At 41.9% G+C, this 144,179-nt stretch overlaps 2 protein-coding genes across 2 annotated transcripts; both read right to left on the bottom strand.

The window, feature by feature from the left end:
- Positions 1 to 39,351: 39,351 nt before the first annotated feature.
- Positions 39,352 to 42,176, bottom strand: LOC136884168 (toll-like receptor 3; the record flags this gene model as incomplete). Its single annotated transcript, XM_068229819.1, has 1 exon — positions 39,352 to 42,176. A coding segment is annotated over one exon (924 nt), but the record flags the coding sequence as incomplete, so codon positions are not given.
- On the bottom strand, positions 41,954 to 140,466 carry LOC137496906 (uncharacterized). The gene is made up of 7 exons (XM_068229818.1): positions 140,180 to 140,466; positions 138,678 to 138,823; positions 128,867 to 129,063; positions 124,039 to 124,210; positions 63,538 to 63,745; positions 47,591 to 47,913; positions 41,954 to 42,565 (listed from the first exon to the last, which is right to left on the bottom strand). Exons 1-7 carry the CDS (start codon positions 140,464 to 140,466, stop codon positions 42,180 to 42,182), a joined length of 1,719 nt encoding a protein of 572 aa, XP_068085919.1. The 3' UTR covers positions 41,954 to 42,179.
- Between the last annotated feature and the right edge of the window lie 3,713 nt (positions 140,467 to 144,179).

The following is a 144,179-nucleotide window of genomic DNA, read 5'->3' as shown; positions in this document are numbered from 1 at the left end:
GTGCCATAATAAAATTGTGCCCATAGCCCAAAAAGGTTGTATTGTTGGACTCTAACTTGCACAATTCTCTCAACACTGAAAACCGGGCTTTGAAACTAAACAACCATGAGCAAAGACAGGATCAAATTTTGGATGAAAGAAGATTTTGGCTTCACCACACAGATTTAACCAATTATTTCTGATAGATTTAAGGAGATGAACAGTATAAAATAAAAAGTAAATAAAGAATCACACTTTGGGTTGGGCATCTTATAAGTTAAGCTTCCACCTAGGGGAGAAAACATGATGCGATGTATCCGATTATTATCAGAAATAATGCTAAGCACAGTAATATCGCAACTTTGGACAGTACCTGTAGCAATTTTTGTCAAGTTAGCTAAGTCATCACTGCTTTACTGGTACCAGTGCAACAACAGCAGAAACACTCCAAAAACAGAACTTATAATAAAGGCCTGAATGGTTATAGCTAACATTCCTGTTTGATTCTGAGAGTGACCATGCACAACACCTGACTTAGACTGGCAACATGAGTTCACATACATTTCTTCCAAAAGGATATTTACATATTGCTGTGTTTCAGAAAGACCACATGCTATACTCTTAAGTAAACTGTCACTATCTGGATCAGGTGACACATGGAATGCATTTGCTATGCTTTCGAGATCTGTAGAATGATTGCAAATAGCAGTATAACAAGAAGATATGTAGTAAATTAGAAATGAAAACTGAAAAAGAAGGCAGGAATATCACTTCTTGGACACACACAGGAGTTGAAACTGATGGCTTAAAAGCATTGCTTGCTTTAGAGTCTGGAAATTCTTCATCTGAATGAGATTCAGTGAAAGTCTCAAGATCTGACAGCTGGCCTTTGATGTGGTTAACCATTTTTTTATAATGCACCTGAGGATCCAGCTCATTATTTGCATGGAATACATAATAATTCTTCAGAATATCCCTGAGTTGTGACCACCTCTGCAACTTTCCCTCTAATAAGGGATCATCCTTACCAACATTTTTCCCTTTCACTAACACTGATAGCTCCAACAACACTGACACTTTTATTGCTTCCTCAACTTTTGATACCTCATTGATTGATATAGTATAAAATACAAATTCATTTTCACTACTCTCTGTCAACCATCTGTTTCCTAAACAGTCAGCAAGGAGCATTTTACAGTCTTTTAAGGCTACAAAATCTACAATTTTTTCTTGCTCAACAAGTGTTTGAAATTCTTCCACCTCTCTTTTCTGATTTCTTTTTACACCTGTCGTCTGGAGTTTTTCTTGTGAATGGACTTGGTTTGGTTAAATAACAGCGAAGGTTTTTGAAAATCATAGGGAGAGCACCAGACTTTAATACAGGCCTGTCTTTCTTTCCTTGTTTTTCCCTTCACCATTGTGATCAATGTAAGTCTCAAATATTTCCACATCTTCAGGAGAAATTTTTTCGCACAGACTACGCTAGATGAAGCAGGGTTCCAGTTGTCTCTGGGGATACATTTAAACCACGAAGCTTTCATTGCATCACTGAAATGTATCCTTCTTGATTATAATCAAAGTTGCTGGAGCACGAAGGAACACAGCAATGCCTTGGCGTCTGAACTTAAGCCTAGTTTTAGTTGTGGTTGCCATACTTGTGCAACGTAAAAGAAAGGAACAAAATCATGCTGAACTTTCAAACAACTGCAATTTGAAAAAATACAAACACAAAATGGCTTTAAAAACTATGTGGATTGTCACAATTATACATACTGCAACATGAGAAATCTCACCTTTGCCCTGAAATGAAATGAAATGAAATGAAATGGCGTATGGCTTTTAGTGCCGGGAGTGTCCGAGGACAAGTTTGGCTCACCAGATGCAGGTCTTTTGATTTGACATCCGTAGGCGACCTGCGCGTCGTGATGATGAAATGATGATGAAGACGACACATACACCCAGCTCCAATGCCAGCGAAATTAACCAATTAAGGTTAAAATTCCCGACCCTGCCGGGAATCGAACCCGGGACATCTGTGACCAAAGGCCAGCTCGCTAACCCTTTAACCATGGAGCCGGACACCTTTGCCCTAAATTAATGTCATTCCAGAATACCAAGTAGCGTGTAGGTTAAATTTCTAAACTATAAAACATAAAATATCTTCAGTATAATCTGAATTTAAAACAAAGCCATCAAGTTAACTCACGCACAACAAAAAATATAATGATATAGCACGTTAGACCTGTTTACAAATTAGGAACACAGTAGTGATAGGCTCGATTCCAAGCGTCGTTGTCGGATCTCTTCTGTAACGACCTTATAGTGTAGTCCGGCCATGCATGCCAAGGCCTCACACCGCTGGCTGCCCAGTAGCGTGTGACTGGGGAAGGGCTGTCCATGCGCTTATCGCCATGTTGCGGGCACTGCACAGCTCGGCGAGGAGACCGTAGTATGGAATTCATGCATTAACTTCCATTACGCACGAAAGAAAACACCTGTCGACAGGTTATTTTTATTTCTGCGATACAGGATAATAGGTTAAGAAAAGATGTTCATTAGATACATCCAAAATAAAATGTTAGAAAGTTGCCGCATTAGAAAGCACAGGCAGAAGATCCGTACGGAAATTCTCGTCGGTTCGCAAACCCAAACTACTGTACGGTACTTATTTTAAATCAAACACCTCGCAGAAGTTATACAGAAAAATAATCCTGAGGTCTGAAGAGTACAAGTGTACCCTGAAGTGTAAAAGTCTGTGTGTTCTTTCACATTAATTTCCGGTAAACGTCTAATAGGCCTACTGTTGCATTTCAAGCATCAGGGAAACGGACATTCCCAGGTCCAAATGGCACAGCCTACACTGAATAACGTGAATACACGCAATAAATATACAAGAATCAAGACGGTAATAACACGAAAATGATACTTACGCAAACAAACTGAACACATTTGCATTGTTATTGAACAAATCTCCACAAATCGTTTGGATAGCTAGCCTATAAGTAAAAGACGTAATAAAACAACATTTAGAAAACTGGACAAGAAGACACTTCTTATTCTCTATCTCGTTACCCTCCAGGGTAGGTTTTTCCCTCGGACTCAGCGAGGGATCTCAACTCTACCGCCTCAAAGGCAGTGTCCTGGAGCTTCAGACACTAGGTCGGGGTATACAACTGGGGAGGATAGCCTGTACTTCGCCCAGACGGCCTCACCTGCTATACTGAACAGGGACCTTGTGGGGGGATATGTAGTTAGGAAGGGATAGACAAGAAAGAGGGAAGGAAGCGGCCGTGGCCTTAAGTTAGTTACCACCCCAGCATTTGCCTGGAGGAGAAGTGGGAAACCACGGAAAACCACTTCCAAGATGGCTGAGGAGGGAATCGAACCCCCCTCTAGTCATTTGACCTCCCGAGGCTGAGTGGACTCTGTTCCAGCCATCGTACTCCTTTTCAAATTTCGTGGCAGAGCCGGGAATCGAACCCGGGCCTCCGGGGGTGGCAGCTAACCACACTAACCACTACACCAGAGGCGGTAAGACACTAATAATTATATTAAATAAATACCTACGTAGTTAAACACATGTCTTAAATTTCGAGAACACTCTTCAAAAACAGGAAAACATTGTACCGTATACAAGTAAATTAAACTAATAATCTTCAAAAAATTAATAGGGCCGATGATCTTCGATGTTAGACCCCTTTAAACAACGACATCATTATCATCATCATCATCATCATCATCATCATCATCATAAAAAAGAATATGTATGATAGCTCACATTAGGCCTACTATAAAGATCATGTTTGAAAATGATTTGTTTACATATTTGGAATAGACACATGTAATTAAATCCTAGACTCTGAACTTAAGCTTTGATGAAAATACCAAGACATTTTCAAATCACAGCAGTTAACAACTCAGTATGATTTACAGATCATGAGAAGAAAAAAATATTACCTGTGACTTAGCAGACTGAAGAACATCAATAATCCATCAATTCTTTCAATATTTACAGTATTTACAAACAATTGTATCAAAAGCAAGGATCTGTAATATTGGCAAAAAGGAAACCTGTGAAACTGAATGTTTTCTATGAAAGTTTCATAGCAGATCTTTTCTTTCTGATTAGTAATCAAAGCAGGCATTATTTAGTACTATGAACAGATTGTTGAAAAGGTACATGACTGCAGAAATCTGTAAAATAAAAAAGAGAAAATGAGCTATGCCCAGTGTTCACTACAAGTAATTTTACTTACGGTACTTTACTAATTTCCATCTGAATGAAACTTTTCGTTTTTATTATTTCCAGGATATCATGGTGAGTATACCTTCAATTATGCTTTCTATATGTTTTGGAAAATAGCTACCTAAAATCTACTGAGATATCCTTCTAATATAAGGAGTAGCTACTATCGATCAAAGTTAGCAGGCAAAAGGATTTTTACATACTGGTTCATGAAGTGAGTGGATTTAGTTAAATACTGCCTGACAATCTTCTTGTGTAGACTCACACTGTATGTTTTAGCAGCATGGTGTAATCTCACTTTCGTGTACATTTCCACAGTTAAAGTGTTAATCCTCAACACATGATTTATCTAGGAATTCATTTTCCAGGATGTGATCTTGCAACTGGGGAAATAAGGAAGATACATTGAGCTGCTGCAATGCCATCTTCTTTATAGTGAGGGCAACAGGACCTTTGGGAGGAATTTTCCCTGCTTCTTTCCACACTTGTTGAATTGCTACCTCACAATGACGACATATTTTAATGATTTCTGGCGATGGTATTACAAGACCCCCATTATTTTTCCTAAGTAAAAAGGCCAGATATATCACAGTTTCATCAGCATAAAGTGCCTCCTTGCACTTATCCCAATAAACCTTGTCACTGATTTGCCTCACTATAAAACTAGCAATGTACACAATGACATTTTCTGAATATTCACACAGCTGAGGAGGAAAAGAAAATGGGGCTATATCCATCAAATGGTGGTGGAGTGTCTAATTGATCAAATCTTCTTCGATGGCCATAACTCTGGTGATACTGGTCTTCACTGCTGCTCTTCCTTCATCCCATACCAACAACTCTGTTTTTGCACTTTCTTCAACACAGTTGCCAGTAAATTTGCTGCTTACATCCTTGGCAATAAGCAGGCACTTATATGCTGCTTTGAATTTCTGAGCAGAAGGGTTGTTGTTATAACCAAGCCTACTCCTCACCATGCAGAAAAAAAAATTAATATGATCCTGGTTGAATTAATATGTTGCTAAATAGCTCAGCTTATATGATTCCACTAATGCTACATAATTACTTTTTATTCCCTGACACAATGAAAGAAATCCAGTGATGGCAGTCTTCCTTGGCAACTGATACCAAGGGTCTTCCTTCTTTATCCTTCAGACTCAGTAAATACAGCTCAGCACATTCAAGGAAAGCAAAAGTTAACTCCTTATTTTTAGAATTTAAAACATTCTTCTGACCTTTAACAAGTGAATTTTTGAGTTCATGATGTCGTATAAGCTGTCAAACAAGAGACAGAACTTCGCAGTTGCCTCTGCACCGTGAAATTATTTTAATTTCAAGTCATTACATAAATAAAACAATGCATTTCCAACAGAAGCACTTAATACTTGTACTGCCAAGCCAACCTTCATTTTTTGACTCTTGAAAAATATGTGGTGCTTAGTTACTTTGTTGGCAAAGGTAAGGGATTCTGTACTTTGTAGCTCTTCCAGCATCTCCACATATCTCCACTCAGTGACATTATTATCTTGATCTCTTAAAACTTTCATATCACCAAACAGGTTTCTCATCAACTTGACCATATGGCAAACATCAAACATCACCTGTACAACACTTCCACCTACTTGGAAAGGTGTATCTACCTTGTCAGCTTGGGAATTACAGCCTAGCTTGCTCCCCGTTACTATGTTACTGCTCAGTCCATCACACACCACTGAAACAACTGTTATTTTACAGTCCTGAAGGCGACTTATGCACTCTGAAATTATGTTAATCCTAACATCAGCATTTAAGCCATTGATCAAAAAATATCCCACGGGTATCTTCCATGATGCTGCAACAGCCATCAGCACCAGTACCTCTTTAGCTTCTTCCATTACACAGATCCCTTCCCCCATATCGACATATCCTGTGAAGCCTCTACCATCCCATCTCTTGATTAAATGTTAGACTGACAAAGACTGGATGCTGGGAAATCGATACTTGCTCTTCTAAAGCAAGAAAAGCTTCTGGAGTGAAACCTGGATCTGCAGGTAATGAATTTCTCCATTTCCTTAATGTATTTATATGAGGCAAACTCATATTGGAACTCTGCCTCACATGTGCATAAGCAGCAGGAGAATAAAATTGAAGGGTCAGAGCAAATTTTCGAAGTGTGTCTGAAACATTACCTCAGAAAAGTTAGTGTGTATAATTTCAAGAGTATGTTCTTAAATTAAGTTCTGATCTTTTAATTCCTTGGTTAAGTTTTAAAGGTCACTGATTTGTCACACTGCTGTTTACTCCTAGCATTCTCTTTCTTCAAAGCTGCAATTTGCTTATTTTTATTTCAAGTCTTTTGCTTAAAATTTTTATTTGTTTTGTGGGGCTTTCTGCACTATAATAATTGTGCTCAGATGAAATGCACTGTGTAACAGTACTGACTGAACTGCTACATGGACTGGGATCTATGGTGTTATTGTGTTGACTTGTTCCTCAAAAATCTAACTTCCTTTTTAAAATCCTATGGGGAACCTCTTCATTCTGAAGAAAATAATAATAACTTATATAGGCCTATTGGATCTACCATAAGCAAAACCTTATCATTGATAAAAAAAATGAAGTAATACAACATCTAATCCGAATTAATTGACCTATAAGTACCTATTTTAGATCATCTTTCAAATTTATGTTCCCTTGAGATTTCCAAAACTTGCTTCTGTGAAGTGAACTGAACATAATCTATGGGAATAAGTTGGAGTAAACTTGTCTCTTTAACAGAAACAAGCCAGAAGTTCAGGCTTATTCAATGGAAACCTGTAAGCAGTATGTCTAAAAATAATAGCCATGTATTCAAAACCAAAGAAATACATTTCTATCTGTCATCTCTTTCTCTTGCCGGGCTGAGTGGCTCAGACGGTTAAGGCGCTGGCCTTCTAACCCCAACTTGGCAGGTTCGATCCTGGCTCAGTCCGGTGGTATTTGAAGGTGCTTAAATACGACAGCCTTGTGTTGGTAGGTTTACTGGCACGTAAAAGAACTTCTGCGGGACTAAATTCCGGCACCTCGGCGTCTCCGAAGATCGTAAAAGTAGTTAGTGGGACGTAAATCAAATAACATTATTATTTATTATTATTATTATCTCTTTCTCAACAATTCCTGGTACAAGGACAGAACATTCTCGGGCTTGAGAATGTAGTGTCGTACGCCTCTCGTACGGTCCAGCCGGCTTCGGCAGCGGACGAAGTGGAGATGTGACGATGGATGGTGAAGGAACCCGATCCCTAGTGAAGGCACGGCCGGCCGGGTGAGAGCCCGTGCTCGGCGGCCTACGAAATTTTAGTTGGCGGCCACTCGGCCGGCCAACGGAGCAAAGCAAGTCTGTGTCCCGCAGGCCGCACTCGTCGGCGGCGGGCTACGACGCTCGGTTTCGGCTCTCGAGCCAGCCAGCTCCCTGGTTGATCCTGCCAGTAGTCATATGCTTGTCTCAAAGATTAAGCCATGCATGTCTCAGTGCAAGCCAAACTAAGGTGAAACCGCGAATGGCTCATTAAATCAGTTATGGTTCCTTAGATCGTACCACTTTACTTGGATAACTGTGGTAATTCTAGAACTAATACATGCAAACAGAGTCCCGACCAGAAGTGGAAGGGACGCTTTTATTAGATCAAAATCAATCGGTCGGCTCATCCGGTCCGTTTGCCTTGGTGACTCTGAATAACTTTGGGCTGATCGCACGGACCTCGTACCGGCGACACATCGTTCAAATGTCTGCCTTATCAACTGTCGATGGTAGGTTCTGCGCCTACCATGGTTGTAACGGGTAACGGGGAATCAGGTTTCGATTCCGGAGAGGGAGCCTGAGAAACGGCTACCACATCCAAGGAAGGCAGCAGGCGCGCAAATTACCCACTCCCGGCACGGGGAGGTAGTGACGAAAAATAACGATACGGGACTCATCCGAGGCCCCGTAATCGGAATGAGTACACTTTAAATCCTTTAACGAGTATCCATTGGAGGGCAAGTCTGGTGCCAGCAGCCGCGGTAATTCCAGCTCCAACAGCGTATATTAAAGTTGTTGCGGTTAAAAAGTCCGTAGTTGGATTTGTGTCCCACGCTATCGGTTCATCGCTCGTCGGTGTCTAACTGGCATGCTTCGTGGGACGTCCTGCCGGTGGTGGCGATTCGAAAGCGCGCGGCCGCCGTGGTTATCCGCGTGCGGTTCCTGCTCCCCGTAGGTGGACCCCGATGAAATCCTACCGCGGTGCTCTTCATTGAGTGTCGAGGTAGGCCGGCACGTTTACTTTGAACAAATTAGAGTGCTTAAAGCAGGCCGGCTGCGCCTGAGTACTGTGTGCATGGCATAATGGAATAGGACCTCGGTTCTATTTTGTTTGTTTTCGGAACCCGAGGAAATGATTAATAGGGACAGGCGGGGGCATTCGTATTGCGACGTTAGAGGTGAAATTCTTGGATCGTCGCAAGACGGACCGAAGCGAAAGCATTTGCCAAGTAGGTTTTCATTAATCAAGAACGAAAGTTAGAGGTTCGAAGGCGATCAGATAACGCCCTAGTTCTAACCATAAACGATCCGCCGAAGTTCCTCCGATGACTCGGCGGGCAGCTCCCAGGAAACCAAAGCTTTTGGGTTCCGGGGGAAGTATGGTTGCAAAGCTGAAACTTAAAGGAATTGACGGAAGGGCACCACCAGGTGTGGAGCCTGCGGTTTAATTTGACTCAACACGGGAAACCTCACCAGGGCCGGACACCGGGAGGGTTGACAGATTGAGAGCTCTTTCTTGATTCGGTGGGTGGTGGTGCATGGCCGTTCTTAGTTGGTGGAGCGATTTGTCTGGTTAATTCCGATAACGAACGAGACTCTAGCCTGCTAAATAGTCGCATCCGGTATCCGTTCGTGCTACCGGCGACAACACATCTTTAGAGAGACAGGCGGCTTCTACCCTCACGGGATTGAGCAATAACAGGTCTGTGATGCCCTTAGATGTTCTGGGCCGCACGCGCGCTACACTGAAGGAATCAGCGTGTCCTCCTAGTCCGAAAGGACCGGGCAACCCGTTGAACCTCCTTCGTGCTAGGGATTGAGGCTTGCAATTGTTCCCCATGAACGAGGAATTCCCAGTAAGCGCGAGTCATAAGGTTACGTCCCGGCACTTTGTACACACCGCCCGTCGCTACTACCGATTGAATGATTTAGTGAGGTCTTAGGACCGGTGCGCGGGATCTGCTTCGCGCAGTTTCCGATGTGTCTGGAAAGATGACCAAACTTGATTATTTAGAGGAAGTAAAAGTCGTAACAAGGTTTCCGTACAAAATATTCTTCTGCTTCATAAATAGAACCTCATGTGATATATTTCAGAACAGACTGGTGGAGCCAGCAATCATTCACATTTCACTACATTATTTTACATTTAGAAAATATTCTTCCTGTAAAAACTCATTACACTAGTGCTACTCTACCTCATAATTCTAAATGTATCTAACAATGAAGAGAATACCTGGCTTAGTTTCAGTTTCTCTGAGTTAAATATACTTTTACCAGTTGATTAAGTTTAAGAGTGGAAAATATATCATTTATGATGCCAAATTCCCTCTCATACTATTCTCATCTTAAATGCCAATATTAGGTCCACTGATTTTATAAACTCGAACAGAAAGGAGATTTTCTGAACAAAAATTAAAATTGAAAATGTGTTCTAACTTTTCTATTACAGGAGGTCCGACTCGTTGGCTGAACGGTCAGCGTACTGGCTTTCGATTCATTTCATCCTCACCACGATGGGCGTCAAATAGAAAGACCTGCACCTGGCGAGCCAAACCCGTCATGGGATATCCCAGCACTAAAAGCCATACGACATTTCATTATTACAGGAGCATTATGATTCACAAAAGGAAGAAGATAAAGGAGCTTGAATATTAAGCATATATGAATACAACAATTAAACAGGTAATTTGATTAGTGTTTTCTACTGCAAAGTAGTCCGACTCGTTGGCTGAATTGTCAGCGTACTGGCCTTCGGTTCAGAGGGTCCCGGGTTCGATTCCCGGCCGGGTCGAAGATTTTAACCTTGATTAGTTAATTCCAATGACTCGAGGGCTGGGTGTTTGTGGCGTATTCAACATTAGAAATCATCCTAGGTAGGGCCTCATCTTCACAGACATGCAGGTCGCCTAATAGGCCGTCTACTAGAAAAAGACCGGCACCAGGCCTCTCCGGAGGCCATACGCCATTATTATTATTATTATTATTATTATTATTATTATTATTATTATTATTATTATTATTAGTGTAAAGTAGGAGTGAGCCCAGTCAAACTTCTCTGGAACAGCATATTTAACAATTCTTTTATTATAAAGATGATGTAAAAACACGGATAATTGTATGAATAAATCATTTTTCACATAATTGTTAATAATTTGAAGCCATATTTTGACCTAAAAACAGATGGGTTTACCAAGCTTTATCAATCATATTTTCCGAATTCTAAGCCCGTGTTTATCGAAATTTTAATACGAGCACACAGTCTGTAAGAAAAAATTTGTGCTTTTTCAGAATAGCTGTTTAGTTCTTAAGAACTGTCCCTAATGAAATGAAAAACGCCAAGAAGAATTGCAATTGAGAATGCCACGTCCATACATCCCTGAATCCACCACTCTATAGCCAATTCTCGATTATGGTAATTTTATAACATTTCAATTTGTACTCACTTGTGAAGAGAAATTCCAGATCCTTTATGAAGCCGATTTCTACAATCGAAAGCTGCACAAGAGGTCACCATCAGGCAACTCCAACTTTTCTTGTTGGGAATCTTCTTCTTCTTCTTCTTCTTCTTCTTCTTCTTCTTCTTCTTCGCGAACGACAGCAGCGTTGGCGGTAATTCTAGAAGGTTCGGGAACTATAACGTCAGAGTCCACATTTATGTAAGCTTCAAAATCCACTTCGCAGTTAACAAGCTTCAGCCAATCTTCTTCGTGTTCTGAATCTCCTGAGTAATCTTTCAAAAATCTTGCTTTGCGTAAGCAGTTTACAAATGGTTCAGCATTGTTATCGGCTTGTTAGGATGTTAGATGACAGGCTGTGTTTATTCTGTGGATCTGGGAACTCTTAGATATTTTTATCCAAACCCCTGTCCTGTTGTATGTAAAAAGAAATCGAGAAGACATGTAAAACAAATGTAAATAAATACCTAGCGGAAAAATAAAACGGGTAGTTTTGTTTCTGTCCTAACATTATTGGTGACCCCGACGTGATCATTAGCCGATATCATAACAAAGTGAAAGTTGCAAGATGTTAACAGCCGTGAAAAGACGCAAGGCAGTAAGAACAATGTTTACCAAGACTTACAAGTTTATTGAAGAAATAGACAGTGAAAATCCCGATAGAGAAAACGAAGTTTACCACTGTTGAGAGGTTAGCAGGTGATGATAACGTCACTTCGTTGATGCTAGAGGATGAAAACGCCAACTTTGAGGGCGAGTAATTATCTGCTGAAGAATATGAGAAAAGATGGACCATGCAAGAGTGAAGATGGAGAATTTTACTGCGGCTGATCAGGGTGGTGCAATCAAATCCTTCATCAACGGCTGCAGACAAGAGCAAATTAAGGCCCCCAAAAATAGAATTAAAGACATTTAGCTGCGAGATTAAGGACTTTCTAAGCTTTTGGAGCCAGTTTAAGAGAATACATCGATACCTTAAAGCACAATAGTGCCAAGTCCAAATTTCATAAATTGTGGGAAAAGCAAAAACAAAGTTTCAAACTCGTAATTCGATACCACGTGTTTTGACCCTCGAAATCCTCCACTTGTCAGGAATTCTGCCCTGCTGGAGGCATTCATTGAACAGCACAGTCCATGACTTTGCTAATATTTGAACTGAACTACGCAGGTACTCACTAAAAACCATATCATGTCCACAGGCTTTATTGGGTTTCAGTGTTGCAATTACTTCTACTATCACTTCTTGAGTGAATGTCTCAGTGCTTCTCACATTTCCTTGGCCAACAGTAGCATTGCAAGGTCTAGTGTCTTTAGACTTTAACACTTTACTGAAGTGGTCGTGTCAGATCTCCATTGGAATGTCTCTCGGGAAGGTTGGACTCCTCGGCTTTAAGACCTTGAAGGGGTTCTTCCTTGCTTCTTCTACAAGATTCTCCACTGTTTCCTCAAAATATTTCCTTTTCGTTTCTCTGATCAGCGCTTTGTAGCTCTGTCTTTTCCTGGAGTATTCGCGCAGAGAGGCTTCACAGGGTGACCTTAACGCTGCGTGCAGCAATTGAATCGTTGTTTTCCTGGACTGGTAAGAGGCTGCATTGAACCAGGGCTTGGCTTTCCTCTTAAATGCCGGTACTACTGTCGTTGCGCTGAGTATGATGTCTTCTAGTTCTTGTAGAGCGGTGTCTACGTTTCCATGCTGTATGAGCTGTATTGCTTCTGTGATCAAAGGGGTGGATTCCTCGATCGTTTGTACATCCAGTGCTCTGCTCCGTTTTATGGTATGACATGTGGTAGGAATGCTTTGCTGTACAGTTTGTCAATACAGGCAGAAGTTTCCTGACGACATTCTTCTATATTCTTCGTACTACGTTTGTCACTTTCTTCATATTTGAGAATACTAAATCAATCGTGCTACTCCCGTTGTTCTCTGTATAAGAGTTGATCAGGCTCAGACCTTCTCCTTGAAGGAATCCGAGGACTGCCTCTGACTTAGTATTGTCAGAAAGACATCTGGATTGACTTCTGCAGCACAGACGCGATGCTGACAAATGACTGGAAGGAAGCGAACTACGAGCTGAGGCACCTTGTGACGAGGTTCACGATCCGCGGCTTTCACTTCAAAGTCTGTTGTACGGAGCGATTCCATGATCCATGTGAAGACCGTAGTTGTTCCTTGTGTGGCAAGCTATGCGATTGATATCACGTGCAATTTTGTGACAACCGGCCTATGTCGCTTAAGAAATTCTGCTCGGAAGAGAGTTAATACTGTGCAGACTGAGAATTATCTAAATGAAATTGTAATTTGTAATCATCTACTTATATCAGTATGTAAGTTTCTCTATGGCCATTGGCTGCAACGAACGTATTGTTATTTCGATACCACGTGATGTACCCCTACTATTCTTTGGTGCTGCTGACATTTTAGGTAAAATTATCTTTCAGAAGTGTTCTTCTAATCAATTTATGTTAAAATGTGCATACATTCTTTCCAAATGTGATTATTTGTGCTGATGTGAGGACATGGAACTACTGAGCACTAGTTAACGCAGTTTTATTGGACATATGATACTATTGCCTTTCTAGAAAAAAATATAAAACAGGTCTTAAATTATATATAAGATTAATTTATTCATCTGAATTTAAGAATTATTTACATTATGGAACGTAGTAATATGACTAAATTGAATTTTTAAAGTAAAATCAAATTTCTCCTTCGTTAAAAATGACTCTGTTTATCAGACAATTTTTGTGTGAAGTAAGCATTACTGCACGAGGTGAATACATGTGTTATTTGCATGCATCGCAAGCAAGAGAAATTGAATTTTGCACCAATTTTCAATCCGAAGTGTATTTACTGTCATCTAGTCCTCTTCATTTGCCTCATTCATTTCTACGGTTGCCCAAATAGCTTCGTCATAAACTCCCTTTGCTGAAGGTAAATTGTAGTAAAACTCGTCATATACAGCTGGGATGACTCCAGTTTTGAACATAGTCAACAATATTTCTTCTTTTGAAGTGATATAGGTAGCCACTCTCTGTATTTCGGTTGAAGGAGTGATTCCTTCCCATTAGGATTAACCCGCATCTCACGGAATTCGTCCCTCACAGAATACTTAAACTTCACCAAGCTGCTACCTTGTGTAAAGCGAAAACATTTTATGCATAAACAATAGATTTTTTCGTTGTTGGAATCTTTTTTCTGTTGTGCATTACGCATTTTGTCAATGGATCTAAATCTTTCTGGCAATTCTCATGCCAATTTCGTACTCATGATGAGTTAAATTGCTTTCTAATCCTTTCTATTGCGGCATGAATCGAATCAGCCTCTAGGTAACTATGGCCACTTTCCATAAATTTTAGGTCCAGCGTTTTCAGGTTGGGATGTAACTACGTATTCATGGCGTATAGTAGACTATACACCATGTTTTGGTTCCTGTTGTCTCCTCCACACGTGTCTGCATTCAGGAATGGGTGCTCAACTTCTGGAATCAGATGTGCCATGCAACTAAGTAGACAGCTACCAATTTAAGCACTACCTTCGTTCTGTTGGTCTCATCCCATTAAAAGCAAATTCCATTTTTCAATGAGTCATACACTGTGAAATTAAAAAGAGAGAGCTTCCTTTTATAATAAATTTGGGAATCACCTGCAGAAACGATCTGAAGCATGGCCTGAATACCAAAACTTCTAAGGTATATTGAGATCAGGAGCCTAGTAGAGGCGACTATTCTTCTTCCTGCAGTAATGATGAAGTGAAGGCACGCATAATTATGACAAACACCCGATTCTGGAGTGCAATTGGATGCTGGTCGTTCTATTCTACCATCATGACCGTTGTACGTTCCAGGTGAAGTCTTAAGCTACAATGCTCCATTTACCACACATTTAGAAACCCCTGAGGTGATTTAAGCAACAAGAAGAAAAAGTTCCGGACTAGGCACAAATGCCCACTTGAAATCTCAGAGAATCGAAGACTTTGGGACTTGGCATTTCTGTGCACGTACGAACAAAGCAGCTTGGATACGGCATTTTTTAATTTTGCGAATTAATATGGCTTTCGCCATAGATTTGGACAAGGAATTTAAGTGCATTCGATGCAGCTTCCAACAAAGTTTTCTGCAGTACCAATACGTCAAAATCACAAAAAACTTGACTTGTCACTATTGTGCATTAAGGTATCGACATGAGGACGATGAGATGGAAAACGAAGACAAGTTCCAGTATCTGATTCAAGCAACTGTCGAGAGCTCAAGAGTACGAGAGATTGTGGATAGTTTCCCTGCCACAGTGGAAAACTATGAGAAAGCTATTGAAAGTCTGCGAAATAGATTTGGTAGAGAGGGACTTTTAACGGAATATTATGCAAGGGAGCTGTTGTCATTAGTAATTAAGAAGGCTGCTGATGAAGAAAACAAGAACGCTTGCCACCTATCTTGGCTGTATGATAACTTAGAAGCTCACCTGCGTGCGCTGAAATCTATTGGCATTTCATCGGGCAAGTATGCAGCCATGCTATTTCTACTTGTAGAATCCTCCATACCAGAAGATATTCTGAAGATCTGGTTACGAATATAGCCAAAAATTCGTGAGGATGATCAAAGTCAAGTCTATGGAGATCGGTTAAAACATTCGATGTTATTTCTGAGGAAGGAAGTAGAAAATGGAGAAAGAATCTCGCTGGCAAGTGCTGTATTTAAATTAAGTGAGGACAAGGTCCAAAGAAACAGAAGAAAACAAAATCCCCTTGACGAAGCCCCAGCAACTGCTATGGATCTACTCTCCTGTGGACATAAGAACACTAGAGTTGTCTGTGTATATTGTGACAAGTCTCATGAAAGTAAGGAGTGCTTCCAGGCACAGAGATTATCTCTGGAGAAAAAGCGAGATATCTTGAGAATGAAGAAAGGATGTTTCGTCTACTTGAAGTCAGGGCATCGAGCACGAGACTGTAAACACAAAGTAAGTTGCATTGGTTTTCGCAAGACGCATCATAGATTGTGTGCTCTCAACTGGAGACCAAGCAGAAGCGAGCATCAGAAGAGACAGCAGAGAAAGTGCTGAATGTTTCGCTTTCAAATCAGTCGAAATCAGAAGTAGTTCTTCAGACCCTTCTAGTGAACCTTGAGACCAACGGAAAATTGCGCACTGTAAGAGCACTCATTGACACTGGTTCTCAAAGATCCTGTATATTGAAGAGAACTGCGGAGGAAATGGGGTATATAGCTGTTGACTTTGAAACACGCACTGTTTGTGGTAGGTTTGACGAAAGAAATAAAACACAAGCGCTACAACATTAGATTGGAAGTTGGACAGGAGACTTTTCATGTGACGTCCAGATGTTGGATCAGCCCCTAATATGTTGTGGCATCGCACGCCCTAAAGGTGGTTCCTGGCTTAAACAACTAAAGGCGAAGGGGATACATCTTACTGACCTGGGAGTTGGACAGCCACTTGTTGAAGTACTGTTAGGAGTGGATGCATTAGGAAAGCTGTACTCTGGCACCATAAAGGAACTGCAGTGTGGTTTACTACCGTGGAAAGGAGACTGGGACTGGTTGTGATGGGCAAGTTTATTACCGAAACTGGGTCTATGACCCATGCCACTATGCTAACTACGCTTCTAACCCACACCTATCGATTAGCGGATCTTTTGAATTTGGATGTTTTGGGTATCACAGACCCCTGTGAAAGTAGACCAAAGGAAGAAATAGAAATCGCCGTGCGAAACCATTTCAAGGAAACTGTAAAAAGAGATCCTGGGAGAAAATTTGAAGTGAAGTTCCCTTGGATAAATAGCATTGAAGATTTACCGGATAATCGAGGGATTGCAGAGAAGGGATTGATCTCAACGACATGAAAACTCTGTGCTATTGGGAAACTTGAACTCTATGATGAGGTGTTACAAACGTGGCTAATGGAAGGAGTAACACAAATCGTTCCAGAATATGAAGTACAAGGACCTGGACATTATCTACCTCATCACGGGGAGTTCAAAGAAAACTCGACAACAAGTATAAGACCAATGTTTTTTGCTTCTTGTAAGGTGAAGGGAAGTCCTTCATTAAATGACTGTCTGGCTAAAGGACCGAATCTATTAGATCTAATCCCTTCAGTCTTTCTAAAGTTCCTTCGAGGGAGGATCCGCGTGATCTGTGATATTAAGAAGACTTTTCTTCAGATCTCTGTTCACGATCGGGATAAAGATTGTCTAAGGTTCCTTTGGTGGGAGAATCCCGAGGAGAAAAAGATAAGGGTTATGGGACACTGTAGAGTGGATTTTGGGGGGTGAACGGCAGCCCATTTGTTCTGGGGCTGTCATACAATACCATTTGGATCAATGTAAACCATCTCAGAGAGAGATGTGGTGGAGAAACTGAGTAATTCATTGTATGTAGACAACTGCGTTACGTCAGTTGATTCAGTAGAGGAACTGAAGACATTTGTGGAGCAAGCTACTGGATCATGGCTGAAGGTAGATTTGAGCTGAGAGGTTGGGAGAACACATCCTCACTACCAAGCAAAGAAGACTCAAGACCGGCAGAAGTCCTCGGACTCTCGTGGGACAAGAATGAAGATAAACTGTTCTGCAATATTGACGGACTGAGTAAGCCTGAAGGAGTAATAACTAGGAGATCTGTTTTGTCAATGGCGCATAGAGTACTCGATGCAATCGGATTCATTTCTCCCGTCACTCTCTTCCTTAAACTACTCCTGCAAAAAAGCTGGAAGGCCAAGTTGAGTTGGGACTCCGAGCTACCAGAAGAATTGAAGTCTGAATTTCTGAAATGGGTTGAAGAACTACCTATTTTGAATGATGTACGGATACCTAGATTGACTTCACTGACAAATGCTGACTCCTGTTCCTTGCATATCTTTTGCGATGCATCAAAATTACCCTATGCAACGGCTGTATTTCTGAGATGCGAAAATACACAGCAAGAAACTGTAAGTTTTCTAAAGCAAAATCGAGGGTTGCTCCACTCAAAAGTACACCTATTCCTAGGTTAGAATTGTTGGCTTGCTTAATAGGAGTACATCTAGCAATACAAGTGAAGAGAGGGTTAAATATAACTGACATGAGGGAGTATTACTGGACAGATTCAACCACTGCGTTGCACTGGCTCACTATAGAAAGTCACTGGCGAACATTTGTTGGGAACAGGGTGAAAGAAATCCGCACCAACTCCAATCCCAGGGACTGGAAACACATCCCGGACAAGAAAACGCTACCGATCTATTTTCCACAGGCTGTAATATAAGAAAGCTCCTAGAGTCGCGATGGTGGGAGGGTCCATATTGGCTCAAATTTTCTGAAGAAGAATGGCCAAAGTCCAAGTCTGTCGTAAATCAAGAAGAGGTAATCCAAGAGAGAAAAAGGGAAGATGTTTTATCGCTGGTTACCTGCTGTCACAAAGAGGCATGGTACTTGAGCTATTTATCTACATACAACAAGATCCTGCGAATGGTAGCGTGGATGCAGCGATTCATTAACAACAAAAGGAAGAGGGCTATTACTGGAGAGTTGTCTGCCAGAGAATTGGATGCTGCAGGAAGCAATTTATTAAAGATCGTCCAACAAGAAAGTTTCAGATATACGAAGGAATCGCCTTTGAATAAATTTCACGTTCCAGAAGATTCAAGGGGTGTTCTCCATTTGAAGACGCAGGTGATAAGGCGTCAAGATGAAGATAACTTCAGATTTCCAATGCTTCTTCCAAATGATCACAAGCTGGTCGAACGTATAATCGAATACCAACACCTGAGGACTAATCATGCTGGATTAAATGTTGTGCTCACAACTCTCAGGGAAAAGTTTTGGATCATACAGGGAAGAAAAGCTGTGCGGAAGGTACTATCAAGATGTGTAAAAGGTAAACGCCATGTGGTGAAGAGAATTCATGGCCGGCGCCGTTACCTGAAGACCGGTTGAGAGACGCCAACACATTTGATGTCACGGGTGTACACTGACTTAGCAAATGTCATGATATAGTCACCTAATAACGTGTGGGGCCTCCTCTGGCCCTGCGAACTGCAGTGAGACGCCATGGAAGTGAGTCGACAAGTCCCTGGTAGTCCTCTGGACGCACATGACACCAGATCTTTTGCAGAGCGGCCACCAATGCTGGTCTGTTCGTGGGTGCAGGATCCATGGCACGGAGCCTGCGTTCCAGGACATTCCAGATATGCTCGATAGGGTTTATATCGGGTCTCATGGGTGGCTATGGCAGTCGTTGGACCTCCGCTGCATGTTCCTGGAACCATTCTCGGGCGACGTGGGAGTGATGTGGCGGCGCGTTATCATCTTGAAACACCGCAGAACCGTCTGGGCGCTGGAAGGCCAAAAATGGGTTAAGGTGGTCTCCGAGCAGCTCAACATTCCGCGTACCATTCAAAGTCTCTTCCAGAACAACCAGGGAGCCCATTCCATGCCAGAAAAATGCACCCCATACCATAACAGAGAGACCAGCGCCCTGGACCACACTTTCGAGGCAGGCGGGATCCATCGCTTCATGTGGTCTGCGCCATACACGGTGCCTCCCATAGGCATGGTGCAGTTGCAATCGTGATTCGTCCGACCATATCACGTTACGCCATTGTTCCAGTGTCCATCCCTGGTGACTGGCGACAAATGCGCGTCGTTGTGCCCGATGTCGTTGGGTTAACAGTGGCACCCGTGTGCGGCGCCGGCTCCCATAACCCATAGAACCAATGTTCCTACGGATTGTCCACTGGGAGACGTGTCTAGCACGGCCTGTGTTGAATTAAGCAGTGATTTGTTGCACGGTTGCCCGTCTGTCACTATTGACATTCAGTCTCAGATGTCGCCGATCACGGTCATCGAAGGTGGCTGGACGGCCGGTCGTTCGTCTGTTGTGGACGGTGACACCCCCATTCAACCATTCACGATACACCCTGGACACGGTTGATCGTGTGAAGCCGAATTCCCGCACCACTTCCGAAATCGCATTTCCCATCCATCAGACACCGACCACCATGCCCCGTTCGAACGGTGTCAGCTCACAACGACGTTCCATGTTACACCTGTCACATGCACAGCCACTGCTCACAAGGTCTCCTATACAACTGCCGCTGGCACAGGGGGCGTGTGGTGCGCAGACAACACACCTGCGCATCAGTACTACGCTATCCCACGACATTTGCTCAGTCAGTGTAGACTTAACTGGCCCACTCTCGTTGAGAGATGGTAGTAAGTGTTGGATAGTGCTCTTCACTTGTGCAGTGTATAAGGCTAGCCACCTTGAACTGACAGCATTTTTGTCAACGCTCTTAGAAGATTCATAGCAAGACGTGCAAGACGTGACAATGGAACCAGTTTTGTTGGAGCTAACAATAGCTTTCGTTGCATTGATTGGGAAAAATAAAGGTAGAAGCTTCGACTAGGAGAACTCAACAAAAATTCAATCCACCCTCAGCAGCATGGTGGGGTGACTCGTAGGAACGACTTATCCAAATTGTGAAGAAACTGCTAAAACGAGTCTTGGGATCTAGATCCTTACATTATGAAGAGATGTCTACAGTATTGTGTGATTGTGAAGCAACAATTAACTCAAGATCTTTGACATATATTCCTGAAGATCCCGATGTCCCTATACCACTGACGCCTGCAATGTTTCTCCAGGACATACCAGAAGTAGGTGCACTAGACCTTGACCACCTGGACCTAGTAGATCTCAGTAAGAGGTATCGATACGTATAAAGACTGAGAGAAGAATTAAGAAAGACGTTCAGATCAGAATATCTGAGTCAGCTGCTCCAATGACGTCAAAGAAAGCAGAAGGAACGAGAGTTAAGAGTGGGTGATATAGTTCTTCTCGAGAATGAAGCGAAGAAGAGGACATTTTGTCCCATGGTCCGAGTTGTTGAAACCTACCCTGGTGAAGAAGGTTGTATCAGAGTTGTTAAGCTGAAAACTGCGCAGGGAGAGATGGTGCGCCCTGTGCAGTGAGTTTTTCCTTTGGAGATAACGACGCCTGCTGAAGTACTGATGGAGGAGAAGGGTGTTCCAGGTCAGCTTTTAGTCAGGAAAGGGGAGTATACGACGCAGTATGGAAGGAGGATAAAAGTCCCTCGCAGAATATTGGACTAAAGGGGCCTGCAAAGTAGGAGATAACTTAGATATGTTGTGTAAGTTTTGATTCTATAAGTTGGGAGGATGTTAGATGACAGGCTGTGTTTGTTCTGTTGTTTATGAAAAGAAATCGAGAAGACATGTAAAACAAGTGTCAATAAATACCTAGTGGAAGAATAAAACGGATAGTTTTGTTTCTGGCCTAACACAGCTGTTGTAGATGAATGTCCGTTAATGACCCTTCGGATTCAATACCTCTCAGAATTCTCTGAACAGCGCCCTGGGGCATGGGCTGTAGTTTGGATGCTAAGTACGTTGGCAAGAAAATCACGCGCACTTGAGCTGAGCATGGCGGTTCCTCCCTTCAAGTTGAAACTTATCAATACCACGCAGCCAAGATTGTTATCTACGACTTCGGGGGCTGCTTTCATACGTGACCGGTATTTAATTCACACCCTATCCCTACAAGTTTTAGTTTCTCGGTTCCCGTCAAATTTGCTCCCATTATCACCATAACCCTTTCTTTACTTGCTAACTGTTCCTCACAAACCACAAATGCCGTGTTGTACACAGCTAATGCTGTACAAAACTCGAGTTAGAGAGTATTTTTTGCTTCAAGGAAGGGAACGTTTGCTTCGAGAAATCGAGAAATTCGTGCAACAGAATTTCGACTGATAGAGAAATAAATAAACGCGAAGAATCCGACAAGTGCTCGGGAAGTTTCAGTTACTTCGAGATGCTGAAAATTCGAGTAAAGGAGGTTCCAGGTTTGCTTTTCGTCCCAATAACTATGGAATTCTGTCGCTCTGGAGTTCTTTTACGTGCTCAGGCTGACGTATTTGAGCGCCTTCAAATACCACCGGACTGAGTCACGATCCAACCTACCGTCTGAGCCACTCAGCCCGGCCATCTAAATATTTCTCAGTGTGATTTGATAGAATCTGATGATGACCTTCAAGAACGAAACATATCATTCCATTTTAATTAAGCCGTTGTTCCTTTTTCAATTTTTTCAGGTAGTTTATAAATTTATTAAAATTAGTTTCGGCAGACAGAAGAAACTAGCAGTTCATAAAAATATTTGTGCCTCTTGTTTGAATTCCACTAGAACTCTAACGGTGGCAGTCTTATATCACAACTGAGGAAGTGGAGATTGCTGGGACACGCCTGCCAATCTGGTCGCCTGTCGATCATATTACCGTCGTTGGGCAATCAAATCAACTCCTAATGCGAGTGTCTCGAACTCACCTCGTTATTTTTCTGTGTTTACTCTCTCCATTTTTGTTTGTTTGCATAAACCCCCCTTCCATTCATGCATATGAATAATACTTTTTATAATGTGATGGCTTCGTTAGTTATTTTATTGGTCAGTTTCCATTGCTACGCGCTTAATTCGAACAACGTTACGGTGACACCCAACATGAGTCTGGTATTGTATCTTCCAAGTAGATTTTTTTGGCAGTTCCATACTGACAATACTCTTATTTTAACAGTTACCAAGTTATTTAGGCCTTTTACCGCACCTAACAATGTACACAAATCGTATCCTCCCTAGTTCCTAAGTAGAGAGGTCGGGGTCTTGTGGACCGCAACGACAGTCATACCGAGGCTAGATGCAAAGTGGTGACCTATGGCAATAATGTTGCATGAAAAAGGCTGCAGTTTTGCCTCAGCATTACCTTTCGTAACGTTGGCAAGTAACGAACTTCTTGAAATAGTTCTAGAATGGTTGCAGCACCGATACTGAACACTGCTCGTGCACTGAAATGACAGTCGCACTTGCCCTCAGGAAAAACAAAGTGCGACCGGTTCTTATTACAAACACTCCACTGTATAAATGTCCGCCATATGATTTAATGAGCAAAGGTAATTAAATTCTTACCCCAAATGTTGCCACTTCATTTTTCTGTTGTAGCGTTACAACTAATGGGCTTTGTATTGGAACACTCTGCAATATTGCCGCAAAATGTCGTGAGAAAGTTATGTACCTCGTCTTAATTCCTGTTAAACAATTAATCAAACAAAATGGATCAGTCATATCACTATTGTGTGCACCAAATGACAGCAGGCGCTGTAATAAGAGAACTAGTAATTATTCAGTAGTACTGCTACCACTTAGCAACAGCCTTGGTTATACGTGGCACGCTAACAGGAAATATCGACACCCTATTGTCCTTTTTTGAATGGCTAATCACTGCTGCAACCTGACTAGTTACATATTGAAATCACGAAACAAAGCCATCAACAAACTAACCTCAACGTAAGTAACAATAATGGAGGTTCAGAACAATCAAGATATTCATAATTAAGTCAACTTTGTGAGCGATGAAGGAAATAAACACTCTTTCACACAATTTAATGTTACATATTTCTATACGCTTCACTCTAACAGTATTCTTTGTTGTTTTCCAGGTGTAAATACTTCATCTCCCTTCTTGAAACTTGCTATTACGTGTGGGACTGACGTGAAACCACCCTGTAATATTGCACACAAACAGATATATTACATGTACATATGTCGCAAGTCAACAAGAATACACAAAGGAAATCGCACACAAGTCGTGACAAGACAAGGCTAGGTTGATAACGAAATTTTCTTCCATTGATCTTCATAGAGGAGGTAACGTTGCTTTCTCTTTCGGAGGAGTTCTTGCAGATTATTCTTGCTTCTTATTGAATTCTATACATACGAACTGAACGCTGCTTTCGTCATTTGACATCAACTACGTAATTAACTGGATTATTCGAACAATTCTACTCACCTGGTGTTACCCAACCAGACCTACAATTCTACAGAAAAGAAAATGTGCTTTACTTCTACCCGCAAATATACCACTGCCTACGTATTATCTCGCAAGTCACGAAAAGTCTTGACTATATTGTGCCAACGTGCCAGATTTACAGTAACTGTAAGACATCGTATCGGCAAGTAGGATCCCTAAACTGCAACACTGAATCGAACCGGACACTTAGAAAATAACCATGGGCGCCACCCCTTGCCCCCCCCCCCCCATGGAATTCTAAAAAGTTGATGTTCAATTGTTTAATATCATACTAGATTATTTCATAAACTGAACTTACTGACAGTCATCTAGCATCTGTCATATTCGCAAATTTCTGTAAAAAATGTAATGTTGCTGACGTTATATTGGTATTTATATTCAAGAAAATTGTTAATGTGCCCCCCCTTGGAAAAGGTCCTGCGGGCGCCCATGAAAATAACTATAAATCACTACCTTCAGTATTAACAGGGGAGAAACAGTAAGGTGTACATGTTTACATGGCAGGGACAACACAAGCGCTCTCACTGCATAAGTCTCCGCCATACGATTTTGTTAGCAAAGGTTACCCCAAATGTTGTCTGTTATAGTGTTACAAGTAATGGGCTTTGTACTGCACTACATGTACATTGCAGCAATCTGTAGTACAAAGTTATGTTCCTACTCTTATTGGTAAATTATTAATTGAATAATCTGGGTCAACCCTTCCGCTTACGTGCGTTCCAAATCACGGCATGCAGTGGTTATTATTCAAGAGTACGGGATTGCTATCGCACCCAATGATTTAGCGTGCCGCCACTCATGTCACGAGCCTGCTTGATAAATCTTGAAACGTATGTACACGCTTCCTATAAACATGAACACAACCTTAATTGGCTCATATAGTATAGTTCTTCTTGTTTTTGTTTTCACAATTTGCTTTACGTCGCACCAGGTCTCATGGCGACGATGGAATAGGAAAAGCCTAGGAATGGGAAGGAAGCGGCCATTGCCTTAATTAAGGTACAGCCGCAGCATTTGTCTTGTGTGAAAATGGGAAACCACGGCTGCCGACAATGGCGTTCGAACCCACTACCTCCCTGATGCAAGCTCACAGCTGTGGCATAGTGTAGGTATGGCAGATGCAAAGTTTGAGTAAAGGAAACAATCTTATCCAAAAATTACATTTATTCATTCTTGCAGTGGTCGTTCGTGGTATTTATAATAGATAGATAAATGTCTTTATTGGCGTAGTTACGGCCATTAGCCCTTCTATTACACTAAACCAATTATTATACATTAAAATTATAATTAACACTACTGTAATTAATATATCTATATATAAAGATGGATGTATGCGCGTAAATGACACATCTCCTCCTAAACCACTGGAGCGAGTTCAACCAAACTTGGTACACTTACGACTTACCACCTGGAGACGAGCACTGTGGAGGTAGGCCATCCCCTGCACCCTTGTCAGGGAGGGTTAGGTATAAAAAATCGAAAATTGTGTCGAATCCACAGATTTCGGGGTCGCTGAGATGAATAGCGACACTCCGGATTTTTAAAGTGCTAGTTCAGCTCCATTTTGGGTGAGAGGCGAGGGGAGAGTGCTATAAACATAATCGAAAATAGTGTCGAATCCATAGTTTTCGGAGTCACTGATATGAACAATAACACTCGGGACTTTTGAAAGTCCACATTCTGCACCCTTTAGGGTGGGGGTATGGAGGAGTCTGAAATAAAAATAATAGAAAATAGTGTCGAATCCACATTTCTCGGGGTCGCTGAGATGAATAAAAGTACTCCGGAGTTTTTGAAAGTCCAAGTTCAGCCCCTTTTATTGAGGGCGAGGGGGGAGTGAGTTATACAAATAATCGTAAATAGCGTCGAATCCATAGTTTTCGGGGTCGTTGATATGAACAGTAACACTCCGGACTTTTCTTAAGTCCAAGCTCTTTTTCACTGGGGGCGAAGTGCTGTGAGATATAAAAATAATCGAAAATAGTGTCGAATCCATAGTTTTCGAGGTCTCTGAGATGAATTGTAACACTCCGGATTTTTTAAAGTCCAACTTCAGCCCCGTTTGATAGAGGAGTGAGAAATGATGAAATAATAAAAACACAAAAAAGACCGAGTTTACAGATGTATGTGTGTATTTTCCAGCATAACTGTCAACTAAAAATGGTACAAATATTACTTACTATTTTTGAAAAATGCTGTTCGGCCAAAACACCCTTAGAATTCCCCAGAATCCCCAGGGGAGGGTGTGAAATACAAATATAAGTAAAAAGTGTCGAATGCATAGTGTTCAGGACTACTGGAGCGTGTTCAACCAAACGTGGTACACACTTGACTCACTATCAGAGGATGAACCGCGTGGGGGTAAGGCACCCCTAGAACCCTTAGTGGTGAAAATGCAATCGAAAATAGTTTTCTGGCTCGCTGAGATGTCAACTAAATTAGATACTTACTATCTGTAAGAAATTCTGTGGACATGCCTAAAACCCTACAGGGGCTAGTTAAGTATAAATATAAATTAAAAATGACCAATAGTAGTGTCGAATCCATAATTTTCAGGTCTAGCGGACGATTTGAACCAAACTTGGTACACTTACCGGTATAACGTTCTATCAAGAGACTAAACCGCGCGGGGTAAAATACCAAGCACTTTTAAGGGTAGGGGTGAGGGGGTGAGATATAAAAGTAATCGAAAATAGTGTTGAATCCGTAGTTTTCGGGGTCGCTGAGATGAATAGTGACAGTACGGATTTTTTGACGTGAAAGTTCGTCCCCCATTTGGCATATGGTTTGAGAAAGTGTAAAAAACGAAATTGTCCAAATTGACCGGAATAACTGATATAAAGAGTAGGGCTAGGCGGGTTCTAATTCACTGGCATCAGCATTTTTCTGCTGAGTCAGCACCCGAGGTCGTACACCCCATTCCGTTATGACCACGTGACCGTGACGTCACATTATTAGGGGAGAAGAGGGAGTTCCAAATCCGCTGAGTCAGAATTTTTTGTTGAGTCAACACCCGAGGTCATTGACCCCTAGTAGTGTATCTAGACGGGTTCTGACCCCGAGGTCATTGACCCCTAGTATAGTAGAAGGGCTAGGCCGATTTGTGGATTTTACATAAGAGAGCGAGCCTAACCTCACAGTCGCCATCTTGAGGGGCGTAACCTCACTTTAACGGCTAGTTGCCCTTCCCGACGCTTAAAAGAGCAAGCCTAACCTCACATCCGCCACCTTGAAGGGAGTTTTACGGCAAGATGCCCTTACCGACGCCATTGCATAAGATGGCGGCCATACATGCGCTCTTATGGGACAGCGTAGGGGCGCTTGCGCAACATGGCCGCTATACATAAGCTCTTATGAGATGCCCCAGGGGCGCTTGCGCAAGATGGCGGCTATCAAATTGCACAAGATGGCGGCTATACACAGCTTCTTATGGGACGGCCTCGGCGCGCTTGCGCAAGATAGCTGTTGTACATAGGCTCTTATGAGACTCCCTAGGAGCGCTTGCGCAAGATGGCGGCTATCTAATTGCACAAGATGTCCGCTATACATGGGCTCTTATGGCTGCTATATATAGGCTCTTATGAGACACCGTAGGGCCGCTTGCGCAAGATGGCGACTATCTAATTGCACAAAATGGCGGCTGTACACAGGTACTTAAGGGACGGCCTAGGGGAGCTTGCGCAAGATGGCCGCTATACAGAGGGTCTTAAGGAGAAAGCTAGCTTAGAGGCTACTGCGCAAGATGGCGACTGCTTTATGAGATGGCTTAAGGGCGCTTGCGCAAGTTTTGCGGCTATACACATGCTCTTATGAAGAAAGCTAGCTTAGGGGCTACTGTACAAGATGGCGGCTGCCCTTATAAAGAAAGCTAGCTTAGAGGCTACTGCACAAGATATCGGGTACACATTACTTCCTCCTCCTCCTAGAGGAAGCCAACGGCCGTAGCCGTGTTGAAACACCGGATCCCGTGAGATCTCCGAAGTTAAGCAACATTGGGCTTGGTCAGGAGTTGGATGGGTTGCCACGCGCTGTTGGTGGGGGTAAGGGAATGGAGGAGCGGAAAGGAACTGGCCACCCTACGGCAGGTAAACTCCGGCTCATGAACACCTCTGCGGAGGTTCGGACCTGCCTTCGGGCAGAATAACCCTTACCTACCTACCTTACCTCCTAGAGGCTACTGCACAAGATAGTGGCTGCACAAGACGGCGGCTGTTATAACCTCTTCCTCCTTCTATCGAACAAGTTTAAACATGCATCGCGAAGGCAAGAGTGTGCACGTGTTGCAGCGATGACGTCATCAGAGTTGTGCATGTTTAGACTTGCAGCTGTCAGCCGCACATGGCTTACTGCAACCCAAACGGAAGTAAACTTTATAACGCGGAATTTAAATTGATCTTAATGGGACTTATCCACGCCGCAAGCTTAAACAAGAGAGCATTGTGCTGCTATTATGACGGGCTAAATCCTTATGGGTGCTACCTTAGGCACGTGGTGGCGGGCAAGTTTAAATTCTACGTGCTCTGGTTTGCAAACAAAGCTATGTGCTTATGAGGAAAGCAAGCTTAAAGGCTACTGTACAAGATGGAGGTTATACATCGGCTGTTATGACCTCCTCCTCCCCCTCTGTCAAGACATAGCTTTATGTCTCTATCGATCAAGTTTAAACATGCATTCTACTGTGCAAGATGGCAGCTATACACAGGCTCTTATGAAGAAAGCTATCTTAGAGGCTACTGCAGAAGATGGTGGTTATACATAAGCTTTTAAGGCCTCTTCCTCCTCCTCATTAACCGTATAGCAAAAGTGTTAAAGAGCATGGAACGCTGCAGCTCTCCTCCTCCTCATCCGTATAGCAAAAGGGTTCTTCTTTTTGGCTATACATAGGATGTTACAGCCTCCTCCTGGCAAAAGGGCATCTCTTCCTAGCAAAAGGGCTCTTGCTTGATGTGTTCAGATCACTAAATAAGTTAACAAGACTAGAATCGAACACTGTACTGAATGTCGTTAACTACATAATGTGTTCAGAACACTGATTGATGCGTTCAGATCACTAAATAAGTGATTAAAATATAACAAGACTAGAATGGAGCACGATACTCAATGTCGTTACTTACAACATGTGTTGAGAACGTGTTTACTGGTTAGGAGGGGATACATTTGTTCGTTCAATCTAGTTACAGAATGCAATTGTAAAAATATAGAATTGGCATGCTGGATGTATGACAAACATGTTGACTATTAAACAGAAAACATTTATCGCTACTGTTTCTATTCGTCAAGACAAGTTACAATTAGAACACACTAGAATTGATTGTCGAACAAGACGAAACATGTTTACAATTAGTGCTAAAACATTATGAGCTTGATTTCTCTGTTGATACAAACGCACTCAGCGCGCACATTGAATTGCAAATGTTGTACATCTTCATCCGACATACTTCTTAATCACTGCAGATAAAATAATTACTGTATAGCAGAGGATACTTTTGTCCTAAGGAGATGGATTTTGTGGGTTTCTAACTCATGCAACAGAAAAAAATCTGTATAGATTTCGAACTCAGGTTCAGTTACAATAGATTCAAACCCTGTTCTCTTATCGCAAACACCACAGAGAAAGATTTTTTTTTATAGGATTTGAACTTAGATCCTAGGGGGAGACAAATTGACGTACTTCCTCTTAAATCAATAATCACTACTATACAGAAAATATAATGCAAGACAATACGATTTTATGCAACTACATCTTCTATCATTATTCATATTTGAATTTTAAAACATCACAACAGCCTATCTTCTTGTAATCTCGGGAATCGAACACGTGATTACTTGATTGTGCAACGATAACGCTGTAATCATTGACAGAAATGCAACTCCAAGTCAGTGGAAATATAAAAATACAGTAATTAGCGCGCACAAGCTATATGATACTACGAATCGAACCTCCCAGCCACATAGTAGGACGGTATGGACACCTACATCAGATGTTTAGAGCAGTTTAAAATCGATTTACGAAATATAAATTAAACATTACATGTCTCTTAAAACAATAATCACTACTACTACGATTAACATTACAGTCTGAACCGACGATCTGACGATCCGGAGGCTAACACGTCGCCAACCCTACAGTTTAAAGTTGATTACAGCTAAGATACATCTTCTATTATTTGCCTCGTGCGGTCCGAATCTGCCCGCTCTAAGCTGATAGCTACATGCAGTAGCCGGTAACACAATAATCACTACTTAGTATTACTCTGCATCGTAAAACTAAACAAGATGCATCCAGTTTTCGAAGGCGTTGACGTGTAAATAATTACCACTGCACAGTGGAAACGCACACACTTACCTGAAAATGGGAAAAGAACAGATCAGCTTTTAACACACACATGCACACACACATACACACCCACAGAATATTTAAAGTAAATATGTAGAAGCAGCGAGCTTGCTGAGTCGCGACCGGAAATAAGCGTTAAATTACTAATGACACAGCAGTGTGCATCGACTGCATGTCGTGGCTCACAGAGGAACATTGTAACGAGTTAAGATTACGTGGATTTTAAATTGCACGATTCTAAATGCCCAAGGTGGCAACTGTGAGGTTTAGCCCCGACAAGATGCCAGCACTGAAGTTTGCGATGTTCTGCTGTTTAAAATTCCGCGCCCACGTGCTTGAAGGTGGCAGCTGTCAATATGCACATGGATTTTTAAATTCCGCGCTACGACGTGCATAAGGTGGCAGCAATGAGGTTTAGGTCGTAAAGATGGCAGCAGTGAGGTTAGCGATGCTCTATTGTCCTTAAAAGTGAGGTTAGGGTCCGTCAAGGTGACAGCTGTCAAAAAAGCACTTGTCGTGAAGTCACGGTCACGTGGTATGCTGCGTCAGCGCTCGGAGTTTAAAATCCACGCCTACGTAGTTAAAACTCGTTAAGTAGAGCGAGTACGCATCACGTATCAATGATGCATGGATCGACTATTGTACTAAACTTCTTCCACTAGAGCATACAACGATCGCATGTGTGTGCTGCTATCTTTACATGACCTATGTGCACTAACTTAACGACGTAGACGCGGAATAGCTATGTTTAAAAATCTTGTAAACATAGCTGCAGAAAAAATACCAATGTTTAAAAGCGTGTACACATCACCTATCGATGATGCATGTATCGACTACTGTACTAAATTTCTTCCGCTAGAGCGCGCAGCAATCGCGTGTGTGCGCTGCTATCTTAGCATGACCTATGTGCACAAACTTAAAGCACAAAGAATAGCAATGTTTAAAAGCGTGTACAAGTGTACACATCACCTATCGATGACGTACGCATCGACTATCGTACTAAACTTCTTCCGCTAGAGCGTGTAGCAATCGCATGTGCGCGCGCACACCTATCGATGATGCTTGCATCGATTATCGTAATAAACTTCCCCCACCAGAGCATGCAGCAATTGCATGTGCGCGCGCACACCTATCGATAATGCATGCGTCAACTATCACACTAATCTCCTTCCGCCAGAGCGTGCGGCAATCGCATGTGCGTGCTGCTATCTAAGCATAACCTATGTGCACGAACTTAACGACGTAGGCGTGGAATATAAAATCTATGTGCTTTCTGACGAGTTCTAACCACGTAGGCGTAGATTTTAAACTTTGAATGCTGCCGCAGCGTACCACGCGACCGTAACGTTACGACCTCGTGCTCTTGTTTGTAAACAAAGCCATGTGCCTTTTCGACAGCTGTCAACTTGACGGACCCTAACCTCACTTTTATTGCCAATAGAGCCTCGCTAACCTCACTGTTGCCATCTTCACAACTCTGAACCTCATTGCTGCCACCTTATGCACGTCGAAGCGCGAAATTTAAAATCCATGTGCATTTTAACAGCTGCCACATTTAACTACGTGGGCGCGGAATTTTAAACAGCAAACTTCAGTGCTGGCATCTTGACTGGGCTAAACCTCACAGTTGCCACCTTAGGCATGTGGTGGCGGGCAGTTTAAAATCCAAGTGCTTTTTAACAAAATTCTGTTACTATGAAGGTAGTAGGGTTTGCTTCGAAAACCGAGTGTGGAGGGCTTAGCTTAAACAGCTGTAAAGATAGCAGCTTCCTCCTCCTCCTCTGACAGGGCAGGGCGTACCTTAAACAGCTGTAAAGATAGCAGCTTCCTCCTCCTCCTCCTCCTCCTCTGACAGGGCAGAGCGTACCTTAAACAGCTGTAAAGATAGCAGCTTCCTCCTCCTCCTCCTCCTCCTCCTCCTCCTCCTCCTCCTCCTCCTCTGACAGGGCAGAACGTACCTTAAACAGCTGTAAAGATAGCAGCTACCTCTTCCTCCTCTGACAGGGCACAGTTCCTCCTCCTCCTCCTCTATATTAGATGCAGTTTTACAGATAGATAGCCAGTTGTTATTTGCCGGTGTTGTTATTTTCTGGTTGCAGTGTAAAACTATACATCATATCTGACTGTAAAACATCTATTATGTTTATGTGTGATCTTTTTAGTGTGATTTTTTCAAGACTTGACAATCTTGAACGACATAAAGGTGTAAAGCATAACTTCGAAATGTATGCATGCAAACAATGTACTGCTATATTCAACAGATGTAATAATTTCACACGACATGTACTGTAATTTCTAAACACATTTGTTTACCAGTAGAACGCATAGAAACATTAACTAAATGTCGAAAGCGCGATATAACGAAGCGTGATCGAAACGATATAACATCGTCACAGCTTACTACAACTTCTGTTACTAACCTCACACCACCAGATAAAGAAATGCATAATGAAGAAAAACACATACGCAACGTTTCTTTTCAATCGGAGCTTTTTCATTCTACTTTATTTTCTAACCCAGCAACATGTTCTGTAGCTGTGCAAACATCTCAAGAAGAGAAGCAAGATGCATCAGTAGAAGAAAAATAAGTTTTAACCGCTCTTTACAATCAAACCGTGTTAAGTTTTTATTTGTTGATAACATTGCAGAAGAAAACGTCGCATCAAAACAAATTCTTCCTTTTTCTACACATCAACTGTCTACACGTATTACCAAAACTCTGTTACCCTATGCACATCTAAGATACTGTAAAGACGTAAACTTATTCGTTGAACGATTACAACTCGTATGAGCTTATCAAGTGCTGGGTACACAGTGTATGTACGAGAGATTCAAGAAATATGAGTTCTGTTAAGATAACAGCTTCCTCCTCCTCCTCACCCTCGCAGTTACTGAGGTAGGCTCAATCGCTCCTCCTACGGAATAGTCCTTCATCATCAACATTACTGTGTGCTTCGACATCGCACGCTATGGAACAGAAAGAGTTCAACAAAAAAATGTAACATCTTATTTATCTCACACGAGTAAGTAAGGCTATTAAGATGTTCTGTAAACTAGAACCTCGATGCCAAAATATCTTATTCAATATTACCGCCAGGACTTTTATGTACGTACACTACCCCTTCCGTACATGATTTTTGGGACATCCTTCCTCTACACAGTAAGATGTCAATCGATGTAGCTTTATGCAGAACCTGTCAACGTCATTACAAGCGTCGAGGGGAAAATGGTGATGATGATTGGGATGGACCAAATCCGAGGATTGAACACTGTACACAGTGTATGGATGAACTTTTTCCAGTACCTGATAACGATGATTCAGAAAAGGAATAAACCACATGAATAACGAAAAGGTAAGAACCGCATTAACTTGCTTGTAAAGCGTAAAATACTTAGTATAATACATTTCTAAATGTTTTGTTTTATGTGAATGTTGCAGGTGGCATTACAATTTCGGAAGCATGCTACCTCTTCGTACAACATCGTTAAGAAGCAGAGCAACCTTGTCAGCAGCAAAACGAAGACTGTTGTAGCACATTGTAAATAAATATTTGATTGCATTCAAAATGTTATTGCATTTCTCACACCTAATCTAAAGGCTTGAGAAAACGAACAAATCTAAACATGTACAACTATGATGACGACATCGCTGCAACACGTGCACACTCTTTCCTGCGCGATGCATGTTTAATCTTGTTCGATAGAGATACAGTATATCTTAACAGAGGAGGAAGAGGAGAAGGCCATAACAGTCTTGTGCAGTAGCCTCTAAGTTAGCTTTCTTCATAACAGCCTATTGTATAGCCGCCATCTCATGCAATCGCCATAGCCGGCATCTCTAACAGCATCTTGGTTTAAAAAGTAAGATAATAGTATATTGAGAAGGGCAGCTCGGTATGTTGAGAAGGGCAGCTTGCTTTATAACTATGATCGTAGTAAGTTGAGAAGGGCAGTTTGCTTGCTTGTGACGTGGCTAAGTTTACGCTATAAAGTTTACTTCCGACAAGATAGCAGTAAGCCATGTGCATGTAGTTAAAGCGCCTGACAGCAGTCAAGAAGCACGTGGAATTTCAAATTGCCCGCCACTACATGCCTAAGGATAAGGTTTAGTGCTGTAAATATGGCAGAACGATTCGTTGTTGTTTAAAAATGGTGGATGACAGCTGTCAAAAAAGCACGTGGAATTTTTCAAATTGCCTGCCACCACGTTCCTAAGGATGAGGTTTAGTGCCGTAAAGATAGCAGCATGGCGCTCTGTTGATAAAAAAAGATGGCAGCTGTCAGCTGTCAAAAAGCACGTGGCTTTGTTTACAAACAAGAGCACCTGGAATTTCAAATTGCCCGCGTTGCCGTAAAGATGGCTGCACGGTGCTCAGTTGATTAAAAATGGCAGCTGTCAGCTGTCAAAAAGCACGTGGCTTTGTTTACTAACGAGAGCACGTGGAATTTCAAATTGCCTGCAGTGCCGTAAAGATGGCTGCACGATGCTCTGTTGATTAAAGATGTCTGCTGACAGCTGTCAAAAAAACACATGCATTTTAAATTGCTCGCCACCACATGCCAAAGGTAGTAGCTATAAAGTTTAGTAGCGTAAATATGGCAGCACTGAGGTTAGCGATGCGTTCTTGTTAAAAGATGACAGCTATCAAAAGCACATGGCTATGTTAACAAACAAGAGCACGTTTAATTTTTCAAATTGCCCGCCACTACATGTCAATGGTGGCACCTATGAGGTTTAGTGTCGTTACGATGGCAGCACTGAGGTTAGCGATGCAAGATGGCGGATGACAGCTGTCAAAAAGCACGTGGAATTTTTCAAATTGCCCGCCACCACGTGCATAAGGATGAGATTTAGCCCCGCCAAGATGATGGCACTGAGGTTAGCGATGCGTTGTTGTTTAAAGATGGGGGATGACAGCTGCCAAAAAAAAGCATGTGGTTTTGTTTACAAATTCAAATTTAGCGCCAAAATTCAAATCTCCCTCCAAAATTCAAATTTGCCGCCAAAATTTAAATCTTCCGTCAAAATTCAAATTTCCCGCGCTATGACGTCGGCTGTGACGTGACCCGCTCCGCGGCCTCTGATTGGCCCGCTGTGGGAGCCTCACAGCTCCCCTACTTCTCATCACCTCAATTCACTCTTTGAAGCCTGTCCTCAAAAAATGTTGTATATCACATTTGAGAACGGTACAGGAATGGAAAAACGGGCATTTTTTATAAAATGGAAGTCTGGGTTTCATTATTTCTGTAAATGAAACTTACACTTTCTCCTTCTCAGTTTATATTTGCCTATAAATTGTGTCATAGAAGGATTACAGTGAGGAAACAAACTCCCTGGAAAAAAATCATGTACAATATACTATCTTATAATGAGACCTTTTATCAACAATTTCCACTATTTTGTTTTGAATTGTCGCAAGCATCAACACTGCTTCCATTTCTTTCAAGTGTTATGATGTTAATCTTATTTATGTGTTCATGCTGATGTTGGCCCAAGAGCTGATGCGTGTTCACATGAGAATATACAGAGGTGGTAGTATTGGTCATTCTAAACCGAACAATAGATTCCGGGTACCGTGTGGTCATGGTGACCTTTGTTGTATGTTTAACGTAGTTGGCTTAGCAGAAAGTAAGTGATGTTGCGAGGTTACGCCGCTGGATTATTGTTTCTGGGGTTGATTAAAGGACAAAGTCTACAGGGGAAATTGCAAACAAGGGAGGACTTGCTCGCTCGTATTTTAAATGCTCGTTCTAGGAGAGAGACATCAGCTCCGTTTAGCAACACAGCATCTGTCTGCAAGAGTTGCAAAATTCACTGAACTTGTTGGGGGTATTTTTAGGACAAGTTGTAAAGGGAAATAAATCACATAATAAGTGGATGAAGGAAGTCAGAGAAGATTGGGAGACTATTGGCATAAAGGAAAAATATCCACTGATGACAGTACAGGATAGGTCCAAATACAAAAAGCTCGTGGAAGGTCACAGATGGACAGACACCAGGATCCAGATTCAGATCACGGAAGCCGAGAGAAAGAGGAGGAGTGAGAGAATGAAGAGGTATTGGGAAGAAAGAAGACGTACCGAACAAGTCACTCGTGATCCTCAGGGGTCGTAACGAACCTAATAATAATAATGTCTGTACTTCGGAAACTATTGAGAATAAAGCATAAGTTCATATAACGTTTTTGCTTTAGAATGGCCAATACTATCACCTCTTAACGCATGGCCCCTTCCTTTCGGGACACCCTGCATATACATTTTCTCAAGTTATTAGTCAATACAGTCCATGAGCATGATTGCATGTAATATCACGAGAGAGTTAGGACGTTGTATATCACATCATGAGTGGTGTAGTACTTTTGTGGTTTAAATACATAACTCGAAATATGCATTGTTTTGCAAAAATATACAGTGTAAAGTAAAGAGCATGTGTACTGTTGTAAATCAAACAGCCAAGAGATGCAGATATAACACACCTTTTAAAAACAACCCTTGCGATTCCACACTCGGGCCTAAAAGCTTGTTAAATAGTAAACGTATTATCTGACATATTGTTATGAAAAGAACTTTACACAAATATAGTCCTTAAACAACCGGCTACAACCTTCTTCCCTTACCTGAGTTGCGTGTTTCTTCTCTTCTACCACACGCCTTGATCTTGATGTATAACTTCTTCCGCTATCCCTCAATCGTTTGCGTACGTTGTCCTTCCAGTTCAGTTGATTAATCTTTCCCTTCCTGGTCTTATTCAGAGTTGACATCGATCGAGGTGACACGCTCAGATTACTGACGTCGGCCATGTTTGTTGATGTACAACGTTCGTGCAGGGAAGCCAATTTTCAAACAAAAATTCCTCTCTCATTTGTTTGAATGTGGAGGAACTTTCTGGTCCCAAGATCAGTGGCATTCAAAGTGCGATACGCCTAGCAATACGGGTCGTTTCAAGGGGTACGTAGCTTCTAACGCTATTCGCTCATTTTCAGTAAAAAATTGTTTTAATTTAGTGTTTTTGCCTACCACTACACAAACACCCCTTTCCAGACACTTTGTAGCTCCCATTGACGAGGTATGTAAAACTGCTGCATTGCCTCTTTTTAACTTTTCTGCTTCGAAATCAACTCAATCACTTCATGTTTTTCAGTAGCAATTTATATAGTACGGTAGTAATTGTATATATATCGTTTGTAAGCAATGGAAACCTCGTAATTCCACTGGCGAGAAAATCCAGGTCTTGTGAAGGCTTGCCGCATTGCCTGAGGAGGGAAAAACAAGACTCCATCATTAGACAATGAAAATGTCAGGAACACTGCCCGCCCTCTTTGGGCTTCTTCTGTAAACTTTAAACAGGTAAGTTAAAACACATAAAATGTTGTTTACCTCTGGAATTCGTGAGCAAAGACATCCCTAAGAATGAAGCGGGGCAGTAGCTACACAAATCGTACAGCTTTGCATTTTCCGGTATGTAAATTATTCAACACTCTTAACATTTTGACTGATTCAAATAAATAAATTAAATAAATAAATAAATAAATAAATAAATAAATAAATAAATAAATAAATAAATAAATATTCATTTTGAAAAATATTTATAAAAGTATTTTCCTGATAATAATGTATTGCTTCTGAATCAAAAACCGTCATATTTGAAAGAAATAATAACTTGGGCTTTTACGGGTTAAATTCCCGACTACAACTCTTTCATGCCTCATCCTGAGTGAGCGGGGTGATGATGGTTATGGTTAATATTATTTTGTACCGACCAACAATCATTTGTTATCTCTGGTATAACCGGGACACTAAGGTAAAAACAATTGCACTTTTGGGGTACGCCAACCACAAATTTGGAATACCACTGCCTTAGTTGATATACAAACTTATCGCAACTTGTCCAAACATTAATATACAAAGTTCTTTGAGGGCAGCCTTCATTTACTAAAATGCTACCTTAATACAAAACATTTGCCGCAGGAATAGATTATTTTCAGAATCACACACTGTCATTAATACAGGTTTAAAAGCTCGTGCTTCTTAAGTATTTATTATTTTAGTCTCTTGCTACTTTACTTATCTCAGTGTTTTAATTCCTGTATTTTCATAGTAATCAAATAAATAAAATGCCGTATGGCTTTTAGTGCCGGGATATCCCAGGACGGGTTCGGCTAGCCAGGTGCAGGTCTTTCTATGTGATTCCCGTAGGCGACCTGCGCGTCGTGATGAGGATGAAATGATGATGAAGACAACACATACACCCAGCCCCGTGCCGTAGAAATTAACCAATTAAGGTTAAAATCCCCTACCCAGTCGGGAATCGAACCTGGGACCCTCTGAACCGAAGGCCAGTACGCTGACCGTTCAGCCAACGAGTCGGACAGTAATCAACTATCCTTGATGTAGTATAGATCGTTATATTCTCTGTTTGTCTACTTTGATGTTCCTTGTCTTTATTTTTAATATTTTGTACCGTAAAACTCGCTCAAAGTGGATTCTTACTGGACCACATTTTTGCCCGAATTAGACAAGTTTCCACATTGCACAAAACATCATTTTTGCATTAAAACTCCAAACACAACCACCGCTACACAAAACATCACTTTTGTGCATTAAAACTCCAAACACAACCACCGCTTCACAAAACATCATTTTTGCATTAAAACTACACACACAACCACCGCTTCACAAAACATCACTTTTGCATTAAAACTCCACACATAACCACCGCTTCACAAAAAATCACTTTTGCATTAAAACTCCACACACAACCACCGCTACAAAAAACATCACTTTTGCATTAAAACTCCACACACAACCACCGCTTCACAAAAAATCACTTTTGCATTAAAACTCCACACACAACCACCGCTACAAAAAACATCACTTTTGCATTAAAACTCCACACACAACCACCGCTACACAAAACATCACTTTTGCATTAAAACTCTAAAACACAACATGGTACAGTAATCTGAAGGAGCTTACCGACGCGTGGCGCTCGGCTGATGTACGTAGTAATCGTTATTACATACAGTGGCGCTACCACGAGACTATTTACTTAAACCAGTTTCCATCTTAGGGAAGGCAAACCTTTTCCGAATAGCGTTTCAATGAAGGTCTTTTTACTGTTAGGTATACTCGACTGGATGTTCCATGATTTTATTTTGCAAACATCACTGAGAATTATATTTCAAAAACAGATACATTTTAAAAATAAGATATATTTTCGTTTTAACCAAATACAATTTGTAAAAAATATCGCCATAGAGTTATTTGACACACTTTTTTATCAGAGCGCAATGTTGTGCTGCACAAGGTTCGCCATCGCTGCTGTATGCAACAGTTCACAACACTAAGCTTTCTGAAGAAACAAAGAAACTTGTTTCCTCTTTCTGAATGCAGTCCTGAGGCGAGTTCGTGGAAGATTTAGACATAATGACAAATATTGCTTTATGTCACAAATTCAGTGTAAGGCCTGTTCGTGGGTTCGAATCTAGTTATGATCTTCATCTTCCTGCTTGTCTCCTCCTTCCGTCACCTCCTCTTTCTCGTCCTTTCTCACTGCTACGAATGCTTTAGCTGATTCGAAATTGTGATGTGTCGTAAGTTGTTCATCACTTCGAATAAAGTTTTCTGATTCGCAGGGAATGTTTCTTGCTTGACGCAAGTCGGATCTATTACCGATACGTTTCCAAGCTCTTTATTCGTCCCACCATCTGCATCACTGTGCGTGTTTATCTTTGAAGAAGGATTACTGGCTTTTCTCTCACAGAAATTCCTCAAGTGTCCCGCTGAAGAAATAGAAAGGGGTAGGTGCTCTGATGTTATTGACCGTACCAGCACCAGAAGTGCGCAAATATTACACGCAGAACTACATCGGCTCGTAATATTTTCAGCATTGTACAAGCAGATTTGAAAAATCTCTCATTGTTCCTCTCTGTTTCTGCCTTCAGGATGTTCCGCATTATACAAAAGTAAAAACATTGTAACGAAATAAGCTTCGCCAGGACCAGGAAAAAGTTCCGTACGGGACAAGTTCCCGCTTTATTCAAGTTTTACTGTATGCCTATTTAATTTTACTTACAAATGTATCATAAGTAATGCACCAAAATACCAAAAATACGCATTAAAAACCAACCCGAATATACCATCTCATTATCATTTAATTTTACTCAGCAGATGTTAATCATGCTACTTCGTATTTAGATAAACGTTTTATGCCAAGGAACAAGTGCTCACCAAAATCAGGAAAAGGTAAAAGTAACAGTAATAATAATAATAAAATAATTGAAGACATTGTTATCTCTTTCAGAAAATAAATATGTCAACAGAACACTTCAGATCAATGTTAATGAGCACATGTTACAACGGACAACCAGATACTGTTCCAAATTTTGAACAGTAAAACTCTGCCTGTTTTTCCACTTGACACGAGGTCAAGGGAGGGACCAGGTGGTTTCCTTCGAGAACAGCACCAATGGCCAAAGCGTCCTCCCAGTCGGGATTCCTCTGCATTATACTGATCTCATCTCTTATCGCCACCTCAATAACAAACCCTACAACTTTCACAAGAGGTCATTCTTTCTCTTCCAGCTGCTTTATTTTGGAAGGTAGCTGTTCAAATTTGGAAGAAATGTACGTGAGACCACTGGAAATCTTGGGCTTGGCCAGTGCATGGTGCAGATTCAAATCCAGCTGGCTTCAAGCAAAACCAGAGAACAGAAAGAACGCTCTTGTCATTTAATCACATCTAAGTGCCTGGCTTTGGTAGCTATCTGCAAAGAATGCCAGATTTCAGCGGCTATCTGGTAAAGGCATCTAACAAAGTAGAGATGGGTGGAAAAATACATTTAAAACTTAATATTTGTCGTTTTATGCACTTAACAAGCAAATATCTTCTAAATGGGCATGCATGCATGAAATAAGCATTAATTAGCACTGTAAAAACCTTGTATTGTCATCACAAATCTGCTGAAACAGATTTTAGAATTACGAGCCTACAATATCGGGTTGAGGATAAAAATAAGCATTTAGGCCTATGGCGAAATCCTCGCTTTAATTATAAGTACTAGTGTGGAAAGAAGGTAATGTGTTGGGCTTAATGCCTGTGTATTTTCAAAAAAAGAAATTAATAATTAAGATATAATAACCGATTTTTGATCGGCACTTGTATATTGTTCCTGCTATGGCGACAATCATGATGGCCACCGTTAAGAGAGGGACACCGATAAGTGTCAGTAGACTTGTAGTTCGTACTTTCTCCAAACATGGCTCCTCATCAATCTGCACGAGGTTCACAGGCGTTCCCTTCACACTATCAGGAGCCGAGCAGACGAGAGGATCTGAAGTTCCCAAGTTGCTAACAATTGTAGAGGTTGTATTCAGCCATTTCTGAAAGGGAATCAGTCTGCAGCCGACGCACAAGAATGGATTACCACCCAGATCTACTTGATGAATTCCATCTAAAGACTGAATCATAGTCTCTGACAACTCGAAGATCAAATTGCTTGAAATTTCTAATTTCTTCACCCAGAAATGGGACTTCATAGGAGAACTATATTCAAATGTATTCTCAAAATTGTTGACAGTGATTTTCTGATCACTGTCGCCCTTAGGCAATTCGGTTTTGCCATACAAGTTGTTCAACAAAGAAATATTTTCAGAAATATGATTTAAAAGCTTCCTATGAGATCCGGAATGTAAAGGAATGCTTAATTCTGATATTTGAGTAGACGGTAATCCCGAGATTTTAAAATAGTGATTCATTTTTGCAGAACCAGAAGTAAATCGGTTCGCACTAAGTTGGTAGCGTTGCTCATCATGGGGAATGGGAAATTTCTGAAGTGAGAATACGTACTTGTCCTCCCAAAATGAAATTCTGTTATTGGAAAGATTCAAATTCTGGACTGTAGTTCCACTGCTACCTAAATTATACACATCTAACAACAAATTGTGAGACATATCCAGGCGTATAAAGGCGAAGTCGTACAACGCAGGCCAGTTTGTTAATTTGTTTGATGATAAATCTAATACTTTTAGTCTTTACAATGGGCGGAAAGTATTTTCGTTGATATGAGTCAATTTATTTTTGGAAAGACTTAACTCTCCTAGCATTGGAAACTCTACGAAATCATTTTCTTTAATTTCAATCAAGTTACAACCATCTAGGTTGAGTATTCCTAGTTTTGGAAGCGGCGGTAGCTTTCCTGAAATAAAGAGAATCTTATTGTAACTCAGCCTCAGGACTACAAGATTCTGTAAGGTTGATAAAGCCTTCGTTGGTATGGTGAAGGATGGTGCTTCATGTGAACCATGTGTAATTTCCAATATTTTCAATTTTGGCATACGGTCTATCATTTTTGGAACTCCAGATAACTTGCTCCCGTTTATTCTTAAGACTTCCATTTCGGGCATACCGTGAAAGCTACCTGGAAAGGAAAATAAATATTTAATTCAAATTTGATCACTTTTAAATTACTCAAAGTATCATTGGGTTACAATAAATTTTCCTACTTAAGGCATTACAGGGAAATATGTTTTGGTGGTGGTGGTGGGGATTATTGTTTTAAGTGGAAGTACAACTAGGCAACCATCCTCTATATAACACTAATCAGAGAGAAAAATGGAAGGGGTCCGACACTTCGAAAATGAAGGTACCAGCCATAGATAGACAAGGGCCACGAAGTACGAGAAAATGAAAGACTCCCTAGCCGTCGGAAACCTAATAGCGTCGGGGTAGGAAAAGAACAAGAGTTGACCAAGGGAGGTCGGATAGGATAGATGAAAGTGAGGAGCCTGGCACAAATAAGTGGAAGCAATGCCAGGACTCAGCTGAGGGCCTCGTGGTCGCCAACCCACGCTCCGAAGTTCAGAGTCCCTGAGGCCTCCAGGTTATGGAGCTAGAAAATTTGCTTAGTTCGCCGCTTCCATTAGTACCCTGACTAACCATCATATAAGTACCTCCTCCAAAACACAGATGCAGGCAATTACAGACCAAAACCCAAATGAAATGGCGGACACACCTACCTCAACCCACGCGCTGTGACGTCACCTATATAACAGCCAATCAGCGCTACTAGCACCGCTACGGCTGCACTTCGAGAATGTCGTTGCATGAAAGTACTACTTAGAGGCGTTCATTCCACACCAGCTTGGTGGAACTTAATGTGGAGCTCTGAAGGAACTGATAAGGTGGGTGTCACTGCGGTAAGAATACGGGAATCAGTTGAGCAATATTATGTTAGATGAAATCGCTGTTGCTGCGCCCAACAAACAAGATGCATACCATACAGCAGCTTGCACCACGGAACGTGCAATAATGTTTGTTCCTCGCGAGGGTTGACGTTGAAGACACCTGGACGTGGACCATCGTATGAAGTGGCGAAGAATATGTTTCTCCTGTGGTAGAGGTAAACACTGAGTGTGGAGACCTCCTCCAATCAATATGGACGATTACTCCGCAGAGTAAAGGTATGTCAGTGTAGTGTAATCTAGCCACCAATTTCATAACTGACTCATTCTTCTTTAACGGTCTCGAGACCTGTAGTGAGCCAACGTTACTGTGCTGTCTTTTGCCAACGTTTGATTTCAGAGTTACACGAGGGATGTACCTCACCTTAATGTACCTTAATATTTTCTGGAGGATGAGGCTCCACCGCGCATTGCTCTCAGACTCAAGAGCTTCTCCGAAACACATTTGGTGACCATCACACAGGGTGCCTCTTACAAACCCAGACCGTCCAGCGGCATTTCTACTCTCCGAGACCTAAGCAGCTGTACGGGAGGCGTGTGCACGTGTTCGACCCAGCATCAACAGCCAGTCTGAATCTCAGCTATTAACAGGGTGAGGCAGTTATCATTGCGAAAACGTATTTTCGTATGTACAATTTATTTTAAGTACGAGTAGCCTCTAAGGATATGCAATGCATTTATTCAGCAATTTATTGGTGAAGTGCCACCTTCGTGAGCACATATTAACGTAATTGTAAATAAATTTGGATCTACTGGATCAGTGCTCATTAAAAACACGACAAGTTTTAGTACAGGAAAATCTTGATGACACTGGTGCGAATCTTGAACGGTCACCTAATAAATCACTCACAAAATTAGCACAAGTAGGCGTTTCGGTTCCTTCTGCACACAGAGCTACAAAGCTGTTACACATCAAACCGTACAGGTTTACACGGGCCTATTGTTTAAAGCCACAAGTGTGAGATATTACAACTGCTATCTGGCATCACTGAATAATCGTTTATTCGACCTACAGCTTGTGTTCTCTTCGGATGAGGCTTGATTTCATCTTAATGGTCGTCTAAACAGTCGCAACTCCCGCTATTGGTGTGCAGAAAATCCTAATGGTGTTTAAGAAGTCCCTCATTATGAAGGTTGACACTTCCCGCATCTTTTACGTATAGGGTACATTTTCATATAAGATTGTATACACGCTTAAAGCAGGGCAGCCGCGCGCAACGTAGTTTTGACTGCGCAGCTGCTCTGGCGCAGAACACAAACACCGTGCGCTCAGTCTGTATCGTCGGACTGCCGTTTCCAAATGCTTGGCCACTCCGATCACCCGACGTGAATCCCCGTGAATTCTGACTGTGGGGCTAATGTGATTCTGATTGCCCCTTGATTCCTGTCGATATAGAGAACCCATGTACATCTCTAACGTTTATTCATTGAAATGCAGTATCCTGTTCAAATACCTGGGCTCATGCACCATTGGTGTTGCACTATCACCACTACTCCCGGCGTGAAGACATGAGCCAGTGACACACCCCTCAGTGCGTTGGGGTGGTCGAATACAAGCCCAGTATCCACTGTTTTGGGACGGCCAACTCAGTCTCGTATTACTTCCCCGGACCTCCCCTGTTCATCTTCGGTTTGTCCGTTGTACTCCCAATTAAAACAGTGTTATCAATTCCATCACCACGAGGTAGTGGCACTGGTCATGGGAATGCTGTGCACAAGAAAACACTACTGTGTGACGTCTACTGGACAGTGATCACACGAGTGTCTCAATGCAGGCCTATGGCATCAAGCACATCACAGAACAGAAATGTAAATGCTGCGATGGTTCATTGGCTTGATTCCCCTGTGGGTGGGGGCGGTAGAAAAACACCCATGGTATACCCTGCCTATAGTAAGAGGCGACTAAAAGGGGCCCCAGGGGCTCTGAAATTTTGAGCGTAGGTTGGCGACCACGGGGCCCTTAGGTGAGTCGTTGCATTGCTTCCACTTACTTGTGCCAGGCTCCTCACTTTCATCTATCCTATCCGACCTTCCTTGGTCAACTCTTGTTCTTTTCCGACCCCGACGGTATAACGTATGGAGGCCTAGGGAGTCTTTCAATTAATGCCCTTTGCGGCCCTTGTCTTCCTTTGGCCGATACCTTCATTTTCCGAAGTGTCGGACCTCTTTCATTTTTTCTCTCTGATTAGTGTTATATAGAGAATGGTTGCCAAGTTGTACTTCCTCTTAAAACAATAATCACCCCCACCACCACCACCACCACCACCACCTCATTGGCTTGACTAGGCTACACTAGACCGTACAAAGGAAAACAAAAAAAAATCAAGGTTGCTCCAATCACACCTGGGGTTGTATGGGCAAGTACTTCTCAGCACTGACTCCAGAGCTGTGAAGATTTCAACAGAACATAGAGGAACGCCGACCCCAGGATAGCCAATAAGGAGATAGAAAACTATGTAGAGAGAATGCTGCCGTATCATATTTGAATCCATTTAAATGTCGCGTTCACCACACTTAATGTGACCAGTGAAGTGGGCGTGGTTATGTGGGCAGGACGCAGGATTCAGGAATAAACCCCATTACAATATTCTATTGATTACGTAAGCAGTCAAAGGTGCGTGGTGTTCTTTAAAGGGATACAAGATATACACAATTACATATTACGCCAAAGAAGAAAAAACCCTTTCCTGTAATAACAAAGTAAATAAGAAAACTATGCCGTTAAGGATATTCAGCAACAGAGTACTCATAGAGAATGAAGTAACTAGATCAGAAGATCTTAAACAAATAATATACAGGGATTTATATCACTTGGAGTCGATATAACGGAACAGAGTGCCGAAATAAAATTAATAGTGTTGTTAAGTGCCAGCCCTGCGGTACTGCTTGGAAAGGACTAGTAAGTCAGTCGACCTGGAGGGCATGGCGCATTTCTCCGTATTGTTCCTTGTCGTCCGGTTTACCTGTGAGTTTCTTCGAAACGGGATTATTCCGTCTGGCCACATTGGGAATATTCTGATGCACGTCAGCCCAGTTATAAGAATGTAGGCTAGCCGCGGACAGTTAGTTGGTGCTGGACTCGTGATCAGTGTGGGACTCGGGGACAGTGTTTGGACTCCATGGTGGAGTAAGTGTGTTGGGCTGTAGGCTGCCGCTAGTGAACGAGGAGCTGCTGTTGTTCTGTCGGAGTGACGAGCGAGTGCCTTGACTGAAGACGGCATGCGGAACGTAAGTCTGTGCACTACCTGAGAGTATTGTGTTGTGCGTCTCTGGCTCTGGAGTCGAACCAAGGAATAGTGTAGCCCGTAGCACAGCTGCTGTATGAGGTGACTGGACTTGAGGAAGTGAAAGTAAGGATTATAGCCGTCCCCACATAATACCGACGGTTTGAACCGCCCGGTGTACCGAAAGAGGAGCGACTTGTAAATAGATAGGAATTACCATGTGGGGCTATTTTGGATTAATTAGAATTGCGCGTGTGTGTGTATGTGATACTGTGATTATCGTACAATGATAATAGTGGTCTGGCGACCGTTACTCAGCCCGAAGGTCTATAGATTACGAGGTGATGCGTGGTCAGCTCGAAGAATAATATCGGCCATTATTCTGACCTTTCTAGACCTACTTCCTTATTTTTGTGACGCCTATCAAGTCGATACTGCTGGAGAACGGACGTGAAACACACTGGCATGACTAAGCCATGCTGTTGGATGGAAGAGTTTTGGCCTTCTAAAAGCAAGACGCCAGACGACGGCAGCAATGATCAACAATATTGCCACCTTCGGTAGGGAGCGGCATGACCACGCCACCTACAGTCTCGACCTGGTGGCCAACGACATCCACTTCTTCCCTAAAGTTTAGAGGGTCCTAGAAGAAAGCTGTTTCACCATCAACGAAGGATTTGAACCAGACGTACACACATTCGTCAATACCGAATGCACTAAATTTTACCAAAAGGGGTTCCTCTAACTCTTAGAGCACTCAATATCGGTGGAACTATGTGGAAAATACACGATTAATGCCCTATTCTGCCTGTATCATTTTCATACCTTCGGTCAAGTTTCCTGCACTTGGCAGACTAGGGTATCTTATTTTACGACCAGCCCTCGTAGTAAGTGGGAAAAATACTATTAATTATAATAAAATTATAGGAGTAAGGAACTAATTTGTTCGTGTTGCAACTATTATACAGTTAAACTCACCTGCAGTAAATTCTCCCACAAAAAGCCCGGCTAATGTCATCTCTCGAAGAAATGGCATGTCTCTAAGGTGAATTTTCTCAGCCCAGCTTGTCGTATCCAGTGTCACATTTAATGAGTGAATGCTTGTATTATGCAGTCCCTCCAGCCATGCTAGGTCTGTTAATGGTTCTTCACTTTTATTGAAAAGTGAAAATCCTTGAAACCAATTCAATTGTGGCCGGAACAAAGATGACGAAAAGTCCCAGACGTCTGGACTATTTTCTTTGAATTTACTGAGTATTGGCAAGCTCAGGACATCACTTAACAGACTGATGGTGCTAGTCCTAGGACAAACAAAGCAAACTAAATGTATCTACTGCAATCCGATATCAATAAGAAAGAACATGACAGATAGATTATGTTGGTAATTAACAACGCTTGATTTGACAGCAGTGGTTTTCCTAAAATGATCAAGAACTCGATCATATTTTGATACTCTAGGTGAGTGCCCACAGGTATGTTACTTCAAAACTGACTAATACCATAGTTTCTATGTTTCGTACACAATATTTACAGGCGTGATTATAGCTACACCTGCGTAGTAGGAGATAGTAAATAATTCATTCCCTAGATCACTTTGATAGCAGTTTTCATTGCTTTTTACGAATAATGAATTCTATGCAGGAAAACATAAACATGGAATATATCATTCAACAAGGTATAATCATCTATGATTTTAGTAGTAAAGACGGCGTGTGAAGTTTAAGGAAAGACGAAATAGTTAATGCTGAAGGCGGCGATATAGAAGACTCTGATAGTAAATGGGTACTGTTGATTTGTTTGAAGGTATGTATCGTAAATACTCTCCAGTAGGCCTAAATCGTTAAGTTTTGAATAGAACCTTTTAATGTTAGTCCAAGATGATGTAATAAATGTGCCATTTTTGAAAGTAGTGGTTGCAGTACTTCCGAAATGAAGATAGTTACAAAACGGTAGGGAAAACCACCTCCGTCACACTTTCTTCTCATTTTTGTTTTCACGTTATGTAATACAAATCATTTTAAAATGTACACTTTTCAAAAAATATGGGAACATTAATTTGGTAGATGGGGTTCCAATGGTCATACAGCATACATTGAGGCCTTAGCTACTCAGGATATGTCAAATCACATCCCATGAGACATCTTAACGAGGTCCAAGTCGCAAGGGCCATCACTTTGATCTCTTCGTGTTGCTGGAGATCTCAATGCCTCTCCGTTAGTTATTCAACGCTACAGTGAGACAGGCCAGTTCAAAAGGAGGGTTGGACAAGGTCGTGGACTCATGACAACCCCACAGGATGACTGGTATCTGACAATCTGGGCGTTGCGGCGTCGTTCAGCAACTGCCAGATAACTGCAACAAGACCTGAGGAGGGTCACTGGAGTCACGGTGTCTGACCAGACAGTAAGGAACAGGTTAAAAGAAGCGTCCTTACGACCCAGATGCCCTGTTCGAGTGCTCCGTTGAACGCAGGAACATCGGGCAGCTCACCTTCTGTTTGCCCGTACCCACGTCAACTGGCAACTTCGCCAATAGAGACCTGTCTTGTTCACAGACGAGTCCAGATTTCCCCTGACACAGCGCGTTGGACGTCAACGTGCATGAAGACGCCGTGCTGAGCAGTGTAAAAAGCAGTAAATGCCAAATATTGTCCAGGAAGGAGACCGATTCAGACAAGCTACTGTGATGTGTGGGGTGGCATCAGTATTGATGGCCATACGGATCTTGTCGTCGTCCGTGGTAATCTTACCGCTGCTGGGTACATCGAGCAGATACTGCTACAGCACGTGTTGGTTGATGCATATGGTGTTGGCGCTGAATTTGTACCCATGCACGACAATTCCAGGGCTCATGTAGCGTGCATCACCAGAGCTGTCTTGCGAGAACTTGACATTCAAGAAATGGAATGGCCAGCAATGAGTTCCGAACTTAATCCCATCAAGCATGTGTGGGATAGGATTGACGGAAGTGTTCATGGGCGTCCTGTTCCACCACAGACTCTCCAAGACCTCGAACGGGCTCTCACTGGAGAAGGGGACCTGTTACCGCAACATGACGTCCGTCGACGCATACGGAGTATTCCACGTAGGTGCCAAGCTGTGATAAATGCCCGTGGAAGACATATACCTTACTAAAACTCTCCAACTGTGATAAAATCCACCCTGGAGGACAGTTATCACTTTTTATCACCCGTGTTTGGACATTTCCGTTTGTGTTCTGAAAATAAACCCGAATCCATCGATGTTCTTTTATATACTTCAACGGTAAAGATCAAGGGTTTAGTTGATAATATACCACGGCGGGAGGTATGGTTTTGTGGACCATGGCATACGTTCAAAACCATGTTCCTCTAATTTATTTGAACTATGTACTTGCGACTTATTTGTAGTTACAAAGGATGATTTCATTAAAAATTAGAAAAATTGCCCTGATTCTGAGGACAGGTAGCCAACACGGGAGTATTGAACAAAACGGAAAGCTGGCGCAGTTGCTAATGCGAATAAATGGGGCTAAATCCGGAGAGCTTGCTCGTGGTAACGATCAAGATGGCCGCTATACATTGTTCTTATGGGACTACTCGTATGGAGCCGACGCAAAGAATAATGCGTATGCATTGCTCCTATGGGGCTAACTCTGGAGAACTGCTACATCATGGGCTCACAACTTATAACATGGTACGTACTTGTCCTATGGTATTAGGATTGGGGAATTGACGTAACAGCTACCGGGCAAGATGTACTGACTCTGGAGAACCACCTCATGGGCTCACAACTTCTACTTTAGGACTTATTCACCTAATGAGACTATATTTTAGGAACTGATGAAATGGCTACTGAGCAATAAGGTTGCCATACATGGTTGTAATGGGACTAACTGTGGAGAGCTACCTTAGCAGCTCACAACTTGTAACTTGTAACTCGTTGGCTAGGCTTGCAGACTTGAGTTTTCGACACCTTGACTAACCCTAACCTAGCAAGCCAAAGTTCGACTTCCCGTCTAAGTTTGCAGACTCGATTTTAACTCCTTGCCTAATGTATCAGAACCGAGGTCTACCCCTTAACTTACCATACAGATGTAATTCGGCGTCCGTCCTAACCACAAAAAGGGTTCATTCTTAACCTTATAGGTTTGTATTCGATTCCAGGCTCAACCTAATTGACTTACTAGGCAATATGCCTGCTATATATTGTTCTTATGGGGTTAACTGTGGAAAGACAATTAATGGACTACCACTTATAACTTAGGACCTGCTAGTTTTAACGGGACGAAGGGCTAATGTGTATACTTTTCTCTTATGGGACTAACTCTAATTCAACTTAAGGAGTGTTTGCCACTTACCAAAAGTAAATTTAGAACAGAAGCACATATTAATGAGGTATAGCTCCGCGCGAATTTTGGAGTCTATTAGTGAATTGGTTGCAAGGTTATTGACATTTTTATATGTGGAATGGAGAATGCTCCAAGTGGCACAATTTTACACTGAAGAAAATGGAAATTGCAACACCCAGAAGGAGTGGTGCTGCATTGCTGAAATTGAACATGCAGAACGAGTTTTCGGTTGTGCTTCGATGATTATACTTTCAGGTCCCTCTGACTGCAAGTTTGGACAACAATCAACACAGGATGTGCCCACCACGAGCTGCAATACATGGATGAATTCGTCGAGTCATGGAATCAATAAGGCCCTGGATCGCTTCCTGAAGAATTGTGGCCCATGCTTGCTGCACTGCACGGGTCAGTTGTTCCAGAGTTGTGGGTGGCTGAGTATGACGGTTGGCCAGTTGTCGACCCATCATGTCCCACACATGCTCAATAGGACTGAGGTCCGGGGATCTGGCGGGCCATTCTAAGGTTGTGATGTCGTGGAGAGCTTCTCTGGAGATGCGTGCAGTGTGAACCCGGGCATTGTCTTGCTGAAACATCCCATTAACAATGTTCGCCATCATAGGTACAACCACTGGATTGAGTACCCTATCAACGTACTGTAGAGCAGTCATGGTGCCCTCAACAAGCACTAATTGTGATTTCACATGGATTTAGCCAATAGCTCCCCAGACCATAATGCTTGGTGTTGAGCCTGTGTGCCTCTCGACAATAAGATCTCTGCGGCCCCTCTCCCCGGTACGTCGGCGCACACGATTCCGGCGATCACTGCGGGCAAGACAGAAGCGCGATTCATCATTAAAGGCGACACTATGCCATTCGTCGAACCACGTCGATCTTTCTCGACACCAGACCAGCCTTACACTTCGCTGTTGTGGGGTCAATGGAACCCTTTCTGCAGGGACACGGGCTCGTAAGCCAGCTGCACGCAGGCGATTACCAACTGTTTGTTGTGTAACGTGGGGTGCCACAGCTGCTCAAATTTGCGCTGCTGTTGCATGGGGTTCCATCCGGGCCATCCGAATGATGCAGCAATCCTCTCTCACAGTTGTCTGTCGCGCTGGGCCTGTGCCAGATCTACGAGTGTGGGTACCTTAATTTGACCACTGCTGCCATACACGTTGTACCGTAGATGCCTGTCGGCCAACACGTGCAGCGAGAGTCCTTAGCGATAATCCAGCCTCACACAGCCCAATTACCCGAGCCCTTCTCTTTGTCGAGGCATGTTTGACGGGGAACACTTCACTGCACAGACTACGCTACACGAGAGTCCGTATACTGGAGTTGATTCCTCCGCGACCAATCACGTGGGGAGACCTGTAGTAACAATTCAATGGGTCTGAAACTTTGATCGTTTACATACCTATACGGCATCGTTCCGTATCTTGAAAACCAACACAAACGACCAATGCCTTCGTGGTGTTGCAATTTCCATTTTCTTAAGTGTATACTATATTTTTGGCTATAATTTGGCAAACTTGTCAAAAACACTCCTATATTTAAGAACGATTCCGGGTTTTGGGGCCAAGTATAAACTGCTGGAGATTTTTTTCAGTCTTTCGTTATTCATTCGATAGTTAAAAATTTAGCTTCGTGATGATTTAGGAACAAAAAATATGAAAGTAATATTCACCTGATAATGAAATTCAGAACTACTTTCAATTCCTGTACGTGTTTAAACATTCTCTGAGAATTTCATGTGAATCTGATAACAATTCTGTCACAAGGAGCATTTTGTGCTTGGCAAAAAGCTGAACAAGTCTTATGGTAGAGAAAAGCAATTGAACATGTTAAGAAACCTGCTTGGAAAAATTGCCTTGGACTGTAAGTTACACCCTGAGACTTACAGCGCAGGCCTACTAGAACCTAAATATATTTCTGCGGCTGTCAGAAAGGTCTTTGAAGCCAGTGAGAGAAAGGGCCTATATACGCCGTAGCACAGCCCGTTAATCCGTTATTTAGATTTATTAAAATAGCGAAAGTGAAAACTCATAACGGGATTAGATAGAGGAAGAATTGGGGATTTTTAATGTTAAATTGTGCATTTCGATTTTTGGTAAAAAGGAAAGAAACATTTCAGTAACGACTCCGCCCCTTGGTGATTAACGGCACGGAAATGAATGAAGCCCCCATCTAGCGGCAAGGATAGGAATTGTGCCGGCTGCCGATGCCTGACGCACTCCTCTGGGGCAATGATCAATGAATGAGAGATGAAATGAAATGATATTGGAGAGTGTTGCTGGAATGAATTATGACAGGGAAAACCGGAGTACCCGGAGAAGAACCTGTCCCGCCTCTGCTTTGTCCAGCACAAATCTCACATGGAGTAACCGGGATTTGAACTACGGTATCCAGCGGTGAGAGGCCGACGTGCTGCCGTCTGAACCACGGAGGCTCCACGGCACAGAAATAAGTGCGTAATGAAATGGATATTTCAGCTCTCTTTGCAGCATGGTTGCTTGCCGATGTCTTCTTATAATAACTGATACTGTTAGAGGAGTAAATAGTTAAGTGAGAATTCCTGAAGTGAACAATTGTAAGAAATATTAGTGAAGTAACTGTATACGTAATTAAATTAGTAAAAAAGAAAAACTAAAACAGAACTAAAAAAGACGAGTACAATTTGTGCGCTGCAAGCTGAAAGATAGGAAAATTCGTAAACACCTGCAGGCGTTTAGTTTTAAACAGGAAGTACCCTAGCACTTGAATTAGTGTCATATTCATTCCGGTTTACTAGCGCGTATTAATGTAGGTATCTAACATACGTACCGGTAAGAAAGGGGCTAAATTAACCATTAATCTACTGTTTTCTCTGACACCAGAAATTATTAGCGTTGAAACAATTTAAGACGACTGTTCAGACAAGAAGTACACTGGATATAGTACAAGGGCCCACCAATGACTGAGTTACACAAATACGACAGAGTTGCAACCACCCCCTAACAATTATGGTAAATGACGTTAGGCTAGTTAACGTCATAGGGAAATGCTCACACAAGGAAAAGAAAAAAGGAGCAACCAGACGAGAACAATCAGGCGATAATTCATGGAGCACACAAGGAAACTAGGAAGAGTACTGAAACCCACCCATAATTTTTTTAAAAAAAACAAGAGGTAAGGATCCCAAGGAATTACTCAGGCACTCACCAAAACACGACACCAACTTTCAAAAAATTTAAAATAAATCTACAATTGGTAAATAATATTTACATTAAAATTAAATTTGAAAAATCAATAATGTTTGGTAAAATAATAATGAAGGGAAACTTGCAAAGAACAGAAAAGTAAGTAGCATAATGAATATTTAGTAAATAAATAATTTAAATGTAAATAAACATAATTCTATAGCAAGTGGTCCATTTCATCACAAAAAAATCCTCATGCACCAGCGGACCCCAAACATCACAAATAATTAGTATATACATATTATTAGAATTTGAAATTTAATTTTTGAAAAAGGAAAAATGGGTTGGATAGCTAAATCGAGGGCTTTTGACAGAACCCAGTGGAGGATCGTTCCCCGCAATACCCTCATAAACGTTGGTCCCACAACACATCACATAAATTAAAAACAGTACACATATATTGCACCCATATGCCGAATTAGCATTTTTTTTAAATAATGAATTATTTCGATCGATGTTTGAGAATATGAGACAGCCGCTACGGTAGATATTTAGGCAGGCGGCATGGGGTGTCAAATAAAAATTGGCGACAGAGAGTCGAGCCCTGTCACTTTGCTTAAGGCACGTTCTAGGGTGCAGCCTAAGAAAACTGCGCTCTCGACCAAACTTTCCGACGACAGCTAAGTGCTCGGGTCAGCTCTTTCTCACGGTGCCAGTACGCTACCGCCAGTAACTGAACAAAGGCGGCAGATAGAGGGAGAGACCACATGTTCTGTGCGAGTGAGATGGGATGATGACAGACATCCCTCGAACAGAGATGGTTCGTCCCATACAGAAGAAAGCTATGTACCGCTAGGCAAAATTCAGCCAATCGGGGAGCTCTAAACCACTCGTTTCAAAAAGGCGCCTATGATAATTTAGTTGATTCGGGACATCGGATCAGTGTGAAGGCAGATTTTGGTGCTCCTGACAATAGGCGAAAATAGTATATTTTCAGTGTGATTTTATTAATTAGTTGTAGGTGACATGACTTTAAATGTGAAAGTGCGTCGTTGTAGGACAAATCCCGCGTTGCCAACCACATGCTGATTGTTTTCACCCACATACAACGCATCGTCGGCAGAAAATAGTACCTCCCACGCATTCTAATTAAGTAAAAAAACCTACGACCGCTGTGGAATTGAACATCAGTTAGAGGAATGGCTAGGAATATCGTGATCGAACTTGTAGTGAATAAGTGGAATGGGGGACACATGTGATAACCTAATTGTGCGAGGGAAACCCACCCCCACAGCGCACGAATACCAGTGACGCCAAAGCCCTCAGGGTACCCAGGAACACATAAATTAAGCCCGCCTACCATACCTAGAGAGGAGTGTTCTATAGGTTCTCAGTGAGGGAAGATCAGTTCGTCTTACTGTCTCGCAAATGTTCAGTCTTTATGTCCAGTGAACTCTAATAATGTGGAGAGTAATTCCTAAAGTAACTTGTTCGCCAGTGACAGCCATCGCTAGAGTAAGTTACTCATGAATTGCGAACTTTTATTGTATTTACTCCGAACGACGACTAGGAACGTTTATTTAAATCAGTCATCTCTAAGTAATTAGAAACTATATGAGTACTTCGCCTAAGAGACTATGATTTGTGTAAGCGCGTCAACATCTCGTATTTCCGATTTATTATTCTTGAAGTAATGATCAGCCATTCAAATTAATAGACATTACGACTAGGATCTGCTAATAAAGACAGACGGTAATTGTTTAGTGTTGGGGACATGCAGCAATTGCCCAAGGAATGTCCTGTTGCAGTCATCCAAACCAGGAGAATTCTTAGAACTGACAGGTGTACGACCTCGAACGTAAACGCAGCACGGAAGCTCAACTATGGGAAGGTAATCCCATGGTCCCGTTACAAGGAGGTAGATACAAGATTAGCAGTCTAACAGTCTACGGAGGTGAGGTTCAATATTACAAGAAGATCCGAATCGTGTGTAAAGTCCAGCTATATAATTAATGTATTAGATTAGGTTATAGTTGTTTTTAGGTGTGTGCGTCTATATAAGTGTAAGAGCAAGAGCAATGTATACGTGTGCATAATCATGTAGAATACGCAAGCAACCATATCAGGAGACTGCAAGTTAACCCCGTCCTATGTCTCAATCATGATGGCGTAAGCTGAATAGCCATCGGGACTATGGAGGAGCGGCGGCCGAACCATCAGTATGAGTAAGTGAAATTTAATCTAAGGTGTTGTTTGTTGTAAATAATGTCAATATTAATTTGTACAGGACGCAAGCTGTCGGTAATGATAATTCTGTAGTCTAATTTTAATCATTGAATATTCATGTTAGGGCTACACCACAGTCATCACTTTGTGTATAATTTGTTTTGCAGTCACGCATTTTGATTTGATTTAATAATGTTGTTACGCATGCATCGAGGCAGATTTGTGTTATATTGGTCAGGTAGCAGCAGTATTCATGGTATTTTGCGCAGGCAGGGTTCTATCGAACCGATTTCCATGGTTCAGGCTTTTTCTTGAGACCATTTGATATTGTTTGATTCTTTCTTTAATATTCGTTAAATCATTCTATGTGGTTAGCAATACGATTGATAACGTAGTTGTATGAGAATTATGATAACGCTGAGCAGTCCATTACAACGAGAAGTCTAGAGCATTAATTATGAATTGTATCTAGTGAGTAAAGAGGAAGACATTCATAGGTCAGCAGGCTAGCTGACGGACGTGTTATATGGAAATAAAAGTAATGAAGTAGAGAACTCAATGTGAGCGGGAAAGCTGTGAGATCATTGAGGGCGTGAATACGGATGTTTGGAAGTGCGCCGAACTTTTTATACATAATAATAATGTACTTGAGGTTAAGAGTACAATTATGAGTCTACGATGATATAATAATGAATAAATATTGATAAGCAAGGTAAGATGGAATTCAGAAGATTCTCATAAGGGTGACATTAATGGACGTAACTTCAACTAAAGACCCACACAATTCATTATCAAGCATTTGTATGCGTAACGATTACATAAGGCATGCGAACGTGTCCAGCAGGGCTAGGACCATATGATTCATAAAAGCAAAGCAAAGTCACCTCCGTACAGGCCATGAAGGCCCTTGGAGGAGTGGAAGGTAAAGGCTTCCACCATTGTTAACCTCGGCACGTGATGGGGTAGAGTGGTTAGCTCTACGCCCGGCCGCCTTTGCCCCCAGGAATTAACCTAGTACTCATTTTTGGTGTAGGCTGAGTGAACCTCAGGGCCATATGCACCTCCGGAAGTGGAAATCTCGTTTCTTAAATTTTACGACTTCCCGACGGGGATTCGAACCCACGTCCTTCCGGGCGAACCGAGCACGCCTTTACCGCCTCGGCCAGGCAGCCCCTATATGATTCATAGGTAATAATAATATCAAATGGTATTTTCTTTCCTTTTCTTGTCTGAAACATGATGTCGCAACCTGCACTGCATTAAACATTGTGAGTAGGTAATAACATCATTTTGGTCAGTTATCTATGCGCCATGTTTGTTTTAATTATTATTATGTGAATCAGAATAGGGAGAGAACAGCCACGATAAACGTTAATCTTGGTCATGGTCACCTGTTATTTCAACGATAAATATCCTAGGGCGTTGAAATCAACATGCGGCATTGTAATTAAGGATTTGATTACTCAGTAAAAATTTTGATATTGCGCAAATTATGCGTGTTTTGTGTGTATATTACTTGCCAGGCTGAGTGGCTCAGACAGTTGAGGCGCTGGCCTTCTGACCCCAACTTGGCAGGTTCGATCCTAGCTCAGTCCGGTGGTATTTGAAGGTGCTCAAACACGTCAGCCTCGTGTCGGTAGATTTACGGGCACGTAACAGAACTCCTGTGGTTCTAAATTCCGGCACCTCGATGTCTCCGAAAACCGTAAAAGAGTAGTTAGTGGGACGTAAAACAAATAACATTATTATTGTATATTAATTAGGGTATTTTTTTCATTTTATATTCTCGACCCTTGATTCCTTTTTTATGCGTAGCTTAGGCAGTGATTGACGGTGGTGAACAGTATAGATATTCTTTTGTGGTGTACTGAATGGAAGATTTTCCGCTGTGTAAATAGAGTAATGTTTGATAACGAAAGCTTGCGTCAAACAACCCAAACATCATCTTAGAATTCACTTCTTGGTTGTAGAACGGCAAACATAATCAGTTTATATCTTCACTGAACAGCAAACCCTGTAGTTATTTAGAATTTGTCTGGTCAAAGGTTGGGTAATGATCCTGTATTTGTGAACACGCATTGAAGGTCGTCATGTTTGTAAGGTCAGTTAGGTCCAGTTGAGACCGCTTATAATCAACACTTATTATGGCATAGATTAAACAGCTGTTCAGTTGATTAATCATTCAATTTATTTTGAGGTAAATGATGTACCACATTATGGTTTGACACAGTGATTCATTATTCGGTCGGTATAATTTGATTAAATTAAAATCATTTTATTTTACATTTATTATTCCGAGTACAAATTACCAGTCAGATGGAGATAATTACCGATCTATAATTGAAATAACGAAAAATGATAATGTTATTCTAGTTTAATAGGTGTAATAGGTGAGGAAATGAAACCCCGTGATCATGGAATATTCTGAGTTATTTATAATCGTTTCATTTTATAATTTAGTATTGTGAATCGTTATCTAATTAATTTTATTCTCAACCCATAGTCTTGATCATAATACTGGAAGGTGATATAATTGGAGTAGTGGCAACTCCAATAGGGTGTAATCGAACGTGAACGTAGATTTGTTATTAAGGATGTTTTCATTGAATTAACTAATTAGCACATTTTATTTTGGAGATTATTCAGTAGTCCTTTAAATTCTCATTGAATTAAAACCGATTACATTCATTTACGCATGTGTTTGAATTAATGGACTTAATATTATTGTAATCATATTTTAATAATATTTTTTCTCTCAGTCATATTATCATTCATTTTCTTTCTTTAATAAAAGTTATTTAAATTCAGTCTGGGCCAAATTATATTTATTTCGGTAGGTTAGTTAGCCTGTAGCCTAGTAACCTTGCATCCCTATCGTGAGAGCAACCCGACAGTCCAGAGAACGTCACCGCGCCCTGAGGAAGGGGATCATCAAGGGTGAGTATTTTTATTTCAGTGCAGCCGAGCCAGAACCCAGGATGAAGAAGTCATCAACCAGGTCATATGAAAAGGGTGCAATATAGACCAACATGAATAACACAAGCCCGCACTGAATCGAAAATAGTAACCCAAATAATTCATAATTTAAATAACAAAAACCATAGTAGGCTCGGGATTCAATAAAACACCCGATATTAATAAGTAAGGGAACTAGCCAGTTCAATTAATATGACCAAGTCAAACACACCAACACGACTCAAGATGAAAAAATCCATTATTATATTCACGATGCCACACACAAGTTGACGCTATCGCAGGCAAGACAATAATTAATAATCAATTACGTAACTGCCAAGTCACGATGAGATAAGCAACAACAATAGGAAGAAGAGATAAGAACCGAACTCCAGATCGCTCGCACTAGGGCTGTCCAGAAACCCTCCATGAAAACTCATAACCTTACACGTTACATTGTAAAATACTACCTTTAAAATTAATGCGGGTATGCCCAATTAATTAGGACAATAATCTCATAAAACACTCGCAGTAAAGATGAAAATAAATCATCTAAAACCCTAAATATATGCCCCAAAGAAATATTAAAATTTACAAAACCTGACGATAATAATACTAATAAAATTTTAAAAACTGTGAGAATGGGTGCAAGCGTAAGCATTAGCTCCAAGCACGGGCATGATAAGGCCGGAACACACGAGAGGATGCACGAATAACTAGATGAAGATCACAACAAAATAAACACGGAAACGTGCACAAAAACACAGCAACGATAGCGATAATTTTTTATAAATTTTAAAATAGTAACCGCACACGCATCCAGAAAATAGCACAGAAAAACACTCGCAAATACGCATGAAAACAAAATAAATACAAGAGCAAAACAAATTTTAATGAAGGCAAGGAGAATTTCAAAAGTTAACTAAGCAACCATGGCCTTCACCGTTATACACGGCACACACTCTAAGCTAGAACGCCATACCACAAAACTGAGATATAATTGTAAGTCATAATAAACACACTAACTAGAATATAACTAACACACACCAGGGAAATATATTAACAGAAGTAAATAATTAAAGGCGTACTTATGTGATGCCATATATGCCTAGGTAACTCACGTGTTTCGAACTAAGACTCACCAGTAAAAATATAATAAAATGCTACATGTTTACATTACAAGACAATGCTAATATTAGAAACAAACGCAATCCCATGCTGGGATAGTGATATTCTCAGTCTATACCCGTAGGTAGGCTCATAGTGTTAGGAGTCGCTAACCACTCCATTAGAGCAGTAAGCGTCCGCTTTCAATCAAGCCAACCGGTCGACAGACACACTCCAATATAGTCCACTAGTAGCGACACCGTCTAGCATTGGTACGCGCTCTGGCAAGCAAGGTCAGAAAACAATTGGAGTTCCAATCGTCGCACACAGATGGCGTAGGAGTTCGTTTAGCTGTCTCCACAGTACGAACATACACACCACAGATAAATCCTTTCAGAATAATTAGGTGACGAAATGTCCCAATAGCCACATATAAAATTAGTAGTAGACATGTACACCAAATTCCGTGCGCCCTTGCACCGAGGATTATCTGTGTCATACAGATACGTAGATTAATAATAGCGTCGGATCTCAATTTAATATGGTTATTGTAACAGTAATAATGGCACCGCTCGATACACACGTACCAGACCAAGTACACAGAGTTCAATTGCACAAGGCATAAATCACAGAAGATGAGCTGTGCCGAGAAGGCACGCAATTTAAATATATGTCTCGTAGATTGTTCATCGTCCCAATCATATTTTAGTGTATCTTGCATTATTAACGCCACAGAGTACATTATAAGGTTGCTGACATTGTTAAAACAAGAGTGCATTTACTTCATTTTATTCAGTTCATCTAGTGTTGTTATGTAGTGCTTGGTACACCAGATGTTTATAATACCGAACCACTCTATAGAGGTTTTTAGAATGTGTAGTTTTGCAGCTGTCAAGTCCTGCCTCAGTGACAACACCACCCGCCAATCTACGTTTCATCCGAAATAATTCCTCTTTCCGTAACTGACGTATTTCACCACAAGAGGTGTTCCATTCCCAATTCCCTCTTCCCTACACAGTGACATCTGTCAGTATTTTGCACAGAAATGTCCAGGGCTAGCTTGTTCATAAACAGACTGATTTCTAGTTCAGTGTTCTCTGTTAGGGATTCAGGAATACCTAACACGTGTATGCTCCCTCCCCGTTGATATTCTTCAAGGCACTCTGTACTTCTACGAGGCAGTTCGGGTGTAGGAAATATTATTCTACTGAAGTTAAACTTGTAGTATTCCAGCAAGATATAGTAGATATCTTGGACTCAGGAGGACAAATGTACCGTATCGCGATTGACCTATCTACGGCATTTGATAGTATAGATCATGGGAGACTACTGGTAAAAATGAGTGCAATTGAACTAGAAAAAGGGTGACTGGATTGGTGGCTATATTTACAAAATATATACCTCAGAGAGTGAGAGTAGGCGAAGCTTTATCTGTCCCTGTAATAATTAAGAGGGGAATTCCTCAAGGCAGTATTATTGGACCTTTATGTTTTCTTATATATATATATAAATGATATGAGTAAAGAAGTGGAAGCACAGATAAGGCTTTTTGTGGATGATGTTATTCTGTGTATAGTAATAAACAAGTTAAAAGATTGTGAGCAACTGCAACTTGATGATGTTGTGAGATGGACAGCAGGCAATGGTATCATGATAAACGGGATTAAAAATCAGGTTGCGAGTTTCTCAAATAGGAAAAGTCCTCTCAGTTATAATTACTCCGTTGTTGGGGTGAAAGTTCCTTTTGGAGATCATTGTAAGCGCCTAGTTCATAACGTAAGAAAATATCTCCATTGGGGTAATCACACAAATGGGATTGTAAATAAAGGGAACAGATCTAGGGTATTTAAAGGGTTGTAGTAAGGATGTAAAGGAGAGGGCATATAAGTCCCTGGTAAGACCCTCACTAGAGTTTGGTTCCAACGTATGGGACCTTCACCAGTATTTCCTGATTCAAGAACTAGAAAAAATCCAAAGGAAAGCAGCAGCGTTACAAAAATTTTGCAAAGTTTGACAGGGAAGAATTGGGAGAATGGAGACCAGCTGCTCGACTAGGGTACGGAGCAAATATTCTTGCATAGGAAGGGGAGATATGGATTGGAATAACTTACCAAGGGAGATGTTCAATCAATTTTTAAAATCTTTGGAATAATTTAAGAACAGGCAAGCAAAACAGTAGATAGGAGACCTGCGACTCGGTAGTATTGAGTGGTATTTGATTCTGAGTATTTCGTCCTTAAGAGCACTCGGTTGGAACTCGCACTGTTGTATTACCGTTTTTAAATCATTTGAAACTTCCGTGTTGCCGTCCATAGTAGCAAGCTATTTAGCCACGGCTTTCGTAGAGCTCCTGATTATTGCATCCACAATAGCCAAGAGTATGTCCTTGGACTGAATGTGTAATGGTTTAGAACGTAGTTATGAATATCTCGTGTTAACTCAGCTTGTCAAGTCCAAAGAGTTCTCCAAGAAAATTTCAGGTCCCCATTGGTTATAACAACATTCAGGCTACGGAAAGTGCTCAGCCTAAGAAACCTTTCAGACGGCGGAGAATTCTTACCGAAGAAAAAGCAGGTTAAATTGTTTACTTGCAAAATTGTTATAGAAGGTTACTTACGTTCCAAAAATGTGCGATCAGTGAAGCTAGGCACTTTCAGCAATTCCTTCCGTAGCGCTGGTAAGTAACAAACTTCTTAAAACAATTCATCTTGAATAGAATAGAATAGAATAGAATAGAATAGAATAGAATAGAATAGAATAGAATAAAGTACTCCCATCCCCTTCATTATTCTCGTTTGTGTTTGTTTAGAGTTTTTTATTTCCTATCTCCACATAGATTCTAAAATACAAAAATTATTGCTACCCTACCTGGTGTAATCCGCTCTTCAATTATTGTTTAGCAGTTGCATAGAATTCTCTCTCCTTCTCTCTATTTTTGCTCCCAGTGCTTCGGTTGCCCCACAAACTCTTAATAGATGAACAATTCATCCTACTGCTGTATATTTACATCACCGCCACTGAACTCTGCCGACACACGGCAATAACTGTCACCGCTCGCCGAAATTATGAACATCCGTGGGGGTGTTTCCTACTTTAAATGCTCCCACTCTATAACAATGATAAACCTACCTGTTAGTCTTCGAAGTGTTGTTATCGTGCTTCAGAACACCGACTGCCAGTAAAGGATTAAAGTCGAAGCTATACCACAAGTCTGACCAATCGTATCCCGAGTACCGGTAATAAAAAGTATACTTTTGTAGGCCTATGCACATAGCTGTACCTCCAGGAACTTCCTCGAGCATGTAAAACGTGAATTTGACTTCGCCATCCAAACGCCCTGAAAAGAAAAATAAAATATTAATTGTTCAGCGTATGGATAATACAAATGTAGGAAACACGTTCTAATTACAAGAATCTAAAGGAGCAGATATATTCAAACAACATTCATCAGAATAAACATTCGTGTGCCAGTAATTGAAGTATATTAATGAATACAAACCAGAATGAAGATACGTACAGTACCTCACTGAGTAAGCAATGACCAGGTCTCATGCCTGGGTACCCGAAACACATCCGTTTTAAAGAAATTTGCGACTCGTTACTAATATATCGCCTTGTGAATAAGTTCCTTAATGTGCCAACTTTGCCCGTCTCCGGGATACAAGCCCTCTTAAATGACAGCCGACTGAGGTGGGATATAAATATATGATTTACCACTTAATTCGTAGCGGCAATCGAAGAGTACAATCCAGCTATAGCTCATTCCACGTTAAGAAAACAGTATTGCCATATCGAACGGCTCTGCTCATCACCTTGACGGGAAAGCGGTTGCGCACATATTTGTGAAATTCAGTATTTAAATTCAAGACAGAAAGCGGAAGAAATTAATCTACAAATTATTTTTATAAACTTAAGGTGACGGGGGTTCCAAACGCTAAGTTTCTGGTTTGTAGCGAATCAAAGGTAAACTACGGCACACAAAACAAATCAGCATTGAAGTCTATTGCAAACTGAAGAGAGGGGTTTAGGGATGCATTTAATTGCGTTTAGTGAATTTCTCCAGGCAGTAAATTCTAGAACAACGCAACAAATAAATACTGTAGATGCCTACAATATACGTAGAACTGAGTCGCCGGTGGTTCACAGAGTGCGCTATACGGGTTCAGAGCAATGGCATCAGCACTTTTCCTGCTGAGTCAGCCCCCGAGGTCATTGACCCCGGCTAACTTCATAGCGCCCATAACGTCATGACCACGTGACCTTGACGTCCCGACCACGAGCTATTGTTTGTAAACAAAGCCACGTGCTTTTGACAGCTGTCAAGGTGACAGCTGTCATCTTGACGAACCATAACCTCACTTTTCAGACAAGTGAACATCGCTAAGCTCACTGCTGCCATTATAACAGGGCCTAACCTCATTGTTGCCACATTATGCACGTGGTGCCGCAATTTAAAATCCGCGTGCTGTCAAGATGACAGATCCTAACACCGTGGGCGCAGAATTTAAACAAGTGAACGTGGCTAACCTCACTCCTTCACACCAAGTTCCATTCCCGGCGCGGATTTTACATAAGAGAGCATTCCTGCCCTCACAGTCGCTATCTTGGGCGGTTCTAACCTCAGTTTCACGGGCTGATGCCCTTCCCGACGTAGACGGTCGCCATCTTGGATGGGCCTAACCTCAGTTTTTCAGCCAGATGCCCTTCTCGATGTGGACAGTCACTACCTTGTAGGGGTCTGAATTCACAGGACTTAGTTTTACGGCTAGATGCCCATCCCGACATGGACAGTCGCTACGTTGATGGTCCTAACATCAGTTTTATAGGCAGATGCCCTTCCCGACGTGGACAGTCGCAATCTTGGGGGCCTAACCTCCCTCATCCTCCTCAGCAGGAGGTCCTTCCCGACGTTAATTGCACAAGATGGCAGCTACGCACGGGCTCTTATGGAGAAAGCTGGGCAGAGGCTACTGCGCAAGATAGCGGCTATACACGGGCTCTTATGGAGAAAGCTGGCCCAGAGGCTACTGCGCAAGACAGCGGCTAGACATAGGCTCTTATGGAGAAAGTTGGTCTAGTGGAGACATATGATTTAAGGAGACGGCCTAGGGGCGATTGCGCACGGTGGTGTCTATACACGGGTTCTTATGGAGAAAGCTAACTCAAAGGCTACTCCGCAAGATAGCGGCTATTCATAGGCTCTTATGGAGAAAGCTGGCTCGGGGGAGACATAGGACATAAGGAGAAGGCCTAGGGGTGATTACGCAAGATGGCGGCTATCTGCAAACTTAATTATGTGGAGCGCAGAATTTAAAATCCAGGTGCTTTTTACAGCTGCAACCCTGACAGGTCATAACTACGTGGACAGAGATCAGCTGAATTCTTCCTCCTCCTCCTTATCGTTAGGGAGGTAAACTCATTCCCCTCCTCCTTCGACGGGCCTAGCCACGTTCCCCTCCTCCTGACAGTTTTAGGGACAGATGCCTTCCTCCGCTAGACGGCCCACATCACCCTCTATTATCAACATCGTCGCTAAGGCTTTACGTCTCTATCCGACGCGTGACCTGTACTCCTGAACAAGATAAAACATGTTGTTAATCAAACCTGTCATAGAGAACCGGAAAAATTGCATTGTGCTGTGCTCATCTACTAAGAGCTACTTTTTTGTGTTTAGAGCATAGTCTGTTGTTATCTTCCAGTAAAGATTTGGAATAGTCAGCATACATTCCCTATCGTGTTCTGAACAGAAAGCAACACAGTCGCTAAGGCTTTACGTCTCCAACCGACACATGAAGAAAATCTCTATTACATGCAACAGAAAAATCTGTATTACAGATATAGATTCGATCACTGATCACTCTGTTGAATGTCAGATTAAAGAAAGAAAATTTCTAGAAAAATTATAAATTCGAACCCTATTCTCTCTCTCTGTAATGAAATCGAAACCTGATTAATAATAGAATTAAAATGCCAACACATTACCACTATAAAAACCTACTTCTAATACTGTAATGGTTTAGAACACTAATCACTCTGTTGAATGTCAGAATAGAAAAGAAAATCTCTAGAATAAATATGGATTCGAACCCCCGTTCTCTCTGCCATGGAATCGAACCATTATTACTCTGATTAATAGTAGAATAAAAAATACCAACACACAATCACTATAAAAAATCTCATTCTATTACTGTAATGGATTCGATTAGCATTAGAATAATACATGCATCACATGGATTTCAAACCCGGTTCACTCGGCTTATCGTCAGAATAAAAATCTCGAATACATGGAATTGCACTCCTTATTTTGTATGCTGTCTACACAGTTACCGTAAAAGAATTACATGCGTGGAATAGAACACTGAAACTCACTGATGTGTTTGATAACAACAGCTTATAACAAACGCACTACTTTATCAATAATAATAAATAAATAAAGTCGTGTGGCTACTTCTAGCCGAGTGCAGCCCTTGTAAGGCAGACCCTCCGATGAGGGTGGGCGGCATCTGCCATTTGTAGGTAACTGCGTGTTATTGTGGTGGAGGACAGTGTTATGTGTGGTGTGTGAGTTGCAGGGATGTTGGGGACAGTACAAACACCCAGCCCCCGAGCCACTGGAATTAACTAATGAAGGTTAAAATCCCCGACCCGGCCGGGAATCGAACCCGGGACCCTCTGAACCGAAGGCCAATACGCTGACCATTCAGCCAACGAGTCGGACACTTTATCAATGATATAGGCACACAACACTCTCTAACGTAAAACTGAACACACACAAAAATATGAAGTTGATGGTAGGAGAAGGAAATGCTGTGAGGTAGGCCCTTACACACATCACTACGCGCAAACACAAACATTTTGATTACCTGAGATACTTCTATCGAAAGCATTGTGAGGTTAGCATAAGGCTTTATGTCTCCATACGACAAACAAATAACTATGAACAGCGTTCTCCCGCTGTGGAGAGGATATTTTACACACACAAAGAATGAAATATACTTACGCTGAATGGGTTGAACGACGCTGGCCGTTTTGCTGATGATACTTACTATCTTCTAACGCAAGAAAATACGATCTTCTGCTGTCGTCATAGTCAATACCAAGCAAATGCTGTGACTGTATTGTCTGTCTATCTCAATATAACACAAGAGCCTATACTTACCATCTTTTAACGAATATTGTTATAAGACAATCCCTGTTCTGACTAGAAATCGATCGCGTGAAATTTATCTTACTTAGCTGTTCAACCACAATGCTGTAATCATTGCCAGGAGGGCAACTCCAAGTCTTAAGGATTAAACGCGTCGTCAGCGGAACGGTGGACCTGCGGTATTAATAGAGGATAGATGCACAGTTGTACTTCTTCCTAAAAGAATAATCACCACTACTACCATTGATGTGATTAGCACACACAAGCCATATGCCAAGAAATACGATGATTATTTTTGCTACTGTAGCACGCATGAGGATACAGATCAATTTACTACATTGTGCCGAATAAGTGTACATGTTTCGCCACTGCACTGTAATAGTTAATGTGAATATCTATTATCGATAACCCCCGTAATCTTGAGAGGTAAACGCGCGGTCAGCGGAACGATAGACCTGCAGTATTAATAGAGAATGGATGTACAGTTGTACTTCCTCTTAAAACAATACTCACCACTACTACAATTGATGTAAGCTGACTAGCGGTCCTTTGGTAGGCCAAGGCCCTTGAAATGTGTTTGTGTGTGCAGACCCTCTTGTAAGAAATCCCCTCCTGGACACACAACCCCCACCGCGTGGTCAATTATGGTAGATAGATAGATAGATAGATAAATGTCTTTATTGGCGTAGTTAAGGCCATTAGGCCTTCTCTTACACTAAACCAATTTGTACATAGAATCAAAGTTAACACTACCGTAATTAATACTAAGTATAGCACAGTTAAAGACAATCTAAATATTTTATAACAGAAATAAAATTCCACCCCAGTGAGGTAAACATACTTACAACAATAATAATAGGCCTAATAATAATAATAATAATAACAGCAATAATAATAATAATAATAATAATAATAATAATAATAATAATAATAATAATAATAATAATAATAATAATAATAATAATAATAATAATAGCTAGTAGTAATAATGTACTAACACCATCAGTAAAGGACTAGAAATGCACAGTTCATTCGTATCCTGCTGTACCTCTTAACGCTCTTTTAAATGACCTGGTGGTTGGTATTCCTCTGACGTCATCCGGTAAGCGATTCCATTCTCGGGCGGCAAACACAGAAAATGAGTTATTATATGTTGCAGTTCGATGGTGAGGAATGACGAGCAGGTTTGATGTTTGAGCCCGTGTACCTCTGTTATGCACATTTGAGAAATAATGGAAACGCGAAGAAAGGTAAGTTGGGGAAGATGTAGTAAGGACTCGGTGGAGGAGAGACAGAGTATGATGATTACGACGAACGTGGAGTCGCGACCACTCTAGTTCTAGGAAACATGATGACACGTGGTCATATTTTCTTAGATTGCATATATACCTCACACATGCGTTTTGAGCGCGTTGTAGCCTTAGGGACAGCAGTGGCCTCACATCATTAAAAACAACATCGCAATAGTCGAAATGTGGCATTACAAGAGCCTCGATTAATTTCTGCTTAAGTTTTATCGGAAATATGTATTTATATTTATATAAAGAATGAAGAGCAGAGAAAACCTTCTGGCAGATATGTGAGATATGTCCAGACCAAGTCATGCGTTCGTCCATGATAACGCCGAGGTTCTTCACTTGTGGTACAAAAGGAATTGCAACATTCTGAAGGATTACTCTCGGCAATGGACGTTTATTGATACTTGCCATTTGATTTTGGTGGCCTAGAAGGATTACTTGTGACTTTGTAGAGTTCAATTGCAGGCCGTGGGCAGCAGACCATTCACTAACAGTCTGTAAGTCAATGTTTAGTAAGTCTATATTTTCCTGAAGGTCTTGTGCTGTAGAGTCTGTGTAGAGTTGAAGGTCGTCAGCGTACATGTGGTATTTGCAATGTCTTAAATTCGATGATATGTCATTCACAAAGAGTGCGAAAAGAAGTGGTCCAAGTACGGAGCCTTGAGGGACTCCTCTATTCACGTGACGCCACGATGAAACAATTCCATTATTACCTTTCACACATTGTTGACGTCCGTAAAGATAGGAATGCATCCAAGCAATCGTACTTTGAGAAAAATGTAGAGCCTTCAGTTTTACAAGTAATATGTCAATGTCTACGCTGTCAAAAGCTTTACTGTAATCTAGTAGTACTAGAACTGTGACTCGTTCTCTGTCTATTTCCTGTCGAACGTCCTCAGTCACTTTGAGTAAGACTGTAGTTGTACTATGTCCTTGTCGGAAACCGGACTGGAAAGGATTAAGGAGATTGTGCGTTTGAAGGTACTCTGACATTTGTTTATGGACTATATATTCTAAGATTTTAGATCAAGCTGATAAAATACATATTGGACGATAGTCTCCCTCGTTCGAAGGCGTTTGACTTTTCGGAAGAGGAAGCACAATAGCCTTCTTCCAGAGAGTTGGATAGGTGGAGTATATAAGAGAGAAATTGATTATATGGGTTAAAGTTGGTAATATAAAATCAAGAATTAGTTTCACCATGTCAGTCCCAATGTCATCAATTCCTTTCGCTTTTGTGCTTATCCTAAGGACTGCTTTCCTGACTTGGAGGGGTGTCACGTGACTGAAATAGAATTTATCTCTGTCAGGGGTGGGGTGTGTATCGTAATGTTTCATAAGTTTCTGTTTGTCGACAGGTCGTACTGCGGAGGAACTAGCAATAAAGTACTCGTTAAGAGCCTCGAGAGGTACTGTAATTTCGTCTTTGTTTTTGTTCTTCGTAAGTCCAAGGTTATTAATAGATTTCCACAATGTCGTCGCTGTTCTACCGTTAGGCGTAATTAAACTGTAAGCGTGCCGCAGTTTAGCATTCCGTATTTGTTGCGTTGTCTTGTTTCGTAACTTCCTATATTCGTCAAAATTTTGTACAGTAGGGTCATTTTTATATTGCCTGTGGGCGCAGTCTCTTTGTTTCATTAGTTGTCTAATGTCGTCATTTAACCACGGAGAGGGTTCTTTAGCAGTGGCGGCCCGTGGTCAAATTATCTGGCGGGGCACAACTTATAAAATAATATGGACAGTCAAGTAGATATTTAAGGTATCGGTTGCAAAATATAACAATAATGCGCATGTGAATAAATACACTAACAACTGACTTGTAAATCAGCTTATTCCGTTTACAGTTGGTGCCAGTTAGATATTAACACCAAGGAAAAAGACAGTGAAAGGTGGGGTCAAAGGAAACGAACCCGTGACCTCTCCATTTCCGGTCAAGTGTTATTTCACTGAGCTAAATGGCAGGGGATAAGCTGATCCACATTTCGTTTATAACCTGTTCCCCTACAAGTCAAGTAATAATGAATATACTAACCTTCTCATTTTTAGATGAAGTCTATTCTTCGATCCTTTGCTTGAGCAAATATTTCGATAACTCGCTGGTTGAAGTCGGGAATCGAACGTAGGCTACCATTTTACTTTCAATTGAAAGCATCGCCAGGGCCGTTAGTCTGTCTTGGCTCATCGTATTCCTCAAGAAGGTCTTTATTCGATTTAGAGTAGAGAAAAACTTTTTACTTTCCACTGTCGACATCGGGTTTGTAACAATGATGCTCAGTAACCTAACGCATTCATTGAAAGTGTCTTGCATATTGTTGCGCAGGAAAAGTTGCAAAAGCGCCGCAGCACCATCTGCCGCACGCACGTCTACCCTGGAATATAACACTTCAAGTTCGGTCCTGAGCCTGGCTTTGTTCACTTTCGGGTACTTGTTTACGGTTGACGCGGAATTTTTTCCGGAAAGAGAGTACAAAATTCTCCAAAACTTGATACCCGAATAAGGTTGGCAGCTGCTAAATGGCCTATTAGAAACACGGTAACCTCATTTAAGATAACTTATTTTAATAATGAAAACATCTGAAAGCAACTAAATCCCTGCATGAGCGATATGAACGCATTTTTAAATAAACAAGACTAAAATATTATTGGATTTACTGTAGTTACAGAATTGGTGAATTGGCTACACTGATGTTTGGAAAGCGCGGATATTTCTCGTGATCTGTTATTTGCTCTATGCGCATGCGCTGCAGAAGGCCTCAAGGATCTGAGTGCCCAACCAGAAGTACTCCCCGTCGCCCGCTCACCCACACAAGCCCACAGCTGTCATGGATTTTCACCATCTTCAAATACTGTGTTCTAATGCGCAGGCGCGTCGTTTGGGCACAAGACGGTCTAGTGCCCAGAGCTGCACATTTCGCCTGCCACTCGCTTCGCAAGGCTCCTGCAGTCATTCTCGCGGTGACAGCAACAGCTTGTCTCTTTAAATACGAGTACAAAAGGTATCCTCTCTTCGTGCTTAAAGACATGGTTGTTTTAAATACCTACCAAAATCCGTAATCCAGTTAAGAATATAACATTTTGTCGTGATAATATTTGTAGAAATAATTCTGTTGTTCGGCTGCAGCCCAACTAAATTATAAATTATTTCCTGAAATTCTGAGTGCAAAAACTTGACAGGGCACGTGCCCCTGTGCCCCTAAGGGCCCACCGCCACTGTTCTTTAGATATTCTCGCTCGCCGCTTTGGGGCATGCTTGTCAAATAATTCCGTTACTTTGCTGTTAAAGAAAGTGACTTTGTCGTCTAGTTTGTTATATGTCGTTATGTTATGCCAGGGTATGTTGCTTGCCTCCTGGAAGAGTCTATCTTTATTTATATTTTTCAATGGTCGATTGGTAATACATTTCTGGGAGCGTTTCGGTGGCCGGAGGTCATACGAGATATATATTGCGTCATGTGCAGAAATACCAGGTACAGAGGTTTGACCAACATTGAGAACTCTGTCTGAATTGCTGGTAACTATAAGATGTGTGGTGAGTTGGAGAGAGAGGCAAGATGTCCATATTATAGGATTGAAACAATGTTTTAAGTCGCGTGGTTTCGGGAGAAGTTACGTCAATTATGTCCGTATTAAAATCTCCCATAATTATTGTGTGGGGGTAGTCTGGCAGCAGTTCAGTTAAGTCAGCTTCAAAGTCTTCTAAGTGGCCTATATTCGGAGGTTTGTAAACTACTCCTACAAGTGCTTTAATCCCGTTCGCTATTATTTCTACGAACATGTATTCTGGTTTTCTCTCATACCTGCCTGGTGAATGACCTAACATTTTGGGTTTGAGGCAGGTTAAGAAATAGCCACATACCCCTCCACCACGCTTGTGTGTGCGGTCATTTCTCAGAAGCGAGTAGCCTTCAAGTTGACACAAAGAAGACGGGCTCTTATCTGTCAACCATGACTCAGACACTAGTAGGACATGGAAAACAACTGGGGTGAATATTTCTGTAAGCTCGTCCATTCGATTGGCAGCTAATAAGCTTTGGCCGTTTATATGACAGACGTGAAGGGCTCTAGGATGTTGCGAGACGAAGTTCTTAAGAATGTTAGCGGTACTTTGGTCAGGGTTGGAACTACAGTAGATGGTGGGGGGAGCGGGGACAGCGGAAGGAAAGGAGAGGGTACATGGCCTGGTGGCTGCTGAGATAAACAGGTGACGTCAGAGGAATGTCCATTGTGACTCGTGACAGTAACCAACTTGGTAGAATGTAAATCACCAAAATAGACAAATAAACACTAGGGGCTAGGAGAAAATTATCGTTAACTGAAGTACGAGGGTGCAAGTAATGAATTAACTGTGCATAAAATTACCTAATATTTTTAAAGGACAACTAAACTAGGGGTGTCTTGTCTTAAATTAATGAAGTATATATTACTGGTAAAGTATTTAAACTATTTAAAAAAATTATTACATTAATACTAATCATAAAAAAATAAGAACGCAAATACACGTATTTGGTTAAATTCAAAAGTTAATTAAAATTAAAAATGAAGTGTCACGAATAGGAAATGTAAATACAAATATGATAATACTGAAATTTCAAAGTTACAGTTCAGAATAGTGGGCAACGGAGTTTCATAACTATGGAAAATAATGTTATCTTAATATTTACAACGTGATGTGTTCCATCCGTGTTGCTCGGATTTTGCTGCCGTCTGGTTTCCGAATGATGACCGTGCAGTCTTTGGTCCACACGTTACGCAGTCCGTGGAGCTCCACTGCTGCACGAAGGATGCTCAGCCGGCAGGTCGTCAGATCTTCCCGGATGGTGACCACACTCCCTTTAAGTTTCCTCTTATTATGAAACAGTCTGCTGCGATCTCTGTATGACACAAATTTAACTATTATCGGGCGAGGTTTCTGCCCCGCCTTTGGACCAACACGGTGGCTGCGCGAAATATCGGCTAACTGAATGTCAGCTCCTATTTTTCGTGCAACATCCAGTACAAGATGGTCAGTGTCTTCCCCTTCAGTCTCAGGCACACCAAACACTCGCAGATTGTCTCTCCTCTGGTACTGCTCGAGGTCATCAGTCCGAGAGATAATTTCTTCTTTAGACGATGTCCTTAGCTCCTCCAAGCTTTGCCTCAATTGTTCAATTTCACTGTCCTTTAAACTGAGTTGTTTTCTAAGTTCCTCATTCAAAGTCTTGAACTCGGACAGTGCCTCCTCCACTCTATTTAAAATTTTAGTTTCTATGCTGGCTGCAATCGCATCGGCTAGGACCTTCGCTACGTCCGGCTCCTGGAGTACGCGCCGAATGGTGTCCTCCACGCTAGGGTTGGCAGCACTTCCTCTGGGCTTGGATGCAGGCATGACGCTACTTCACAAAGCAATCAATAATTTAAAGATAACTATGAAACCGTAGCTTTTTTGTACGTTGGACTTAGCTATCAGTTAAACACGCTTTACATACGGAACACAAGCACAGTTTCAATGCACACTTCACTGTTTTACCCCTCCTATTTTTACTTTCTCCGGGAGCCTCACAACTCACGTGTTAGCCGCGCGCGAACATGCAATGTGTCGTGTTGGATTGTTATTATCACATAATCTATATAAATAAAACTGTAGGGGGTCCGCTGCCTGTAATTTCTTTTGTTTTGGCAATTTTTCAGATATTTATCCGTTTTAGGTCAACTCAAGACCGAATCGGTGGTTTTTATGTTTCGTGTCTGTTTGTCTGTCTGTTTGTCTGTTCCACCATCACGTCGAAACGGCTGGATAGATCTCAACCAAACTTCATATTTAGAGTATACTCATCCCGGGGAAGGTTTCGATATGCATATCGTTCTAAAATCTTTGAATACTCGGGGGGTTTATAGGAAAACCAGAATGGTTTTTCCACCATCACATCGAAACGGCTGGATAGATCTCAACCAAACTTCATATTTAGAGTATACTCATCCCGGGGAAGGTTTCGATATGCATTTCATTTTAAAATCTTTGAATAGACGGAGGGTTTATAGGAAAACCTGAATGGTTTCTCCACCCTCAGGTTGAAACGGCTGGATAGATCTCAACCAAACTTCATATTTAAAGTATACTCATCCCGGGGAAGGTTTCGATATGAATATTATTATTTTAAAATCTTTGAATAGACCGGGGGAAACAACTTTCGTTATGTTCACAATTTACCTTACTCTTCACATGACGGAGAAATTTACAATTTTCCGCTGGTATCATGCTCTGCATTGAGTGACCGACAGACCGACAACGAACCTACAGGTTACCATGGCAACGTCTCTGACTGCATGCCAGCAGGGAAGTAACGTATTACCATTTTCCTCATCATGCTTTTAAATTCGTGGTTGTTCCTTGGGTAGAAGGCAAGAGAGGCGTCAATCGGCCTATCTGCGGGATATTGGCGGAATATCGTTGGATGTTATAACCGCCCTCGAATAGATTAAGTAATAACACCATTAGTCATCTTCTTATTATTTGTTTACCTAAGAATCACTGGACCTAAATTTCTCTTCTGTTACCGCTTTATTATATCCATAACTCACACTAGCATAATTTATTGAGGGGCATTTAATTTTCCAATACATTCACTTGGTATTTACATATTTGTCGTTATCCGGCTGTCCTCAGTTATAATCCATTTTCTATTACTTTCAACTTTCTTAACTGTATTATTTCTTCCTTAAGTATGCCGTATGTACGCGAGTGCTAGAAACTACTGGATGTATTTCCACCAAGACTCATATTTAGAATACGCCTGTCCTTGATAGGTTTTAGGGCAAATATTTTTTCTAAATCCCTGAACTGACTGGGGGTTTATACGAAACCGAAACAGTGATTTTACACCAAACTTAATGGAAATCTACCTACCTTGGTAGAAATTAATTTCTAAACCTTTTTTCTCATGTGCATCATTTCAATACGAGGATTAATAAGGGAGATATCATTAACGGACCGTTTTTCTGTACAAGTCCCATCGGACTTGACTCACGAGCGGGTGCGTGTAAAGCGTATTCCTTACAACTTGAAAACTACTGAAGACATTCGAACCAAATTTATATTTAGCATCCAGCTGTCCAAAGGTAGGTTTTAAACGTAAATAACATTTCGTGTTCCGGAATGGACTGGCGGTTTATAGGGAACCGAAATGGTGATTTTACTCTTCCACAGTATATAGGCTACATAACAAGACCAACCTGACTAGAAATCGACCAAACGTGATGGAATTCCACCTCTAAACCTTTTTTTCATGTGCATTTTTTTCGTCAGGAGGATTAATAAGGGAGATATCATGAATGGTCAGTTTTGCAGGTTAAGTCCAGCGGACATAGCCCAAAAGGTGTTTTACATGGAGCAGATTCCTTATCTATACAAAATCAAATCGTAACGACTGTGTGCCTCTACACTGACTATTTTGGCGAAATTATCGTACAGCTTTCCGTTTAAGGGGTAATAATGAGCATCTCCATAATTTTTGGTTTAGTTTCCTGAAAGTCCTAATTTTTACCCGCCTCGCCCAAAATCCAGATTGCGGCATAATCTGCCAGAAGGAAAAAGAAGATAATTGAAATTTGACAAAATTATACGTTTTAGCCTGTAACGAACGGAAAACATCCTAGATCATTAAATTATTCACTTTTTATCCCCGAAGAATATCGAAATATGCAGGCAATTTTAATGATGGTGCAGACCTTCGGAAATTCCTATCACATAACGGATTGCACAATCTCCGTTCAATTTGGAATGATCTACAACCTTGGTCTTATGACTTTTTGCCGTATCTGTATCCCTTTTACGTTTGATTTTTCTCTATTAATCGATGTTAAGTCAATTTGGAATTTTCACATGCATAATTCATACTTTCAATTACTTATATGAAATACAGAATCATCAAACTCTTCACGAAAATTGGCCCACCCAGTAGCCACATGTGAGCCAAATGTTATGTATGTAGCTGTCACATAATTATCCGAAAAGTAATGTAATGTGAGATAATTTTACAAAACCTTTACCCTGTTCCACGTTTCTAACTCAATCTGACCCAAAAATAGATGACATATCATAGGACCAGCCATTTAGGCCACTAAATCCGGCGTGTCTTATGGTATAATCCTTTGTCGATATGACGTACGTTTAGTAGCAGTTAATCTGTAAATGAAGGTCTTCAATATTGTAAACACGCATATACTGTCGTATGTCGATCTATATATATTCACTGATGTCGATTTTTAGCGATCGAGAAAGGGTGGGTCTGCTATTGTAATCAGTACTCCCCACACCGACTTTGACTGGCAGTAGGAAAGGGTTCCTTCTCCAACTCCTGTGTAACTGTCATTAGTAAGGAAGGCCTAAAATTGTAATGAATAGTTCCATTCTCGATTTGACTTGCAGAAGGCAAGTGAGCATGCAGTTTGTTTAAAACTCCCCTACCCGATTGTGTTTGGCAGTAGGCAAGGGTGCCAGCCATTATAAAGAAATGTCCTCATCTAAAATGTGACTGGCATTAGGCATAGTGGCCTGCTATTTTGATGGAAACTCACCAACTTGGTGTGACTGGCAGTAAGCTGGCTGGCAGTAGGAAAATGGGCCTGGCATTATAATGATAACTGCACAACTCAATTTCTAGTGATAGTAGCGTAATTGCCTACCATTATAATAGAAACTCCTCAACTGTAATCTGTCTGGAAGTAGGAAAGGGGGCTGCCATTTTAACGAAAACTCCCCAAATCGATTCTGTCCGCGTAGTAGCCAATGGGGCCTGCAATTATAATGTAAACTTCCCAACTCGATTGTGAATGGCAGTAGGCAAGTGAGCCTGCCGTTATATCACAAATCCGTAACAAACACTTTACATTGGAAACAACGTACGGGGACCTCCCCATGCTCTTTCTCGGATAACGCTAAGAGACATGCAATTTTAAAACAATCTTATTTACTACATGTACACTATTTACTTCGATATTCGAATACAATGTAGAATACCGTAGCGAAGCACGGGTACATTCGCTAGTGCTACTATAAAACCGAAATAATACATTTAGTAACTACAATTGATTCACTAATAGTATGTTGTCTGACATGCATGCAATCTAGATTGTGCCGAATAAGTGTACATGTGATTTTTCGCCACTGCAGTGTGGTAGTGGTGGTGGTGATTATTGTTTTAAGAGGAAGTACAACTAGGCAACCATCCTCGATATAACACTAATCAGAGGGAAAAATGGAAGGGGTCCTACACTTCGAAAAATGAAGATGTCGGCCAAAGGAAGACAAGGGCCACAAAGGGCGTGAAAATGAAAGACTCCCTAGGCCTCCATACGTAATACCGTCGGGGTCTGAAAAGAACAAGTGTTGACCAAGGGAGGTCGGATAGGATAGATGAAAGTGAGGAGCCTGGCACAAGTAAGTGGAAGCAATGCCAGGACTCAGCTAAGGGCCCCGTGGTCGCCAGCCCACGCTCCAAAGTTCAGAGCCCATGGGGCCCCTTTTAGTCGCCTCTTACGACAGGCAGGGTATACCGTGGGTGTTATTCTACCGCCCCCACCCACAGGGGGATGCAGTGTGGTAGTTAGTGTGAATATCTATCTGGACCCATTTTAGTCGACGTTTAATTCAGGTGTTTAGTGTTTAGAACACTGAATGTTTGATTGCAACATGTCAACCTTTATAGATTTGTACACTAGAGACATTTAATTTTATACTGTAATGTTGACATGACAAGAATCGAACTCTAATGTAAAGTGAAAAACAACGGGAAACTACCTCACTCCTTGTTCATCTCTTCTGTAATGTCTACACCATAAAACGTAAATGAATGTGATTTAACTATATTAAAAGAAGATTTATCGAAACACACACTCTTATCGTAAAACGTATTCGATTACTGCACACACACACAGTACTTACTGTGATGTCAAGAAAATGCATACATTAGATAATACATTCTCCTATATAAAAAATGCGAAACCACGGAAAACTATGGTAAAAACAGTACAGCACACACGCAAAAGATACGGAATTGATTGTAGAACAAGCAAATGCTGTGAGCTAACCCCTTTATGCACATAACTGCGCGCACACGAGTTTTATATTCTCTGCACACACACACACACACACACACACACACACACACACTTGATTCACAGATATTTTTTAATATTTAATTTTGATTATCTGAGATACATACATGTGAAAAGGGAGGGATTAAGTCATATATTAACATTTGATGCGTGCTCTCTGCGTAAAGCGTTATAAAATAACGAGGTGACGTGATCGATTCTGCTTGCAGCCCATCACCGGATGTGATTTGTCAGCTTTACTCTGACCTTGACGGGGAACATGCAGTGCACTTTTGTCTTACCTACGGTATCGATTCTGTACAGTCGAATAATAATACTATGTACCCCCCTCAGCCTGAAGGCCTGCACATTTCCTAAAGGCTTGTACGAACCTGCCCTTAGATAAAAATCCCTGTTCCAGCGGTCAGAGGGCGATGCGCTGCCGCGTGAGCTACTCAGTGCGCGGATACGTGCCGCTTGTCAAGAGAGGTTCTGAGTTCAATTTGTAACTATCATCCCGCCATGGATTTGAACTTAGATACCCACTCAACTAAAGACTGCAACACTGTTTATTTACCAAGGTAATGGGCCAACCCACACTCATCGGAGGCCTTTTAAAAGGCTCAGCCCGGTAGTATTTGAAGGTTTTCAAATATGTTAGTCTCGTAACAGACAATTTACTAACGCGTAAAAGAACATGTAGAGGTGGACTAAATTTCAGAACAAAATGCATATAGAGAATAGCCTCCATATTGCGCATTACTCCCTAGGCCGCCAAAGTAAAAAATACATTTTGAATAAGTCAGGATCGAATATGCTAAGTTGTAGACAAATAACGTTGAGGTAACGGAATTTTGTCCTGCAGCCTCTCTAGATAATAATAATCTCAACACCGGTAGAACATGATTTAATCTTATTAAATTTTATAATTCCTGTTTCTAATGTATAAATGTGCTCTTCAACGGAGCAGTAGGACAAGTGCGTAAGCAGAAAATTGACACAGTTTCCTGTTGGCGAGACACGTGTAGCTCGCAGCGAGCCTCTGCTCACTTACAACAAACATCACACTGGCATTACGGCGTTCTCCTCCTGCGACCGAAAAAATGCAGGCCTTTAGACTGAGCAACGGTCGCTTGGTACGGCCGCGGACTCAGCTATGTGCCCCTTAGTCGCCAAATGCATGCCTTTAGAGCGCTGTAACAGGAGCGCTGAGGGCGTCAGTTTAGTCAATTCCGTGTTTGAGCAGCGGTCGCTTCGTAGGCCAAGGCCTTTCAGGTGGCCTTCCTTTATTCTTGTCCTCGCAAAATGTAATAATCGTAGTATTAATATTGCCAGCGTCTGCCGAGTTTTGAACCCGCTACATTCGGGCTGAGCAGCGGTCGTTTGGTAGGCCAAGGCCTGTAGGTTACAATATGGAGGCGGATATTTCATTTTCAACATAGAGAATAGGGTTCGAATCTAGAATTTTTTTTAGAAATTTTGTTTCTTTAATCTGACATCCAACAGAGTTATCCTTGATCGAATCAATATCTGAAATACAGATTTTTCTGTTGCATGTAATAGATAATTTCCTCATGCGTCGGTTAGAGACGTAAAGCCTTAGCGATTGTGTTGCTTTCTGTTCAAAACACGATAGGGAATGTATGCTGACTATTCCAAATCTTTACTGGAAGATAACAGACTATGTTCTAAAGAAAAAAAAGTTGCTCTTAGTAGAGGACCACAGCTCAATGCAATTTTTCCGGTTCTCTGTAACAGGATTGATTAATAACATGTTTTATTTTATACAGGAAGAGAGGCCAATCATCGGATAGAGATGTAAAGCCTTAGCGACGATGTAGATAGTGGAGGGGTGGTAGGCTCTCTAGCGCAGGAGGGCATCTGTCCGTAAAACTGTCAGAAGGAGGAGGAGGAACGCGGCTAAGCCCGTCGGAAGAGGAGGAGGAGTAGGGGAATGATCTGATCTCCTTAACTGAAAGGAGGAGGAGGAGAGATTGAGCTGACCTCCGTCCACGTAGCTATGACCTGTCTAGATAGCAGCTGTCAAAAATACGTGGATTTTAAATTACGCGCTTCACTTAGTTAAGTTTGGCAGATAGCCGCCATCTTGCGCAATCGCCCCTAGGCCGTTTCTTTATGTCCTATGTCTCCCCTGGGCCAGCTTTCTGCATAAGAGCCTATGTATGGCCGCCATCTTGCGCACTAGACTCTGGGCCAGCTATCTACATACGAGCCCGTGTATAGCTGCCATCTTGTGCAGTTGACTTCGGGAGGGGCTCCCTACTGAGGGGGAGGGAGGTTATGCTCCTTCAAGATAGCGACTGTCCACGCTGGAAAGGGCATCTGCCTGAAAACTGAGGTTAGGCCCCACCGAGATAGCGACTGTCCCCGCCGGGAGGGGCATCTAGCCTTAAAACTAGGTGCTGTGAGGTTATAACCCCCCAAGATAGTGGCTGTCCACGTATGTGCCCGTAAAACTGAGGTTAGACCCATCCAAGGTGGCGACTCTAATCGTCGGAAGGGTATCTTCCGAAAAAGTAGGTCCTGTAAGATTAGGTCCCTCCAAGATGGCAACTGTCCACGTCGGGAATGGCATCTGCCTGTAAACCTAAGGTTAGACCCTCCAAGATAGCGACTGTGAGGTTATGCATGCTCCCGTATGTAAAATCCACGTCGGGAAGAGCGACATGCTGTGAAGGAGTGAGGTTAGCCACGTTCACTTTTTAAATTCCGCGCCCACGTAGTTAGGGCCTGTCATCTTGCGTCTAATTGTCAAATTGCGTGCCACCATGAGCATAAGTTGGCAGGAATGAGGTTAGGCCCTGTGAAGATGGGAGCAGTTAGCTTAGCGATGTTCACTTGTCCGAAAAAGTGAGGTTAGGTGGTGGTGTGGTGGTGGTGGTGGTGATTTTTGTTTTAAGAGGAAGTACAGCGAGGTAATCATCCTCTCTGAACAAATAAGTGGAAGAGAATTTTAAAATATAAAAACGAAATTATTTATTCAACAGAGCAATTTGGAAATGCAGTACAAAATAAAACAAAATACAATTATAGAATTGGGCCGAAGAGATTACTAACGTATCAAAAGGGAACGTACGTTCCCTGAGAAACAGTACACTTGTAATTTATATATCCTTGATAAGTCCACTGTCGCACATAAAGGGGATGACGAGATCAGCAGTAGTCGCGTCGTCGGCTAGTATGCGTTCGAATGTTTCCTGCAGGCCGAGGCTCCGTCTTAGACCAGAGAGATCGGCGCACTCTGTGAGGATGTGGGCCACGGTGAAGTCGGCACCACAAGAACACACTGGGGGGTCTTCCTTCTTTAGGAGATAAGAGTGCGTGGATCATAAATGGCCTATCCTCAGCCTGCATAGTACTATGGCCTCTCTCCGTGAAGGTCGGAAAGAGGACCGCCACACGATAGTTGTCTTCTTAATTGCTCTCAGCTTGTTGGGAGTTCGGATATATAGCCACTCTGATTCCCAGGACGCCAAGATGGTTCGACGTAGCTGAGAACAAATATCCTTAGCAGGTACATTGACTGGTCTTGGAGGTAAAAGTACAGCTTCCTTTGCAGCTTCTTCCGCAAGTTCATTTCCCGCAATCCCCACGTGGCTTGGAAGCCACGCAAAAGTGATTCTGGTGCCAGCATCCCATAACATGGCTAGAAGGTCATGTATCTGCCGCACCAGTGGGTGTTGCGAGAAACAGGTTTCAATAGACTGCAGAGAGCTTAACGAATCGGTACACAACAGAAAGTGGCTTCTTTCGTCACGCAGTGCAAACTGCAGAGCCTTTAAGATGGCGTAAAGCTCTGCAGTATACACGCTACATACATTAGGGAGCGAGATCTTCGTGCTGATATCATCAATGACAAAAGAGCAACCAACATTATCTCCGATTTTTGAACCATCCGTGAAGATAAGTCTCGCAGCCGGATATTGGTGAACAAAGTCCAGGAAATAACTCCGATAAACGGAGGAATCCCTGTTCACCTTGGGTCCAGGCAGCAGATCTAGACGTATATCCGGTCGCGGAACCAACCACGGAGGTACCTCGCTAAGAGTTCGTTCAAGACAACCACCGATATCAATATTCAAATCATGACACAAGCTATCAATCCGAAACCCAACCGGCCGTGTGGCTTTCGGCCGGTCTTGGTACCGCTGGTGGTATTGAGTACGATAGATGCATTGATAGCTTGGATGTAGCGGCATTTCACGAATTTTGGCAGCGTATGTGAAGAGTAACTGCTGCCTCCTTATCCGTAAAGGTGGAACTCCCGCTTCAGCGAGTAGGCTGGGAATGGGGCTAGTACGGAAAGCACCCTTTGCCAGCCTTACTCCACTATGGTGAATACTGTCTAAAAGGCTCAGCGTAGATTTTGATGCTGAGCCATAAGCCGCACTTCCATAGTCAGACCGGGAGAGGACCGTAGCCGTGTAAAATCGCAGTAGTAACGCACGGTCAGCCCCCACGAAGTGCCGCTGAGAAACTTAAGCACGTTAAGTCTCTTCATGCAGACAACCTTCAACTGACGGATGTGGTGCTGCCACGTAAGTCTCTTATCAAAATGGAGACCCAGGAATCTGCAGGTGTCAACCACTGGTAAGACACTGTTTCGCAAGCGGAGCTCTGGTTCGGGATGCACAGGCCGACGTCGACAGAAGTGTACAACAGAGGTTTTCGCTGCTGAAAATCGAAAACCGTGTTGCAGGGCCCATCTGTCGACTCGGTTAATAGCTTGCTGTAGCTGTCTCTCAGCAAACGCCACCCTTCCGGAGCTGTAATGTAGAGCTAAGTCGTCCACATACAGCGAAGGAACGACTGCGGGCCCAGCAGCGGCAACTATGCCGTTGATGGCGATTGCGAACAGCGTGACACTCAGTACCGATCCCTGAGGTACTCCATTTTCCTGAACGTAATATTGAGAAAATGCATTCCCTACTCGGACTCGAAAGAGACGGAGGGACATGAAGTTCTCAATAAACGTTGGTAAATTTCCCCGAAATCCCCACTGGTGCAGTGTGGAGAGAATCCCATATCGCCAGGTAGTGTCGTAAGCTTTCTCCAGGTCAAAAAACACGGCGACTAGCTGTTCCTTCCGGAGAAAGGCCTCCTGAATGGCGCTCTCCAGTCTGAGTGGTGGTGGTGGTGATTATTGTTTTAAGAGGAAGTACAACTAGGCAACCATCCTCTATATAACACAAATCAGAAAGAAAAATGGAAGAGAACCCACACTTCGAAAAATGAAGATATCGGACAAAGAAAGGCAAGGGCCACGAAGGGCGTGAAAATGAGACTCCCTAGCCCTCGCAAAACCTAATAGCGTCGGGGTCGGAAACGAACAAGAGTTGACCAAGAGAGGTCGGATATGACAGATGAAAGTGAGGAGCCCGGCACAAGTAAGTGGAAGCAATGCCAGGACCCAGCTGAGGGCCCCGTGGTCGCCAACCCACGCTCCAAAGTTCAGAGCCCCTGGGGCTCTCCAGTCTGACCAGATGATCAGTGGCAGACCGATGAGAGCGAAAACCACACTGGTAGTTAGACAAGAGACCCTCCTTTTCCATGGCCCACACAAGACGCCGGTTAACCATCCTTTCAAATAGCTTACAGAGGCCATTTGTAAGGCATATTGGCTTATAACTATCCAGAAGTTTTGGATCATTACCTGGCTTGGGAATATGTATCACAATTCCCTCACGCCATTGATATGGAAACACTCCCTCACTCCATATTCTGTTGAATAAGGTGAGGATATCCTCAAGACATCTGCCACTCAAATGCTTGGATTTTTGTCCGGTCCAGGAGCCGTATCTCTGCATAGCGCAAGTGCACTCCGCAACTCGCACTCCGTGAAGGGCACGTTGTAGGGATGCGAAGCACTAGAGGCAAAAGAGAGATGGTGGGCCTCTGCTTCGCGCTTAATTGGAAGAAATGCAGGGTCGTATCTCCTAGAGCTGGACGTATCTGCGAAATGTGACGCGATGTGGTCGGCAATGACTGAAGGAATCGTAACTATATCTCCATTAATGGAGATTCCGGGTACTGAGGGCACATTCTGTACTCCGACAATACGGCGGAGTTTTGTCCACACTTGTGATGACGGAGTATGTGCCGTGATGGATGACACATACTTTTCCCACGTAGATTTCTTACTTTCTCGAATCAAAAAACGGGACTTCGCACGCAGACGTTTAAATGTGATATGATTGGCCATCGTAGGATTCCGACGATAATGCTTAACAGCCCGTCGGCGATCACTATGGCCGCTGCAATTTCGTCCGTCCACCATGGGACCTGTTTCCGGCGACGAATACCGGATGAGGAAGGAATAGTTTCCTCTGCAGCAGCCAAAATTCCAGTAGTAATGGAAGAAACGCGGTCGTCAACAAACTCCAACATATCATCAGCCATCACTGCGCGTTTTCTAAATTCTGGCCAATTTGCCCGCCGAGGTAACCAGCGCTTGGGTACTTCGGACTATCTTTGATTCAAGAGAGACAGAATTATCGGAAAGTGGTCACTATCACAGAGGTCGTCGTGTACTTGCCCCCGTAGCAGGGAACTAGCGCACGGCTGCACAAAGTGACATCCAGGTGTGAGAATGTGCCATGTGCGCTGCTCAAATGTGTCGGTTCCCCAGTATTAAGCACGCAAAGATCAAACAGGTTGATCATTCGCTCGAGCATCCTCCCCCTAGAACAGGAGGACGGAGAACCCCATAGTATGTTACGGGCGTTCATATCTCCCACTATGAGGAAAGGGGGAGGTAACTGAGTGATCAAATCTTGTAGTGCACGATTTTCAAGGTCGTAATCCGGTGGAATGTACACGTTGCAAACCGTTGTCATTACTGGCAACGGAATGCGAACTGCAACTGCATCTAGCTGAGTACGGAGCGGTACTACTTCGCTGAAGATGTCGGAACGAACTAGGGTACAAACGCCCCCAGTTGCCGCGCCATCCACAGCTAATCTGTCTTTAGAATAAAGATGATATCCTCTCATAGTCGTGTCCTGTCCAGGTCTCAAACGAGATTCCTGTAGACAGACTATGGAGGCCGCGTAGACGGATATCAATTGACGTAACTCAGCTAGGCAACAGTGATAACTACTGGAGTTCCACTGCAATAGTGCCATTGTGTGGATAGTTAAAGCCTCGAATTCAGAGCAATTTCTTGCCCTTCGTTCGGTCTATTACCTGCCAGGTTCCGCCGTATTTGTCGGTATCTTTATTGTCACAATCACCATCAACGACAATGAGTGGTTCAGTCTCCATTGTCTCCTCAGAAGAAGGAGGCGCGGTGACTGGACCCTCCGCGGACGGTGATCTCACTGTTCGGGAACAGTGGGCCTTCTTCCTGGGAGAAGTAGGTTCTCCAGAAAGTGAACGAACAAGAGGGCGTCGGGGCCTCTCGCTCTTGCCCACCGTTTCTCTCTTTTTTTGGAGGAGAGCCGGCAGATGGCTTGCCGGATTTCTTCGGGGATCCAATGGATCCCGATTGAGTTGGGGAAGGCTTCTTCTCCAATTTCTTAAGGGAGCTCTGTGGCTTCCCTTTCTCCTCCTTTGTAATCTGGGCATGGGAAGGAGGGCTGGAATTTCCAGCCCTATTTGGGGAAGTCTTTCCCCCCGCCCTGTTGGGGGAGGACTTCCCAGCCGAGCGTTCCTGGGAAACAGCCTTCCCAGGCAACGTCGGCAACAACGCACTTTTCCTTCCTTGAGCTGTTAAAACTCCAGTTTCCTTAGCGATTTTCTTTTGTTGCTGGCTTTGACTTATTGATGCGTTTTCAATACTGCTGTTCTGTTTAAAACGCTGTGAAGTGATCCGCACGTTTGCGACCTTTTCAGCAAAGGAGATGGAGAACTCCGGAGCAGCCATGGATTTGAACTTCCTCTGGGAGTCTGGATAAGATAGCTTATCCAGCGTTTTCATCTCCTGGATCTTCTTCTCCTGCTTGAAAGTGGCGCACTCCTTGGAGATAGGAGCATGCGCACCCGGGCAGTTGACGCACACAGGTGGTGGTGTGCATTCAACCCCAGCATGCTCGCACTTTTCACACATTTTGCAGGTCGTCGAACCTGTACATCGCAATGAGGTGTGGCCAAACTTTTGACAGTTGTAGCACCTCATTGGTGCCGGAATATATGGGCGAACAGTCAAGCGATACATTGCCACTTTTATCCGTTCAGGTATGGTCTCGGCGTCGAAGGTAAGGATGAAAGCACCCGTATCGAGTAGCTTATCACCCACACGCCTCTTCAACCTCTTCACGTCGGTTACACCCCGACGTGCTAGGTACTGGATCATCGTATCATCGGAAGACTTAACCAAATCCCTGTGGAATATAACTCCCTTGCAGGAGTTAAGTGTTTGGTGCTTCTCGATTTTCACCTCTACCTTTCCGAATAACTTGGCTTTAAGTAGCCGTCTGGACTGTTCAGCCGTAGATGTCTTGATAAGTACGGATCCTTTGCGGAGTTTGCGCATCTCGTCGATTTCACCAGCAACAATTTCTTCGATGGAATTGCTGATTATGAAAGGACATTCATCAAGAAAACTCTTACCATCGACCCTGGAAGCAACCAGGAATCGAGGAAGACGTTCGTCACTTACATAATCCCACTGGAACTGGAGTATACCGCTTGCGTTTCTTACCGATCTTGGACGCCGTTTTTTGAAGGGTGCCACCCTTTGAAAATGTTGATTGAAAAGAGAGAGGTTCCGTTTTTTGGTCCCACGAGTACTCACGGAAATATGAGGTCGACCTCCGGCAGAGCCAATGAGATTTACCGGAGGCAAGGCTATATACTCCAGAGGGCGCCCGGTATCTGGAGGGGGTCGCTTGGAACTACTCACCCAGTAGCCATGCATCACCTCGCCACGACCCGAAACTTGTGATTGGGGGAGGATAAAACCTCCGTGCTAACCTAATTATTTTTTTATTTAATTGTTTTTATTTTTTATTTTTATTTTTCTGTAATATTTAACCTAATCTACCCGAGGCAGAGAGGGTGGCCAGACGGGAAGAGGAATGAAATTAAAGATGGTGAGAACAGAAGGGTAGAAATAGTGATGAAGAATAAAGAACACAGACACCTCTCAAGCGACTCGGGGGACACCTTGTTAGTCTGGCCCTACACCGAGGCGTATCCAGCATGGGTAACCCTGAGCTGGCACAGCCCTCGGGATCAACAAGCACACAAGCCCCCACACCGACTTCAAGGTCATGGTGTCCCTAGAGGGGGCGATTTTCATTGTGCATTATTAAACCGAGATATGCCGTAACAGCACGCTTGAACCACGAGGTCAGTCCATGCGTAGAACATCAAGGAAATAATTACGTTGCCGTAGTGCGCGATGCGAACAAGTAAGGAAGTTACAGTGTCAGAATCATTTTCAATGTGAAATCATACGCATCAAAGCAGTTCATGCCAGTGTTGAGGCGCAAGAAGAAAACGAGTGGATTTCAGCGGGAAGCGCCATGTTGTAGAGCAAATTAAGCCGCGCCAGCATATAACAGGGCTGCCACCACACTTTCAGCCAGTGAAGCCAACAGTGACAGTACACCGCCAGAACAAGGAGCAGTGCAGCCAACGGGGATTTCAACTCACGAGTCAGCCACCAGGAGCAGCATCATCGCGTCCTCGAAGGGTGAGTGCAGTCTGGTTCAATTGTCATTCCTTGTTATTCCTTGCTTGTCCTTCCCATAATGGAAGAAAATCTAAAGCGCACATTGACGAAGAAAAGGGCTGTTGTGAAATCTCGAGTTACTCGCTTAGGAAACTTTATCAGTAACTTTCAAGGAGAAAATTTAAATGATATCAAAGTGAGGTAGGAACTTTTACAAAGAAGTATCGAAGAATACAACGATGTTCAGAGTCAACTCGAAATAAATGACGACGACATTAGTCACGATTCTGATAGGGAAGCATTTGAAGAAATTTGTTTAGACATTCAGTCAAAAATTCAAACTCTTTTGTTAACTAATACTGCCTTGCCTTCCTCTCATATAGACAGTTCAACCACAACCAATGGTCACTTACTCAAATGACCTACTATTTCTTTGCCTAAATTTAAGGATTCTATCGCAGAATTCATTCACTTTCATGACACCTTTGAGTCGCTAATCATCAGTAACGACTCTCTGACTGACATACAACGCTATTATTACTTACTGTCATGTGTATCAGATGAAGCTCATAAATTAATTGAAAACCTTTCAGTAACGCGAGAAAACTTCAAAGTAGCATGGGACCTAATATGTAATCGTTATCATAACCCAAGGCTCATCTTAGATCTTGACGTCAAAGAGCTTCGGTCACTTCCAGTTGTTAAGGGTGAATCGCCCAAAGACCTAAGAATGCCCATAAATCAGCTGTGTAGCAATCTCAATGCGACAGGAGCATTGAAAATTAAGACCCTCTTGCTTGAGGTCATCCTATCACATTTAGTACTCCAACGGATAAGCCTAAGTCTACGTAAACAGTGGGAGAATTCGACCTCAGGGGACAAATGCCCAAGTTTACAAGACTTAATCCTCTTTCTTGAAAGTAACTGCCAGACACTAGAAATCATCTCCTCCCATAAGACCAGAGCAGAGAAGCAAGAAATAGGCAAGGTCAGCGGATCTTCCAAGCCTTCCACCAGTTCATACACCTCCATTCCCTCATCATGTGAACTTTGTGGTGCTTCTCATTTTCTCCATGGGTGCTCTAAATTTAAGGATATGCCTGTTAATGACCGTATCAAGTTAATTAGAGACCACAGGCTCTGTCTCAATTGTTTGAAAGGTGACCACATTGCAAGCAGTTGCACTTCAGGCAGTTGTAGAATGTGTAACCAAAGGCATCGCACTCTGCTACATTATCAGCAAGACAACCAGAGGTCATCAAATTCGACAGGCTATTCCCCACAACAGCAGTCATATTGCTCTTTGAAAGGAGCATTTCAACAACACGAAGTTCTCCTGTCAACTGCTGTGGTTCATATAAGGGACAGTAGTGGTAGAATTCATGAATGTCGAGCCTTAATGGACAGTGGTTCTCAGATGAATTTCATGTCGCATGGCTTTGCGAACCGACTAGGACTCAAACTAAGTCGTCATTCTATGCCAATCAGTGGCATCAGCAATATGAAAATAGTGGAATCTTCACATATTTGCCAAGTTTCCATCTCTTCCAGAGTTAGTGATTATGGGAAATCCATTGTTTGCTCTGTGTTAGGACAAATAACTGGCCAACTTCCTACTACTAGAATTAACTCTGATGACTGGACCTTGCCTGCGGACATAGTATTAGCAGACTCACGATTTAACTAACCACACGATATTGATCTTCTCCTGGGAGCAAGTGTGTTCTATGATATCTTACTACCCGGGCAGCGCACAAGGGAAGGCTATCCTACTCTTCAAAACACTACTCTTGGCTGGTTACTTGATGGCTGTATACCCAACCACTCTGTACAACATCGAAGCGCTACAACTAAGGCTTTATTTTTAAAGGGTGACATGCTGCACGCACAGTTTGAGCGCTTCTGGGCACGCGAAGAAGTGAGGACCAATCCACTCACAAAGGAAGAAAGGGAATGTGAAGAACACTTTCAGAGGCACACCACTCGAGAAGAAACGGGACGTTTTGTGGTTAAAATGCCCCTTCGTTCCAATCAGAGCCACCTAGGAGACTCACTGGACACTGCTAAGAAACGTTCGCATTACTTGAAAAGAAGACTGGAAAGACAGCTTGCAGTGAAGGAGGAATATACTAACTTCATGCAAGAATATCACCAACTGGAACACATGGAGGAAATCGAAGCCCCTATTCAAAGTCAAGGATCCTACTACTTGCCTCATCATGCTGTTGTAAAGAAAGGTAGCACTACGACGAAGGTTAGGGTAGTCTTTGATGCGTCGTCTAAAACTACAACGTCAGTATCTCTTAATGACATCATGATGGTCGGACCCACAGTGCAACAAGATCTGTTCTCCATTGTCCTTCGGTTTCGTACCCACAAGTACGTCACAACTGCAAATATCGAGAAATTGTATCGCCAGATCAACGTCCATCCTGAAGACAGCGATTTACAGAGAATTGTATGGCGCAGTTTACCCCATCAACCGCTGAAGACCTATAGGCTTACAACGGTGACCTATGGAACAGCAGCAGCTCCATTCTTAGCAACCAGATATCTAATTCAGTTGGCAAGGGAAGAGCAACGAAGATTTCCACGAGCCTGTGGAGTTGTGATACGTGATTTCTATGTTGATGACCTGCTGACTGTAAATAACTCCATCCAAGATGCCCATCAGTTACAGGCGGAAATGACTTCCCTTCTAAACACAGCAGGATTTAGACTTAGGAAATGGCGTGCTAATCACCCTGACATATTGGTATCCATTCCTTTAGAATTGCAAGAAAATCAGGTCCCTTGTAATTTAAATTTTGGAGATGTAGTGAAAACACTTGGTATTCTCTGGCATCCTGTTGAAGATATATTCAAGTTCGGAGTTACATCAACTGAGGATGCTCCTCCACAGTGGACTAAACGCATGCACCATTCTGGCTACTGTAGTAGCAATATTTGATCTGCTGGGACTACTTGGTCCAGTTATTGTACGATGTAAACTCTTCATCCAAACACTTTGGCAACAACAAGTAGACTGGGATGAGTCCCTCCCCAATCAAATTGAAATTTCATGGATAAACACCCATAAACACCTATCTGCACTGAGTAACATCGTCATACCAAGGAGAGTCACATGTAACAGGGCAATGGTGCATCTGGAGCTATATGGTTTCTCGGATGCATCGGAGAAAGCGTGTGGCGCCTGTATTTTCCTGCGGTGCATTAGTATCAATGGTGATGTTACCGTCTCCCTGTTGACTGCCAAGTCGAGAGTGGCACCTCTAAAGCAAATCTCGTTACCTCGGCTGGAGCTATGTGGCGCTGTACTATTGAGCCGATTGATGGATAAGGTGTTTGTAGCTATCAACATGAGAATTGATGCTCGATATTACTGGACGGACTCTACGATAGTTCTAGCTTGGATAGCAGGTTCACCCAATTCTTGGAAGACTTTTGTGGCTAACAGGGTGTCAGAAATACAGGACTTGTCAAGAGTAGAGGACTGGAAACACATTCCCTCACAAGACAATCCCACAGACTGTATTTCAAGAGGACTTGAACCACAGGAACTTGAGACAATGCTGCAATGGATGGCGGAACCTAGCTGGCTTCAGAATCATCCATCAACTTGGCCAGTCTTAAAGGAAACCATCTCTAACATACCAGAAGAGTTAACAGTTAACCATGACCTGGACGACTACCTTAGACGCTTTTCCAGTTGGTCTAGACTGCAACGAGTGATAGCCTATTTCCTTAGATTTCTTCAAAATCTTGGAAGTAATGTTACTGAGAGGCGTCATGGGCCATTGACCACAGCTGAGTTACGTGATTCCTTGAAGGTTATCGTTGGCATGTCGCAACGTTCCACCTTTGCGCAAGAACTACATAACCTGCAACAGGGGAAGACGATCCCATCTGAAAGCAAACTTATGGCGCTCCATCCTTTTCTTGACAGCGCCAATTTGATTAGGGTGGGCGGTAGACTTGAAAACTCTTCAGCCCCCTACGACCAGAAACATCCCTTCATATTGCATCCTAAACATCATATCACCAAACTCATCATTCAGCAAGAACATCATAGGCTTTTACATGCGGGAAGTCAGTTGGTGTTAGCTTCTCTACGTCAGAGATTCTGGTTCACTAATAGAAAATCTATCGTTAGACAGGTCATTCACAACTGCCTCCCTTGTTTCAAGTTAAAGGCAACCACGACAAACCATCTCATGGGTCAGCTACCCCCCGCAAGGGTTAACTCCAGTAAACCATTTTCCAACTGTGGAGTTGACTATGGAGGTCTCTTGTATGTCGAGCATGGCACCCCTAGGAGCAGGACACGAACCAAATGTCACATTGCCCTCTTCGTGTGTATGGCCACGAAAGCAGTTCATCTCGAGCTTGTTAGCAGTCTATCTACTGAGGCATTCATTGCAGCTCTACGGAGGTTCATCTCACGACGTGGACGATGCAGCAAGATCTTCAGTGATAACGGAACCTGCTTCGTTGGAGCAATGAGAAAGCTGAAGGAGTTGCAGCACCTGATGAGGTCCCGCAGTCATCAGTCTGCTGTTAAGGAGTTTGCGTCCAACGAAGGTATTGACTGGCACTTCATTCCACCTCATGATCCCCATTTTGGAGGTCTTTGGGTAGCAGGAATCAAGTCAGTGAAGAATCACCTCAAGAGGGTCGCCGGAGGCACACTTCTCACCTTTGAAGAAATGTACACCCTTTTAACTCAGATTGAAGCGTGCTTAAACTCCCGACCAATAACCCCCTTACCCAACAATCCTGATAAATTTTCCTTCGTCAATCCTGGACATTTTTTGATTGGTGATTCACTCTCATCCTTCCCTGAACCAGACTGTCTTACTACTTCAATTTCATATGTATCCAGATGGCAGCTCGTTCAGCGGTGTCGACAGCAAATATGGAAGCGATGGTCATGTGACTATCTCTCTCAATTACAGCAGCGGACCAAATGGCACAACCCCAAGACCAACGTCCAGACAGGAACACTTGTCCTTATCAAGGAGGACAATCTTCCACCCCTTATGTGGCAGACTGGCATCATAGAGTAGGTTCATCCTGGAGCTGACGGTCATGTTCGTGTGCTATCTGTGCGCACTGCTACGGGAACCTACCAACGACCAGTGACCAAGATATGCCTGTTTCCTACCTACTAACCCATGAGGCACCCATTATCTGTAGACGTGTAGTTGTGTGTTTTTTCTGCTATTGATTCACATGTCCATGTATCTTTTGTTATACTGCAGCATCAGATGACTGAACTATGCAGAGTTTACAGTGCAATTGTTTTCTTTTTTTTGTTTTATTTTGTTTTTCGTTTTGGTGACTTGCAATGTACATACTCCTTTCTGTGTCAATTTGTTCATTCATTTGTAATTTGTAGTCCAAATCAAGGACTCTGAGTAAGAGGAGAGTGGCATGATGGGAGTGAGTGTAATAATGGAGGAGCTCGAGTAGACCCGCGTGTTTTGGCTTAATGTATTTGTTAGTGTACAATAAACATGTGGTTTCATTCAGTGCAATTTGAATTATTTCGTGAGCTACCAGAGAGGTGTTGTTTGGATCAAATGCAACAGACTGCAAAGAAAGACAACATTGCTTAGAAATGATACTTTCTTTTTCTGTAGTCTTTTTGATAGAACAGCTACTAATTCACGTTGAGAATGAAATACTAGACTTTCCCCTAAACTACCATTTCAGCTAGCATGAATATAATTATTTATAGCTTTCGTGATAGCATTTAAATGCTAACAATTAAAAACGAGCAATTTTTATTACGTTCTCTTCAATCGTTTTCTCACAACTCGGTAAAAGCTCCAAGTACCTTATGCAGGATGAATAAAAGACAAGAGCTCAGCGAAAGGTAGGTAGAGTTATTGCTAAACGCAGTTATAGACCCCTTTGTGCTAACAGATGCTGTTGTCTTAGAAAGCAGAGATGTGTTCCAAGTCCATAGTACATAGGGTCGAAACGTGGTCGTGTTATTCGTGTTTACTGTAGCAGCATGCAATGTGATAATAATAAACTAATCATCCTTAAAAGGCGTTTATTACTGGCAGCAGTGTTCGAGGATATGCTTATATCTAATGACCAGGTAGCTTCTCTGCCTGTATGCGTCAGGAGATTCCTTAAACTGAGTGGCGGCCAATATTCCATATCACGACGTTCTTGCAAAGCAAGCTAGTATCGCCTTCACATGTTCCGATCCACTATTACCACAGTCTTAGTAAATCCCCTCCAAAAATTCAGGCGGACCAGCATTCCCGTTACCAAACCACACTATACTCGAAAGAACTGCCTAGTCCCCGAGTACGCTGTCCCTACGAGAGTGGGTCACATGTGTTGTTTATTGGAAACTGCGTGTCATTGCAGTAAAAGGTAGGTCTTGAGTCAGAAGTGTTAAAATCTACAAAACCAACCGAACCTTTTTTTTTTCCAGAGAATTTTAAACAAATAACACAATTCCAGACTCAGACAAAGCCCAATAGTGCCAACTTCAAGTCCCAAAGTGAAGCTACCCTAAATCCTGAGTTTGTTGCCCCTTTCTAGTCATATCTTACAGTAGTATTCCTCCACCCCCAACCACAGAGAGTAACAAGCCACAGTTATAGTATCACTCCACCACGAACTGAGGTAGCGAAGGGCAGCCAGTTAGGCGTAGGATGCGGCCACAATTCGTCCCATAAAACCACTGTATAACGGCCATCTCATAATTACCCGTTGGGTCAAAAGCCCCCTTTTATAACTACTGATAGGTAACATATCAAGGAGTCATTTTAGGCCGTACCGTAGGAAGCCCGACACGATGAGCCACATTCGGTTCGTAACAACCGGAACTCTTTGCCTGTGTGTATGAGTGATAAGCCCACGTCATGTAGAGGACTGATTTTTTTTGCTAGGGGCTTTACGTCGCACCGACACAGATAGGTCTTATGGCGACGATGGGATAGGAAAGGCCTAGGAGTTGGATGGAAGCGGCCGTGGCCTTAAGTAAGGTACAGCCCCAGCATTTTCCTGGTGTGAAAATGGGAAACCACGGAAAACCATTTTCAGGGCTGCCGATAGTGGGATTCGAACCTACTATCTCCCGGATGCAAGCTCACAGCCGCGCGCCTCTACGCGCACGGCCAACTCGCGCGGTGACTGAATATTTGAACGTAGGCGTATTCTTAGATGAATCTTAGTATCTGCTTTCATTATTGCCGAGCTCAGTGGCTCTTGCCAGGTTCGATCCTGGTTCAAGCCGGCGAATGTGCTCAAATACGTCAGCATCGTGTCGGTTGATGTTCTAGCACATAAGAGAACTCCTGGGGGACTAACTTCCGGCCCCTCGGCGTCTCTGAAATCCGCAAAAGTCGTTAGTGAGACGTAAACGTTATTATTATCATCATTGCTTATTTTTATTACTTTCAATCTTTTCGATTACTTTCTTACTTCACATGTACCCAATATAATTGTCATTCACTTATTACAGTATTATCTTTGCAAAGTAAACACTTCGTGTGGCATGTTACCCCGCCTGGTGGCCATGATCGTTACGGCGCTGAAGTCTAAACGGCCTGACACCGAGGTTAGCCGGTTCGAGTCCCGTTGGTCGAAAAAATGTTCACCATCAGAATGTTGGCCGGCAGGGTAGGAGAGGTGGTGGTATACAATTTCTAATCACTAGATGTGGAGGGATGGCTTGATGTCGAAGTTTATTGAAATCATCCCATGTCAAAAGCTGGCATTTCTAGTGAACAACATGCTCTCTGACAGACGCTTTAAGGTGTTTCTGAACGGACAATCTAGCAGATGGAGGACTCTAAACAATGGCCTACCTCAGGGATCAGTTCTGGACCCCATTCTGTTTAACTTGTATATTCATGATATGCCAGACACTGACTCATTGAAAATCCAGTATGCAGATGACCTAGCGTTAGTCTTCCAGAGTAAAGGTCTTATGCACTGTGAGAATGTACTGACAAGTGATCTGACGAAATTGAATGACTACTTCCATAAATGGAGACTTCAACCTAACCCAAATAAAACTGAGGTTACTGCATTTCATTTAAATAAGAAGGATGCCCACGGGAAAGCTACATGTGACTTTCGACGGAACCGAAGTACCGCATAACTACAATCCAAAATATCTAGGAATCACTCTGGATCGGTCCTTGACATTCAAACAACAGTGCATCACGTTATATACGAAACTTGGTTCCAGAGTGAATCTACTCCGCAAGATTGCCGGAAGTAGCTGGGGTGCGGACGCCAATACCCTACGCACAGCTGCACTCGCTCTTGTGTATTCTGCTGGTGAATAATGTGCTCCTGTATGGCAAAACAGGATTCACACAACAAAGATTGATGTCCAGCTTAATGAAGCCATGAGAGTGATCACTGGTACTGTCAGATCTACTCCCATTCAGTGGTTACCTGTCTTAGCTAATATTGCCCCGCCAGATCTAAGGAGGAAAGCAGCTAGGGTAAACTTGCACAAGAAGATCTCTTCTCATAAGAACTCTCCCTTGTACGATGCCCTACAACACCCACCAACAATTCGTCTGAAATCATGCAAACCACCCTGGACTGATTTTAAAAGTATCAGTTCTTTCGACATGACCTCTGAGTGGCGACAGCGTTGGCATGAACATCCACCCAACAACGCTCACTTGGTTCAAGATCCAACAAAGGTTGAAGGATTCCAACTGCCGCGTCAAACTTGGTCGAAGCTGAACCGAATTAGGACGGGTCAAGGGAGGTGTGGCTACATGTTGAAGAAATGGGGTTTCCGTTCGTCTGCTGACTGTGACTCTGGAGCGGAGGAGCAGACAATGGAACACATTGTTAAGGAGTGCCCACTTCGAGCATTTAATGGTGATCTGAGGCTTCTATATCAAGTGACTCCGAGTGCTCTGGACTGGTTGTCAAATTTGGACATTTCCATTTGATATATTTTTTGTGTACTTGTATATATATATATATATATCACTAGATTGCCTGCCAAAAGCCTGGATTAAATTCCAAACCTCTCCACAGTGCTCATGTGGAGTGAGGGCATATGACGCTGTTGATGGTGATTCGTCCGTCGTATGGGGACGTTAAGCCTTGAGCAGACCCCTTGGTGCTATTCGACAGGAGTAGGCTATGTGCCGGCACCGGGTTTCACCCTCTCCCTACTATCATATATCACGTCATTCATTTCATCTCATTAACTCCTCTGACGAGGTTGACGTCAGGAAGGGCATCCGGTCATAAAAACCCGCTACGACAGATTCATCTCACCGTAGGGAAACGGGACAAGGGTTGGACAAACACTTCCTGTAGCATGTACGGTTAAGGCTCCCGTCGATTGGTTGAAGGAGGCCTGCACTCCCGGCGTCCGCTCAGAAGACTACCATTGACTCCACAGCATAGACGTGCACGCCTGGCATGGTGCCGGGCTAGAGCGACTTGGATGAGGGAATGGCGGAACGTCGTGTTCTCCGATGAGTCACGCTTCTGTTCTGTCAGTGATAGTCACCGCAGACGAGTGTGGCGTCGGCGTGGAGAAAGGTCAAATCCGGCAGTAACTGTGGAGCGCCCTACCGCTAGACAACGCGGCATCATGGTTTGGGGCGCTATTGCGTATGATTCCACGTCACCTCTAGTGCGTATTCAAGGCACGTTAAATGCCCACCGCTACGTGCAGCATGTGCTGCGGCCGGTGGCACTCCCGTACCTTCAGGGGCTGCCCAATGCTCTGTTTCAGCAGGATAATGCCCGCCCACACACTGCTCGCATCTCCCAACAGGCTCTACGAGGTGTACAGATGCTTCCGTGGCCAGCGTATTCTCCGGATCTCTCACCCATCGAACACGTGTGGGATCTCATTGGACGCCGTTTGCAAACTCTGCCCCAGCCTCGTACGGACGACCAACTGTGGCAAATGGTTGACAGAGAATGGAGAACCATCCCTCAGGACACCATCCGCACTCTTATTGACTCTGTACCTCGACGTGTTTCTGCGTGCATCGCCGCTCGCGGTAGTCCTACATCCTACTGAGTCGATGCCGTGCGCATTGTGTAACCTGCATGTCGGTTTGAAATAAACATCAATTATTCATCCGTGCCGTCTCTGTTTTTTCCCCAACTTTCATCCCTTTCGAACCACTCCTCCTTGGTGTTGCATTGTCACTGTCAGTCAGTGTATTAATGATAATTATAGTGCATGGGGAAGTCCTGTGACCGATAATCGTGAAAATCATTTTTTCGATTTTTGTTCTTCCAATAATCCAATAATACTTAATGATGGGCGAAAACCAATTTTCAGTCGAAATGATAGTAATAGTTTTGTAGATGTCAGCGTCTCTTCACCTGCATTTTTAAAACACATTGTGGAATGGGAAGTGAGTGGAGCTCCTAGTCTTGCTGATCATAGATTTATTACTATAAAAATTAAAACAGACGTAAATACAGTTAGTGCTAATTAATCCATTACACGTTTTTTAGAAGAAAGAATGTTTCGTGGTCTCATTTTCAGATGGCTGCTCGGAAACTTGAAAGCATAGCAGAACAGGTGCTACAAGTGACTACGTGCAAACAACTTAATATAATTATAAATGACCTTGCGCAAACTATTCATAATATCCGTGAAGCGCATCTTCCGAAATTGTCGCAGAAACCTGTAGCCTAAAGGGTTCTTAGCATCATAGAGGAGATACAAGAGATCTTCTTGTGAAATACTACGTCGACAATATGAAGAGGCTTTTAATAGATTAAATCCGATTATAAAATAAAAATAATTTTAAAAAATAGGCATGGAAAGGTTTTTGCTCTGCACAAAAAACCATTAAACCTTGGAATATTGTAGATAAAATGTTACGAAGACCTGAAAATCTCAATAATACTATCACAACAATAGCGAGTGAGTTCACAACAACCATTCAAGAAACAGCAGAGGTACATTTGGAAAAATTCTTCCCCGAAGAATTACTAGATAATAAATTTCAGAAATGTGTCAGAAATTCCACAAAAACTGAACTTGACACGAATAATGATCCTCCCTTTACAATTGAAGAAGTTCAGCGTGTAATCAACAAACAATGTGATAACAAATCCCCAGGAATAGACGGAATGTCAGTCAATATAATAAAAAATATCCGAATGTGTTGCCCAAATATTTAATATGAGCCTGAAGCTTGGTGTGTTCCCTGACTGTTGGAAGGCGGCTGTAGTGAAAATTATTCCAAAACCAAATTCTTCAAACAAGGCTAGTGCAAAATCTTATATGCCTATATGTCTATTGCCGGTGTCAGGAAAAATATCAGAAAAGCTATGAATTGATCGTGTTATGTTCCACCTTCGCAGTAACAATCTTTTAAATGACAACCGGTTCGGGTTCACAGCACAGAAGTCAACAGAGGATGCAATACGACTGGTAGTCGAATGGATAGAAGAGGTTTTTACAGAAAGGAAGACCGCTCTGCTGATCTCGCTAGATATTTCAGAAGCTTTTGACAATGCCCGGTGGCCGAAAATACCACATCAGCTGAAGAAAAAACCTGTCGTAGAAACCTGTATATAATAATCAGAAACTATTTTAATAATCGACAGGCAAAGCTCACAATGGGCAGTACTACATTTACCAAAAATGTCACAAAAGTCTGTCCTAAAGGTTCTGCATGTATTTTAGGATTCTGGACAATTCTATATGATGATTTACTGACTTTGGAATTATCTACTCACTGTCACATCTCCTACTTAAAAGTGACGACGATTCAAATTTGACTTTTCGAGCTAATACAGCGCTGAATATAATTTACAACTGGGGATCTGAAAATAAATTGGAGTTCAACCCTTAAGAAATAAGCGGCATATTCATTACGGGGAAGAAGAAAGCTGAAACGGTGGTGGTGGTGGTGATTATTGTTTTAAGAGGAAGTACAACTAGGCAACCAACCTCTATATAACACTAATCAGAGGGAAAAATGTAAGGGATCCGACACTTTGAAAAATGAAGGTATCGGTCAAAGAAAGAAAGGGCCACGAAGTGGTGGTGGTGGTGATTATTGTTTTAAGAGGAAGTACAACTAGGCAACCATCCTCTATATAACACTAATCAGAGGGAAAATGGAAGGAATCCGACACTTCGAAAAATGAAGATACCGGCCAAAGGAAGACAAGGGCCACGAAGGGCGTGAAAATGAAAGACTCCCTAGCCCTCGCAAACCTAATAGCGTCGGGGTCGGAAAAGAACAAGAGTTGACCAAGGGAGGTCGGATAGGATAGATGAAAGTGAGGAGTCTGGCACAAGTAAGAGGAAGCAATGCCAGGACACAGCTGAGGGCCCCGTGGTCGCCAACCCACGCTCCAAAGTTCAGAACCCCTGAGGCCCCTTTTAATCGCCTCTTACGACAGGCAGGGGATACCGTGGGTGTTATTGTACCGCCCCCACCCACAGGGGGAGAAAGCTGAAACACCTGCAGTTCAATGAATGGACAAGGTATAAAACTGGTGGATCAAATGCCATACCTAGGTGTTGTTTTAGACTGAAAACTGACATTTAGAGCTCACTTCAATGCTCTGTTCACCAAAGCTAGAAAATTGCTGTCTGGCTTCACTACCGGATTGACATGGGGTCTTAATCCAGAACTAATGAATCATGGAGCAGTTGAACCGTTAATGCTGTATGGTGCATTTGCTTATCATAATGTATTGAAAAGGAAGTGCGTTCAAGCCAAACTAGCCCAAATACAAAGAGGTTTTGTACTCAGAATTATTCGTGCATACCTTACAATATCCACGGAAGCAGCCCTTGTTGTGGCGGGAATCCCACCTCTGTATTTAACAGCCATTGCCAAAGCTGAACTCACATTAACAAGTTTTCCTGATAGGATCTTAAGGGTTACTCCTGAGCTGCAAGCTAATGCACTGACAGCAGGTCACCAAGTAAATTTGCCAATCATCTTGTGCAAGAAATGTGCAACACACAACACCATTAACAATATTTATACGGACGGGTCCCGGATTAGGAAATAAAAAGATGGTTGGTGTGTAGGATGTGCTTTTGTAGTGCTACAGAATAACAGTGAGGTGTATGCTGAAAAATTTAGACTGTCTCCCTCATGTTCAGTGCTTCAAGCAAAACTGTGCACTATACCTACAACAGGATTAAAAAACACAGTTGTGCTGCGCAAATATTGAGTGATTCTCAGGCAACTTTCAGATCATTCCAAGAAAAATATAACTTTCATCCGGTAGCTGTTAATATAAGATCACACTTATTAGGCTACAGTGAACATATCTGCGGGAAATGGGTCCGAGGTCATGATGGAGTAGAAGGAAATGAGAGAGCTGATGAACTTGCCAACTTCTTCTGACGCTTTGTTGATATATGGAAAGTGCCCTATGCCTCATGCAAAACAGGAACTGAGAGAGTATACACAAGATATGTGGGGGTACGATGCGCATTGGTATCACCCAAATATCACTGTAAAATTTGTCACAAATGGAACATAATAATTGCTTTCACACATATCAAGTGAAAAATCCCTGGCAAATTAAGAAATACCGTCGTTATTTGAGAAATATGTAAACATACTTAAGGCTTGTAGACAGGACTGGTTTATGACGTACTGCGCTGCTGGTGCCGTCTTTTGTTACCAGGGCTAGCACCGTGGAATGGGAGTGCTATGTCTGTGGATTCTCATTATCTTTGTCCATATGACTAGAGCTGCCAGTTCAAACAGAAATTTTTTTATTTCTGTTCGAACGAAAGTAGCTCGATCCCTGGACCAATAAATCACTAGTACACTGATTTTTTCTTATGTACATTGGCCATACCATTTTGTCGCCTATTAAATATTGCATATCGCGATACAATTCATGAAATGATGATGTTTGACAAGTGAAGCAATGAAACGAAAGCAAAGAAAAAGCAAAGAACTTCAGTGAACACAGATATCACACACGAAATCGTTGAAAGTGTAAGACAAAAGACATACGTGTGTCACTGTGAGCGCAACACTAAATGTACTTGTAAAGTGGTAAAGTACGTATACATAATATTCTCCAAAAATCAAATATTTCTTAATTTGCCAGGGATTTTTCACTTGATATGTATAAAAGTAATTATGTTCCATTTGTGACAAATTTTATAGTGATATTTGGGTGATACCAATGCGCACTATACCCATATGAACATATTACAACTCAGTTTCTGACAGGACGTGGGAAGTGTGGATCGTACTTCGAGAGGTTTAGAATCAATATTCAGAAGCCCTAGAGCTGTATCTGTGAAATTCCACAACTGTTCGTCATCTTTTACTTGAGTGTCCAACTTTGGCAGCAGTAGATTTATGAATGCATTTAAACATGTGTAATATAGAACACCAAGCACCTCTCACTATGGTATTTCAGAGAAGATGCTGTTTTAAACTGTTTGCTAAATTTCTCCACCTCATTTATAAGTTATCTCCATTTTACATTCACTTGCCATGTATTAACTTAGCCTCACTAGCTATAGCACTGATATACTACTCGTGAAATAGGGTTTGTAACGGGATATTCAATCATAATAATAATAATAATAATAATAATAATAATAATAATAATAATAATAATAATAATAATAATAATATTTTAAAAGTGTTTACTAAAACAGGGTTGTCCAGTCACTCCGGCCTCCTACTGGGTCGATTTGCTTCATGTTGTTTCTATTTCCTCCAGAATTACTTGCCGGTGAATCATCAGACTTTGACAGATCTCTAAGTTCGGTCAACGTTGCGTAATCATAAAATCAAATCACTAAATGACCACTCCATCTATTGCAGGCGAAAGCTTACCCTGGCCCTTTCCCCTGTGGGCAGGGGCGGTAGAATAACACCCACTGTATCCCTTGCGTGTCGCAAGAGGCGACTAAAAGGGGCCCCAGGGGTTCTGAATACTGGAGCGTGGATTGATGACCACGGGGCCCTTAGCTGAGTCCTGGAATTGCTTCCACTTACTTGTGCCAGGCTCTTCACTTTCATCTATCCTATCCGACCTCCCTTGGTCAACTCTTGTTCTTTTCCGACCCCGACGGTATTAGGTTTGCGAGGGCTAGGGAGTCTTTCATTTTCACGCCCTTCGTGGCTCTTGTCTTCCTTTGGCAGATACCTTTATTTTTCGAAGCGTCGTATCCCTTCCATTTTTCTCTTTGATTAGTGTTATATAGAGGATGGCTGCCTAGTTGTAATTCCTCTTAAAACAATAATCACCACCACCACCACCTTACCCTAGTCCCCAATACATTCTGTACACTTTCATGATATTCTGATATATGTGATTTTCATCCTGAGTAATGTCACTGGTTGCAGCCATGTTTGATTACTGCCTGTCAAGCCAAAGGGATGAAATCCGATATCTGTACCAACACAGAATCTCCAAAAAAATAAAACATCAAATGCTACCGCCCCTCTTCCAAGAGTAAAAGACAGGAATGCGCCGATCTGTTTATCGACATTTGTCTTAATGAGTAGTATAATGCAGGGATTCGGCCGCCACCTCCTCCGCCCGCGGCGCGGGAAATTTGAATTCTGGCGGGAAATTTGAATTTTGGCGGGAAATTTGAATTTTGGCGGGAGATTTGAATTTGTAAACAAAGCCACGTGCTTTTTGACAGCTGTCATCGACAACAACGCATCGCTAACCTCACTGCTGCCATCTTGACGGGCCTAAACCTCACTAGTGCCAACTTAACCTAACTAGCATGAGGTAAACAAACCCACGTGTTTTTTGACACCCACGTGCTTTTTGACAGATTTGTAAACAAAGCCACGTGCTTTTTGACAGCTGTCATCGACAACAACGCATCGCTAACCTCAGTACTGCCATCTTGACGGGAATAAACCTCGGTGGTACCAACTTAACCTAACTACCTCGAGATAAACAAAGCCACGTGCTTTTTGACAGCCACGTGCTTTTTGACAGCTGTCATCCGCCATCTTTAAACTACAGAGCGCTGTGCTGCCCTCTTTAGATGTAAAATTCGTCACCTGTCATCGGCAGTGCTGCCATCTTGGCGGGTCTAAACCTTAGTGCTACCAACTTAACCTCACTAGCTCGAGATAAACAAATCCACGTGCTTTTTGACAGCCACGTGCTTTTCTGACAGCTGTCATCCGCCATCTTTAATCCATAGAGCACAGTGCTGCCCTCTTTAACTACTTACCTTTGAAATGTGGTGGCGGATAATTTGAAAAATGCTTTTTGACAGCAGACATCTTTGAGCGCCGTGCTACACTCTTTAGCTAGTTACCTTTGAAATGTGGTGGCAGGCAATTCCACATGACAGCAGTCATCTTTAATCAAGAGAGCACCGTGCTGCCCTCTATGTGGTGGCGGCAAATTGAAAAATTCTACATGCTCTTGTTTGGAAACAAACTCACGCGCTTTCTTGACAGCCGTCATCCGCCATCTTTAATCAACAGAGCACAGTGCTGTACTCTTTAGCTAGATACCTTTGAAATGTGGTGGCGGCAATTTGAAAAATTCTATGTGCTCTTGTTGGGAAACAAAGCCACGTGCTTTTTTGACAGCTGTCATCCGCCATCTTTAATCAATAGAGCACTGTGCTGCGGGCAATTTCATCAGCTGTCATCCGCCATCTTTAATCCAGAGAGAACAGTGCTGCACTCTATGTGGTGGCGGTAAATTCCATGTGCTTTACAAACCTATGTGCTTTTCTGACAGCTGTCATCCGCCATCTTTAATCCAGAGAGAACAGTGCTGCACTCTATGTGGTGGCGGCAAATTCCACGTGCTTTACAAACCCATGTGCTTTTCTGACAGCTACCATCCGCCATCTTTAATCAACAGAGCATAGTGCTGCCCTCTATGTGGTGGCGGTAAATTCCACGTGCTTTACAAACCCATGTGCTTTTCTGACAGCTGTCATCCGCCATCTTTAATCCAGAGAGAACAGTGCTGCACTCTATGTGGTGGTGGCAAATTCTACGTGCTCTTGTTTGGAAACAAATTCTACGCGCTCTTCAGCTGTCATCCACCATCTTTAATCAAGAGAGCACCGTGCTGCCCTCTTTATGGTGTCGGATAATTTGAAAAATTATTTTCGACAAGCAGCCATCTTTAATCCAGAGAGAACAGTGCTGCCCTCTTTAGCTACTTACCTTTGAGGCGGTTAATTTGAAAAATTATTTTCGACAAGCAGCCATCTTTAATCCAGAGAGAACAGTGGTGTCCTCTTTAGCTAGTTACCTTTGAGGCGGCTAATTTGAAAAATTCTTTTCGACAAGCAGCCATCTTTAATCCAGAGAGAACAGCGCTGCCCTCTTTAGCTACTTAACTTCGAGGCGGTTAATTTGAAAAATTCTATTTAACAAGCTGCCATCTTTAATGAAAAGAGCATCGTGGTGCTATCTTGCGAGTAATATTTTACGTCACAGCTGTCATCCACCATCTTGCAATGCTAACCTTAGTGCTGCCCTCTTTAGCTACTTACCTTTGAGGCGGTTAATTTGAAAAATTCTTTTCGACAAGCAGCCATCTTTAATCCAGAGAGAACAGTGGTGCCCTCTTTAGCTAGTTACCTTTGAGGCGGATAATTTGAAAAATATTTTTGACAAGCAGCCATCTTTAATCAACAGAGCACCGTGCTGACATCTTTAGCTACCGCCACCTTACATCGCTTACCTCTCTGCTGCACTCTATGTGGTGGCGGTAAATTCGACCAAGTTTAATCACGCATCGGGCAAGCTAGAGTAAGCACGTGCTGTTGTGATGACATCATCATGCATGTTTAGACTTGTCCGTTTTGTTAAGAGTAAGTCGATGTAAAGGAATGTGGTAGCGGTAAATTCGAACAAGTTTAAACATGCATCGGGAAAGCTAGAGTAAGCACGTGCTGTTGTGATGACGTCATTGTGCATGTTTAGACCTGATCGTTTTTCTTAAGAGTAAGTCGGTGCAAAGCAATGCAATAAGTACAACATTTTTGAATGCGATCAAATATTTATTTACAAATGTACTACAACAGTGTTTGTTTTTTGCTGCTGACAAGGTTGGTGTGCTTCTTAACAACGTATGCTTCTGAAATGCCTCCTGCAACATTCAAATTAAACAAAGCATTTAGAAATATATGATACTAAGTATGTTATGCTTTACAGAGAAGATCATATACTTCTTACCTTGCTGTTATTCCTTTTCGGAATCATCATCATCATCATGAAGTACTAGAGAAAGTTCATTCATACACTGTGTACAGTGTTCAATCCTCGGATTTGGTCCATCCCAATCATCATCACCATTTTCTCCTCGATGCTTGTAATGTCGTTCACAAGTTCTGCATAAAGCTACTTCGATTGACATCTTACTGTGTAGAGGAAGGATGTCCCAAAAATTATGTACGTAAGAGGCAGCGTGCGTATATAAAAATCCTGGTGGTAAGTATTGAATAAGATGTTTCGGCATCGACGATCTACGCTTATAGAACATCTTAATAGCCTCACTCACTCGTGAAACATAAATAAGATGTTGCGTATGAGCATGCAAACAGCATGCACATTTACAGTTTTGTTCCATAGCGTACGATGTCGACACACACACTAATGAAAATGATAAAGATCTATTCTTATTTATAGTCTCGTAACAATATTCGTTAGCGGATGGTAAGTAACATCACTCATATGAATAATAAGACAATAGGCTGCTGTGTTAGCAGGAATGTTTTCAGATGTTTCAAATTCTAAACGAATATCAACTGGAGATTCTTTTATAGATTCTTCATGATAAGAGCAGTCTATAACTACAATCGGTGCTTTATTTTTAAATTCTTGGGGTGTAAATAGCGGACGATCTTCTTTCTGATAATACGATGATTGAAATTTACAAAGCATGTCATAGAGCATCCCAAACTTATTTTTCTCAAAGTTAATATCGATGTTTTCGTAGGGATACGTAATTCCATTGAGATATAGTCTAACGTGTCTTAATTTGCAGTGATCAAACAGTGAGCTATCTTTTTCGTGATTGAATTTACGATTAGTTTGAAATCCAAAAATAATGTACAAGGGCTTCTCAGTAAAACGTGATGTTTTAACAGCCCAGCTATGCTTGTTTGTAGGTGGTAACACAGGATATTCATGCAGCTCCCAACTTCTAAAACGTATAGGTAATGGTGTATCATTTTCTACAATCTTGAGCAATCGAAGTTTTTCACGATCAGATAAGGTTACATGTGGGATCCGCCACAGTATACGATGCAGTGTTATTTTCGATTCTACAGGTGTTTCTACTGCTTTAAGAGAATTGTAATCACTTCGATCACGGATTAGAATAAGCTCTTGTTTTGCGTTGATTATAATACGTGTAAAGTCTTCTGCGAATCCAAAAATATGTTTCAGTGATAACATACCCGTAAAAGTTCCATCCTCATTAATCATCCAGTTGTTAGTAGCTTTTGGACACCATCCAGCCATCCGCAAAAGATTACTTTCTTCATCACAGAAAGAAGGGTAGAGTTTCATTGCACTTGTAATACCAACATTCTTCGTTCGATCTATTTCAACATTATTTACTTCATATCGCGCTTCAGAAAAGAGAAAAGCTAGAGCATGGTTGTTTAGTTAAGAAGTGCTTGGTCCACTTCCATCAGACTTTTCTAATCGTCCTTCAATATAGAGGTAGCTTTCGTGTGGTAAGGTGTACACATCTTGTTGATTAATAAGAAAATGAATTTCATCATTGTTATTTAATCCAAACGTAAAAGGTTGATAGGAATGAAGCTCACTTCGTACTACACCTTCACGACTTTCTACTGTATTCGTAATGTCTAGCATTTCTTCCATTCTGTTGTAGTAGTGTATATCCTAAATCTTGGAGTATCTGCTTATGGGTATCTGTTAACCCGATGAGTCTCTGCACACATGTAGTATGTCTTCGGAATGTACACCGTGTTTTATAGATGGTTTTCATACTGGTTTAAGATGTAGTTTGTAAGCTACGTACGCGTGCTGATCTAAATGAATAAGCTGATTATGTTTATTTACAAGTCTAAGAGTAATGTTGCTAATGTGTTTTACAGACACAGGATGATAAAGAACTACTGCTTGTTTCTCACAAATAGTACATCCACGTTCCTCTGTAACAATAAAGTCGTGCAGGACGTGCGAAGGTTGTAGATTACTATTCAAGTCTGTAATAATATTACAAGTAATGTTCACATTATAATCATCGAAGAGTTTTATAGGTTTATCAGACTCGTAACGTACGTTCGGTAGGAGCTCCCTCGATGAAAATCCAAGCAGTGGTCCAATCGAATCAGGTTGTGATTTGAAGTCAATCTTAAATGATGATTCAATAACACATTTATGTGTAATGTTGCTTATAGTGATTGAGAACTTGTAATTATGATTACTAAAACTATCTTTCCCAAACTGATCAATTAACGTACTTTCAATATAGTCGTGAATATCATCTACTGTATAACTACCTGAGGGTAGTGTTAGCACATACTCATCGTAATAGAACTTGTTTACACCATCACGCACATTATAGATTTTATTGTAGCTTTCAAACGATACTAGTCCAAGACTATGCGGCTGATAACCAAGTTCGATTGGTGGATTAAAATAGACGGTTGTTTCAGATCCTTCTCCACGTACAGCAAACGTTCTTTCACTGTTCGTCATCACGTAGACACTAATGCACTTTCTCTACTGTCTGGGTTTGATATAAGAACATAAGACATAAGCGTCCGCACATGCGTGTATTAAAGTTTTGCACACGGTTTTTATTGTAAACAATGTCTGCACTGCTTCCGAAATAACGTATGAGCTCAAAAGGAGGAGGTAAGTCTCCATAGCTATCAAAATACCATACTTTAGATTTACGTTTTACATAAGCAACGTAATGAGTTCCAGGTCCACGACTGTCGTCCAAGTTAATTACGGCACTTTCACGTTCACGTGGACGTGCTGGTAGTTGATCGCGCATATACACTCCCCGAAAATAATGAATTCCTAGTTGTTTAGCAAACGTAAAAACTTCATCATGCGTTAGAGCTCGATATGGCAGTGCATTCAGTAGACGTTTTTTGGAGAAATGTAGATACCAAGCCCTTTCTTGTATGGCGCTAGCTTCATGTTCACACCTTTGCCTCGTAACGCAATTGCCTCCATCGTCTTGTTATGACGTTCACTCTCTTTCAACTGTTGTTTCGCTTCTTCTACAGCTTTGACAGTTCTCGCTACAGCACTAGCACCACCTAGCAATGACCCTAAAGCTGCTAAGCCAGCAAACAGCGCAGGAAGAAATCCTCCTCGTTTTGGTACAGGAATAATTCACGCACGTTTACTAAATATTGCTCTGCACTTTGGAGAAATTCTCGCTCTTGCTGCGCGTAACGCCTTAGTAATAGCTACACGAGGATTGTATTCCCCTCGAATAGCTTTTTGCGCAGCCTTTATAACATCTTTCCATCCAACAGTTTTTACTTTCTTCTTCTTCTTCATGTCGTTTGGATATCGTTGTTTCACCATGCCGGACACGACTTTACTAGTCAAGAGCAAATCATAAACTAACCGTTGCCTCTTGTTTCGTTTAATATATATATTACTATTACGTACTTTATGATTCAGTTATCATGAAGATTATAAAGCAGCAAGACACGCTACCTGTTACCGACATTGTACCACATCTCTTACCTAGTTCTAGTACAACTACAAGAAAACGTCATGGAACGTTGTTTCTTTTTACTGTTCGATGTATTATATCAGGTCCGTCGGGATGCGGTAAAACAAATCTTTTACTCACACTTATTACTTCTGTAAATAGTGTACGCTTCGAGAATATTTACGTTTTTGCAAAGTCACTCTATCAGCCGCTATATACTATTCTACAAACTGTAATGCACGATCTGGTTAAAGATGGAATAAGATATTTTAAATTTAATTCACATGAGCAAGTACCATCACCAGAGGATGTGCTTCCTAATTCTCTAATGATCTTTGATGATGTCGCAACAGAACAGCAAAACGTTATTCGTGCATTCTTTAGTATGGGTCGACATAAATATGTTGATTGCATCTATTTGTGCCAAACCTATTCTCGTGTGCCTAAGCAGTTGATACGCGACAACGCAAATCTTATTGTGCTTTTTCGGCAAGATGAGCGCAACATGCGACATGTGTATAACGATCATGTTAACACTGATATGACATTCGATGACTTTAAACGTATGTGTGCTAAATGTTGGTCATTACACCGTTACAGCTTTTTAGTTATTGATAAAGAAAGTGATGTACAGCATGGACGATATCGCATGGGTTTCGATCATTTTATATGCATTAACACAGAATTACAGTAACTACTTGATTAAAAACCACCATCATGTTAACATCTAGCAAGGAGATCACAAAACATATCATCCAAGCTCGAAACAATATTCGACGGAAATTTAAAGAGCTTAAACGTATTCAAGCAGACACGGATTTATTTTTAGAAACACAACTAAGTACACCACGCAAAGAAATTTTTAATTCTACTTCATTACCGCAGTCTACTTCAAGTTTTGCTTCTATGCAAACATCATATCATAAAGAGAAGCATGAAGAAGAAAAGCATGAAGAAGATACGGAAGAGAAGAAGCAGGATGTAGATCAAGAAGAGGAAGATAAGGAAGAAGAAGAAGAACTTAATGATACATCACCATCTACGCGTGTTAATTTTTTAACTACAGATGTTATTGCAGAAACACCTACTACATCGACGCAAAATCTACCATCTTTGTCTGAGGTTATGATTACACCAGAGTATCGCAATCAGTTTAGAACTTTTATTCAAGATACCTATGGATCTCTCTTTGCACCTTATATAGAAAAACTTTTTACAGGACAAACTGACACTACCTATGGTATTCGCTACGAAGATGACTGTTTCCGGATAGGAAATTCAAAAGTTAAGATTAATAGCAACAAACTCATTGTAAAAGGTGTTACCTATAAACCTACGAAAGGACTCTTAGAACTTCTTTTCTCACGAATACCTGACAAGGATATAATTTTACAAGATGATCTTAAAAAGTATAAAGCAATACTTTTTGCTACCGATGCAACACGACGTAATTACAAGAGAACAGAAGCTGTAAATGCGAATAAGAGTTACAAGTATCGTGAGTTTATTTCTAAGCTGTTTCCGACTGCACGTAGTCTAGACGTTATCTACAAGCCTTTGTTGCCGTATGTGGATGTAAGATACTGGAATGACCCAAACTTACTCGTTGAACGATTACAACTTTTAAGAGCATCGCAAGAGGCTGGTCACTCTGGTCACGGATCAGAAATTCTATAAATAGAAAGAGAACTACGTTATGCCGGTATTATTTTGTAATGGCTCGTCAAGAGAAGATCTCGCCTGTAAAGGTAAACATCGCACATGAGTTACATAAACCAGCACATCGCACCTACTGTCGCAGACGCGTTATTACACGAGGAAAAGATGATCTCTGGCAAGCAGACTTAGTAGAAATGATTCCATATGCTTCTAGTAATAAGAGCTATAAATATCTACTTACTGTTATCGATGTGTACTCAAAGTTTGCTTTTGCACAACCCGTGCGTTCTAAAACAGCAGCTCAAGTTAAAGAAGCATTTAAACATATTGTTGAAGAATCGAAACGCTGCCCAAGGCTTCTTCAAACTGATCAAGGTAAAGAGTTTTACAACAAGGATTTTTCTTCTTACCTCAAGTTACTTGGCATTCAACACTACTCTACGTTCAGCAATCTCAAGGCAAGTGTTGTAGAACGCTTTAATCGTACACTCAAAACAATGATGTGGCGAGAATTTACAGCGCAAGGTTCATATCGTTGGATTGATCTGCTACCTAGACTTTTATCTACCTACAACGATACACCTCATCGCTCTATCGGAACAAAGCCACGTCTTGTTACAAAGAATACACCTCGTCTAGATGCTATTCATCTTGTAATTAAAACAGCTGATCCACGTCGCTATCGCTTTAAAGAAGGTGATTTCGTTCGCATCAGCAAACACAAGTCTATCTTTGCAAAAGGATACACACCTAACTGGAGCACTGAAATTTTTCAAATCAGAAGTGTTAAGCTTACTAATCCAGTTACGTATTTACTTCGCGATCTCAGAGGACAGCCTATTGAAGGAGGATTCTACATCGAAGAACTGCAGAAAACAAAATATCCTGATCACTATTTAGTTGAACGTGTTATTCGACGTCGTGGTAATAAACGGTATGTTAAATGGCTTGGTTTTAATAACAGCTTTAATTCATGGATTAATAAAGAGGATGTACTTTAAATCTTATGTGTGTTTCTTTTAATCCTCTACGTTTCCTTTCTTCTAAGTCACTAGGACATGCTGTAGGATTAAACAACACCTGTAATATGTTTTGACAATTCATATTTATTTTAAAATATATACATTTTTATCCTTTGTTTATTTTACGGTCTTTGTCACTCAGTTTTCGTTTTATTACACCAACAACGACAAGTGCTGCTATATTCTTCTGAGCAGCTAAAGCACTAGGTAATAACACACACACATACACACACACACACGGCATAACTCTACGAAGCAGATTTTAACAGCTACACGACATACTCTATGCAGGCAGCATGTAACTGCGTGTCAGGCGAACGTGTTCTAGGGCCGCAGGGGAGATGAAGCACGAAGAAAAGAAGATCAATCACTCTATTGATGAGTCCACGCCCAACATGCTTCCTCATCTTTCTCCCAGCACGTTTCTTCACCCTTTCCTTGTTTACTCTCTCCACAGCCATGATAAGTGTTTATAAGCGAAGACAACTCGTTAGTTTTAGGTCCGTGATACAGTTTAATTACTTGACATGTACGGCACTGTCTCACAGAAGGTCTTCTAGCTAAACTCACGTGTTCATGATGTAAACTACACGTTTGAAGCTCTGACAAAACAGGATCTTGAGTCCACTCACGAGGCACCTTTTCCCAAATCTTCTTTACAGCATTTGCAGCTACATTAACCAAAAATGCCTTTGGTAATGCATTTAACTCTTCTTCAGTAAAAGTGTTTAGTTTCTTTTTGCATGCATAAAATTTTACGATCGCCTTTTCAACTGCGTTACACTTAGTATCTGTTAGAAATGACATGATGTCTTTACTCTACAAATGTTTCTTTTACACTAAGGTTATTTCGACACTGCAGTTTATATATGTTGTTCACTTCCCGGCATGCACTGCGACACAACCAATCAAAGAGCATACCTACATGTTGTAATGACTGTTTACTTGTTTCTCTGCTATGCTCTTTCGGAAGAGTTTTAAATGATGGGCACCCCAATTCATGCATGTCGATAACTTCACATGATGATGGTAGAAAATCACGCAACCATTCTTTCTTTTCACAACCCTTTAAAAGAACAAGATCTGCTCTTGACAAATGTGCATTCATCATTAAATGTAGAAAACGATAAGGTATTCCTTTTTCTTCCCACTTCAAACCTAAATTGTTTTCAATCCACTGAGTCTGCTTTTTATCTTCATCTGTTTGCAAACAGTAAGGGAACGGTGGACTAAATACTAAACTAACAAGTTTTGGAGCCCACAACACACTGCAATCTAACACAGCCACCTCTTTAAACACAAATTTGTTTCCGTTTACTTTAAAGCCTTGCACATCAACTATTAATGTTTTCGTCATGTTTGCACTCCACACTCTATCACTGTTTCTCGAAGACTAAAGCTTTTAGTCAACGAACGGGTTTAAACATGCACAATGACGTCATCACTGCAGCACGTGCTTACTCTAGCTTGCCCGATGCGTGATTAAACTTGGTCGAATTTACCGCCACCACACAGAGTGCAGCAGCGAGGTAAGCGATGTAAGATGGCGGTAGCTAAAGATGTCAGCACGGTGCTCTGTTGATTAAAGATGGCTGCTTGTCAAAAAGATTTTTCAAATTATCCGCCTCAAAGGTAACTAGCTAAAGAGGGCACCACTGTTCTCTCTGGATTAAAGATGGCTGCTTGTCGAAAAGAATTTTTCAAATTAACCGCCTCAAAGGTAAGTAGCTAAAGAGGGCAGCACTAAGGTTAGCATTGCAAGATGGTGGATGACAGCTGTGACGTAAAATATTACTCGCAAGATAGCACCACGATGCTCTTTTCATTAAAGATGGCAGCTTGTTAAATAGAATTTTTCAAATTAACCGCCTCGAAGGTAAGTAGCTAAAGAGGGCAGCACTGTTCTCTCTGGATTAAAGATGGCTGCTTGTCGAAAAGAATTTTTCAAATTAGCCGCCTCAAAGGTAACTAGCTAAAGAGGACACCACTGTTCTCTCTGGATTAAAGATGGCTGCTTGTCGAAAATAATTTTTCAAATTAACCGCCTCAAAGGTAAGTAGCTAAAGAGGGCAGCACTGTTCTCTCTGGATTAAAGATGGCTGCTTGTCGAAAATAATTTTTCAAATTATCCGCCACCATAAAGAGGGCAGCACGGTGCTCTCTTGATTAAAGATGGTGGATGACAGCTGAAGAGCGCGTAGAATTTGTTTCCAAACAAGAGCACGTAGAATTTGCCACCACCACATAGAGTGCAGCACTGTTCTCTCTGGATTAAAGATGGCGGATGACAGCTGTCAGAAAAGCACATGGGTTTGTAAAGCACGTGGAATTTACCGCCACCACATAGAGGGCAGCACTATGCTCTGTTGATTAAAGATGGCGGATGGTAGCTGTCAGAAAAGCACATGGGTTTGTAAAGCACGTGGAATTTGCCGCCACCACATAGAGTGCAGCACTGTTCTCTCTGGATTAAAGATGGCGGATGACAGCTGTCAGAAAAGCACATAGGTTTGTAAAGCACATGGAATTTACCGCCACCACATAGAGTGCAGCACTGTTCTCTCTGGATTAAAGATGGCGGATGACAGCTGATGAAATTGCCCGCAGCACAGTGCTCTATTGATTAAAGATGGCGGATGACAGCTGTCAAAAAAGCACGTGGCTTTGTTTCCCAACAAGAGCACATAGAATTTTTCAAATTGCCGCCACCACATTTCAAAGGTATCTAGCTAAAGAGTACAGCACTGTGCTCTGTTGATTAAAGATGGCGGATGACGGCTGTCAAAAAAGCGCGTGAGTTTGTTTCCAAACAAGAGCATGTAGAATTTTTCAATTTGCCGCCACCACATAGAGGGCAGCACGGTGCTCTCTTGATTAAAGATGACTGCTGTCATGTGGAATTGCCTGCCACCACATTTCAAAGGTAACTAGCTAAAGAGTGTAGCACGGCGCACAAAGATGGCTGCTGTCAAAAAGCATTTTTCAAATTATCCGCCACCACATTTCAAAGGTAAGTAGCTAAAGAGGGCAGCACTGTGCTCTATGGATTAAAGATGGCGGATGACAGCTGTCAAAAAAGCACGTGGCTGTCAAAAAGCACGTGGATTTGTTTATCTCGAGCTAGTGAGGTTAAGTTGGTAGCACTAAGGTTTAGACCCGCCAAGATGGCAGCACTTCCGATGACAGGTGACGAATTTTACATCTAAAGAGGGCAGCACAGCGCTCTGTAGTTTAAAGATGGCGGATGACAGGTGTCAAAAAGCACGTGGCTGTCAAAAAAGCACGTGGCTTTGTTTATCTCGAGGTAGTTAGGTTAAATTGGTACCACCGAGGTTTATTCCCGTCAAGATGGCAGTACTGAGGTTAGCGATGCGTTGTTGTCGATGACAGCTGTCAAAAAGCACGTGGCTTTGTTTACAAATCTGTCAAAAAGCACGTGGCTGTCAAAAAACACGTGGCTTTGTTTACCTCGCGCTAGTGAGGTTAAGTTGGCACTACTGAGGTTTAGGCCCGTCAAGATGGCAGTACTGAGGTTAGCGATGCGTTGTTGTCTGTCAAAAAGCACGTGGGTGTCAAAAAACACGTGGGTTTGTTTACCTCATGCTAGTTAGGTTAAGTTGGCACTAGTGAGGTTTAGGCCCGTCAAGATGGCAGCAGTGAGGTTAGCGATGCGTTGTTGTCGATGACAGCTGTCAAAAAGCACGTGGCTTTGTTTACAAATTCAAATCTCCCGCCAAAATTCAAATTTCCCGCGCCGCGGGCGGAGGAGGAGGCGGCCGAATCCCTGCATTATACTACTTTAATGTGATGATACAATGATTTTTAGATGAGGGAATAGACAAATCTAAGCGAAAACGTTCAGGCAAGAAAACGAACGTAATGCACAAATGAAAGATCAAGCCATTTCACAGCAGTACATTTCATATCTTGAATGTATGTCTAATTTCAGTCTTTAAATAACGACCTGTTAAATAATTCTTCTTTGATTTATTCAGACTGGTTTAGCAGTTTTCGAGTTTATATCTTAATATTACTTTCTTTCTGGACGTAATTTATTTATCCATCTCCGTATATGAATTTCCATCGATATTCGAATTTAGCGTAAATTTCCAGGTCACGCACTGCGAGCACCAGTTGCGAATTGTTTCCCATTTTAACTATTTTAAGTCCGCAAGTGACCTCTGTTTTTTATACTGTGTTTGTCTTTAATAATGCACAGGGGCAAGCTCTCTACTTACCCGAGCCAGTATTCAGTCACGGCTACTTGTATGTTGAGGTTAAGATCCAGATACGCCCGAAGTGTCGAAGCACAATGAATATTGTATGGAAAGAAGTGTTATAAATACATTACGAATGAATCCATTATTATGTACCGGTATTAAATGTACGCACGTTACCCTTTTGTCATCGATTTAAAAACATGATGTATATAAACCATGTTCACAACACGTTCAAAACAAACACATTCTCACAGTACTGCGTATAATTACAGATCCTACTCGTACAATTATATTCTCGTCAAATTTCATGAAATTACACTGATTGTATACGAAAAATCAATCTTACATTTTCAGCATGACCTGCTGGAAAGATTCGAGAGTAGCATAAACGTTTGAGGATTGGAGTTGGACTTAAGTAGCGTTATCAATCCGTGCAGGCAAAACAGAGGTATTGAACCAATAACGGACAGATGCACCACTACTGTTTCGATCCTGAGGAGCTATCTACCGAGAATAAGTAGGCTTTGTTACTGTCCGTTACGAATGATTAATTAACGAAGGTTTTCACTACTAGCAAGAAAAAAGGTATTTCATCTTTTCACCACTAGCCCACATAGAATGCGCTACTATCGTTGGACAAGTGAAAAGGCCATCTTGATCTGGTCCGGGACCCTCGCATGGCAAGAAAAGAAGGGTCATTTTGGTCCAGGGTCCACCTGCCAACCGGCAAGATATGAAAGTTCATTTTGGTCCCGGGCCCACTAAACGGAAAGACAAATTATGTTATGATATAGACTAGGAGTTTCCCGCTGGCTCCGCCCGCAATGTGCAAAGTATGGTGTTGTTCGCTACCCTCCTCACGGATGTATTTGCAAAGTTCCGACTTAATGAAATAAAGCACATGATCTGCTGCGATAATAGAATGTAATATTATGTCAACAAAACACTTGAAAATACATCACACAAAAAAATTGAACTAAACGTTCCTTGGAACAACACTACGCGCCGAACTGTTGAAAAGTCCTTGAAAGATCTTCTTCATGGAGACAAATGTACTCATAACATTTCTCAGAATATAGCAATTTAAGTAGTTATTACCTCAAAAGAAAGTGCTTGATCCACTGAGTGTTGTTAGACCAAAACGAACTGCGTACCTCAATTAGAACGAAAGATATGATTGCTTCAATGAGAAAAATTGTTGAAGAAATGAGACGTCACATTGAATGTGCACTCATAACTTTCGTCAGAATCAACCAATTTGAATAGTTAAGAGCTGAAATGAAAGATCTTGATCCACTGAGTGTTCTTAGGTCAAAACGAACTCCGTACCTCACAGTGGCGGCGCGTGACTTTCGTCACTGGGGGTTCAACAGAAGGAAATATCCTACCCCCCTCAATATCTCCTCTCCCCCCTGTCACCTGTGCCATGACTAAGTTCAGAGAATGGGCATAACGGTGCACATAATGTGCATGCCTAAAATCTTCCCTGATTAGAACTTGCACCCTGAATGGTGACCACTCATTACATTTGCTCCATCGTAACCTTGTGAAATCAACTTATCTCTATTATCCACAACTTCGCTCAAAGAAAATTTTAAACACTCTGCTATTGTCTTAGCATCATGACTAGAGGGTAGAGGAAACCCCAGAATATTTCAACTGGCTTACCGTTGGGAAGAATGATAACAAATTGTGCTGTAGTTGATATATCGGTGGTTTCATCTGCGATTACCGAAATGAAGTGCGCTGTGGTGATTTTTTTTCTCACGACAGATTTCATACATGCACGAAAGCAAATCATTCTGAATGTCTTTCGAGGTGCCTTTGAAAACAGTAGCTTTGGACAGATGGTCCCTTAATGCAACGTCAATTTCAGAATTAAAATTGACGAGGCCTCGAAATATGCCAGGATTCGATGATTCACTTGTTTCGTCATGCCCGCGCAATGCCAGCTCAAACGCGCCACATACTTTACACAGGACATAACGAATTTTCCGTACCTGGTCGTTGTCTCTTTCCACAGACTGCCTGTAAGCACAGTCAAATTACTGACGGTTATCGCGTCTTCCCAGGAGATCGAATTGTAACTGGGCAAGCATACGAGATTTAGAACTTCTGTGTTTCTTTATTATTTTTTTTGGGCAGATATCCTATATCTACCACTCCGACTTTGGTCCAAGTCACTTTGCTTTCATCACTCATGAATCATAAAAAAGGAAAACAAATCAACATGTTAGTAATTTCGCACCCACAGATCCACTCGATTATTTTATACGGTATAAATCCAATCTGAATTTACGCACGATTTCATTACTTTTACTTTTAGGATGCATCGTTATATCAAATCAGGCATTGGGCGTCCGGCATCCTTAATCTTAATCCTAATCTTAAGTTTACGCTCAAGAGAGAGAGAGAGAGAAGGAAAGGTTGTCTTCTTAAGTATTGCATCACTCTTCAAACTTATTATGTAGCTCCTTACCTTTGCCGGGAACAAAAATTATGGACACAACTACAGTGCACAAAAATACACACACGGACAAAATATTGTAACTTCTTTATGTCCTAAAAATTATGTTTCTGAACGGCACAACAGTGCAGAAAAACACTCACACGCTTGCACAGCGTACAATAATATTACGAATTATGATAACTATTACAAACTGTTGTAAACACTAGCATCACACTTGAAAAACAGAGTAAACTTTAGGGATGCATGTTCGCAATGTTGGTAACTTAATTTTAAGAACTCCTGTGGCTAGGCAATTAGCGTTTTCTTTGGTATTACATTCCCGCTACTCTTTGCCTCGGTGATTTTTAAGTTAATGTTCTCTCCAAAAAAGTAATTATTCCAAAGAAGGCAACATTTGGGAAAATACATCAATTGGAATTTGGCAGTTTAATGTGACTGCTGGCAGTAATGATGCTCTTCAACACTAGCGCTAATTATGTGTACTATTTTCTGTTACGTAGGCCCCAAGGGCTCTGAACTTTGGAGCGTGGGTTGGCGACCACGGGGCCCTCAGCTGAGTCCTGACATTGCTTCCACTTACTTGTGCCAGGCTCCTCACCTTCATCTATCCTATCCGACCTCTCTTGGCCAACTCTTGTTCTTTTCCGACCCCGGCGCTATTAGGTTTGCGAGGGCTAGGGAGTCTTTCATTTTCACGCCCTTCGTGTCCCTTGTCTTCCTTTGGCCGGTATCTTCATTTCTCGAAGTGTCGGACCCCTTCCAATTTTCCCTCTGATTAGTGTTATATAGAGGATGGTTGCCTAGTTGTACTTCCTCTTAAAACAATAATCACCACCACCACCACCATCTGTTACGTAGTTGAATTCCTGTAAGGGCAACAGATGGCAGGCACATACCCCAACACAAGGTCAGTCTACCTTGCCCCAACACCCCCGACAACACGACTAGAGAGAGTGGCATATTGCGCATGCGTAAACCAAGGATATCTGTTTCTGCGATATCCTGGTCTAGTCTACGTACCGGCCGATGTCCCCCCGCACCTCGCCACTCCCTTCGCCCAGGCACGGACGGTGAGAGCGCCTTCGAAGTGGGTTCATTCCAGACAAGTATCCAGCTACGGAACGTGCGCAGTTCACACCAATTTTTAAGCCAGTACCCCTCTGTGGGTGGGGGCGGTAGAATAACACCCACGGTAACCCCTGCCTGTCGTAAGAGGCGACTAAAAGGGGCCCCAAGGGCTCTGAACTTTGGAGTGTGGGTCAGCGACCACGGGGCCCTCAGCTGAGTCCTGGCATTGCTTCCACTTACTTGTGCCAGGCTCCTCACTTTCATCTATCCTATCCGACCACCCTTGGTCAACTCTTGTTCTTTTCCGACCCCGACTCTATTAGGTTTGCGAGGGCTAGGGAGTCTTTCATTTTCACGCCCTTCGTGGCCCTTGTCTTCCTTTGGCCGATACCTTCATTTTTCGAAGTGTCGGACCCCTTCCATATTTTCCCTCTGATTAGTGTTATATAGAGGATGGTTGCCTAGTTGTACTTCCTCTTAAAACAATAATCACCACCACCACCACTTTTAAGCCAGTACGAGTATATTACGGATAGATGGGCTAAGCAAGAGCTTCGAGATTGACAAGGGAGTTATGAATATTAAGTATTTGAATAAAATTTGATGTAAACTGGAGGTTCATTGCTCCATTGCGCTATACCAGAAACCGCCACTGGTACCTCAATTAGAGCCAAAGATATGATAGCTTCAAAGAGACAAAAAAATTGAAAAAATCAAATAATTTGAGGAAGGCGAAAGTTAAGTGATTTATAGTGCCTGATGACAAATCTGTGCATGAATACCTTTCAGTTTAAAAAAATGAAGGAAATCGACCGGATAAAATGGCCGTACTGACTGACTTTAGTTTTCATCTTTTTTTTTTAAATATATAGATTAATACAGCTTTTCACCAGTAGCCCACATATAATGCGCTGCTAGAACTCCCAAGAAAAGAAGGCAATTACCGTGTGGCGGTCCTCTTTCCGGCCTTCACGCAGAGAGGCCATAGTATTATGCAGGCTGAGGATAGGTCATTTACGATCCACGCACTCTTATCTCCTAAAGAGGGAAGACCCCCCAGTGTGTTCTTGTGGTGCCGACTTCACCGTGGCCCACATCCTCACAGAGTGCGCCGATCTCTCTGGCCTAAGACGGAGCCTCGGCTTGCAGGAAACACTCGAACGCATACTAGCCGATGACGCGACTACTGCTGATCTCGTCATCCGCATTATGTGCGACAGTGGACTTATCAAGGGTATGAAAATTACAAGTGTACTGTTACTCAGGGAACGTACGTTCCCTTTTGATTCGTTAGTGAAGTTTTCGGCTTAATACAACACTTTTTGTTTTATTTTGTACTTTGTTTCTAAATCTCGTTTTAATTTAAATTTGTTTTCTACTTGATTTGTTAAGAGAAGATGTTTACCTAGTTGTACTTCCTCTTAAAACAAAAATCACCACCACACGGTAAGAAAAGTCCAGGCCAACAACTCATGTTTAAGTCAACGCAGAATTTCACTCAGGTCCTTATAGCTTCATTCGGTGTGGACATATTTCAAAAAATCATAAAACGCCTGAGGGTATTCAAACAAAGAGGACACCCAGAAGGAATTACGCAAATAAGTTAATTTGGTTAGGATTTGGATCAAAAAGAAAATGAGTAAAGAAAAAACCAATTTTAGGCTGTTTTTTCGGAACCGCACTTAGGCCGGGAGTAATTTTCGAAACGTGTCTCTTTAGTTGGATAGACCTATCTAGGACTCACAATTTGAAACATATTCGGACCCTTTAGATCTTCAACTTTCGACACAATTTCGGAAATTGCTTATGTTACGTTTTTCCTAGTTTTCGTCTGCTATGAAAAGTTCTCAACATTTAAAAGGTCTATTAGTAGGTGAACACAGTCCGGCACTGGGTCATGAAGTAGAGACGTGCAGGTCCCCGCGAGAAACTGACATTAGTAGGTGAACACAGTCCGGCACTGGATCATGAAGTATCCTTGTGCACGTCGGCGCGAGAAATTGACATTAAGATATTGGCGATGCAAGTGGTAATATCTGGGGGTATTAATAATAATAATAATAATAATAATAATAATAATAATAATTTTCACCATCGTAATGTTGGCCGGTAGGAAAAGACAGGTGGTGGTATACGATTCCCAACAGATTGCATGCCAAGAGTCTCCGCATGTGAGGGTACATAACTGTGTTAATAGTGAATCGTCCGTCAGATGGAGACGTTAAGTCTTTGCAGATACCGTGTTTCACTCTTCCTCCGCCACATTATTGCCATCATACACTACACAACACATAACTGGGCACAGAAACACTCATATTGGCCCAGAATATGATTTTCCGTGATTTCCCATTTTGACACCAGGCTGTAGCTTAATTAAGGCCAAGGTCACTTCCTTCCCACCACTGTCCCATGGTCGCCATAGGACCAGTGCGACGTAAAGCAACTTGAAAAAGAAAACACACACACTCGTAAATGAAGACCGGTGGTGGTGGTGATTATTGTTTTAAGATGAAGTACAACCTCTATGTAACACTAATCTGTGAGGAAAATGGAAGTTATCCGATAATTCGGAAAATGAAGGTATCGGGCCAAGAAAAACGAGGGCCACGAAGGGCGGCAAAATGAATGACTCCCTAGGTCTCGAGTGCTTTAATAACGCTGGGGTCGGAAAAGAACAAGAGTTATCCACCGGAGGTCGGATAGAATAGATGAAAGTAAGGAGCCTGGAACAAGTAAGTGGAAGCAATGCCAGGACACAGCTGAGGTCCCTGTGTGTCGCAAATCCACGCTCCCAAGTTGAGAGTCCCTGAGGCCCCTTTTAGTCGCCTCTTACGACAGGCTGAGTGTTATTCTACACAGGGGTGTAAATCAAGGCCTCAAAGCACCATCACGACGAAGTGCTGGGCATTAGAACACACACGCATACGTATTTGGTTTCATGCTTCAAGGATTTGAAATGATACAAAGTGTCCTTGATTTGGTACGCTTCAAATATGGAAATTTGGTTTAAATACCTCAAATAGTTACCCATTCTAAGCGTGCAGACTGACAAAAAATAAAAGATTATTCATGGTTCGTTCTTCATACAGACTCAAAAGTGCCAAACGCATAGTGAATTCGATAAAAAAATGCAGTCAACTTTGCATTTTATATAATGAAGAACTGCGGTCAACTTAATAAAACAGTGTGTTAACCTTCCGTCTAATAAAATATAACTCTACCATTTCGAATTATGCGTAGTCTCCCCTGTGACTACAAGAATGACAGCCTATCACACGAAGTATTTTATCTGCACAAAAGGATGTTTGAAAAACATTGGTCTAAAGTATTCTTATAAGACTGTATTGTAAAGTATAATCTAGCCAAAGAAAATTCTGCATGATTACTCACCTATAGGGAAAACTCCATTACATATTAAAACGTTCTCTTCGGGAACGAAGGAAGGTGTGCAATCGTAGATCTCAGAAATGTCCTTAAGCTGTCTCCGAGCCGTGTCTGGACACGTGAGAGATAGACCTTCACCCAAAGTTCTTTCCCACAGCCTGGACATAAGTTGCAGCACCTAGAGGAGAGAGAAAATGCACTTATGTATTTATTTACTTATTATATAACTTACGATGTACAGAGGAAATGAAGTAAACAAATTTCACCAAAGGTAAAATCCTGAAATGTATAAAACGACAGGGATGGATTCATCTGGGTGGAAATGTAGTGAGCAGTTTGGTCTTTGCTCTGGCTTATATTTTGGAGTCATGCGAAGTGATTGAGGGAGAATAATGGACTGCAGCATAGACGGTAAGGAAAGCAGAGGAAAAGTGGTGGTGGTGGTGGTGATTATTGTTTTAAGAGGAAGTACAACTAGGCAACCATCCTCTATATAACACTAATCAGAAGGAAAAAATGGAAGGGATCCGACACTTCGAAAAATGAAGATATCGGCCAAAGGAAGACAAGGACCACGAAGGGCGTGAAAATGAAAGACTCCCTAGCCCTCGCAAGCCTAATAGCGTCGGGGTCTGAAAAGAACAAGAGTTGACCAAGAGAGGTCGAATACGATAGATGAAAGTGAGGAGCCCGGCACAAGTAAGTGGAAGCAATGCCGGGACTCAGCTGAGGGCCCCGTGGTCGCCAACCCACGCTCCAAAGTTCAGAGCCCCTGGGGCTCACCTTGACTAAGAAGCTACCACATTTATGAAGTAAGGATAAGGGAAGATAGTTACCAAAGACTAGGTTTAGAAAAGTGCTATTGACTATTAGTGCTATAACACCATCGTGACGTTTCTACGAAGATGTGTGTTAATATAGGGTCGTTGAATTGTACATAATGAACTTCGGAATTAAGGTAAGCTGGCAATACAAGTCCACTGAAGAGTGGACCGCACAAGCTTAGAACCCAGCGCCCCGGTAGTGAGGAGTGATCTGAACACCAGAAGAAAATTTCGAATCGGTCGAACTAGAAAATACACATTGCGCGTGAAGTACGACTTGCACTTCTCACACTGCTACCAGTCTTCACCTGAAATCACTCAACGTATTGTGAATACAATGCTCTCTACTACTTGCGACAGGACTACAATCACCGCCGACTCGATCCTCTTACACTGCCTGCCACTAGGTTAACACAGGAAGGCGCGAATACCAATATTTCTTCAAGTCGCGTCATAGACGTACAATCTTCGCAGTCAGTGTGGGTGTAGCATTGCGTTACTGATGCATGTTTTTGTACGAAAAGCTAAGTTATTTCGTACAATGAGTAAACGTGCCTGTTCACTTCTATTTGTTTGTATATGACTGTGAAATTAAGTAATCATGTTATGCTTATATATATTTTCAAAGTTCTTTTAAAGTGTAGTTGTATTCTTCCGTTTGTGCAAGTTATATGTTTCTGTATAACTGAGACTTCAACTGCTGTGTACCATTTTGCAAATGTCGGCAAGGCGGTTCGCAGTCAGAAGAGACACGATTCCATAAAATACCGTCCAGAAGGGAATTAAGAGATAAAGGGCTGTCAGCTATATTTAGGCTAGGTCCTAATAAAAGGAAGTAGTTTGATATCCTCGGATTACTCTCGCACCTGTAACCTTTACACCTTATTTCAAAAGGTGGTTAAAACCGTAGAGGATAGTAGATTCGTTGTGATAAGAATTGTGACGGATAAACACAAAACGAGCGTCTCCATATTTACACATTTTGGACAACGTCAAATATCTAAATGATATTGTCCCAGTAAATCTAGATACAGAAAATCAAATCCTAATTTGCGGGTACTTGGTTCGTGTTGTTGAAGAGAGGATGGAGTTAGCAACATCTCCTTGCCTAGTGCTTCGACACCAATAAATGGAACTGATTATGCATCAGGACAGAGGAGAGCTTCAACACCCAAATCCTGTTTCGTTGCTCTGATGAAGCATCTTCAGGAGATTGTTGAAGCTGCTATTCCCTACTATTGGAAGTCCTTAAAACTTACGAGCGTAATACAAGGACTTGCTACTTCCTTCCTTTCAGAATGAGTTCTGTTATAGCGTGAGGTCAAGGAATATCAGCAAACTGTTAGTGATTTATCCTAACCAAGTTCTTAAGACCACTATTAACTGATATTGCGTTGGCAAGAACACAAAAATTTAGCTGCCTTCGCCCCGGAAATATCTACAAATTGTGTTATTGAGCGGTCAACTACGACTTCATAGAGGTAATATTACTGATGTAACTTACGAGCTTCAGTGAACATATAACTATAACTTACTGCATAGTGTTTTGTAGGCTGAGTCTCTAGCGGAGAATGTTTGTTGTAGCCTATTCGCAAAAAGCCTCACTCATAGAACAGGCAGTATAGGAGGATCGAGGCGGCGGTGGTTGGGTCTAATGTTACACAGCTAGATCAAGTTGGGAGAGTGTCTTATGGATAATACAGTCAATAGATCAATTCCCTTTATGTACGACCCAGCAATACATCCGGAATTACTTTAATAAGTAAAACAAATAACATTATTAGCAACAACTTTAATACAATGCCCATTATGAGCTCTAAAATTGTTGACTTACCAAGAGGGCACTCGTAGGGAAATTCATTTTTTCGTGAGAGTTAATTCTCAATGGAGTAAGGCCTGCTAAAAATACATTAATTTTGGTTCTGTCCAAAGCATCTGAGTACAACCTAAAAGGAAAAAAAAAAAAAGAAATCATTAGCAGAGAATAATTTACGACTAATTAGAAAGTATATACATACATTTCTAGCGTCAAGTTTGCTAGCATCTGTTCATAATTTCCGGCCTTTTATGTTTCATACCATTTTGGCGTACGAGGAATAATACCGAAGATATTCGGGATTATTACGTTATACAGAACTCCCAACTACCCTCGGAAATGTTAAATCTATCAATATACAACAACTATTATAGAAAAAATGTGTATGTCTAATACAGTAAGAGGAAAGCAACGGGAAACTACCTCACTCCTCATTTCCCTAGTATGCATCTTAAGTTGTGGAGGATCAAATCAGCCTTCGGGCTGAATACCCAGCAACAACAACAATACAGTAATGCTGTGCGAGTTGTAATACTGGAAGTAGACACGAATTTGGGACTTTACTGCCGAGCATCGCTGACTTGTACATATTATTCAGTCGTCATGGTAACGAACTTGCTGGCTGTTGTGATTTTTATAAGCAGAAAAGACCGTGTGAACATTAACCCAGTGCTGCCAACCACGGGGAAATTTCACTACGGAAAGTGATAATTTTCCTTCCATGCTAACTGTAAGCACGTAGGGACGGATTTCACAAAATTGGCGAAACATTAGAAAGCTTTAAAAAAACTTAATGTGTGGAGCATCTGAGAAATAAAAGGAAGCGTTTGTTTGAGTGTGTGTGAAGCCCAGCCAAATCGACGGCACGTTTATAATGTGTAGATGGAAAGGAGTTCGAATGCATCTCCGAGTCGAATTCTTAATTTTCGCGTTCGTTGGTGAGTACAAACTAAAAGCTGGCAGAAACGTGTGCTGGGATATGACAATCCAATGTGCCGTCACCAGGATTAGATTTATACATCCACTGTAACTAAGGAACGTAGATACGGAAGGGAATACAAGTCAACGGGCCATTTGAAGTCCGTGAAATAGGAAGCCATTTTAGGTCCCCGACGCGAAGAGCCATATTCAGTCCGTGATACAAGGAAGTGTTTGTGTGTATGTGTGCGATGACCATACAAACCTAGAGATCTGAAGATAAGGGCACTTCATTTTCTCATGACGATGGCGAATTATTTTGGTGTAGTTCAGTGTCATATTTATATGGTAAAGTGGCGGAAGTGCGGACTACCTCATGCACACATTCTGGTTTGGCTCAGAGACACCTTACACCTACACAGGGATGTTGTGTGGAAGTCCCTGATCCAGGAGAAGACCAAGAACATTTTAGTGCGGCAATGAAGCAGACGGTGCGCGGTCCCTCCTCTTTATGTTTGAAGTATGGAATGTGGACGACGTTTTTTAAAAGAGACTTTCGACGGGACAGGACGGATATTCATTGCATTATCATAGAAGCCGACATGATGGAGGATTTACCGCAAACATCAATGTTCAAGCGGTGGAAGTGTTGTGAATTGTTCCGTACTGCCCCCGTTATCTGCAGGAAATCATACATTTTCCCCCCTGATATCTCATTTTAAGTTCGTTTGGAGGAAAATGTGTATTACCAATAAGAGATTTGTACAAGATAAACTGTTTCACAAGCTTTACCTAAGAGGCTTTGAGGAACGGAGCCATTACGTTCAGGTGAAAATAGAAAACGACACATCTCACAATTAATAACATTCATTAATAATTTCAGTGACAACAAGTAGGATACAAATAAGATTCATTAATATCTAAATAAAGGCAATATTTGTATAGCGTGAACGTAAATGTTAATGTCCATCGACTGTTAGTGGATCCCAGCAAAACCTGTGGTATGATATTCAGCAGCTTTTCTACTGGATGGAAGTCTAGCTAAATTGTTCCTCACACATTTTGAAAACCAAATGGACCTCAATTACTTTCACTTACTTTTTAAATCGTGTCAATATTAGGTTCCGAGAAAATGTTTCAATGTTTTTGTTGTCTATCGGCATCTGGATTTCGGATGACATGAACAAGTTCATTCGGAATGTATACTCTGAAGTGTGTTACAAATCTTCCTTCTTCTCTGACTGAAAATACCAGAAGTTGTGTCACGGCCACTTACAAGGTGTTTTGAAAAATGTCCTTGTGGTTCATACGCTTGTCGAGCACAATGCACCTTTCCATGATTTTCAGAAATAGAAGTTGTATGATGAACTGCAATTATGATGATGGCATCGTATTCAGAAGGAACATATATGGCTGTGTGAACTATTACCACATCTGCATCTTCTGTATTCTCCCTTGTTATCATGTGTGCTCCTTCAAATGCATTTCTAAGAATAGAAATAAAGTGCAATGTATTATTTTATATTCTTTGCAAACATTCTTGTAGTATAGGGCCTAAGTGGAAAGATAGTATGGACGGAGCGAGTTGGCCGTGCAGTACGTTCGAGCCTCACTGCCGGTAACACTGGAACTGGTTTTTCGTGTTTTCCTATTTCTACATCAGGCTGTACCTTAATTAAGGCCACGGCTGCGTCCCTCCCATTCCTAGCCCCATCCCGTCACAACCTCGTAATTAGACCTGTCGGTGTTTGAGTGACCTAAAGCTAATTATAAAAAAAGAACATCGAAGATAAACACCGCATTTTGATGCTGGAAATGTCGTGCGTTTTTTAAGCAAATGACTGACAAAATATTCACTGACATCCCGCCGAAAATTGTGCATTTGTAGGCCTACATGCATCTTCTGCGCACAGTTCCGTGCCGTTTTAGCTGATCGTCACACAAACCGGTTATAACGACTCCGAGGGGATTGCCAATTAACTTTCGTTATAGGAGATAGTCGCACAAACCGGTTATAACGACTCCGAGGGGAACGCCAATTAACGCTCGTCATAGTTGATAGTCGCACAAACCGGTTATGACGACTTCGAGGGGACCGCCAATAACCTTCGTTACGGTATAGGCGATAGTCGCACAAACCAGTTATAACGACTTCGAGGGGACCACCAATTAACTTTCGTTATAGGTGAAAGTTGCAAAAACCGGTTATAAAGACTCCGAAGGTACCGCCAAAAAACCCTCGTTATAGGCGGTAGTGGTACAAATCGGTTATAACGACTTCGAGGGGACCGATGGTGGTGGTGGTGGTGATTATTGTTTTAAGAGGAAGTAAAACTAGGCAACCATCCTCTATATAACACTAATCAGAGGGAAAATATGGAAGGGGTCCAACACTTTGAAAAATGAAGATATCGGCCAAAGGAAGACAAGGGCCACGAAGGGCGTGAAAATGAAAGATTCCCTAGCCCTCGCAAACCTAATATCGTCGGGGTCGGAAAAGAACAAGAGTTGACCAAGAGAGGTCGGATAGGATAGATGAAAGTGAGGAGCCTGGCACAAGTAAGTGGAAGCAATGCCAGGACTCAGCTAAGGGCCCCGTGGTCGCCAACCCACGCTCCAAAGTTCAGAGCCATTAGGGCTCCGAGGGGACCACCAATTAACGGTCGTTATAGGCGATAGTCGCACGAACCGGTTATAACGACTCCGAGGGGACCGCCAATTAGCGGTCGTTATAGGCGACAGTCGCACAAACCGGTTATAACGACTGAGAGGCGACGTCAATTAACGCTCGTTATAAATGATAGTCGCACAAATCGGTTATAATGACTCGGAGGAGACCGTCAATTAACGCTAGTTATAGGGGATAGTAGCAGAAACCGGTTATAACGACTCCGAGAGTACCGCCAATTAACGCTCGTTATGGGCGGTAGTGGTACAAACCGGTTATAATGACTCCGAGGGGCCAACCAATTAAGGGTCGTTATAGGCAACAGTCGCACAAATCGGTTATAACGACTCAGAGGCGACGTCAATTAATGCTCGTTATAGGCGATAGTCGCACAAATCGGCTATAATGACTCGGGGGAGACGGTCAATTAACGCTAGTCATAGGGGATAGTAGCAGAAACCGGTTATAACGACTCCGAGGAGACCGTCAATTAACGCTCATTATAGGGGATAGTCGCACAAACCGGTTATAACGACTCCGAGAGTACCGCCAATTAACGCTCGTTATAGGCGATAGTCGCACACACCGTTTATAAGGACTGCGAGGGTCTCTCTCGTTAAAATGCCATATATCTAAGTTTTAGGCTGCACTGCACACTTTCATGCTTTTTTGAGAAAATAGTTTAAACTTGAAAAGACATAAGAGAAATAAGTACTGTATTTATGCAATAATATGTCAGCAAACTATAAAATAATAAGTGAGAAAGAAGTCGCACACGGTCTTTGCTAATAAATGGCATGTTCTTTCTGTCCTTCCTCATTGTAGAGTGCGACACACCCAATTTCTTCGCGATGCTCATGATTGTTTCTGCATTTTGAAATCGGCATATTATATGTGACGTTTCTTCTTTAGCGATATATTCACGGTGACATTTAACAGACAGACTGATTTTAAATCCGCAATCTACTGAAAAGAAGAACTTGAAAATAAACTTTACGTTGTTGTCAGCAATCCCCGAACGCATAACAAACAAACTTCAACGTTGTATGTTATAGTCGATACGATATGTCGTAACAGCGATGCCGTAGTATGCAGTGTTCATATAGGTTCTACTGTAGACCGAGCCGTTATATCAAGTATGTTAAACGCGATGTCGCAGTAAACGGTTTAGATGAGCCCATGGTTCTAGATAAATTCATCGCTGATACTCTTTTCTCATAAACAATTGGACCTACAGATGTAACATTCATATATATGTTGAGGAGAGTGTCGTGGCGTAATGATTTGAGGGCTGTTACTGGTCAAGCCATTAAAAAATGATACGTATTTCTTTTTACTCGTACATCAGATAAATTCCGTAGAATTTTTTTTACAAACACATCTATAATGGAATCACAGAATTTCGGTCTTTTCTTCACATTTCGAAGCAGAATTTTCCTCTAGTGCCATCAAGAACAAGTTGCACATTCTAATCTGTCCCTGAGTGTTTCGTTGATGTGTGTGTATCCACCGCAGAGCAGTAAATGATCGTGTATGCAGAATACTGGCTGGTCCAAAAACTGAAAATCTACCGGACCGTCCAAGGAAGAGTTGAATATCGGAGAAAGCCTAATAGAAGTAGATTTCCATGGCTGACGTGTGATGATGGGAAACAAATGGACAGAAGAGCCTGAACAACACATGATGAGGTATGCCAAAAACGGATTCCATCATAGAATATATAAAACCAAGACGTACCATCAAGCCAGTGATGAGTATGTGCGTTTGTTTTGTGGGGCAAATATGTGAAAAGTACCATATAACGATCTATTCTACACGAGTGATATTCCTGTCCGAATATAGCAAAAGCTAAAGGACCAAGAACCCATTCGGGTGAACCTTAATTAGTTGATTAATTATTTTTAACGTGTACATATCTGCTTAAGTGAACTACCCTGAAGTAATCAGTCTATTAAAGAGTATAAAGCAGTAATCTGTTTCTTTACAATGTGATAATTCTATGCTGTACGAACAGGACACGCGTTATAGTGGTGGTGATTGTTGTTTTAAGAGGAAGTACAACTAGGCAACCATCCTCTGTTAAACACTAATCAGAGGGAAAAATAGAAGGGATCGGACACTTCGAAAAATGAAGATATCGGTCAAAGAAAGACAAGAGCCATGAAGGGCGTGAAAATGGAAGACTCCCTAGCCCTCGCAAACCTAATAGCGTCGGGGTCGGAAAAGAACAAGAGTTGACCAAGGGAGGTCGGATAGGATAGATGAAAGTGATGAGCCTGGCACAAGTAATTGGAAGCAATGCCAGGACTCAGCTAAGGGCGCCGTGGTCGCCAACCCACGCTCCGAAGTTCAGAGTCCCTGGGGCCCCTTTTAGTCGCCTCTTACGACAGGCAGGGGATACCGTGGGTGTTATTCTACCGCCCCCACCCACAGGGGGAGACACGCATTATATTCAACGTCAGTCGGTACGTAGGCAACACTGGCCTGCCTGCTTGCTGCTCTTCACTGTTTCTCGACAGAGTTTTATATATATATACAATTTTGCTTTACGTCGCACAAATAGGTCTTGCAGCGACGACGGGATAGGAAAGGGCTTCGAGAGGAAAGGAGGCGACCGTAGCCTTAATTAAGGTACACCTCACTATTTGCCTGGATCAAAAGTGTGAAAGCATGGAAAACTAACTTCAGGTTTGCCGACAGTAGGGTTTGAACCAAAAAGTACTAAATGAGTATTAAATTTTTTCTGCTAGTGTCAGTAACAACGGTAAGATGCACGCCATGCTGTACGTATAATAAGTCTGATAAAATACTAAAGAATGAGGAGCGTACATTTCCACATTCTCATTCTTTTCTTGAGTGACAGCGTATTATTACCAGAGAAAATGTGTCAGTTTATAAAACCGGTGTAAAGTTCAGCGCGTACTTGAACGCATAATTTTAAGACTGGATTGCAGAAAGACAGTTGTGAAGTCCGTCTAATGCACCAATCAACAATTTTGTATTAGACATAATACCTGTGATTTGAAGAAATCCCTTCCAAACTACGGTTCTAACAGGGTGAAGCATAGATACCGAGAACATACCGTATAAAAAATGGGTTCAATCGCCCATGGTCCGAGATATGTAGTATAATCCCCTCTCTCAGCATCTACTGTATGTGCAGCAGGAACCCCGCTTATAGCCTATTAAGTTTCAACAGAAAATTATTTAGTGTGTCACTACTTACAGAATCCACGTCCTCCTGCTGCACAAAGATGTATCAAACTGTATCTGTTGTGATGAGGAAATGTAATCTTGATTGAACTTCCTTCCTCAGAAGATCACATGACGGAACTTCCTGGAGTTAAACTTGCCATTCCATTTCATTCTCCACACATTTCATACTTCATTTTCTCTCTGTCAAGATACTTCGGCTAGTTGATCTTCCTGAAGGGAGGGCAGTTCGTATTCAGAAACGAATTCTGATGCACGAGATTTTCTCAAGCAGAGACGGAAGTGTGGATACTAGCACGGCCTTGTCTTTCCGCTACTAGAGTTACACACAAAATGCCTTCGCTCTTTAAGCTCTTACATTACAATTGCGGACTGCATCTGGTGGCTTCAATCCCGGCTTAGTCCGTTGATATCTGAAGGTTGAACTAAACTCCGGCACCTCGGCGTCTCCGGCTGGTGGGACGTTGACGAGACAGTCAGTTATCCAAATCCCCAGCTAATTCCCGCCAATATTCAAGCAGGCAGTAATCCCATCTATCGAAGATGAGCGGCAACAGAACAGACAACAATGGTCATAGTAATGTTATTGTTGATCCGGTTCATGGGCGTTCCGACTCTGTGATATTAGAGCAGTCCTTCCTCCCTCTTGTCTTATTCTTCAAGAGATCGTTCCTTTATGGTTTTCATCTTCATCATGTTCCCTATCGAGGACTACGCGCCAACTGTATTCCCCTGTTAACAATGACCGGCCCTGTAAAAGGGTATAAGTCCTAGATGATCGGAAATTGAATTCTGTATAACTTTTGTTTATGTACTATTTTTGTACTTTAAGGCGGAAACTGGTTCCAAGAAGAACATTCCACAAATCATTAATGAACAAGGGGAGTGTGTATGCAAGGAGTGGTGGTGGTGATTACTGTTCTAAGAGGAAGCACAACTGGGCAACCATCCTCTGTATGTTGTTCAGTCCGTCAGCGATGCCGCTGGTGGGATCCTCAACAGCTCTGCCATCAGCTGTCATAGATGGCCTAGGCATCACTGAAGAGGCGTGCTAGGGACTTGAGGAGTGAGGTAGTTTCCCGTTGCTTTCCTCACCGAGCCAGATTTGCTATTACATATCAGTCTGCAAAGCCCACTGAAATGCATAGTATCTACAATCTGTAAAAAAACTGTCTGCGGTGATAAGAATCGACGGCTTTGGAAAAGAAGCAGCAATACAGAAAGGAGTGTGGCAAGATTGCAGTGTATCGCCTCTTCTTTTCAGTTAATATATAAAACAGGCGGATAAGGGGATCACAATCCATGGAGATTTGTGGATGCTGTTGTTATTTTATCTCAAACTGCAGGAGATCTCGCCGTTGTGGGTGGGAGTGGTAGAATAACACACACTGTGTACCCTGACAGTCTTCACAGACACCTGAAAAGGGGCCCCAGAGTCTCTCTACTTGGGAGCGTGGGTTGACGACCACCAACACCTCATTTTAAATTACTCCAAATTCATAAATAAATTCAAAAACTTCATCAACTAATGCACACGGTAAGCAAAACCAGGTCACACCGCTAGACAGCGCCTCGCAGACTGTCCTGCATTATGTCTCTAGCATCTCTCAAATGGGCATTTTGCTTCACAATTAATGGATGAACTTTCTCAGTGTATCTCTGGTATTATTCTAGTTCCTCACTTTTCACTTCTTCTCGCAACCCATGGTCTTCTTCTGTCTTCCTTTTGTCACTGTTCTTACTAATAGTCCTATAATAAATACCACACTTGCATCTCAATCAAAGCGGGGATCTGCTCAGAATACATTCTTCATTTTGCAGCCTTCTCGGCAAGAAAAATGAGGAGTTTGATGTCTTTGATTGTTATCCAAGTTCTTTGAAAGTGTAACAGCAGCCTAACTCCACTTGACGTCGTACTGCCGTAGCCCGTTCGGGAGAGGACCGTAGCAGCCCCCTCGAGGTCACTGCGTGCACGCAACATTTCAAGACATGTACTGTATCCCATACTAGAAGGGATCCTCCAGCAACAGGACTTTTCTGCTTGCCAGGTTCATCTTGATGAAATCTTACCAGGTTATGCTGGACAATACAGGGTCCAGGCAAATGTACAAATAATATGAGGTGCCTAGTATCAAACATGGACAAAAGCCATTTTGTTAATTTTTCAGTAGAGCTAATTTTTCGTTTCTCTATGTTAAACCCCCGTTATATGCGTGAAAATTTTTTTTGGTCATATTTCCAGCCCTATGAACAAAAATATCATGGTCGACACTTAGGAATTTCAGTCTAAGTCAATGTAAAACACGTTCAAATATGATGATGTCCATTTCTGAAACTGAGATTGGCTCTTGTCCATTTTTGATACAAACATCCATGTAATTGTCCACCTTTGAAACGAACTATCCCAATATTAGGAAAAAAGTTTTAAAATAAATATAATTAAAATATGAAAGAAATAACGCTATTCTTATACTTTGTTGACATTTTTAACATTCATTTCAGTTCTTGCTTCACTGTATTTCTGGGCAAATAACCTCTGGTTCATCACAAGGGTCTTCAAAACAATCCCATTCATAAATAATAATTAACAGCCTGTTCATTTTCACTACAAATGTTCTTATTGATGACTACGATATACCACTTAAGAGAGGCATTAATTTCCAACCTTTACCGAAGTGCTTTCCTAGTAATATGTCAACATCTTTAAGTTTCTGTGGGTTTACGTTCATGCCAATATCAGAAGTAAAGGATTCATTAACATTAGACTTACCTGTCAAGCTTTCGTGATCTTACGCTCAATACCTGTTTCCAAATAGTAACCTACCTCACCTTTAACTACAACATTGCCTCTTTTCGTGCTCCTGAGTATAATTCTTTTACACTGTGAAATCTTGAAATGAAGTTGACTAGCAGATTTCAGATAAATCTGTGCTTGTTCTTTCCAATTCAGTGGTTCCAAGGTTTGTCCAATACTTTCACTGTGCCGTACATTTTGAACACATAAGGACTTACTATGGTCATCACCTTATTAAAGTCCAAACATCTTATCTAGAGGCAAATATGAGTACCCAGTAACTGGAAATACCAGTTTTAATTTGTCAACAGAGGATGGTGCATACGTTGTAAGCCACTTTGCACACATCGCCAACATATTACTGTTCTTATTTTGGCCGGCGCAACCATCAGCAATCAACTTGACTGAAGTTAAGCCTTGTAAATCCTTAGATCGTAACTCATTGACAACCGCTGATGCTATTTCGTTTGATGATTTCTTTCCCTCATTCTCCAGCCACGTATAAACAGACACATGATCAGTTCGCTTTGAGATGTGCCTATTACAACAGACAGATTGTAACAGTAGAGTTGTCTGGAATAATACGCCGACTGATCACTTAATTTTGGCAAAACGAGGTTCTTTTGGCAATCATAGGACATTAGAAAACAGTCCTCCTCTGTTTTCCTTAAGATGTTGATAAAAACGCCATGACAGTTTGATGTCACTTGTAGCAATATGATTGGCTGAAACGTTCATGTCCGTTTTTGATACAAACTACGTCTGGAGATGTCCGATTATGAAAGAAACTGCATATTTCTATGTTAAAAATTACGTACACATATTCGTTTATGAAAGACAGGGACCACTAATTCAGAAAGAGCATTAAAAATGCTACAAGGATCAATCCTTAACTCAATTTTGATATAGGTGGCGCATGTCCATGTTTGATATTAGGCACCTCATAAATCTAACTTACACTTCCAAACTAGATTTATCCAACCTAAGGAAGTTAGAGGTCATATGGAATCAGTGTCCAGGGGAAGTAAAACCAAGGAACATTTTCAGTCAGAGGATTCTCCAGTTATCCAACCGAACTGTAGAAGTTAATCAAGAGGTGAGAACTTGTGGCCTGGCAGGAAAAGGAAACTTATGCCAAAGCGACTCTCAGTCAGTGGACATTTGGAAGATAGCAGAGAATATATGACACTAATTGCCCCCACTACGCAGTTATTAACAACTCTCGGCAGATCATAAGAATTAATCTAGTTTTTGTGACTTCGATCAAGGATGCCAAGGGAAATTCATTGCATAGCTGTATTAAGAAGGGCCCAAAATTAATAGAAATAATTCCCAAAACATATCGCACAACATAATTAAAACTCTTCCATAGTTTCCCTGTTTTCTACTAAGTGAAACGTCCACATGGGCAGGTGGTGGTGGTGATTAGGAAGCCATCCTCTATATAACACTAATCATAGGCAAAAATGGAAGGGGTCCGACACTTCGAAAAATGAAGATATTGGCCGAAGAAAGACAAGGGCCACGAAGGGCGTGAAAATTAGACTCCCCAGCCCTCGCAAACCTAATAGCGTCGGGTTTGGAAAAAAAAACAGTTGACCAAGAGAGGTCGGATAGGATAGATGAAAGTGAGAAGCCTGACACAAGTAAGTAAAAGCAATGCCAGGACTCAGCTGAGGGCGCTGTGGTCACCAGATCACGCTCCCAACTTAAGGTCCCCTGCGGCCCCTTTTAGTCGCCTCTTACGACAGGTCCCCCTGTGGGTGGGGGCAGTAGAACAACACTCCGGTATCCCCTGCCTGTCGTAAGAGGCGACTAAAAGAGACCCCAGGGGCTCTGAACTTTGTAGCGTTGGTTGGCGACCACGGGGCCCTTAGCTGAGTCCTGGCATTGCTTCCACTTACTTGTGCCAGGCTCCTCACTTTCATCTATCCTATACGACCTTACTTGGTCAACTCTTGTTCTTTTCCGACCCCGACGCTATTAGGTTTGCGAGGGCTAGGGAGTCTTTCATTTTCACGCCCTTCGTGGCCTTTGTCTTTCTTTGACCGATATCTTCATTTTTCGAAGTACCGGATCCCTTCCATTTTTCCCTCTGATTAGCGTTATATAGAGGATGGTTGCCTATTTGTACTTCCTCTTAAAAACAATAATCACCATCACCACCTCTTATGACAGGCAGGGGATACCGTGTGTATTATTCTACCGCTCTCACTCACAGGGGACCACATTGACAGGCAGGCATGGTCCATGACCGTCAAATTATTATTATTATTATTATTATTATTATTATTATTATTATTATTATTATTATTATTATTATTATTATTATTATTATTATTATTATTATTATTATTATTATTATTATTGTCCCTTAATTCAATGATATGTTTCTTTGAAGTAAGAAATTACCTTTTGGGAACAGAAGTCTCTCCTCCTTCTTCTTCTTCTTCTTATTCTTCTCCGCCTCGTCTTCCTCATCCTTCTTCTTCTTCTTCTTCTTCTTCTTCTTCTCTTCCTCTTTCTTCTCTTGTTTCCTCACACTCAGCGTCTTCTCCCTATAAAACAGATGAAGGTTAAGACATGAAAGGTCGTAGTGACAAGACGTCCCTGCCCCGTTCTCTTGACAGAAACTTACCGGGGCGTATAACTGTCCCATTTCTTTCTGTCCGCCTTCACTGGAGATAAACATAAAACTTGAGCGGACGCTGAATTGAGATTTATTTAATTTCGTATTTTTAATCTAAAATAAACTTTGGAGTCTCGGCTTTAAAACTAATTATAAATTAATTTTGTATGAAAAGCGTAAGTATTTGAAACAAATATTTAAAGTAGCCAACATGGCGGACAAAGTTTCTGTGTGAGTAGCACTTCTGCCGGTGGTCTGATATTGTTGTTCTTGTTTGAGTCATCAGTCCACAGAATGGTTTGATGCAGCTCTGCATGCCACCCTACCCTGTGCTAACATTTTCATTTCTACGTAACTGCTGTATCCTACATCTGCCCCCCCCCAATCATGTCATATTGATACCTTGGTCTACCTCTACCGTTCTTACCGCCTACACTTCCCTCAAAAACCAACTGAATTGGCATATTAAGATGTGCCCTATCATTCTATCTCTTCTTCTCGTCAAATTTAACCAAATCGATCTCCTCTCACCAATTGTCATCCGTGATTCGATCTATACATCTCATCTTCAGCATTCTTCTGTAAATCCACATCTCAAAAGTTCCTATTCTCTTTCTTTCTGAACTGGTTATCGTTCATGTTTCACGCTCCAGACGAAAGTCTTCAAAAACATCTTTCTAACTCTTATATCAGTATTCGAAGAGAAAAGAGGCCTTTCCTTGCTTGTACTAGTCTGCATTTAATGCCCTCCTTACTTCTTCTATCGTTAGTTATTTTACTACCAAAGTAACAATATTCATCTAATTCCTTGAAAACTTGATTTCCTGATGTAAGATTTCCTGCATCATCTGACTTCGTTCAACTGCTGTCCATTACGTTTGTTTTGGACTTTTTCTTATTTTCATCTTGGACTCCATACCCAAGTCTCCATCCATATCATTCAGCAATGTCTCCAGATCTTCTGCAGTCTCAGATAAAATAACAGTATAATCAGCAAATCACAACGTTTTGATTTTCTCTCCTTCCATTGTGATTCCCTTTCCAAATTCCTCTTGGATTTCTTTTACTGCCGGTTCTGTATAAACGTTTAAAAGAAGGGGAGACAAACTTCAGCCATGCTTTGCTCCTGCATATATTGCAGAATCTTTGTCAAAGCCCTCAATTCTTATAACTACAGACAGTTTTTTGTACAGATGGTTCCCGGTATCTGATCTGGATCATCATCAAAATCTCAAATAGCTTTGTTCAATCAACATTATCGAAAGCCATTTCTAGAGCTACAAACGTGGACTTGCCCTCTTTAATTTGATCCTCTAAGACCAGACGTAAAGTGAGGATTGCTTCACGTGTTGCTACATTTCTTCTGAAGCGAAATTGATCTTCTCCCAGCTGATTTGCAACTTGTCTTTCCATTCTCCTCGTGTTAAAATTTTTGCAGGCGTCAGATACTAAACTGATGGTGCGGTAGTTTTCACACTTGTCAGCACCGGGTGTCTTGGGAGTAGGCATAACAACATTCTTCCAAAACTCGGATGGCACTTCTCCTGTATCACCCATCTTACACCTCGCCATGCTGGTTTCTCCTAAGGCAGTAAGTAATTCAGAGGGAATGTCATCGGCATTGGTCCTGTTTAGGTCTCCTAAAGCTCTGTCCAATTCTGACCTCAAAATTGGTCTCCCATTTCATCAGCATCAACAGCTTCTTCTTGTTCCCGAACCATACCACCTACGTCTTTACCTTCGTACAACTGGTTGATAAGTTCGTGCAACCTATCTTCCATGTCTTATTTCCCTACATGTGGTTTTATATCTGAGCTCTTAATATTCATACTACCGAGCTCGATAGTTGCAGTCGCTTAATTGCGGCCAGTATCCAGTAATCGGGAGATAGTGGGTTCGAGCCCCACTGTCGGCAGCCCTGAAGATGGTTTCCCGTGGTTTCCCATTTTCACACCAGGCAAATGCCGGGGCTGTACCTTATTTAAGGCCACGGCCGCTTCCTTCCAATTCCTAGGCCTTTCCTATCCCATCGTCGCCACAAGACCTATCTGTGTCGGTGCGACGTAAAGCAAATAACAAAAAATGTTCATACTCCTAGTTTTCCTTTGTCCAAAAGTTTCTTTGATTTTTATTTGTGCAGCATCTACCATTCCAAGGACCATGCATCCTTCAACGTCCTTGCACTTCTCCTTCAGCAGTTCCTCCTTAGCTGTCCTGCAATTCCTATCCACTTCATTCATTAATCGCCTGCATTCTTTTCTGCCCTCTTCAGGTTTCACATTCTTGTACTTTCGTCGTTCATCAACCAGGTCTTGTATCTCCTGAGTTAACTATTGATTCTTATTTGACCTTTCCTTTCTACCCAATATTTCTCCAGCAGCGCCACTGACCTCAATCTTCACAACTGACCATTATTTCTCTGTTGCGTTTCCTTCAGCCTTTTCATTTAATCCTCGTGAAGCATGTTCCTTTAAACAGCCCCTCACACACTTTTCTTCCAAACTGCCTAGATCCCAAAAGTTTTCTAATCCAATACCTGGTTTCTGAATCTCTGCCTAATAATAATGAAGTTTATTTGATACCTTCCAATGTCTCCAGGTTTCGTCCACGTATACAGCCGTCGTTTATGGTGTTTGAACGAATTATAAACAAGGACTAAATTATGATCGGTGCAGAATTCAACCATCCGACATGCTCTTTCTTGACCTACCACTGCATTCCAGTCTCCCATATTCTCGCCACATTTTACATATTGTTTTAAACCTTCTAACCTTTCATGTATTCTTCCGATTTCCTCATCAGCCGGTGAACTAGTGAACTATATTTAGGCACAATTTGAATTATATACACTTCAGTGGCTATTGAAGGTACACATCCTGAACACATAAACATTTCATGGACAATGTTTGAGAGAAGTGTAGCGCTGTAGGGAGAGGTCATTCACCTTCACCAGAACAAGGATAAGAACTAGTGTCAGCATTACACGGCTGCCACATCTCGCTGTCAGCTGATCTTAGTAAACACAGATTTGTACAGCACTTTACACGCTCAAATATCAAATTTCAAAAACTTCTGATCAACTTTTCCCATTACTACCGATTTTTACCAAAAGCCTTCGAAAAATCAATGCACTAAAAGAGGAAAATTGAGAAGAGACCGGCTAGACACTAAGACAAATTATATTTCAGGAGGTTAGAATGAAAAAAAGAAACAGAAATGAAGGCGAAGAGAACATGCCCCTCTCACACAACTCGAGAGACACCTTGTTAGTCTGGCCCTACACTGATGTTAAGGTCCTGGGATCCCAGAAGGGGTGAAAAAAAATATCCCTAGGAGGTACGTTCCTACATACATACATAATCATTATAGACAGTTATGCCTTTCAGCGTTCAGTCTGCAAGCCTCTGTGAATTTACTAAATGCTGCCATAATCCTTTATAATGCAACTAGTGCTGGGGCTTCATTTAGTTCTATACCTCCTATTTTCAAATCGTTAGAAACTGAGTCTAACCTTCGTCGTCTTGGTCTCCCTCTACTCCTCATACCCTCCACAACAAAGTCCATTATTTTCCTAGGTAATCTATCTTCCCCCATTCGTTTCATATGTCCTCACCACCGAAGCCGGTTTATGCGTACAGCTTCATCGATCGAGTTCCTTCCTCACTTATCCTTTATCTCATCGTTCCGAGTACCCTCCTGCCATTGTTCCCACCTGTTAGTACCAGCAATCATTCTTGCTACTTTCATGTCTGTTACTTCAAACTTACGAATAAGATATCTTGTTTCCACCCAGCTTTCTCTACCGTGAAGCAAAGTTGGTCTGAAAACAGACCGATGTAAAGAGAGTTTCGTCCGGGAGCTGACTTCCTCTTACAGAATACTGTTGATCGCAACTTTGAGCTCACTGCATCAGCTTTACTACACCTCGATTCAACATCACTTACTATATTACCAACTCAGGAGAACACACAACATAAATACTTAAAATATCTACCTTCTCCAGCTTTGTATCACCAAACTGACATTAAATTCTGTTGAATTTCTTACCAACTGATATCAATTTAGTCTTCGAAGGGCTAATTTCCATACCATACTCATTACATCTATCTTCAAGTTCCAAGTAATTAGACTACAGGCTTTCGGCACAATATGCCATTAAGACCAAGTCTTCAGCATAGGCCAGACTGTTTACTACATTTCCACCTAACTGAATCCCTCCCTGCCATTATTTTCCTTTCAGCAGATGATCCATGTAAGCTACGAACAACAAAGGTGAAAGATTGCAGCCTTTCCTAACCCCTGTAAGTACCCTGAACCAAGAACATATTCTACCATCAATTCTCACTGAAGCCCAATTGTCAACATAAATGCCATTCATTGATTTTAACAATCTACCCTTAATTCCATAGTCCCCCAATATGGCGAACGACTTTTCCCTCGGTACCCTGTCATATGCTTTCTCTAGATCTACGAAACATAAACACAACTGTCTATTCCTTTCCTAACATTTTTAATTACCTGGCACATACTGAAAAGCTGATCCTGACACCTCCTCTGTGGTCTGAAACCACACTGGTTTTCATCCAACTTCCTCTCAACCACTGATCGCACCCTCCCTTCCAAGATGCCAGTCAATACTTTGCTTGGATTACTAATCAATGACGTACCTCGATAGTTGTTGCAATCCTTCCTGTTACCTTGCTTATAGATAGGTGCAATTACTACTTTTGTCCAATCTTAATGTACCTTACCAGCACTCCATGCAAATCTTACTACCCTATGAAGCCATTTCATCCTTGCCTTGTGACTTCACCATTTCAGGTCTAATTTCATCTATTCCTGCTGCTTTATGACAATGGAGTTTATTTACCATCCTATCCACTTTCTCATGTGTAATTTCACCTACAACATTTTCCTCCTCCCCATTAGCTCGGTTGTTCGCGATACCACAAGGAAGATTTCCTTTTACGCAGAGAAGATTTTCAAAATATTCTCTCCACCCGTCCATTGATTCCCTGGGATCTATTATGAGTTCACCTGAATTACCCAAAACACTGTTCATTTCCTTTTTCCCTCCATTCCTAAGATTCTGCCCACGACTTCTTTTTGGATTGAATAACTATTTGTTTCGCTCTGTTTCTTCTTTGTAGAATTCCCTGTCTGCATCGGCCCTTGTTCGGAGCCATTTGTGATAAGCCTTCTTTTTACTTTTACAAGCTGCTCTCACTTCATCATTCGACCACGATGTTGGCATTTTCCCATCTTTACGCACATTCGTTCCTAGA

Source organism: Anabrus simplex, chromosome 12 (assembly GCF_040414725.1).
Source record: "Anabrus simplex isolate iqAnaSimp1 chromosome 12, ASM4041472v1, whole genome shotgun sequence".
Classification (NCBI taxonomy): domain Eukaryota; kingdom Metazoa; phylum Arthropoda; class Insecta; order Orthoptera; family Tettigoniidae; genus Anabrus; species Anabrus simplex.
The sequence above is the reverse complement of the archived record's forward strand: the minus strand, read 5'-3'. Positions and strand labels throughout refer to the sequence as shown.

What these genes read in the sequence shown, in the direction of transcription:
- LOC137496906 (XM_068229818.1), bottom strand. Translation starts at nt 140,466, where the DNA reads ATGGCGAGGTGTAAGATGGGTGATACAGGAGAAGTGCCATCCGAGTTT. An exon ending in GAGACTTCTGTTCCCAAAAG is followed by an intron (nt 129,064 to 138,677) that starts GTAATTTCTTAC and finishes ATGCATTTGAAG; the next exon opens with GAGCACACATGATAACAAGG. An exon ending in TAATGGAGTTTTCCCTATAG is followed by an intron (nt 63,746 to 124,038) that starts GTGAGTAATCAT and finishes TTTTCTTTTCAG; the next exon opens with GGCGTTTGGATGGCGAAGTC.